Source organism: Vigna umbellata, chromosome 3 (assembly GCF_029865625.1).
Source record: "Vigna umbellata cultivar VRB3 chromosome 3, Vumbellata_1.0, whole genome shotgun sequence".
Taxonomy (NCBI): domain Eukaryota; kingdom Viridiplantae; phylum Streptophyta; class Magnoliopsida; order Fabales; family Fabaceae; genus Vigna; species Vigna umbellata.
Genome location: NC_142167.1, coordinates 52,140,599 through 52,262,494, shown reverse-complemented (window position 1 = coordinate 52,262,494; position 121,896 = coordinate 52,140,599). Strand labels below are relative to the sequence as shown.

The 121,896-nt window shown below is 31.0% G+C and overlaps 7 protein-coding genes across 12 annotated transcripts; 4 read left to right on the top strand and 3 right to left on the bottom strand.

Moving 5' to 3' along the window:
• Nucleotides 1-249: 249 nt before the first annotated feature.
• Nucleotides 250-13,089, top strand: LOC124826230 (beta-glucosidase 40-like). The gene is made up of 13 exons (XM_047299012.2): nt 250-390; nt 538-604; nt 818-876; nt 4,280-4,355; nt 4,634-4,705; nt 4,928-5,015; nt 5,114-5,369; nt 5,735-5,850; nt 7,093-7,301; nt 7,431-7,462; nt 10,332-10,434; nt 12,715-12,823; nt 12,921-13,089. The coding sequence occupies exons 1-13, from the start codon at nt 250-252 to the stop codon at nt 13,087-13,089; spliced, it is 1,497 nt and encodes a 498-aa protein (XP_047154968.2).
• Nucleotides 13,090-23,139: 10,050 nt separating this feature from the next.
• On the top strand, nt 23,140-25,778 carry LOC124826237 (UDP-glucose 6-dehydrogenase 4-like). Of its 2 annotated transcripts, none has more exons than XM_088111062.1 (2): nt 23,140-23,159; nt 24,024-25,778. In XM_088111062.1, the coding sequence occupies exon 2, from the start codon at nt 24,045-24,047 to the stop codon at nt 25,485-25,487; it is 1,443 nt and encodes a 480-aa protein (XP_087967188.1). In that variant the 5' UTR covers nt 23,140-23,159; nt 24,024-24,044; the 3' UTR covers nt 25,488-25,778. The 2 variants fall into 2 exon arrangements, with proteins under 2 accessions (XP_087967188.1, XP_087967187.1); XM_088111061.1 differs by lacking the exon at nt 23,140-23,159 and adding an exon at nt 23,166-23,309.
• A 10,081-nt stretch (nt 25,779-35,859) lies between these two features.
• LOC124826238 (uncharacterized) lies at nt 35,860-38,059 on the top strand. The gene has a single exon (XM_047299023.2). The coding sequence runs from the start codon at nt 36,311-36,313 to the stop codon at nt 37,802-37,804; it is 1,494 nt and encodes a 497-aa protein (XP_047154979.1). The 5' UTR covers nt 35,860-36,310; the 3' UTR covers nt 37,805-38,059.
• A 13,062-nt stretch (nt 38,060-51,121) lies between these two features.
• LOC124826239 (Peroxidase superfamily protein) lies at nt 51,122-55,727 on the bottom strand. Its single transcript, XM_047299024.2, has 4 exons — nt 53,235-55,727; nt 52,686-52,877; nt 52,396-52,561; nt 51,122-51,671 (listed from the first exon to the last, which is right to left on the bottom strand). Exons 1-4 carry the CDS (start codon nt 53,463-53,465, stop codon nt 51,247-51,249), a joined length of 1,014 nt encoding a protein of 337 aa, XP_047154980.2. The 5' UTR covers nt 53,466-55,727; the 3' UTR covers nt 51,122-51,246.
• A 143-nt stretch (nt 55,728-55,870) lies between these two features.
• On the bottom strand, nt 55,871-56,829 carry LOC124826240 (trigger factor). Its single transcript, XM_047299025.2, has one exon. The coding sequence runs from the start codon at nt 56,700-56,702 to the stop codon at nt 55,941-55,943; it is 762 nt and encodes a 253-aa protein (XP_047154981.1). The 5' UTR covers nt 56,703-56,829; the 3' UTR covers nt 55,871-55,940.
• Nucleotides 56,830-67,671: 10,842 nt separating this feature from the next.
• Nucleotides 67,672-74,564, bottom strand: LOC124826241 (putative WRKY transcription factor 57). Of its 4 annotated transcripts, XM_088111059.1 has the most exons (6): nt 73,960-74,564; nt 72,283-72,324; nt 72,054-72,197; nt 70,964-71,366; nt 69,453-69,504; nt 67,672-68,186 (listed from the first exon to the last, which is right to left on the bottom strand). In XM_088111059.1, the coding sequence occupies exons 1-4, from the start codon at nt 74,301-74,303 to the stop codon at nt 70,979-70,981; spliced, it is 918 nt and encodes a 305-aa protein (XP_087967185.1). In that variant the 5' UTR covers nt 74,304-74,564; the 3' UTR covers nt 67,672-68,186; nt 69,453-69,504; nt 70,964-70,978. The 4 variants fall into 4 exon arrangements, with proteins under 4 accessions (XP_087967185.1, XP_087967184.1, XP_087967183.1 ...); XM_088111058.1 differs by lacking the exon at nt 72,283-72,324 and having other exon boundaries at nt 67,672-68,140; nt 72,054-72,212; XM_088111057.1 differs by lacking the exon at nt 72,283-72,324 and having other exon boundaries at nt 72,054-72,212; nt 73,960-74,563.
• Nucleotides 74,565-112,864: 38,300 nt separating this feature from the next.
• On the top strand, nt 112,865-114,987 carry LOC124826231 (putative SNAP25 homologous protein SNAP30). 2 transcript variants are annotated; one of them, XM_047299013.2, is made up of 5 exons: nt 112,865-113,298; nt 113,702-113,795; nt 113,893-114,023; nt 114,114-114,211; nt 114,685-114,987. In XM_047299013.2, the coding sequence occupies exons 1-5, from the start codon at nt 112,873-112,875 to the stop codon at nt 114,779-114,781; spliced, it is 846 nt and encodes a 281-aa protein (XP_047154969.1). In that variant the 5' UTR covers nt 112,865-112,872; the 3' UTR covers nt 114,782-114,987. The 2 variants fall into 2 exon arrangements, with proteins under 2 accessions (XP_047154969.1, XP_087966504.1); XM_088110378.1 differs by having other exon boundaries at nt 113,893-114,211.
• The last annotated feature ends 6,909 nt before the right edge of the window (nt 114,988-121,896 follow it).

The following is a 121,896-nucleotide window of genomic DNA, read 5'->3' as shown; positions in this document are numbered from 1 at the left end:
AAATTAGAGCTGATAATCTCTAAGCCACATTCACATTGTAGTTATAAACTAATAAAATATTTTAGTACCAAGATGTTCATTTATTCTTTAAGCAATATGATTTATTTATTATTAGTGTTTCATATTCATCTCCGCCAACAACCCTTCGTAGAAACCACCGATTGATGCGTAGGTTTATATGTGAAAAATGTCTTCCTACTGCCTATTAAATTCACTTACTTTTCTTAATTGTTCCATTGAGCAAAATCCATGGCGTTCAGAAGAAGCAATGTGGTTGCAATGGCAGTGATTGTCAGTGTAATTTTTCAGATTCAAAAATGCATCTCAGAGATCAATAGGCAAAGCTTTCCACAAGGTTTTGTTTTTGGCACTGCTGCTTCAGCTTTTCAGGTTTTCTTTCCACTCTTCATCAACACTTATCATTATGAGTTTCTTGTTTTACAATTAAAAAAAATGCAAAATTCTATAATTACTTTAATATAGTTTTTATTTTTACATATTTACATATATGTTGAATTAATGTTGATATTTTTATAGTACGAAGGGGCAGTAAAAGAAGATGGAAGAGGGCCATCTGTGTGGGATACTTTTTCTCATTCACCTGGTAAGTTATTAAAATTACTATAAATATTTAAAAAAATGAAAATTTTTCTTATGTGTGCTTAAATTAATCATTTGAATACAAATTTGTCAAGAAAGCAATTTTTTTACCTTTTGAATAATATCATTATTTATTTTATTGAAGAATATAACAATATTGTAAATTAAACTTATTATGATTATGTTGTTACTGCGATTTCTCTTGCATTTGTAACAGGAAAAATACTGGATAATACCAATGCTGATGTTGCAGTGGATCAATACCATCGTTACGAAGTAAGATGAGTTTACTTGGTGGCACCATGCAATTTTATCACATTTTTTAAAATTTATAGTTTTAGTTTTATTATAATTAGACTCAAGTTTAAGAAAATAGGGTTATATAATGTACATACGCCAATATATTAGGAAATATATTCAATAATATCTTATAATATAATAATTTATAATTAAATTATGTTCATGAAATATTTCCAATAAATTTATAGTTAATATTTTATGATATAATAATTTATCATATTTTAGTATAAATTTATATTTGATTATCTTCAACTATTATATTTGTTTATTTATGTTATTGAAAGTTTATAAATAATTTTGTCACACGAAACGTAATATAATTATTTTACTCTCATATATTCAATTATCATCTATTATTAATTGGAGGGTTGAAGATTATTTATAAATAGATCTTTCTCTCGTAGTGATTTAAAGATCGATTACACATCAACAATTAGGTTAGCTCTCCCTAGTTCAGAAGTCAACAATAAGGTGTAAGTGGACCATAGATGGATTAACGAGTTTTATCATTCTCCATTAATTATAGCTTGTAGATGTTGGGTGCATTCGAGCTTAGAAGAATATGCCTCGTTAAAAAACTGTTCGACAAAAAAACAATTTAGAAAAAATAAAACTTGAACTAAGGAAAAAGAGTACAAATCTCTTTATGATAATTAATTACCAAATGCATAAATTCTAGATGTGTGGCCGTTTGAAGTAGTCCTTTATTTGGACTTATATGGTTAAACACTTTTAAGTAGTTCTTAGATGAATTTCCATCCAAGCTTATACGTTGCTTTTAAATAAGTTATACTCGAACTTATCAAGGTAATCACATTTTTGAACATTTACATTTTTGGAAGCTCAATTTATACTCATATTTTCTTGAGACGATCACATTTTTGGACGCTTAAAAGTATTCTCGAATTTTTTCAAGATAGTCACGTTTTTTGACACTCATGCTTAGATTTACCGAGTAATCACAAATTTGGATGCTCATGCTCGGATTTACCGAGTAGTCACATATCTAGACGCTCGTGCTCAGATTTACAAAGTAGTCACATATTTGGACATTCATGCTTAAATTACTGAGCAGTCACATATTCAAACGCTAGTGTTCAGGTTTACCAAGTAGTCACATATTTAGACGTTTATGTTCAAATTTACCAAGTAGTCACACATTCGGACACTCATGCTTGGGTTTACTGAGTAGTCTCATACTCGAATGCTCATGTTGTTTAGCTCTACCAACTACTCTTGCTTTATAGGTATTTATTGTGTCAAGGCCTCATCCCGTACTTCTTGTATAAGATTCACCTTTACTTTCAAGGTATTTCTTTCGCATCCATACTTTTCATATAAGATTCGTCTTTGCTTTTGAGGTATTTCTTATACCACGAGCCTCATTTCATACTTCTCATATAAGATTCATCTTTTCTTTTGAGGTATTTCTTATGCCACTAACAACATCTTGTACTTCATGTGTAAGATTCACCTTTGTTGTCAAGGTATTTCTTATGCCACGGGTCTCATCTTGTACTTCTCGTATAAGGTTCACCTTTACTGAATATCTTGCTTTTGAGTATTTTCTTTCACAAAGCTAAACCAACATATAATTGACTTGTGTCAAACTCAAACATTTTTCATTATTCTTTGATGAAACATCTTGCATTAAGTAATTATTAGTAAGAATCATCAATTTTGGGTTTACAATTTATAATTTTCGATCGTTTATCTGATCATTGTCACGTTTTAAGATTCTTTTTATCTCTCATTTGGAAAATAATTTGCTTATATGTCCAACATTATCATGTTTCCTTAGTTAAACTATGAGTACTAGCTTTTGGTACTCGGGTTGCGTCATTTTAATTTCTAATTGATTATATGGATTGATCTCTTTTAAGTTCTCCTTGTATGATGTTGCTATCTCTACTCAAAGGTATTACTCGTTGTCTTTGATTGATGTCAAGAGTTGCAAAGCCCCTGATAAAATGGTATTATAGAATATGGAGCTATCTTCAAGCTTATATCTTCTCACTTCTCCAAGATTAAGCTCGTTCCTTTACTCGCATGTTGTACCATCATACAAATTTTTGCTTTGCTACCTCTATCGTATTTCATGTATGAATTTTAGATCAAGTTGGTGATCATCCTTGTTGTGTTCCTTATCAAAGTGTTGTCTTATCAAGCTTTAGTAGCGAATAATTCCCTTTTCCTATAAGCAAAATTTTGGTAAAGCTTTGGGTTTTTAATGAAAGATGGTGTAAGTTGATACTTAGACTATCCAAATTGCCGTGTGTAGAAATTTTCTAGAGGTAAATATTGTTGAAATTTTACTAAGTAGACTCTTAGGAAAGAGAGGTGAGTCATAGAAGGATAAACTTAATAATTTTGTCTTTTCTAGCCAGATTTTTCCTCAGAGCCTTTTCACAAATTTTCCAACAGAAATTCTCAAAAAGATTTCACATTCTTAGACATGACATTATCAATCTATCTGAGAATATCACTCGTACTTCACTCCCTTTCACTTGAGTTTCTTCTCATACCTTATGTATAAGGTCGACCAATTCATAAGTTATCATTATTTTAGGCTTCATCAATGTTTTTTCAATAGTTCTACCAATTTCATATCATATGAGAACAGTGTATCTTTAGTTGATGATTGAAAGGTACAATGACGAGTTTGTATTCTTGTATTATGACAAATGAGAAAGTTGAATATGAAACAATCTATTTCCTTTGATGTAGAGAATGATTTTGACCGATTCAATTACTTCCAGTTTGTAAGAATAAGCAGGACTTTTCTTCTTGTTTTTGTTGTTTTGGTCCAATCCAATTATGCAGAGGAAACTTTTCTCATAAGTGTCATCTTTGACCACTTTGGAAAATGTTTGTTGTCTTTTTCATAGTTGCAAAAAGTTAATTGAGTAATGGTAACATGACATACTTTTATATTCATTTGACACAGACTATAAAGGTAAAATGGTCACAAAAGTGTAAACTTTTGTATTGTTTCCAAACATAAGAGAATAAAAAGTAAATAAGGATAGTGTCAAATGAATGTAAAATATTTAGGTGTGTCAAAAAATCTTTACTCAAGCTAATTTTGGTGGGTGCTGCCACTCTCATGCATGTATGTATAAAAAAGTGATGTTATTGCAAACATTCAAATATAGAAAGAAATTATAAAGTGGAATTCAAACATTCAAATTCATAAGGAAATTCTAAGGTTTAATTTCGAGTTATTCTTATCCTACAATTTAGTTTCTCTATTTTATAATGAAAAGTCTCATGCCTTCCTAGTAGTTTTAAAATAAATTTTACGTGTATGAACTAATTAATGTATTTTAACCATTTGTTTCATTTTCACTAGTACATCTTGATTTTTTTTTTCAACTAGGAAGATGTGCAACTTATGAAAGACATGGGAATGGATGCATACAGGTTTTCGATTTCTTGGTCTCGAATTTTCCCATGTAAGCATTTTACTATTCAAATATTTCGATAAAGGTATTTTTTTTAGTTGAAATGTTAAATATTCCAAGGTAGAAGCTATAAGAAAAAAATATTCTTTACATAAAAAACAAAAAGAGGAACTATAACATGAAAAAAAAAATTTAATTCCTTATCCTTTTTCAAATCTTTAAATAAATTATAAAGTTGTTTGAATATTTAGTATTCACCTTGAAAATTATGTCTATTCTAGAAATTGAATTTTAACCTAAGTGTAAAATGTAAAAACTTAATGTGACAGATGGATCTGGAGAAATTAATCAGGCAGGAATAGATCACTACAATAAACTCATCAATGCCTTACTAGCCAAAGGTAAAATTTATATTACTATTATTATTATTACCATAATAAATCATGTTTTAAAAAAATTAAACAAATTTATTTACACATACAGGCTTCATCTAGTTATCTCCATTCATAAAAGAAATTACACTCACATCTCTTGAAAATTAACATAAGTAGCATGCATTTATTTGTATACATATACCATTATAAGAGTCTAATTATGATGAACCCTAATATATATATTTGTAGGAATTGAACCATATGTGACCCTCTACCATTGGGACCTACCCCAAGCCTTGGAAGACAAGTATAGGGGTTGGCTTAGCCCTTTCATCATGTATATATGAAATTTAATTCATATTAATTATAACTTGAAAATATTATTATAGTGATAATAGAATTAATTTATATGAATGTTTTTCATTCATTGAACAGAAAAGACTTTGCAAGATATGGTGAATTATGCTTTGAAAAATTTGGAGACAGAGTGAAAAACTGGATCACTTTCAATGAGCCTCATACATTTGCAATGATGGGATATGATCTTGGAATTGAAGCTCCTGGAAGATGTTCTATTCTTCTTCATCAATTGTGCAGACATGGAAACTCTTCTACTGAACCTTATATTGTCGCTCATAATGTTCTTAATTCTCATGCAATAGTAGTGGACATCTATAGGAAAAAGTACCAGGTAAAGTAAAAAGTAAAAAAAAAATGAATAAATACTTTAATTATTAAATATATTAAGAGATAAACTTTAAATCTAATTTAATCTTATAAATTTATATTTATTTATATACTTTAAATTGATTTTATTTTTAATCAAACTTCCAATAAAATGTATGAATTTAAATTTTGTATTAAATAAAATGATAAATAATTTATAAATTTATTATATTGAAGTTATTAGTTAAAAATATTATTAATTTTTATATATTCAATTTATATTTTATTTGTTGTTGAATCTATCTGATTATAATTTTTATATTTATTTTTTCTTAATCTTTAACAATATTCATAATAATTGATTGACTAAGTAAAATTATTCTTGTACAGAAAATACAAGGGGGCTCTATTGGAATATCTCTGGATGTGATTTGGGTTGAGCCAGCAACAAACTCAAAGGAAGATATTGAAGCAGCTCAACGAGCCTTAGATTTTCAACTTGGCTGGTAATAATTATTATGTACAATCTTTCAATCAAAACTTTCATATTGTGAAGGACATAGACCACCTAATTAAATATCTTCACACCCAAAGAAAATTTCTAAGCAAATTTGTCGAATTCATATTGTGAAGGACATAGTAATAAATGAAAAATTTTGTACAAAATTTAAGAAGACACCTAACAAATTTAAGATTTTTTTTTTTCATATAGTATTGATCCTTATTAAACCTAGTGATGTGAAAATAAGTTGTAACCTACTACCCAACCGAGTTTATCACGGGTTTGAATCGGATTGAGTTTGAAAAATGTAATTCTTTTTATGCGAGTTAGTTTTCAACCCGACTCACTTAGAACTCGGTTCACTCGGTTGAATCCGTGATAAGCTGGGTTAGCTCACAAATCCACCTAATTTAATTTAATTATTTATTATTTTGTATTTCAATATTATTAGCTAGCATTTTTTTTTATTATATTGTAGATTTGATAAAAAAAAGATGTTTCAAGAGAGAAAAATATTATAGATTTAATATTATAGATTTATCTATTAAAACTCTAATATTATAGATGAACAAATGATATAAAAATTATCAATATTAAAAACTTATTTGTTCGTTTTTGTGCTTGTTTTTGAATTACGCTTGAATTGTATGATATTTTTTTATTTATTTTGAATTGTCTTTGAAGTTTAACATCATTTTAGAATCAAATTTATTTATATTTGAATTAAAAAATTATAATTTTTTATTTTAAAAAAAAACTTATATTTAAATGAGCTAGTGAGTCGATCCGTTTAACCCACCAACCCGTGATGGGTCGAGCCGAGTGACGGGTCGAGCCGAGTTCAAATTTTTTCAACACGTTAATAAATGAGTCAGGTTGAGTCGGCTCACTAATAAATGACCAATCCGTAGTGAACCAAACTGAATCGAATCGAATTACCGTTTTGATAACTTTAATTAAACCTTAAAAAATAACTAATTTCAATATTTTAAAACATTAAATTTTATAATAGATTAAAATTAGTATATTTTAAAAATATATAATATAAAAGAAAAACTATCAGAAGATCAGGATTTCAAATTTACACTCTTATATACCATCCACTAATTTGGCTTTCTTTTTTATAATTAAAAAAAATTATTTTTTCAACTATGACATTATCTTCGAAAATAAATTTAAAAATGTGGTTTGAGAGTAAAAAATATGTTTGAATTTAACAAGTATAGTGATTGAATTTTTTTGACAGGTTTCTAGAGCCATTAGTTTTTGGAGATTATCCAAACATAATGAGAAGTAGAGTCGGTAATAGGCTACCAACATTTTCTAAATCTCAAGCATCTCTTCTTAAAGGATCATTAGATTTTGTCGGCATTAATCATTACACCACACTTTATGTCTACAACCTCGCCGTTCCGCTTCATGATTACATCGAAGATTCTGCTGTCCTTACTTTTCGTAAGTTCAAACTAAATATAAATTCATTATCTTTTTTTTCTATTTTTTTTTTAATTATTTGGATGCATTTTTTTTTATTAATGTAGACCTAATTGAATTTTGCTATGCTTTTTCTTTTATTCATTTCAGCATTTAATGGCACCAATGTCATTGGAGAAAGGGTAAGCTCCATAAATGAGAATATGTTTCTTTTAGGTGTTGATGTGACATTTTGTATTAAAAATGGAAATAAAATTATAAGAAGAAAGATTAAATAGAAATTATTATTCATTAATCATATTTGTTTCACAAAAAGGAAATTGGTTGAATGATTATTTGTTTGAAGTCCTTAACATTTATAATAAATATCACAATTCAATCCTAATTGCTAAAAGGATAAGTTTTGGCATAAAAATGTTTTGAGAGATGAATAAGAAATTGATATACTTAGCTACTTCTAATCTTTGATATATATTTAAGAATTTTCACTTCGTAAATAGTTTGAGTAACAAATAAATGTTTCTACTATCTCATTCTTTCATTATTCTCATTAACCTTCACACAATCCATTACTATGAATGGAAAAATAAAAATTTATAATAATAATATAAATTATATTTATCTATTTTTTCTTATGGACCAGAGGTTGAATTTGAGAGACTTGAAAGAAAAGAAAGGAATAAAAATAGTAGAAGGAAGAGTTATTTGAATTAAGAGAAGAGAGTAGAGAGTAAGAGAAAAGTCTTTTAGTGATTTAATTGATGTGATAAAATAATTTTTTTGAAATAAGTTTAAAAAAATGTAAAATTAGTTTCTAAAACATTTTGATATATGTTTAAAAATATAATTTGAAAATTTAATTTTAAACATATTTTAATTTTAATTAATTACTATAATATAAAATATGTATTAACAGAAATATTATATTTATTTTATTATAATAATAACATATATTTATAAATATTTAATTATTATATATTATATATTAATTTTAAAGTATATAATAAAATATTAGTACATTGATTATCCCCCATTCGATAATCGATTATATTTGTTTTTACGAATTTGGATTCTCAGTTTTCTTTGCTCATGCAGGGAAATTTTTTAAAAAAAATTTGTCCTAATTTTGGTAAATTTTAACTTGCTTTTCATTTTTTTCTGTAATTAATTTTTTTCGTCCTTAAAAAACAAATAAAACTTCAATTAGATTGACATCCTAAAATTTATTTATTATTTTTCATCACATAAAACGTGTTATTAACAAAACAAGAAAAAAATGTAAGAACCAAATAAAACCTATATTAAAAAATTACAAAACAAACCCTCTCTTAAGATATTAGGTAATCTAAAATATAAGGAAATGATAACTATTATAAAAAAGAAAAAACTAATAATAACATTATCTTTTAGGTTAGTCCCTTCAAAGCGCACCTTGCTCCTTATACCTCCTCCTTTCTATTTTGTCTTGCACTTAAAAGTTTTCTAGAGTTGATATAAATCAAGATTCAACTCCCTCACTTTTTTAAAACCCTAATTTTGTAGTTTTCATCTCTTCACTTTTCTTTTTTAACGATTTATTTTATTTTTTAACAAATTTTTTACACATAAAAAATATTACAAAAATTATTAAATTATATATGTAAAATCTATACAAATAAATATTTACAATGTTCAAAAATTAAAATCTACAAAAAAATTAATAAATTAAAAACAAAAAAGAAATTAAAAGAGTTGAAACGTGAAGGCTGTATGAATCGTGAAGGCTTGAACGGATGTGTGAAATCCGTTCAGCCTTCAATGGATCTCGACATCCGTGGACGGATCTCAAGATCCGTTGAAGGCTGAACAAATTTCCCACATTCGTTCAAGCCTTCACGTTTCTCTTCTTTCTCTTACACAACACACCACATACATAAGCACATATATAAAAACAAAAAAAAAATAAGCTTTAACCACAAAAATGTGCAAGAGAAGAATAAACGAAGAGAAAGAGGAAAGGGTGGGGGCTCTTTGTGTGCGAAGAAGAGAGGAAAAGAGAAAGTGAGGGGGGTGAGAGCTCTATGTGTGAAGAAGAGAGGAAAAGAGAAAGTGAGAGAGTAAGACTGCAGAATTAGGGTTTTAAAAAAGATAAATAAAATTAAATAGTAGAAGTTAAAAAATTTTAACCTAAGATATTTTTGGAATAAAAAAATTTGAGGAAGTGTAGGAAGGAGTTGGGATGGTAGAGGGAGTAACTCTCTTCTCTTTTCCACTATATTATAGTTTCAAAAATCACCATAGATTATTGAATAGGGTTTTGGTTTGTAGTTTAGAAACGAAGAAGACTTATCTGTTGATATTTACACCCCCTTTTTAGCCAAGCTTACAACCCACTTTATTTTGTTTTTTTTAAATACTCATATATCTATATCAACTCATTTTCAAGTCCAAAGTACTACTAGATACCACTCCTACTATTGACACCACTCATATACTATGTTCCCCTAGGTTGGAACAAACATACTCACATCTCATATGCATATTTAAAATATAAATTTAATTAAGTTCGAAAAATTTAAATTTACCTTTTGTCAGACTTCTAAAATTATTTACACCCACTTGATATTATTGTCTAAAACAAAATACCCTAAATTTAGCCTTTTAAACTTTGATGTTAATTTATTCAACATCTTAAAAGGGTGAATGTCAAGTCTACAAGATATACAACTATATTACATCTCTAATGTGATTTTTGTTTTAAATAAATAAATATTTTAATATAAATCCTACCATGATTTAGTTTTTAAGAGAATTGTTTATACAAGAAACTCGATTCAATTTTATGGAATCTGTATTTACAGAACTCACAATAAAATATTATTTTTATGGGTAATAAACTTATGTAAAAATCTTTATTATATTATATTTTGTGCACATTCAGTTAAGCTTCTTAAGCTTTTGTTTGAATTGATCTAAATAAATTGTTTTTTATAATCAAAGGTATAGTATTTAAGTATCTAAAGTTTAATATTTATGAATAATGATAATGATATTCAAAATTATGACTTGCAGGCGAATTCTTTATGGTTGTATATAGTACCACACGGGATGAGAAGTACAGTGAATTACATAAAACAGAAATACGGAAATCCTCTCATCATTGTCACAGAAAATGGTAATCTTAAAACTATAGATTATTTTCCTTGTTGTTAAAAGACAATATGAAAATGTTTTGAAAATGAACATTCAATTGATTACGTAAAATGATTCCATATTATATTAATTTAAGTTATTAATGACATAGAAAGGTTCTTGTAACATATTAGTTTAAATTACAATATCAATTAAAAAATAAATTTTCCTCAATTCTAACATCTAAATGTAGAGACTAAATCAAAACTAAACTAACCATGAATACTAATAATAACAATTAATCTAAACTAATAGTAACTATTAATATAAACCAAACCTAGATACTAATCAAAACTAAAGATTAAATATCACACATAATCTTAAAATCAAATTATAGTAAATATTAATTTTTAATATGTAAGCAATATTTTGTCCACTCATGACAAATTTCTTCAATTGCCTATGTCCAATTATTCTTTGTTGACATAATGTTAAAAAAATATATGATAAATTTTAATTTTCTTTTATAAAAGAATATTTGAAATGATAAATGTAGTACATTTTAGAAGGGTGGAAGTGTTATATTATTTATTTGTAAGAATATCCCTTATTTACGTGGACCATGGTTCAGTTACACTAAAAAAAATTTAGTTACTCTTACTGCCAAGATATGAAATTTAACTAAGTTAATTCATAGAAAACTGATAAACATGATTATTATAGTTTCAATGAAGAAACAAATATCTAAGGATAAATCCAATATAAATTATGTGATGATCAAACAAATTTATCACTTAAGACATATACAATAATAATACCAAAAATAAATTTATTATTAATTTCCTCTAAAAACACATTATTTTGTAGTTAAAACATACATATGTACTACAAATTTCATGTTTTCATTTGAATTTTTTATCTAATGAACAAAACTACAAAATAATATTGATGATCGAACAAATAATCATTAGTTGTCAATGATACTTAAATTAAAAATGTTGATCAATGATATTATATTAACAATGTAACATTTATAATGAGTGAGTTGTACTAACATGTATAGAAGGGGTGATGTAAATCTTCTTTCCAAATTCTTGAATCCACACTAAATTTAAGTTTAACATTAATCTTTTTATTCTGATACTTTTATAGCTAGCTTAAGGAAGCCATAAAAATCAATATTCTTTATGTTTAGAATTACTTGATTTATATACCACATTATTAACATAAATATCAATCACAATTATCATTTTATCAAACATAGTTAAATAAATAATAGCTTACGTACATCATTCATAGTTGTAGAATTGCAATGTTCAACATCATGTTATGGTAGATGATTTCACAAATATCTTTCATGATTTTTACAATGGTGCATTGCTATTATCGATGTCAAAGATTATTCCATCTCAAAGTATATCATAAGATGTATGAAACAAGTCATGTGAAACCTTAACCAACTCTTGTATTAGATTAACATTTTAATGAGACTAAGCCCCAAAAGATAATATCAAAAGTAATTGTTTCCTTTCGTCTCCTCATAGGATCCTACATCATAATGACAACACTCATCATGAAATAATCTAAATAAGGCAAATACACATACATAAAGAGAAATTTACAATATATACCATTATTTAAAAAAACTTAATTAATTGTGTAGGTTATTCAATGCTCGTTTAAAGTATTGTTTCCTCTAGTAGAGGGATTAAAGTAGCAACCTCTCTAATTTATTTAACCACTACTCTAGTAAAACCATCTTGTATGTTCACAATGTCTATGATTGACTTCCTTACTATGTTATTGCAATAATCACTAAAGAAGGAGGAACTTCTCTAAAAAACCTACACCAACAATAAATATTACTAATAAATGAACTCTTACGAATGATTGGAGCAAAATATTTGTCAATAACTTGTTCAAAATTGAAGAATTGCTAACAATGAATGAATTAAAGAGATATAAAATACGATGCTCTTACGCAAAATACAGGAAGACTTATTGTTCGACACAACCCATTTAGTGTGAATTATTGAGTTATTAACTTTGCACCAAAATTTGGCGGGTTCCATCAATTTAAACACGTGGTTGATTAAAATAATTCACTTAATAATCACTATTAGGTTTGTTCATTAATTTGTGGATTGAATTGACATTGTTATATAATTATTTTTTGTAAAATTAAACATACATGGTAGTACAAGTTTTATATCGTTTTCATATTCCATAGTTTAGAGAGAGAAAAATCATCACTTATCATATCTTTTTAATTTATTCATCACTTTTATCATAGAGCTAATTCACACTCTCTCACTTGTTATAGGGATGGATGATCCAAATAACCCATCTATCTCAATCAAAGATGCTTTGAAGGATGAGAAAAGGATTAAGTACCACAATGACTATTTAGTTAACCTATTAGCTTCAATTAAGTACGTAATGTATTTTATAATTATCTAAGTGCATTTATATGATTTAGTTCCCACATAGTTTATTAAGCTAATAAAACTATCTTGTTATTGTTCACAGAGAAGATGGATGCAATGTAAAAGGCTACTTTGTATGGTCCCTACTGGATAATTGGGAGTGGCAATCTGGATTCACTTCTAGATTTGGTCTATATTTCATTGATTACAAAGACAATTTGAAGAGATACCCAAAACAATCTGTTGAGTGGTTCAAGAAGTTCTTGAATTAATTAAAATATATATATATATATATATATATATATATATATATATATATATATATATATATATATATATGTGTGTGTGTGTGTGTGTGTGTGTGTGTGTGATTTACATGTTTGGGAAATTGAAAATGAGACACTTGACTCCTAAAACTTGTATAGCTTCTTTATAATAATTGTGTGTAACTTGGTTGAGGAAGATTGATACAAAACTCTTTCAACTGATTGAAAGTTATTTTATTGATTTTAGTGATTTTAATTTGGTCGTTATGCTTTAAATTGAAATATGAAGCATTAAAAAGCTTAATCTGTACTAAGATTTTATCAATAAGCTTTCAACCTGCCAATCTTTAAGATTTGAAGTATAATTTGCTAAGTAATCCAAAGAATCTTATCACATCCACCATCCACTTAGAAAAGAGTATTTTGTGATTAATAGATATAAAACTTTCATTGCAATAATACAAAAAATTCAAAGAGTTTATTTTCACACATACATGCACCTCCACTCACCTACCCACCCACCCAATACAAACACAAACACACAAATATATAGACACACACACACAGAAACAGAAACAGACACAAACACACATACACACATAAAAACACAAATACACAAACACACATACATATAGGCAGACAAACACAAAGACACAAACACACAGAGATACAAACACATAGACACAGAGTCACATAGACAAACACACAGACACATAGACACACACACACACACATGGACAAACACACAAACACAAAGACAAACACACAAACACATAGGCACACAGGAACACAAGCACACAAACACATAGAAACACGGACACACATACATACAGACACACAAACACATAGACACACAGACGCACCCACAGACACAAACAAAAACACAAACACAAACAGACACAAACACAAACACAAATAAACACACATAGACAACAACACACACATACATATGCCTTAAATGGTGTGAGATGTTTTTGACCATGCATATTGCTCCATGCTAGTGAAAAAAAAATACTATTACGAAATAGTAGCTTCAATATAATAAAAAATATAATTAATGGTGAATTGTGTGGAGTGACTCGTCCCAACAAAATAAAAGGAGCATAATAAAAGAAAAGAAAATTAAATTACAAGTCCTGATATGTTGACACCAGAAAGTGCAGTATGTTCATTTGGAAGTTGTTGACGTGGCTGATAATAATATTTTAAAAATCAATGGACCCACACATATTTGAAGTTTTGTTGAAATAAAAATGGTAATTCTACTTTCTCTCTCATCCATTTCAGAATTTTCCATTTCCCTCTTCGCTGTCATTTCTACTCTCTGATTTCTTCTTTGCTTGTGTTATTATTAATCGTCAATGATGCGTTGATGGTGTTATGAGATGAGTGACAGTTTGCTGTGTCAATGTCATTTTATTATGAAGACGGCAGTGGTGTCAATTACATCAATACGTATCAATTTAAAAATTATATACATATATGATCGATAAGAGTAAAATACTCATTAAAAAAATAATTTTTTGTATTTGTAAAAGAAAATAACGAATAATGACATCAAGTGAATATAAAAAAATTATATATATAATATATAATCAACCATATTCAAGAAATTTAATCTTTAAAATAACCATATCCAAATTAGTTAAAAAGTTAATAATTAGATTTAATGTATCATTTTTTTTATCAGATTTTGAATTGAAAGAATCAACAAATCCACATGATTTACCTATAAGAGAGGACAAATAGTCCATTTGGAAAACTCTTTCTTAATGTATCTCATTTAAGATGGAAAAATTTATAAGTATTTCAATTTCAATTTAAACATAGGTTGGTTTCACATATTCCATGATGAAACATAAGAAAAAGAAAAGATGCTAATTAGTAATGAAAAATATTTTACCTATGGAAAATATATTTTCCTTTTTGATGTGCACTGACGTGATAAATTAGCCCTATTAACGCGCTTTTGCACTCAATTACAACTTCTATATTGAGAATAAAATAATCTAACCTTCCCTTAAGATAAAAACATGTTATGTTCCTTAAACGTAGCAAATCTCCTTCCTTTGTCTACGTTTCTTCCTTTAAATCATGTAACGTAAAATGGCTCACCAACCATTTGGTTCCATGTTGTACCTTCATTTAACTAAAATTAATATGTGAAAGTTCATTCGGAAAAAAAGGTGGTTTAGGTCGAATTTGAAAAGAAGAAAAGAACTTCAAAATCAAAACAATCATTTGGTTTGGTCTAAGTTTACTTTGTTCAAGGTTTTTGCCAAACCAAGAATACGTGTCATACAATGAACAAATTAAAGAAATTGGGTGCCACAAAACAAAACTTAATGTTCAAGTTTGCAACAAGTTAGAACGAGTTTGTTTGTTCATGTTTTGGAAGTTTTGATATTTTAAAATTTGATAGATGACGCAAAAATCATGTCAACGTAATGTTTTAAATATAATATAGTATTTGTACAGTATGACTTTTCAGTTACTCACATATTAACTATCAACAGACATTTTGATCCAATGCAAAATAGTCCATAGACCAATCAGTTGAACCACACATAAGACAAGATTAGTATTAAAAATAATTATGTTAATTCTAAATCATGTTATTATGTTAACTCTAAATCAAGTCATTACTTTTTCGATTGTGATTAGGCCAATATTAATCAGAAATTTATCCCAATTTCTATAAATACAAGTTTGATATCAAGGTAATTAGTTACTTTATTACGCATTTATTACTACAAACATTCAGACAAACACTAATTTTGACATCAAAGTGTTTGATTGAACTACTTAAGGAGACGACTAAGAAAAAAACCTTACCTAAGCTTAAAACTTAAAAATAATTTTATAGAATAGTTTTAACCCACTAGTGCAGAGTTGGCCTTTAACGTCACCCAATAAACGTCCGTCCACCAAAACCCCAATGTAAATAATTGACCGGTGGCATAAATGTAAATAATTGAGTGTGGAGACGTCTGTTCTGGAGGGGGCCGGACGTCTATAATATTATAGACGTCCGGCCCCCTCTAACGGACGTTCAAAAGGCTGACGGGGGTTGAAGAGTTGATTGCTTCAGCCTATTGAACGTCCGTTCTGGAGGGGGACAGACGTCTATAATATTATAGACGTCCGGCCCCCTCCTGAACGGACGTTCAATAGGTTGACGGGGGGAGTTGAAGAGTTGATTGCTTCAGCCTTCTGAAAGTCCGTTCTGGAGGAGGCCGGACGTCTACAATATTATAGACGTCCGTCCATCCAGAACGGACGTTCAAAAGGCTGAAGCAATCAATTCTTCAACTCCCCCGTCAGTCTCTTCAACGTCCGTTATGGACGGGGCGGACGTCTATAATATTGTAGACGTCCGGCCCCCTCAAGAACGGATGTTCAAGAGACTGACGGGGGAGTTGAAGAGTTGATTGCTTCAGCTTGTAGACGTCCGGCCCCCTCAAGAACGGACGTTCAAGAGGCTGACAGGGTAGTTGAACCCGTCAGCCTGTTGAACGTCTGTTCTGGAGGGGGCCGGACGTCTATAATATTGTAGACGTCCGGCCCCCTCCAGAACGGACGTTCAAAAGGCTGACGGGTTCAACTACCCTGTCAGCCTCTTGAATGTCCGTTCTTGAGGGGGCCGGACGTCTATAATATTATAGACGTCCGACCCCCTCCAGAACGGACGTTCAAAAGGCTGACGGGGGGAGTTGAAGAGTTGATTGCTTCAGCCTTTTGAACGTCCGTTCTGGAGGGGGCCAGACGTCTATAATATTATAGACGTCCGGCCCCCTCAAGAACGGACGTTTAAAAGACGTTTAAAAGAAGGAGATATATACCAAAACGCGAACCCGCAAGGAGTTACGCGCTTCCTGAGAGTTCCCTCTGCGCCTTGCATTTCTAGGTTGGTGTTTATCTGTTTTGGACCATTTAATCTTACTTTTATTCTGATTAAATTGTTCAGTGATGAAATATCTTCCATTTGGACCGATTAAAAATCGTTTTTGGTGCGTTTTGGTGCAGTTTGTTCCGTGTTCTTGGGCGGCGTTTTTTGGCCTACGTTTTAGGTCGTGCACTCCTCCATTTCCCTCCATTTTCATTTTGAATCTGCTCTTTAGGTTAGTTTCTTCGTTAATAATTTTTTGATAGCGTTTTGTGTATGTATATTTTTGACGTGTTATTATAATTTTCATTGAGTGACCCTTAGACGTTTGGCAGTGCACAAACAGACGTCCAAACCCCGTAACCCTAAATAACTCGTTCAGCCATATAGACGTCTGTTCCGACACAAACGGACGTCTATATAGACGTCTGTTGTGTCGGAACGGACGTCTATATAGACGTCCGACCTTGCACAACAAACGTTTGGTTTACGTCACCCACAAAGACGTCGAGTGCATGTCGGACGTCAAAAGACCAAAATAACAGACGTCTAAAGTCCTTTATGCACTAGTGACCTTAACCCTATAAACCGAAACAATATTTTTAGAATTGTATATTGGATTATAAAACATAAAAGTGAGAATTAAAATGTACTTTAATTTGTATGTTATAAACATTAGAAAGTTAATTTTATTATAAATATAATATGTATTCATAAAAACTTGAGCAATTAATATGCAACTGTTAGAAACTTACATATGGTGCACTCATTTATTTTTTTAATTTTAAAAAAAGAAATTGTTGTAGAAAAAAAAAAGTTCTTGTAAAGTAAAATCATGGACGGTAAAACCTCACAAACAAAACCTTCTCCTCCCTTTCTCGCGTTTCCTCTCAACATCCACATTCATTTCCTTCTTCTAACCCTCAACTTTCTTTTCTCTTCTTCTTGATCAGGGACAACCTTCAGACTTAAAACAATTTTAGATAGAATTTGTTTAGTTTTATTTAATAATATATTGTTGTATTAAATAGGATGATACAAATAGAACTAAACAAATTCGAAGTCAACAATATAAAAATACGAGTTTCTTAAAAATATCTTTACAAACAGTTTGCTATTAAAGTAAAATTTAATATACGGTTTTGAAAAATAATCTATTTAAGAAACTTAGTTTAGAATCTTGATTAAAATTGTAATAATATCATTTATAAAAAGTTTGGTACATGGGGTTGGCAGCCCTAAAGGTATACATACATAAGCATGCACAGTGGAAAAATAACAAGGTCAACGAGTTGGGTATAGTTTAATTACTTTAAATATAAACCTCAATATTTAAACCAAACTAATTGGTTTAAGTAAATTGTTTGAAAATAAAAACTTTCCCAAAGGGCAGAAGATGGTGACTTTGAGTAGAAAAAGCAAAAGGGTGGATTCAGAAAATGGTGATTACCATTATTAGGTCCATGAAAAGACCTCTTTGTTTGCACTCGTCAAGCGATGCATCACCGACCTCACATCACTTCTTACCATTACGTTAATCTAGCCAACACTTTCGGAACTCAAACTCTCCAATTTCTTCTTTTTCACCCACAAATTCTACTTTTGTGTGCTTTATTAATTAAACTCATAAATATTTATAAATTTATATATTATAAATTAATCATGTCTTTGGATATAAAATTTGTAACATACAAATTATAATTATTTAAACTAAATATGCTTTCTGTCTTAAATTATAATAAAAAGTGTGTTTAGTGTTCAAACTAAATTATATTAAAGTATTTAGATTTTATATTTTAAGAAATAGACTTTAAATCTAATCAACTTGAATACTATTTATATATTATAAATTAATTTTATATTTTTCGTTATCGTGAGCCTTTCAATACTATATTTTATAAAAATCAATATAAAATATTATTCTCACCAAATTTTGATTGTTTCATAAAAGACATTTTATATGTAAAAATATTTTACGTTAACTTTCGTAAAGTACAAAATTTAAATACTTTATCATTTAGTTCAAAAACGAAATACAATATTTTAACCCTAAATACTTGTACTGAGATCACCAAAACGTTTGTTGCAACTTGACTTTTGGTTTAGTGGTGTCATCCCTACTCAGCCAACCATGCCAATGTTCAACACTTGTGCATGATATATAAACCAGTCATTAGGTAGTTCTGCAATATAACATTTAGGTGTTTTGACCATGTTATTAAAAAACTATACAAAGTTGGGGGAAAAATACATTTGAAAATTCAATATAACATTTTGTTTATACTTTTTTCTTCTCAAGAATTAATTTAAATATTTTTATTTGCAATTTATGTTAAGTGGGATTATTTTCAATTTGTATAATTTTTTTTTCAACCAATATGAATTAAAATTATTTTTTGAATAATGTATCACTAGTGTAAAATAGGCTTTTTATAGCTACTGTTTATACCTGTTCAAATTTATCAGGTATAAAAAATAATATAATGGCAATATTGTAAATAAGATAAATTCTTTTACACCGATTACACTAAAAATCGGTATAAAAAATACTTCTACACCGGTTATAATAAGAATAGGTATAAAAGTTCATTTTTTATACCGACTACAACTTTAAACCGGTATGGAATATTTAATATTCTGCCCGCCTTTTCCCTCTTCACTTCCTCTCCCCGCGTCTTCACTTTCACGCTGCACTTCTTCTCCTTTGCATCTAAATCGCCAAATCAATCATGAAAACCCTCATCCTACTGGATTGCGACTTCTCTCTTTTGCTATATTTGGGAGGTTAGGGTTCCGCAACTCATCTAGAAGCGATTGATGCTGAAATTGCGGCCATTCTCGATGAGGCTCGAACATCATACGCCACCCACAACTGAAAGCTCATGTCACTCCTCCGAGCCAAATCCTCTTCTTCGGTCTTCTTTTCCGCCTTCTCCAGAACCCTAACTCCTCTCATTGATTTCCAGAGGCGCCTGGCCTCTGTTGAACGCGTCGTCTCCTTCATCTATGCCCTTGCTGCCTCCGCCTCCAATGAGTTCCTCGATTGCTTCCTCAAGTTCCTCCTAGCTGCCGCTACGACATCCAACAAAACAGCCAGATTCCGAGCGTGCCAGATCGTCTTCGAGGTAACTGATTCTCACAATTTCCAAGCACTATTTAATTGAGTTTTCTGAACATTACTGAATTTTATATATATCAGTCACTGAAGGATAGTTTTATGAAGTCTGATACTGAGGTGAAAAATGCCTACAATTTCAAGATTTATGATTGCACGGAAGATTGTTAAAATTAGAGCTAATATCTCGGATTTGTTGAATTTTAGATAATATTACATTTTGAATTTACGAACTATTTTATGTGTAACTATATTAAGTAACTATGTTAGGTAAATATATTTAGGAACTTTGTTAGGTAAATATTACATTTTGATGTGTTAGTAATTGAAATAATATTGATTATTTTACTCGTTATTGATTATTTAAACTGTATTCTGGGATTGAATTTTATGCACGTCATTTTTATATGGATAGTAGTATATACAAATCAAATATTTTTAAAAAAACGTCATTTTTTACAATGGTTAAATCTATATCAGATATAAAAGTCTTGTTTTTTCACACCGGTTATTGTACGAGCAGGTATAAAACTGAGATTTTTATACCTATTATAGCATCAGCAGGTATAAAAAAAGTTTTTTTCTCTGGTGTAAATATCAGACTTTTATACCTATTAGAAACATAATAGGCATAAAAGTAAAACTTTCTACACCGATTCTAGAGTTGGTATAAAAAATCGAAAACTTTCTATACCCCCTGCTTCTATACCTACCCAAAAATAGGTATAAAAAGCCTTTTTTAAGAGGTATAAAAAACCTTTTTTGCACTAGTGTATGTGAAATTATTTATCGATTAATATTAGTTAACAAATATTTGTATATAAAAAGAAATAACAAATATTTATATATAAAAAGAGAAGAAAATTCCAGTGTAGAGATCATTGAGCTGTTTCAGTATCTAAAACTACAATTATTAAATTTTTATCTTAAGTAAAGAACACTTATAAATTAAATCCGATAACTCATTTAATACTATTTTAAATCATATACTTATGAACAGAACACCATATTTTATAGAAACTCATCTAAGCATACCTATAATTAATAATAACTAACAATATATATATATATTTTTATTGTTGACTCATGTCATATTCAATTTAACCTAATAACGGATTGCTTGTACATGATTTTGCATCTGCCATTTTTGTTGTGTTGAACTATCTTCCAAGGTACTCAATTTCCTTGTCCATGTGATATACTACTTTTCTGAAATTCAAAGCTTCCTAACAGATTCAGAAAAGGAAACAAATATAAAAAAATGTGAAGTATTACGTTTTGAATACTAATTTTATATTGGTGAAAACATATACTAATTTTTATACAATACTTTTTTTTTTCTTAGCTTTGAGAGCTAAGAAAATTTCTCTCTTGAAGGTTAAGAAAAGGGTTAGATAAATGTATAATATAAACCATAAAAAATACCATCAAACCTGTGATCTGAAATTAAGTAGGGTGGCAAATAAACATGAAGAATTTGATTGTATAACAAAGGGAATATGGTGCATGTGAGATGAGTAAAGTGTTCATGCATATAATATGCAACAATTTATGTTGCCACAACTTTAAAAAGGTATTCTTTACTTTTAATGTTATATTTCCTACGTTTTTAAATTCATAAAAGAATATGTGTTTTAAATACGTTTTTTTTAATTGTTCTTTTCATTCATTGTTTTTTATTAAAACATTTTTAATCATTTTAATTTATAAATAATATATATTAGAATGAATTTGCCTGTACATATTTTCTAAACAAATCTTTCTTAATAAAATACGTATGTTAATGTTTTTTACGTCTTTGTTTAATTTTTTCAATTTAAAAATAAATTTTTGTCTGCTTTTCTAAGAAGTGAATCTTATTTACTTAAATATTTTTTTTAATTATTTATTTTGAAAACACTTATTTTAAATTTAAACTTTTATTGAATATACGACTTTTAATGCTTATTTAAATTTATAACATTTTTTTATCTCGACACACTTATTGGGTAACTCATCATATATCGAAGATGGTGTGATAATTTCTTAAATAAATTTACGCTTTCATATTGACAGTAAATCTATAAAAAAAAGTGTAAATTATAGACTGAAAATACTTTAAATTTAATATTTTAAAATTTATTATTATTTTTTAAACTAAGATAGTTATTAATATGTTTCTCCGGCATTAAGCTTTTACCAAGAATAAGACAATCTGATAAAAGTTGTGCTATTGTTTTGCTAATAAATTACAGTATACTTATCTAAGTGAAAAAATGGTTACTATGGACTCTATATAACTTTTATTTTAATAATTTGTTTAATTTAAATATATAATTTTAACTCTCAAAATGGGGTAAGATGTATCACTAAATTTAAATCCATATAGTTATTATTCGACAAATGTTGCTAATTAGAATGAAAACTCGTTATTCTTCGTTTATTACAAACTATAAGATATATCTTTTTTAAATACCATATATATTCCACAGCACATGCAAATAATCAATTAATAAAATTTATCAATAGAGTCAAAATCTAAGATCAATAAACAGACAATTGATTACATGAATTGCACGATTAATTTTAAATTCAAAAAACTATAAATAAAAATAATTATTAAAGAGATTAATAGATATTTTGATTATTATCTATAAATAAATCTGTATAGAAAAGATAAAATTAAAGGTGGCAAAATAGGTCAATTCGGTTTATTTTAAATTTGTTGATTGAAATAAAATATTTGAAAATAATTTAATGTTTACACTAATAAAATCTGTTAAACAGAATTTATGAAAATGAATTTTATATTTGTAAAAAAAAAAGGAGCATTTGTTTATAAGAAGGAAAGAGTTTGTTAGATGTCGTAGTAGAGAATATCCTATTAACTAAAGTGAATTGGATATAAGTTAAAGAAGAATTTGCGGAGAAGAGAGTATTAATTAATATTAATTAATTAAGAAAATAGAATAATTAGCGGGTAAGAAGAGAAGAGCCAGAAAAGGAGTGAAAAGCGAAAACGTGGGACAATGGGAGTGACGGTGGTAATGTAATGCTTTTGTCACGGAAAAACTATGGTCTACGGAACGGGACGGGGTTAGATCTTGAACTTTTACTGCCATTTTCTCTCTCTCTCTTCCTTTTCTCTATATAAATTCTCACACCTCTTCATTCCACTCATTCCCTCCTTCATCTCTTAATTCTTCTTTCTTTCTCTTTAGATCTCTCTTTCATTCTTCATTCAAGGTAATTTCCACCCATCTCTTCACAAGCACGCCTTTCCATTCTTCCATTGTTACTCCCTTTCGTTATTTTCCTTGTCTTGCCTGCAACTGACTTTTTTTCCCTCCTACCCAGTTTGTGTTTCCTTGCGGTCTTTCGATTTCGACTTCTGGGTGTTATTCTTTTGCTCTCAAATGCCACCTTTTTTATGCGGGGTTGTTTGTTTTTTAATCGTGGGTGGGTTGGATGATCATTGGATCTGTCGGTTTGGCTGGTTCCGTGTGAATTCTGTGGTTAGATCTGGTGGCTGAATTTTTATCATGTGGGGATTCGGATTATACATTTGTCTCTTGTTTAGTATATTTTTGTGATGATTTAGTGTGTGCATGTGTTTATCAGCTGAGCGGTTCGATTATTTGTGTTTATCAGTTTGCATTTTGTATCAAATGTTGTTTCTGCCTCTGGATCTGTTTGTCTTTCTGTGTTTGCTTTGCTTGGGAATTGTGGATCTTGTTCTTCCTGTGGTTATTTTCGTGACTGCGTAGCATTCTCTTGGAAATGATGTTATTGGGCGATTTTTGTCGTATGGTCTTTTCAATTATCCACTGCTATGGGTCTTGATTTGTTTGATTTTATCTTGTTGAGTTGTGATGATGGATCATTTTGGGAGTGAGTTTGGAATTTGCATTGTTTGTGCGCTATTTTGAGTCTGGACCATTGAGTGTTTTTGTTACGCAGGCTGCTAGATAAGAATAAGAAATGGTGAAAATTTGCTGCATCGGAGCTGGTTATGTTGGTGGGCCAACCATGGCTGTGATTGCCCTGAAGTGTCCTGAGATCGAGGTGGTGGTGGTGGATATCGCCGCTCCACGAATCAATGCGTGGAACAGCGATCACCTTCCCATATATGAGCCTGGGCTTGATGATGTGGTGAAGAAGTGCAGGGGGAAGAACCTCTTCTTCAGCACTGATGTGGAGAAGCATGTTGCTGAGGCTAACATTGTCTTTGTTTCGGTGAACACGCCGACGAAAACTCAGGGGCTTGGAGCTGGCAAGGCAGCTGATCTCACATATTGGGAGAGTGCTGCTAGGATGATTGCTGATGTTTCCAAAACAGACAAGATTGTGGTCGAAAAATCAACTGTGCCTGTGAAAACGGCTGAGGCAATTGAGAGGATACTGACTCACAACAGGAAAGGAATCAATTTCACAATTCTGTCAAACCCTGAGTTTCTTGCTGAGGGTACAGCGATAGCAGACTTGTTTAATCCAGATAGAGTCCTTATTGGAGGCAGGGAAACCCCAGAAGGTCAAAAGGCTATTCATGCTCTGAGAGATGTATATGCACATTGGGTTCCTGTGGATAAAATCCTTTGCACCAATTTGTGGTCCGCTGAACTGTCAAAGCTTGCAGCCAATGCTTTTCTGGCCCAGAGGATCTCCTCTGTGAATGCCATGTCTGCACTTTGTGAGGCAACTGGTGCTGATGTCTCACAGGTGTCTCACTCAATTGGCACAGACTCAAGAATTGGACCAAAGTTCCTGAATGCCAGTGTTGGTTTTGGTGGATCATGCTTTCAGAAGGACATATTGAACTTGGTGTATATCTGTGAGTGCAATGGCCTCCCTGAGGTGGCTAACTACTGGAAACAGGTCATTAAGGTGAATGACTACCAGAAAAACCGGTTTGTGAACCGTGTGGTTTCTTCTATGTTCAACACAGTTTCAGGGAAGAAAATTGCTGTTCTGGGTTTTGCTTTCAAGAAGGACACTGGTGACACTAGGGAGACCCCTGCCATTGATGTGTGCAAGGGCCTATTGGGAGACAAGGCCAAATTGAGCATATATGATCCTCAGGTTTCTGAGGACCAAATCACGAGGGATTTGGCCATGAAAAAGTTTGATTGGGATCACCCTGCTCATCTTCAACCACTTAGCCCCACTTCCAACAAGCAAGTATCTGTGGTTTGGGATGCCTATGAGGCAATCAAGGATGCACATGGTATCTGCATCTTGACCGAGTGGGATGAGTTCAAGAACCTTGATTACAAAAAGGTTTTTGACTGCATGCAGAAGCCTGCTTTCGTTTTTGATGGCCGAAATGTTGTGGATGCCAACAAGCTCAGGGAAATTGGTTTCATTGTTTACTCCATTGGCAAACCTCTAGACTCATGGCTCAAGGACATGCCTGCAGTGGCTTAATGGAAAAAGTACAGTTTGAAACTGCCTTTTTGGGATGAATGTGTTGGTCTTTCAGAGTGGTTGCCTCATCTTCCTGATATGCTGTCATCATGCAAATCATATAGTTTAGATTTCTGTTACTGTTTTTCTTTCATGTTACTTTTATTTGATCAGGTTTTACACCAAATTAGAGAGCTTAATCGCATAAGTATCATTGTCTTTAGCTCGCTAAAATTCCTTATTTGTTGACCTGGTTTATTGTAATAAACAAGTACTGAGGAATTTTTATACAACGGATATTATTGGTTTTCATCTGTGAGCTTTTACATTTCTCTGTCTCGTTACTGAATTCTCCTCTTTATTTAACGAGGTATCAGCTTCTTACTCTGCTAACATTACAGGGCTTGATTGAGTATGCTAATAAAAGGCCTCTTTGGAATGAAAAATTACTCAGCAAACATTTAAGAAATCAGAAACGTTGTCTGGTTCTGGCTTTTGTTGTTGGCAGCAACAGACAGGGGAATCTGTATAAAGTACTATGAAAAGCTAAGTTATTTATTAATTATTAATAGACCACGTGTTGCATGAGGGCTTCATAAATTTTTCTCGTGATGATTGAGGAATGTTGTGACTTTTAATATCCTGTACCCTCTTTTTTCACATCCATCAACTTCCATAGAAAATCTTCTGATACTTTTAATTTTTTATTACACACCCCAACAATAATTTTTTTTGTCGTTTTCTTTGTTCTTGACTATGTTTCGTTATTTGCACAGTCCTCGTGGCTCTTAAAATATATGGCATTCTTTTTGTTTTGGTCGAAATGCAAATACACAGGAAAATGATTTTTTGATTTGATTGTGAGAGAAAGTTTGATTTTTATATATACAAAATTAAATGTTTCCTTTTATTTTTCTTTAATTTAAAATTTTCCTTTCACTTAGGCCTATTTGTCTTAAGCCTTTATTTGCATTAACTACCCTTTTGGAAAGTATGTGTTACATGCGTATTTAGATAAATTGATTTAGAAAGAGGTGAAGAGAAAAATATGATTGAGAGAATATTTAGTGGAATTTTAAACAATGAAAAATATAGTTTTAGCATATTGTATATTTTTGTGGTTTTCTATAAAGAGTGGACAATGATGTATCAGTTGTGATGAAGAAGATGTAAATAGGTTTGTTTCAGGAATTTTTTAGAATGATCGTAGGCAAGAGATAGAGGAGTATTATAACTATCATATAAGGAGGAATTATACAAATAATTAATTGTGTATATAAGCTTCTATTGTGATGTTTAGATTTCAAAGCGTTTTAATTGTCTTACTAAACTTTTATTACTTATAAAGATGTTGTATTTAGTTTCATAATTTATGTTATATCACGTTTTTATCTTTACATCACTTTTTGTTGGAATAGGTTGAAAAGAAACGAGAAAAAGAGTATGTACCATGTTTTAGTGAGGGCACCCATTAGTTCATTAAATAGACAAAAATGATAAGAATTTACACTTATTAGCTACTATGGTTTAGGAGTATGGATTTATATCAACATAACACTATATTCTTATAGGGGCAACACTAAGAATAATTTCAATTGATAAATTTAGTGGCATCATGTATGAATTAAAGTATGGATAATGGTATTTTGACTTTCAATTTTTTTTACATCTAATTAACACTACTTTTTATTATTTTTTCACTTTTTTTTACAAACAAAAATTTACTCTTTTTTTATGATTATTTTATACTTGCATGAGTTGTTAAATGGTGTCAAACAACTTTTATTTTCCTTAAAGCATCATGAAATTGAATCAATTGTTCAATTTAAAAAAAAAAAGAAATTTTTATTTACATTTAAAAACTCAGCATATATTAGGAATAATAAATATAGAAAAATATAATGCATTAGGTAATTTGGTTTGAGTAAGTTTTTGACTTCAAATCATCGACCAAACTAAATCACACGACTTGAAAAAAAAAGCAGCTAATCACATACTAAAAAAAGTCATTTTTCCATTATTTGCATTTCTTATTTTTTAAAATTGATTTTGTTCAGTTTTAAACACCTATCCATAATACAATAACATAAAAAAAAGCACCCAAAACGATGATATAGTATTTTCATAGTCCAATAACCCATAATCAAATTTATTAATAATACAAATCAATCTACATCAACCACATAAGGTCATGCTAGACATCACTACTGTAACATAAAGATCTTATTAAAAAATAACAAGTAAAAGAAAAAAAAAAACAAAAACATGGGATACTACATTAAACCCATGATAAAAATACATCAAAGCAAAACATGTCTATTATGAAAAAGCTACATAGATGAAAAAGGTAAGCCAGTGCAACATTATAAGAAATTGGAGCTTAGTAATAAAATTGCTTAGCAGATATTTATCATAAAATAACACATTCACATTTCAAAAAAAGGCATTTAAAACACATTAGTGCTTTTCAGAAATCACTGTTTTAAAAGAGTAAGTATTCACTTTTTTTTTTCCAACCTCAACTAAGTTTTCTTGTAGTTTAAATTAACGCATCCTCCTCCTTAGAATTAAAAAATTTCTTTTCATCAAGCATATTAGCTTATTTAGAGGCTATTTTAAGTTTCTTTGCAAAATGAGCTTCCTTAAATGTGAACAAAAAAGAGGAATTACCTCAAAACTTTAATGAGGTGAATCTAATTGTTGCAAATCCTGCAAACTGTAGACAATAGAAGTAACATCCTCCAAATAAATAATATCAGTCAAGGAACAAAATCTAGGACCACACTACCATCAGTGGAAACATCTAGATTCTTAATAATAAAAGATCCATGCACAACACAAACATTATCATAATTTGACTCAAGCAATGACTAAGCATTAGACGGTACCATAAAAAATTGCACCATAATAAGTTGAACCATAGGCTCCAACATAGGGCCCCTATAGAATCCACTACGAGGTCCACCTTAGGAGCCAAAGGATCCACCACAGGCACCACAAGCCCCACCATAGGCTCCACAACAAGATCCAGAATAGGCTCCACAACATGCTCCACAATAGGCTCCACAACATGCTTCATAACAAGTTGTATAACATATTTCACAATAGCCTCCACATGCTTTAAAATCGAACCTAGGGAGCCATTATTCTCATCCTGAGCACTGACTACCTTAGGAAGATAATGTTGTATTTTTGCACCAATTATTTTCTCTCCACCAAATTACATTGGCAACTTGTTGTAATCATCTACATTAGATAGATCATGACCAAATATTTTACAATTTGAACAAAAAAGGTAATTTCTCATACCCCACCTCAACAATAAATGCAAATCATGACCTTTTCACCAAAAATTGATTAGCCAAATCAGATAACAAATTAATATCAACTAAGACACGTGTAAAGAAACCTCAATACTTATTCTTAATGTAATTATCTAAAGATAAGGGTGTGCCAATGTCACAAGCAATTGAGAAAATACCCTTTGATTTCCAATATTCCAAAGGAAGGCAATGTATGTGCACCAAACATTGGGTTTTCGTAAGCTTCATAGAAGTCAGGATAAAACATTTTATCCAAGCAAAGACATAAAGGGTTCCAGGAGACAAATTCCAAACTCTAACCGTCAACATCCTTCTCATATCCTCAAATGAAGAGACTTGAACTACATTGGTTCTGATTCAATCTGCATTTGAAGAGTGGTTCATCAACAATCTGTGCATTGTGTACCTATACGGGGATAGCCAGGTTTGAAGAGCTGGGATTGCTCTTGTGTTTGTAAGAGATTGAGGGTGTTCATAAGTTGTTTTACTATTTTGATTTTGAGTGGTGAGAGGAGTGCAATTGAGGGATTGTCATTGTATTTTTGTATACTCAATCATTAAAGTGGATTCCCTTCAACTAAGGTTGTTGAAGGAGGACTGGATGTAGGCTTGTGATAGCCGAACCAATATAGATTGTTGTGTCTTGATCTTTCTCTCTATTGATTCATGTGCCTTCGATTATTGATTTCAAGTTTCAAGAATTCATAAAGATTTCAAAAAGGGTTAAAACCAATTCACTCCCCTCTCTCGGTTTGAGATATAATGCTTATCTTTTCTAACATATATATTTGGGTGTGTTGGCCAAAACACATGTCTCCATTATCATTTCAACCAAACAACAATAACAAACAATTTCAACCAAACAACAACAACAAACAATTTCAACAAAAAAAACAACAAACAAGTTCAACAAATCAGTTCTTCAAAACGAAAACGAAAACTTACCTTCAAAACGTGGGTTTATCGGAATAAAGTGTTGCCACTAGTGAGAGAGAAAGCAAAATGCGCCTATGAAGGACAAGAACACGAAAATAATCAGTGAAAACAAAACAAAAATCATACCTAAAGTAGTTAATTAACATGCATTTGTATCAAATGAAAGAAAGATTACATGTGATGGTCGTCAAACTTTGTTCGAGAAAAGTTTGAGCAGAGAACAGGGTATCGCGCTAAGATAAAGTGAATGAATTTTCAATCTCCCGCTCAAATTTTTATTGAATTCACTAACCTTTTGACGTCTAACGCTGAGGCATTCGACGTTTTATATCCTTTTACGTCGAATTATAATTCTAAACGACGTTTAATAATTGCATTTATTTACAAAATTGTCAATGCTCATTTTTAACGTTGGCTATTGAGTGGTTAGACGTTGAACGCATGACGTTATATGTTAGTTTTGCACTAGTGTGTTTTACATAATTCATTAACATATTTTTTTTTCAACAACAAAATTTTGACATTACGAACATTGAGTAAATTAAGAAGACAATCTTATTCCACATAACTATCTGATGGAGGGACTTCAAGACAAGGTTTACATGTCTTTATGTGTTTGGAGACAGGAAACATGACACTCATTGTGAAAAATAAAAAATAACTAAGGAGAAGTGAATGTCGTTTTGTGCATTTAGAAATTTACGAACTGACATGTTTGTTTCTTAAATTTTTGTTATAGTCACACAAGACATTCATTTCTGATTTACACTTATAAATTTATATGGTTTGACCGAAGAAAAGGATACTAGCTCAACAAAGACAAATGCTTACTGATGCACCTCATGTTCTCTCGCGAGGTGGTTTACACTATTAGAGAGACGAATGATAAAGGATCGTGCAAAGGCTTTATGACTTGAGTCCCTTGACCTAGTACCTACACCTGCTAGGTATGAGATGTGAAAGATTGCTTAGACTAAGTGTAATGAGCACATGACATCACAATCAACTCAATTGATATTAGAAAAAAAATTGTAAGTACAAACTCCAAACCCAAAATCGTAGTTCATATGAATTGTTTTATGCAATAAACTTGATTGTGTGGTGTAGAAATAGTTAGTTGAGCAACAAACTCAAGGTTCCTTTGTTGGTCAAGGTAGAGACGATATTCTCACAACGACCATTGGAAAGCCAGAATACCCAGATAGTGTGCGTGGCATTGGTACAATTGGTCTTAGAGACTATTTTATCCCTCCACAAAGAATTAGTGAATCCTTGAGTCAAGAGGAGTTGATGAAGATGAAGCTCTAAATGGAGGAAAGTCACACAATGTGTCCCTCGAGATCCTCACGCTCAAGTACATTTGCCAACTTCAAAAATCCAATTCGTGTGGGAGGCTTTAGGCACATTGATAACTTGCCCTAAAGCATTGGTCATGCCATATTTTGGCCAATCACGGAAATTATATTGTTATTCTTAGTATTTTTTATATAAAATTTATAAATAAATTATTCATAACTTTGAAAATCATTATTTCAATTCTCTTGTCCTAAGAAAGAGTTGAATAGAGGACTGATAAAGCTAGAGTGAGAGTTAAGAGTATTTGGTTTCTAATGTCATGTGCAAGTGTGATGACATACCCACAAGCCATGGCCAAGTACATTAAAAAAGAGTTGGAGTCATCTGTGGAAGATAAGCCTAAACTCTCTCTCTCTCTTGGGCCATCATGAAACTTCTAGTACAGTAAGAATAATTTTGGACCTTGTATTGTGAGGTTTATTTTGGACCAAGTAGAATAGGCTTTTGACCACTCAAGTCAACAAAGGGCCAAGTGTAACACCCCAAAATTTTGAGTGTCACAAGTTCTCACAAAATCGATAATTTTAAAACTTTCTTATAGCGCGGAAACATATTTTTCAAAAATCTCAATAATTAAACACGCGTAACTAAATCAAATTGTATTAGTTCCAAAAGCAATGTCCAATTATATCCTTTCAAATTAATTAAAATGACCAAGGAAATAAAATTACTCCATATTACATTGTATCAAAAGTCCAATTAAAAGAACTATAAAGAAAACCCAAATATTTTCCCCGTCATCTCATGAATCTATCATGCCTCTAAAACATCTGTAATATCATTTGCTCACGTATAATGCATTATACGATCATCGTCGGTAATTTCATCCACAAACACAAAACATAAACACATATGGGGTAAGCTACCGATAAAATAATCATAAAACAAGATACATACATACTGACTATATGAACAATAATCAAACACCTCAAACATAGAAGTAATAACGATAGAAATTCTAATCTTCTAACATAAACAATTAAATCATCTTAAATTACTTGATCCTCGATGTTATCACGAATATCATAAACATAGACTAACCGTCTATCATCTCAACAACACCTATGCTAATTGATACCATTACTATCAACATAGCATACTCTGGAGCATTATCGTCATTACGATCATCAACATGTATTAACCCCATCATGAACACCATTGTGAGCCTCCACAAAACCATAAACATCATAGTGGAAAAAATGAGTCCCACTCATATACCGTACCTCATCCAGTTGTAGCCTACTCTACAGGTCACTTGTAGCCTCACCTACAGGTCATTTATAACCTCTCCTACATATCATCTATAACCTCTCCTACATATCTGTTCGAGTATTCCTATAATCCAACTAAGGAACATGTATTTTTGTCCCACAAGGACAAGGAAAACACCATCACATACATACAAGGAAGATTAAATACTCAAACACCACTCTCTTTTCCACAACTATTTGCCCAAGAGAATATCCCTTTCTTTTCAAAACCCAATGGCAAAAGGAGCACCTATTCGGAGATAATATCAAGATTGACTAGGTACAACAAGTAGACTTATCCCTCACTTTTATGCTCATCAACCACACACTCAGGTACATTAACATGCATTCATGCTCCACTCTCAAACACAAGTCAAGACTGACCTTGAACATAACCATAATTCTCATTCTCTAATTATCACCATGTTCTATAGCCCCTCAAGCTTGGTGCACCTCCATTCTTTATCAAATTCATCAATTTTAACAAAAATGCAATGAAATAAAAGATTATATCATGAGTGATAATTGATTATTCTCGAGAGGTTCACATTTACACAAAATACACTATGATAATCGATTATCACTTAAGATAATCGATTATTTTAGTGGACCTAGCACATCAAATTCCCATATTCGTCACACATTCAGGGATACACACATACACAACACCTTATTAGATATATCAACTCTTAAAAGAAAACATACTCAACTTTTAACAAAACTTTATTTCTTACCAAGGCCCAATATTGACCAAAGTGAGGCACGAATTTGGCTTAGTTGACCCAAGGATCAAAGTTTCCATCTAACTTGGTGGACAAGGAGGAGTGAGTCGTCCATGCCATTTGTCCTCCTTCCTTTGGAGAGTTTTTTCTCCTAGTTAGTGGTCACATGTCACTCTAAGAATAAAGAAAATTCCTCATAGGTAATGGCCACATGTGCCCTTCTCTGATTGGAGAGGATTTATGGCACTTGTCCTTCTCCTAATGAAGAGGATGTTCTCCTTGCTCTCTAAATTTGTCAAAGTGGGTCTTTTAGGTTTAACTTCTACAAATTTAAATACACCTTTAACATATAAATAGGGGTGTCTCTCCACCTTGTATTCACGTTTGATTTAGAGTATTATATATATATATATATATATATATATATATATATATATATATATATATATATATATAATAATAATAATAATAATAAAAAAAAAAAATATAAATATGAGTTGAAAGTGTTACGTGAAGTATCATATAAAAAAACGTACATAAAAATTTGTGTTGAAAATGATATTTGATATAAAATTTATACATTATAAATGATAAATTTCTTCTATGTTTTCCCTTTGAAAATTCCAACATATCCACTTTATTTTTTATTATGTTTCTGAAAACATGTACAATGAGTTTAGTCAAGTAAATATTTTTTACACCCTCGTTCAAATATAGATTGTCTGATATAAATATATTTTATACTTATTTAAATATGGATTGACATGTAGAAAAAAATTATTAATTCTTGAATAACTATTTTAGAATTAAATATAAGATAAATTTTAATCAATTTATCATCATAAGAAAAATCATGAATAGTACATAAGAATTAAAGTGTGTTCTGTTCTACAATTTTACAATATTAGAACGAAAAGAAAAATTATGAAAGGTGAAGAAGAGAAAAGAAACTAAAAGAGATTCATGATAAGAAGAAGATAAATCTCAGAAAGTATAGATTTTTATTTTAGTTATAGAAGTTATTTTTGTTTCTTCAGTAAAAGTTTTTAGTTCTTAAAACTTGTATTTAAACTTATTTACTCTATTTTTTTTAACTTTTAAGGAAAAGAAAATTGAGTGAAACAATGCGAGAATGTTGCTAAACTCTAATATATTAATTACATTGACTAACCAAATCAACCTTTTAGAGGATGTAAGTGTAGAAAATGAAGCACCATTAGTGATGCTTTGCACCAAAAATAGGTAGAAGAATAAAAGTAGCCTCTTGTAACAAGCAAATTACATCTCTGCAACAGTGTTTGACTTAATCTAAGAGAAGTTATAGAAATTTGTGGTGCCAAGTGCAGTCAAAAATTTAGCATATTCTAATTCAACATTGTTAAGAGTGTTAGGATTTTTCTAGTTTAACACTATTATTGTTTTTTTTACTTCATATATTAGAATATATAATATTGAGGGTTTTTCTTATATGTTTTTAACCACACATAATTTATACCAATATAATAATTAAAAAAAATAAGTAACTCAATTTTTTTTGTTATCTTATAACACACATGCAAACATGAAAAATGTAAGTGATGTGTATCTATATATAATTTTTTTTCTTTCTAAGAACTATGTCTTGTACTCATAGTCACAATGCACATATGAATTGAAACTGTGGGCAAAAACAGGGGAAAAGATTCCAATCCCATGAATTCTAGTATTATTTTGTACCCCTTAATTACCATTTAGCATTTATATAAAGATCAGCATATATTTACAAATTAAGATTTTTTAAAGTTTTATCACTATTACATACATAGAAATATTGGATAATATTGGTAGCAACACAACTAAAAGGAATATAATTATTATAAAAGAAAGAGTATATTCTCAATTGAGTAAGTCATAAATAGACCTCACCAGAATGGGTATAATCAATCCACTAAAAGATGTTATCCATGATTTATAAATATGTCAGAATTCAAATTCAGCGTCTCTTCCAAATATTTTATTAACTACTGATATAATTCTCTATTTAACACTTACATAACAAAATTGCTCATTTTCTTAGAAGATACCATTGTTGTTTCAAAAGTTAAATTGAAATTTTGATAAGATGTAAGACAATTTTAAAGAAATATAATACACATGTAATAAATAAATTGCCGGTAAGGTAAAAATATAAATCTTGTAACTAAATAATAATATAAAAAGCAAAAACACCATTCAAATTTTCTGAGAATTTGTTTTGAACTGACACCATGCATCCCAAGTAGAACTTTTATATAGATCAATACTTTTTTAATTATTTAATTTCTCATTAAGTGAAATAATAGTGGATATAAGGTTATAAAAAAAATTAAGAGAAATAAAGGTAAAAACATATTGTTAGAATAAATAATATGCTATAAATTAAATTGATTATATGATTTTTAGAAAAAGAAGAAGTGAAAGAGGTGCTTTGCTTAAAAATCCAAAAGTAGGAGTTTCTGACATTGAACTCGTGTGAGCTGAGAAACAAGATGATCAAAGGTGTAGTTTGGATGTTTCAATTTTTTGATTTGCCATACATCTTCCAATTTTGACTGTGCAAAGAACCACCGAACTGTGCTCAACAGAGTACACGTGTTTCAATATTTTGTTTTCTCTTTAAAACTACCTTTTTACTTTATTTTATTTTTATTCCATGCATGGAATTCTCCTCCGACTTCAACACCACCAAAATGAGAGAACTACCAAAAAAAGAGATATAATATATATATATATATATATATATATATATAAATATAAATATATAGAGAGAGAAAAAAGAGAAGAGAGTGATGGTTAGTTCTAGCTCTTCTTCTTTGGTGCCTATTGAGTAGTAGCAGCAACAACAACAAACAACAACAACCCATTTTTCAAAATTGGATTTTTTCCATGGCACCTCCATTGATTTTGTTTGCTTAGGAGAAACAAAATTTAGGGTGTCTGGTTCTGCCTTTTCTCGGGTCTAATCTCTGTACTTATGGATACGTCGCATCGGAACGCTTTGATTCTCTTTTGATCATCATCTGGTCAGAAAAGAAGAAGCTTTGTGATCTGTTTCTCTGAACTTGATCTGAATTTGTGGTTTACAGCCCCTTCCTCCTGTGTGTTCACATGATCACGGAATGTGCATATGCATATAGTCCTTGCGAATTTTGAGGTAAGTGTTAAAAAGCTTGTTGATCTTGTTTTGTTTTGCTTGGTGGATACAATAATATTTGGATTAGATTCGTTCGTTATTCATCATGTCGTATCAATCAATGGAGGAGAGAAAGTTTGTTTGCAAGTATTGCAGCAAGAGGTTCCCGTGTGGGAAGTCTCTCGGTGGCCACATCAGAACTCACATGATGAGTGAGAATTCAGCTTTAGGTAATGCAGAGAGGAGCAATGCTACTAATGGTATGTTCAAGTTGAATGGCCGGGGAAAGAGGAAGAGAGATTTGGGGTCTGAAGAAAACGGTGGTGGTGGCGGTGGTGGGGCTACTTATGGTCTTAGAGAGAACCCCAAGAAGACCACGAGGTTTGTACATTCCAATTCCAGTTTGCAGCTTGAAAAGTTCTGCAAAGAATGTGGGAAGGGATTTCTGTCATTGAAGGCTCTTTGTGGCCACATGGCTTGCCACTCTGAAAAGGACAAGGGAGGCAATAGGTTTGAGAGCAGTTCTAGTGGGTTTGCTGAGAAGCAGAAATTGGCTATGGACAGTCAATCTGACACCGAAACTTCTACGCCAAGGAGGTCCAAGAGAAAGAGGTTCAAGACCCTTAGCAATAGCAACAACCAAGCTCAATCTTCTGTTTCGGAGGTTGAGCAGGGTCAGGAAGAGGTGGCTAGGTGTTTGATGATGTTGTCCAAGGATTCTAGCTATAAGGGTCGTTTTTCTTTGTTCACAGAGTCTTCTGATAACAACTCGGTTGTTCTAGAGGTTAAGTCACCTTCACCGGACACTAAGGTTACTATGATGAATAGTGATGGTAAGAACTTTGTGTCTGGTGCTTATGAGGAGAAGAAGTTGGAGCAGTCCAAGGAGTTTAAGTATGCTGAAGTTGGCTATGATTCTGATAATTCAGATTCTGGGTATTTTAGATATGGTCCTAAGGAGGTTGACTCCACTGATTCAAATAATGGGAATTTCAAGAATGAGGTTCAGTCTTCGAAAGTGGGGTGCTTTTCTGGGTTTGAGGATTATGATGTTGAGTCAAGGAAAGTGCCAAGCAGGAGCGTTGAATTCAAGAAATTTGTTGTGGAGAATTGGGAGAATGATAGACAAGATGGTGGAGCTGCAAGGAAATTTGATTCAAAGAAAAGTAAGAAACCCAACTATGAGTCTCTTGGGCAGAATTTAGTAAGGGTTTCTAGCAGGAAGATGGGGAATGGTTCTGGCAATGATAAGGTGAACAAGTACGAGTGCTTAACCAGTGAAAGAGACAATGGTTATGATGATTCTGCTTATGAGAGTGATGAAAACAGCACAGACAGTGATTCTTATCCAGCTCCGAAGGCTTACAGCAAGAGGAACCTCAGTGGCCAAAAGGGGAAGAAGAAATTGAAGTCAAAGAAAAGCAAGGCACATGAATGCCCAATCTGCAACAAAATTTTCAGGTCAGGCCAAGCCTTGGGGGGTCATAAGAGATCCCATTTTATTGGAGGTTCTGAAGAGAACACCCTAGTGATAAGACCAGGAGCTGCTGCTGTTCCTTGCCTCATTGATCTCAACTTACCAGCACCAGTTGATGAATAGGGAGAAACGTGGCATGTCATTCTGGGTTTTGCAGTATTTTGAAGCATCTGTTGTTGAGGTAGCTGAATGTTTGGAATTCTAAAAGCATTGTGTCTTTATCCCATATGATGAAAGCAATGACAATGTACAAACAAGTGGGTAGCTGATTTTTGTTCCTAAGGCCTTAGATCCATTGTTTTGGTTTAGGGTAGTCTTTCTTTTCATGTTTATAGAGCATGAGAACTTACTACTTTCTCAATTGATATTTCTTTGTTATTTCCTTTGTCAAGTACAACTATTATATACTCTTGGAACCATGTTCTTTTCATGCAAATGTTAACTTCACCCTTGGTTGCCTCAATGAACTTTTATCTTTTAGTGTTGGGGTCTTCCAATTTTTCATCTTATAGAAATGTAGGTGGCATGTTGATACGTACCCAAGAGATAATAAAAATAGGTGGGGCAGAGTTTATAAGAGGAGAGAAAAGGGTGACGTGGCTTTGTGAGGGAATTGTGTTAGTTAGAAGAGAGAGAAAATGGTTTGTTATATATTATGAGGTGTAGGCTGTGAGGGGGGACACGTTTGGTTTTCGGTGGAGTGAGAGGAGAAGAATTATTACCATTCTTCTCAGGAGCGAGGCTCTGGGCAGAGGGTCTGGAACCTTCTGAGTTTTCTGTTTTATAATAACAGTGAATTTTGACCATTCTACTTTTCACATTTCATATTTTCGATTGTTCCATTGATTCCTAAACTCTGATCTCTATTAATTGGTCCGACCTGCCGGATCAATATTTCCCGATCGGAGATCATGCCACCAAGAAGGAACAATGTCCAAGGAGAGCCAGCGGGTGAGGAGAATGAGGCAGATCTTGTTGTGGGGGAGGTCGCTAAACTCAAAGCAGTAGTCGAGGAGCTTGTGGCGCAATCGTTGCAAAGTCAAACCAACTTGGAGAAGCTGCGTAAGGATTCAGCAGAACAGATCGTCACCTTACGCCGAGAAGCCGCTGAGAATCAATCAAAGCTCCTTCACTTAATTTCGAAGTTCACTAATATGAATGAGGGGGAAAACGAAGAGTTGGGGTCAGGATCGGTGAATACGCAGAGAACGAAAAGTATGAGACAACTCGAGGGGGACGATTTAGCTGAATTTCGGCAATCGATGAAGAAGATAGAATTACCACCATTCTATGGAGAAGACCCAGCGGGGTGGATAGCAAGAGCTGAAGTTTATTTTAACGTACAAGAGACACGAGAGGCAGTCCGGGTGAATCTCGCACAACTGTGTATGGAAGGAAGCACGATTCACTTTTTCCATGCGTTATTAAATGAATATGATGAGTTAACTTGGGAAGATTTGAAACGAGAGATGCTGGAGCGATATGGAGGCCGGGGAGAAGGGAGTAGTTATGATCAATTGGCTGCCCTAAAACAAATAGGAAGTATCGAAGACTATATTATAAGTTTTGAGTGTCTCATTGCTCAGGTGCCACGAATGCCCGATGAACAATACTTTTCTTATTTTACACAAGGGCTGAAGTACGAAATACGTGCGAGAATACGAAGCTTGCACGTGGCACATCCTATGTCCAGGGGTCGCATGATGAATGTAGCTCGCGCCATCGATGTGGAGATATCAGGGAGAAATAAAATATGGCAGGGAAGGGGAGAGTCTCGAGGGGATAGGTATCAAGTAGGGCATCGACCCATTTCAACTGTGGTGGGAAAAACTGGGCCAAAACAAAATGGGGGAAGTTGGGGAGGAAATGGGCCTGGCCCAAGTGTTCAGAAGGATTGGGGTGCAAAGAATAAAGGGGGGTCACGTGATAGAGGAGCAAATCATCTTTCTTATCAAGAACTTCTCGACCGAAAACAAAAGGGCTTGTGTTTCAAATGCGGTGGGGTGTACGGTCCCCTTCATCAATGTCCTATTAAGCAGCTAAGGGTGGTCATGGTGAATGAGGAAATCCAAGTTGAATGCGAAGGAGATGAAGAGGAAAATGAGGAGAGGGATGACGAAGATGAGGTGGTGGCAGAATGTACAACGTTAAATCTCTATTCTCTCACGCGAGACCGAAATGATCAACCGAGGACTATGAAGTTACGGGGTCTGATTGGGGAGATTCCGATGTTGTTCTTGGTCGACAGCGGAGCCACGCACAACTTTATTTCACGAAAACTTGTGGAAGCTTTGGGTTGGCAGTGGGAAAGAACCAAGCAAATGAAGATTCTGATGGGAGATGGGCACAAATCCGAGACTCAGGGGATTTGTCGAGGTCTCAAAGTAAGGATTGATGATGGTGAGTTTGAAATTGATGCTTTTCTCTTCGATTTGGAGGACATGGACATGATATTGGGGATGTCGTGGTTAACGACGTTGGGAGAGACCACTGTGGATTGGAAAAAACAGCAAATGAAGATCCAGACTCAGCAAGGAGAGAAACTGCTAAGAGGGGCCCCTCATGGGGATTCTTTGTTAATTTCAGTGTGTGGGATATGGGAGGAAAAAGAGAAGATGGAAGTTGCAGAGTTGGGTCCAGAGCAACGAAGCGTCTTAAATCACTTGCTGCAGTATTTCAAAGATGTGTTTGAAGAACCTAAGGGGCTACCCCCTAGACGTGTAAAGGAACACAAAATTCATCTCAAACCAGGACAAGAACCTATTAACGTGAGGCCTTACAGATATGCGTATCATCAGAAGAATGAAATTGAGAGACAAGTGCAAGAGTTGATGGAAGTGGGTCATATCAGGCATAGCCAGAGTGCTTACTCGAGCCCAGTCATTTTGGTGAAGAAGAAAAATAACAAATGGCGCATGTGTGTTGATTATAGAGCTTTGAACAAGGTCACTATTCCAGATAAATTTCCAATACCAGTTATTGAGGAGTTATTGGATGAGTTGCATGGAGCTAAATATTTCTCTAAATTGGACCTTCGTTCAGGATATCATCAAGTCAGAATGAGGGAGGAAGACATTCCAAAGACAGCATTCCGAACCCATGAGGGTCACTATGAGTACCTCGTGATGCCCTTTGGACTTATGAACGCTCCATCGACATTCCAAGCTCTCATGAATGAAGTTTTTCGAACGCTGTTAAGACGAGGGGTATTAGTGTTTTTTGATGATATACTCGTGTATAGCAACAGTTGGGAAGAGCATATGCAGTTGCTTGAAAAGGTGTTAGAAGTGTTGAGGGATCACCAATTATTTGCGAACAAGGAAAAATGTTTGTTTGGCCATGAGAAGGTGGAGTATTTGGGACATATTATTTCCATACATGGAGTTGCGGTGGACCCAGCAAAGGTTAATAGTGTGTTAGAGTGGCCAATTCCCAAGAACGTAAAGGGAGTTCGTGGATTTTTGGGTCTTACAGGCTATTATCGTAAGTTTATAAAAGATTATGGTAAGATAGCTAAACCACTAACAGAGCTTACTAGAAAGGATGGATTTGGGTGGAATGAACGAGCTCAAGAAGCATTTGATGAGCTCAAACAAAGGGTCACATCAGCACCAGTGTTAAGGCTCCCAAATTTTGAAGAAGAGTTCGTCCTGGAATGTGATGCATCTGGGACAGGGATTGGAGCAATCCTAATGCAAGGAAAAAGGCCGGTGGCGTACTATAGCAAGGCCTTGAGTTCACGCAATTTGACGAAGTCAGCCTACGAAAGAGAGTTGATGGCAGTGGCATTGGCTATCCAACACTGGAGGCCTTATCTTTTGGGTCGCAAATTTACTGTTTTTTCAGACCAGAAGAGTCTTAAGCAACTAATGCAGCAAAGGATAACGACAGGTGGACAACAAAATTGGTTGGCTAGACTATTAGGCTATAATTTTGAGATTGTTTATAAGCCAGGCAAAGAAAATCAGGGGGCAGATGCTCTATCCCGAAGTAGAGATGAAGGAGAAATGAAGAGCATGGTATCTTTTCCAGTTTGGTTAGATTGGCAAGAGCTTAATGCAGCGGTACATGTTGATGATAAATTGAGGAAGATAATAGAAGAAATAAAGGCTGGACAGGTTTATGTGGGATATGAATATAAACAAGGCGTTTTATATTATCAAGATCGCTTAGTGATACCGGATAAATCTGTGTGGGTCAATAGGTTATTGGAAGAAGCTCACTCTACTCTGCAAGGGGGTCACTCAGGGTTTTATCGAACCTACAGAAGGATTGCAGCCAATGTGTACTGGAAAGGAATGAAGAAAGATGTCCAACAATTTGTCCAAGCCTGTGATACATGTCAGAGGCAGAAATATATAACAGCAGCCCCTAATGGTTTATTACAGCCTTTACAGATTCCAGAAAGAGTTTGGGAGGATATCAGTATGGATTTCATTACTGGATTGCCCCGGTCTAAAGGCTTTGAAGCAGTTTTGGTAGTGGTGGATCGTTTAACAAAATATTGCCATTTTGTTCCCCTTAAACATCCTTATACGGCAAAGTCATTGGCTGAGATTTTTGTAAAAGAAATAGTAAGGCTGCATGGAATACCGAATTCGGTGGTGAGTGATAGGGATCCGATATTCATGAGCTTGTTTTGGAGAGAGCTCTTTAAGATGCAAGGAACAAAGCTGAAAATGAGCACGGCGTATCATCCGCAATCGGATGGACAAACTGAGGTAACTAATAGATGTCTGGAGACTTACCTCAGATGTTTTATTACTGATCAACCAAAGACGTGGGTGATTTGGATACCGTGGGCAGAGTTGTGGTTTAATACCACTTATCATAGTTCCACAAAAATTACTCCTTTTGAAGCGGTGTACGGAAGAATTCCTCCTAAGATTGTCCAGGTGGTTCAAGGAGAGGTGAGGGTAGCAGCTGTTCAAAAGGATCTTCTAGAGAGGGATGAAGCACTGAGACAGTTGAAGTCTCATTTATTACGTGCCCAAGACAGAATGATGATTCAAGCTAATAAGCATAGAAGGGAAAGACATTTTTCGGTGGGAGATCTTGTGTTTTTGAAGTTGAAACAGAATAGACAGCAGTCGGTCATGAGCAGAATTAACCATAAATTAAGTGCTAAATACTATGGACCATTTGAAGTAGAGGAGAAAGTAGGAGAGGTGGCATATCGTCTGAAATTACCACCTACTTCAAAGATTCATCCTGTTTTTCATGTATCTTTGCTGAAAAAAGCGGTGGGCAAGTATAAGGTTGAGGATGCTCTCCCTACCGGGTTAGATGATGACAGAGCTGAAATATTAGTTCCCACGGCCATCTTAGCCACTAGGAACTACACCAAAAGAGGAGAAACTAAGAAGCAGGTACTGGTTCAATGGAGAGAGCAGAATGCAGATGAAGCCACTTGGGAAGATGAAATAAATATTCGAAGTCAGTTTCCAGAGTTTAGCCTTGAGGACAAGGCTTTAATTCATGAAGAAGGCATTGATACGTACCCAAGAGATAATAAAAATAGGTGGGGCAGAGTTTATAAGAGGAGAGAAAAGGGTGACGTGGCTTTGTGAGGGAATTGTGTTAGTTAGAAGAGAGAGAAAATGGTTTGTTATATATTATGAGGTGTAGGCTGTGAGGGGGGACACGTTTGGTTTTCGGTGGAGTGAGAGGAGAAGAATTATTACCATTCTTCTCAGGAGCGAGGCTCTGGGCAGAGGGTCTGGAACCTTCTGAGTTTTCTGTTTTATAATAACAGTGAATTTTGACCATTCTACTTTTCACATTTCATATTTTCGATTGTTCCATTGATTCCTAAACTCTGATCTCTATTACATGTGTTTTACTAATAATCATGTACCAGAACTAAAGTAATGTAGCAGTTCATTTTGAACTGTATATTTGCAACCAACACCTTTAATGCTATGAAAGTGGTTGAAAACTAAAAGTTGTCATTGGAGGTGGTGGTGGGGGTTGCATTCCCAAGGTTGGTAAATGGTAATTGCAATGGTTTTCTTAAAGTGAAATAGAAAAATATCTTTAAACTTGGCTAAGCTACATTAATGTCTCATGCCCAAGTTGTTCCTTTAACATAGATCTTAGCACTGTCAAATGGTTATACTTGAGATATGTGCAACATTTTGGAAGGTGAAGCTGTAAGAAGAGGCAAACCAGTTTCCTCACCAAATTTTTTTGTTCATTTTGTCCTTTTCCTTAGCCATTGAAAAAAATAAAGTGGTTGTTGGACCATTCTTTAGGTTGAAGATTAAAGCAGGAATAATTGCTTAGTAGAAGTATGAGGAAACAAAAACAAGCTTCTTTATCATTGAAGATAAAAGTTTGAGGGTTGAGATGGCTCTAAGGTCACCCACCGGTTAAGGTAGTAAGACTCATAATTACTCCGTATACAACTTTCTAACACATGTATCTTAATAGCATGAGATTTTGTACACCTTTTTAGTCATGTCGGTTCCTTTATATTTTGTTGACTATGTTTCCATTCTTAGTCCTTAGGTTGTATGAGAGGACCACTCGTATTATAGTAGCTCTTGGTAATGCCCACATGTGGGCTCAATCAGTAGAATCCATAGGCACTCAAGAAGAATCAAAATCGTATTTCAACCCAATTATATGCTCCTTTGGGACGTTGAATCATTATGGAATGAACCACGCAAAAGGGTACCTTAATTTTTGCAAATATATCGATCAAAACCAGCTAAATAATCGATTATACAAATAAATTTTAATATTTTTCATTAGGGTTTTGTGGGGGTATTGTAAACATCTGTCTACAATTTTTGTGTGTAGGATGTTAATAGTTTTTCTTACTTCATCATGTGCTGTTTATGTTCTTTGTAATGGTATGAAACAGGAATTTGATTTTTTTATTGGATTTTTTGTATTGTCTCTCTTATGTATTTACATTAATTTTAATGTTTTGAAATATATTAAATTTTTTTAATACATCAAAAACTGTTTATTATGAAAACACCACAGAAGAATAATACTGAAAAATCAGTAGAAAATTTGGACTCAGAATAAGAATTTGAAAACACTAAAAAATCAGCTGAGATTCTGAATTCATGGAATAGCTAATAGTTGGAAAAGAAAAATGGGAAAAATAATAAAAAGAAATGGGATGATATAAGAGAGTTTGTGGAATTGGAAGTGAAAAATGATAAGTTCTTAATAGAAGATGTAGGTCATGAGTGACTCAGAGTCATGATGCTTAGTTAAAAAGGACAAGTGCTGTCTCTATTACTCACAAAAGTAACTGCTAAATGAGCAACTTTTCTAATTCTTGTTAAGACAAAAATGTGCAGAATGAAGGTTGAGATGCTCTGGTCGACCTTACAGAGGGAATCACAATTTAGAGGGTAATTTTTTATTTTGTCAATTGGTTTAATGAAGCCTCTTATCAGAACATTTTTCAGTGTTGATATATAAGGTGAGTGGAGCATGTGTGAGCACCCCCATTTATGGAAAAAAAATCATGATCTCAGTTGTAATATCTCATGGAAGAAAAGAAGTTGCAGGGCATATTCTTACTTTTCAAGATGCAAATAAGTGTGTTTCCATTTTTATTATTTCTCTTTCATTTTCACTTTCAGCTTTTCCATCAAGCCACTGTCTCTGTATTAATTATGGAAGGAAGGATATTAGCCTTTGTGATATAAAACATGTTCATTGGCCTCCGAATAATGCACTTTTATGTTTTAGGCTTGACCGTTTTTTTTTTCTTAAAATCTTTCGAGTTTTTTTTCCTCAATTTAATTTTCATTTTATTTAAAAAGAATCAATATAATCTTTTCTATTAAATTTGGCGTTGACAGTACTTAGGAGGTGACTATATGTTCATCTTTTTCTGTTCCTTCACTTTATTTTTACTCATTACACTAGTTTCTACTCTTTTAAGAGTTGATTTGTCAACTTAATCCATGATCCATGGATTAGTCCTAGCTCATCTTTGAATAAGCCTTTTTATGGGACTACCAACTGAGGGAACAATAAAATAACTCCAATCTTCGGAGTCTTCTTTCAAGTGACTTAGGATCAAGGATAAGATGAACTTCACCCCATTACAAGACTTTAATTAATTGTTAAAAACAATACCTTTAGCTTGGATCATATATTGAGTCGAGTCATCTCAAGCCGAACACCAAAATGAGCTAGCCTATGTCGAAGGCCTAGACAAGTCATTTCAGACTAATATTTGAGATAGGCTCTCTTGGATTGAGCGTCGAGATGGGCTGACCCAGGCTGAAGATCGGGACAGGCTGGTCAAGGCTGAAGGTTGAGATTGGTCTACTCGGACTGAAGGTTGAGATAGGACAACTCGGGCCAAAGATCAAGACGGGTTGACCTTGGTCGAAGGTTGAGACTGGTGACTCGAATCGAAGGTCATGACGGGTCATCCCAAGTCAGAGATCAATACAAGTCGACCTGGGCTGAAGGACGTGACTCACTCAAAGGTTGGACATATCAGCTTATCAAAGTTTGAGAACACAATCACGAGCCAAAGGTCAAGAAGGGTGGACTTAGGATGAAGGTTGGGACAAGATTTCCAGGGTTGATGGTCGAGACCGGTAAGCCCGAGCCGATGGTCGAGACAAGCTTACTAGGTTGATATTCAATGCACGCTGGTTTAGGCTGAAGGCCGAGATTTGCCAGCTCAAGAAATAGGATGAGACGGGTCTACTCGGGTAGAAGGTTAACACAAGTCGACATGGACCAATGGTCGAGATAGGACCCGACTGAATTCGACAGAGTCAATCTTGACCAAAATTTGGTCAAATTTGACAAAGTTTGTCCCCATCAAAATTTGACACTGATAATCGATTATCCACTAATAGTAATCGATTATGCATTTAATGAATGCACAACAGTAAAAAAACATGCTAAAAAACTCCAACGACTAGTAGTGATAATCGATTATGGTAAGTCATAATTGATTATGGATGATCGATTATCTGATAATCGATTATCCACTAATAGTAATCGATTATGCATTTAATGAATGCACAACAGTAAAAAAACATGCTAAAAAACTCCAACGACTAGTAGTGATAATCGATTATGGTAAGTCATAATTGATTATGGATGATCGATTATCTGGTAATTGATTATTCTAGAGCCAAATATGAGTTTTCATCAAACTTAAAAACCTCTCTACGATAATCGATTATCTTAAGTAGCTAATCAATTATTACAAAGTATTTTGACTCCAAATAGAACTTTAAAGCATAAAATACATGGAATCAAACAAAACATCAAGCCCTATACATAAACTACTAATCACAAAAGCTTTAACATATAAAACAAGTCTTCATGAAGGTCTTCTTCCAAAGTGAGTACTTGAAACTTGAATTTGGCATCATCAAAACTTCTATACTTCATGATTTTGCTAATAGTTACATAAACACGATCTCTGGTGGATTTGTAAGAGGAACATCCTCGGTGTTAGCACGCAAAAGACATATCAAAGCGCTTAAGTTGATACATTAGGTAGAGCAAAGGATTAAAAGCATGTTGCCCATCACCTTCACCAATGAAGACTTCAAGGCGCTAGAGTCAAGGAAGGTCCTGGTTGATCAAGGAAGCTCGATCAATATCCTTTACTGGAAAACTTTTTAGAAGATAAATGTTCTAAATACTTGATTATTTACCAATGAGGAGCATTGGTGTCTTGAAGATATTATGGTTTTGATGATGCTACAAGATGAAGAACGTGAAGACTTTTGTTGTATTTATTTAAAAGCATTTTGTAGAATTAATTGTATAGGAATTACTTTGTTAATGTAAGAACTCTTAGAAGTTTTCCTGTTTAGAGAGTCTTTGCGCAGATAATCGATTATTTGGTATAATAATCGATTATTTCAGTCTGAGTTAGTATTGTCAAAGTCGTGCAAATAATCGATTATCACTCAAGATAATTGATTATCACTTTTTGAAAACCCCATAACGGACACAAATAATCGATTATCACTTATGATAATATATTATATTTGACACTTGGGAGTTGTCTTTTCATTTTATGAACCTTGGGTTATAAATAGTGTTTTCCTCCGCTCTTAGGAAGGAACTTTTCATTTTGAGAGTATTAGAGATTTGTGCCTAAGGGAAGCTCTCTGAGAGTGAAAAGGGATCTATGCCATTTGAGAATACAATTTGTCTAAGGAAGTTCTCAAGTGATAGAGTTGCTTAAGTCAAGTCTTGTAAATAGGAGAAGCTCGTGCTTAGTGTATCTAAGGTCAGAGCGATTCTCTTCAAGTTGGATGAACAGATTCTTCCTTTCGTTTGTCGAAAGGAAGGTTCTTCCGTTCGTTTGTCGAAATGAAGGTTCTTCTGTTCGTTTGTCGAATGAAGGTGTTTTCTATTCTTTGCTTATTTTGATTATCAAATTGTAATCTGCAAACCATCTTAGTGAAAAAAAAGGTTAATAACTAATTATAGTGATTAACGCCTGGACGTAGAATCTTTTGATTCGAACCAGGATAAATTTTCTGTGTTGATTTTCTTGAACACTACACTCTTTAAACTTTTAGCATATCAATTGTTCGATAAAAGTTTACTAAGAAAATCAATTTTTGAAATCGACTATTTTAACTTGACTTTTGACCGTAACACACTTTCCGCTATTTTATTTCGCTGCGCAACTCGACGATACCGGTTGTTTTAACCAACAAGGGAGACTCGCATTGCATCAGCGTGGCTGACTGATGTTCCCTCTCCTTCGGCCTTGGTCAAAGCGCCCTCCTCGGTAGTAGCTCTAGCATCGCTCGACCTTGTTGGATATTTACCTAGTAACTTCTTGAGATAATTGAGATTGCACGGGTTGGTGTGGGTCATGATATCTATAACAGGAAGAAAAACTCACCTGAGTTAAAATTTAATCAAGAAAAGGAATTAATGAAGAAAGACAAGTTACCATAGAAATCCCAAATGTCGGGAACAATAATATTTCAAAAGTTCTCTGAATTGGAGCTTATGAAGTAATTTCTTCGATTTGATGATATTGAGTTTCAAAATGAATAGATAGCTCAAGAGAGACAAAATGTTGTTAAGGTTGAACAAGCTCAAGGTGAATATGGTAGTAAAATTGCTAACTTAGTTTCAGTAGGAAGAGATTCAAGTTTAGATATAATTAATCTAGAAAATATAGCTTTTGTATCAATATTGAAGAACATTTTCATCTAAGAAAGAATTTGATAGTGATAAACAATATGCTGAAGATGAAAATGAAGATGATTTCATCAAAGATTGGCCAGATAAAACCTGATATTTGTTCTTTCTAGCTATTTAATTGTTATCACTTTAACATGTTTTGGGGTTATATGGACCTATTCATTTGGTGTAGCTAGTTTGAAAAATGTAGTAGCAGGTAATAAGTTTGGAAACACTGAATGCTTTATACAGAGATGAACAATATATGTTGAGTTAAGCACAACGGAAGGATAAGAACAGAAGATATTGTTTATGTCCTATGTTGGGAGGGTAGGTAAACTGTTGGTGGACCTGTTGTTGAAAAACATAACTAATATGGCATCTTTATAGGAATTTTAACTTTATTTAAATCATGAAGATTTGTAAGTGTTTTTTTTATCTTTTTTGAACATATTTTTCTTGTTAGAAGAAATGTTAGAATTACAAAATTGTAATTGTTAAGAGGGTGTTAGAGAGTAGCATTTCCTTACTTTTATATTTTAATTAAAAAAAATTACAGAATCTACTTGAAATTAAAGGTGGAGTTGGTCCGACAACTAGTGTCAAAAGCAAATATATCTTATACAGAAACTACATTGCATGATTATAACTTATTTCTACTATTTACTATGTTATTACGTTGTAAGTATGAATTCTCTTTACAATTACGACTTGTAATAATAAAGTTTTGCTCCTTTCAAAAAGAGATTTATTATAATTTCTCTTGAAGCTCTTACGGGAAACATATACAAATTATAATCATGGATTATCTCACACAATATATGAGTGGCATATATAACTAAGGTGTATACTATATACTCAGTCAAATTAGCCTATAGGAAAATTATATCTTCGAAAAAAAAATTACTCTCTTTGAAGTCTACTGATAAATCTAATTAGTTCTATATTCACGAATATCATAGACTAACAAATAATCTTGGAATAATATACTTAAACTGATTAAAAAAAGTTAAAATCTTCTTATATTGGAGTCTTTTTGTTATTGCTCTTATGGTTAGGTTTGAAAAAAGTGTTTGTCAATGTCATTGGAGAAATGAAATTGTTATGAGTCAATGAGAATGGCCTTTCTTTATAGTATTTTTGAGTGTGGAAAGGGAGACAGAAAAGAATGGAGTTTTCTAAACCTAATACATAGAATGAAAGATGAATAAAGGAGATGAATTTGAAATGAGGGAAGTAGTTGTTTGACATGACAACTCCACTACTTCTAATTTTGACTATCTTTCAATTCACAATGAAGAGAACAACTTGTATTGGAATATCTCCCTGTGCTTACAATAAAAATTCATAAATAGGTAGATAATATTATATACGTTTATATAATATTAAATAATTATATATATATATCTTTAGGGTTGGGAAATCTGTACATTATGATCAAGACTTCGATTATCGGTCCCTCCCTTGAACATGGACTTCATTGAAAGGTAAAGAGCATTATATACATTCTTCATCAATTTGTATTGTTCAATTTTCATATAGGTTCTTCTATGTAAGTGATGTAAATTAATTCTTTGTTGTTTGAAATTGAAACAAATTATGGATGGATTGTATGAATCTGGTGTTGGCATTAGGGAAAGGGGTGTCGTCATTGGCGAGGTCTCAGAGTATCACATTGCGGCTTTCATTGATTTCAATAAATCAGATACTAGTCACAACATCTTTGATTGATTAACATTTATAATCACATAATTTACATTAATTAGTCCAAATTATAGTTACAAAAAATCTAAAAAGTTCATTTCACTTACATATGACAAATGAATTTTGAAATTTTTTCAACAACTATCTTATAATGTCAATATAAATTACCAAAGTACTCGTGAGAATTTTGGCAAGTTAAAGTTTTCAGTAGGAAATCATTGTCGTTGAAATATTTTATAGAAATTAATTATCAACTCCACGGAAATCGTCATCGTACAATCTCTAAGATAATTATCATAAAAATTAACAAGCTTACCATACATATTTATCTGTGAGTAGATTAAAGTAGAAAAACCTTTTGACACTATCATTACATATATTATTTACTCGTAATTGATATAGGAAAAAAAGTTAGACTTAGAGTGTAGGAATATGAGGAACTTGACATGAGCTTAATCAAGCCATACAGTTTGGAAGCAACTCTTGTGTAAATAGCATTGGTTCTTACAACTCTCATTATCAGACTTAACACTTAATTTGTTCATGAAAAAGGGAAATCAACAACTTCTCACTTAATTTGTTCATTGTATAATTGCTAGCTTGGTTTAGAATTATCAATTTGTTGTAGCTGGAACACATAAATTGGTGGTTCTTTGTGTGTGGAAGCAAACAAAAAGGCATATAAAACAGAAAAATGAAGTCTATGTGTTGACAAATCTGCAGTTCTTCCTAACTTCCCCAGTGATGAAGCTTTCCGAGTTTGTTATATTTCCCATTTTCACCATTGACTCTGAGAACTGTTGGAAGAAAGCCAGAGGATCTGCTGCATACTTCTTCACAAGCTCTCTAGTTTCAATACCAAACAAACTTGAGTACATTTCTTGGTCTGAGTTGAGAACTCCCTCCCCATTTAGCAGTAACTGGTAGAAAGAATTATCAAACAGATTAGGTGTCATATAGTCCATTGCAGTTATGTTGTTGTCTCCTCCCCCAACAGGTGGACAAACAGATCTCAGGTTGCTGCGGTGACTCTCAGAAATTGGATTTTTCAATGATACTGAGTCAAAGCCTCCATAAATTCTTGACCTGAAATTCTTACACTGTGCCATGCCAATGGTGTGGGCTCCTGCAGGATTAGTTATCAGAAACTGTGGTATGAAGAAAGTGCTTAATACATCTAGGAATCTTTTGAGAAGTAGGGAAGATGAGGTGGTAGATCACAATTATGTCTATCACTCATGAAACTCATATCTCCAAATGCATGTTAATTCTTCACTAGATGATGATAGAAACTAAAAATTATGAGAATTATCGGAGATCTCACGTTGACTAGAGATAAAGTCAATTTATAATATTGTTAATGCAAACTTCATCTTACAAGTCGATTTTGTAGGGTTGAGTTAGACTTAAAGTCTATTTCTTAACATTATAGCACAATCATGAGTTTAAGCTTATCTTAGCGAGATTTATTGTTTGTTCGACTTATTGTGTCACCCACTATTGGAAGATTTCTTATTTGTTGGGCCCATTGTATCATCCGTTTTTGGGCCGCTATCAGATTATCCACTAATATCTAGCTGAGCTCGAGATCTATATGTCTCAATATGAGGGAGTGTATTGGAAATCCTACATTAATTATAAATAAGGCTAATTTAAAATGTATTAGTACAAATCTCATCTTACAAACTGATTTTGTAAGGTTAAATTAAGCTTAAAGTCTATTTCTTAACAAAAATTAAAATCACCAAATAGCTTTTTAAAAGCTTAAACCAGAAAATTGTGATATTTAAAAGAGATAAAAGTAGATAAATATTCAAAGTTTTATTCCATTCATAGGAAATTTAATATACCTGCAAGGGCTACCATATCAGTCACAGATAGACCTTGGTAAAGAAACTTGGCAATGATAGAGAGAAGGCTCTCCTCTGGAGTGGGAAGATTGGTGTTGGCAAGTTCAAAATTTGCAGTGACAGAATCCTTCCTTCCCACAGGAACATCCCAGTATGGCCCCCCTACCTACAACAGATCAGAGAAAAGAGGCATCTGCATAAATAATTCTACTAACTTCTATGCAGAAAATTAAAGATTAAAATCTATGAAAACTATTTGATAAAATATAGAAGGAAGGGTTTTCTTTTACCAGAATCACAGCATCTCTGGCTGCAATTGTGAGAATATCAGCGCAAGAAACAACTCCAGGGCACTCTGATTCAACCATGTTTTTTATTCTATCAACGATTGCCGAGCCTTTCAAAGAGTTGATGTTGTTAGCTGCCTTTTTCTCACCTTTAAGTGTGACTGTATCATCAAGCAAAATGGATCCATCGCATCCCTGACCCCATGAAGATTATGACATCTAGTTATTGTGTATATATTTCTCATTGAATTCATATTGGTTTTATATCATATGATAGGACAGAACTTATACAATTCTATAGCTCTTGTTTCTGCTATCCATTAATTAGAATTGGAGTTTTACCTTATTACAGTGCCAAATAAAAGTTTACATTATGCATATTACTAAAGAAAATTTGTAATTCTAATTGGAGAGCAACACATACAATAGTTATTGAATTGTATATGAGTTACCTTTTGGTTTCCTCAAAATGAAACTATAGAACTATTACAAGCACCATAATTGCTTACGACCGGTACAGATATGGTTAAGTGATACGAAGATGTCGCAAACCTGAACAAAGCAGTCATGGAAATGTAGCCGGACTATCTTTGCTGCATTGCGGGGATCAGAAAGAACTGCACATTCCATTTCCTTCCTGACAATATCAAACACGGTGGGGCAAGTTGATGCATAGTAATCCAGTGTCAGAGGAGTGTCACTTGCATGCAATCTGGTGGTACCAAGAAAGCCTAAGATAAGAAGAACATGCAGAAGGGATTTTGAAGTAAAGGAAGGATCCATTGTTAGTGCTTTAAGTTTGAAGAAAAGAAGGGTGGGAGAGATAGGTGAGAATGATGAGTATATATAAGGTGTTTGAAGTAGAGTGTTGCACCTTGTTCCTTCATTGGCTACTTGAGTGTTTAGAAAATATGTTTGTAAGAGTCAATAGAAGATGCAACTAATATGATTAAGTTGGTGGGTGTTCTTAAACTAAAAGTAATATTCCCCGTTGAGAAGTCACCAAACAAAACTAATAACAGCTAATCTTATTATCTTTGCAGTTTTTATATATAGTGTCAATTTGCACGTTTGGCTTTCTCCTTGTTTCTTCCAAGAATGAGATTGCATTTGGACTTTGTCAAATTCCTTGTTTTACAAAAGAAAGGAAAACATGTTACAAGTTTTGTCCTCAAGTACACGATTAAAGGTATCTTTAACTATAAGAATAGATGGCAAATATCTCCAAAATTATCGTCCATATTGACTTTATCCATTTTAACAATTAGTAGAAGATTGTATACAAACCCAACAAAGAGAATGCAAGTAAATCAATCGGATTCAAGCAACATTGAGATTGTAGCTTCAGAACACGTGTCGAATTTTCAATAATTAATGAAAATTATTTTACTTTTCCTGTTAGAAATTTAATATGAAATTTATACGTACTTTCTATTCTGATCCCTAACAGGATCTACTTCTCTTGAAAAGACAATTTAGTCAGTAATAAAGGAACAGAGGACTGTCTCACGGCAAACTCTCCCCACAGGTATATAATTAAAGAAATTTGAATTAAATAAATTATGGATCGATCCATATAAGAGATTTCATATTATTTTTAAAAAAAAAACTTAATGCAAGAATTTCTTAAAAAATTTCTTTTTATATATATTCTTTACTTAATGTAAAACTTATGCATTTGAATTCTTCAAATACTATTATCAGACATCCAATGCCCCAAACTTCATCTGTATATTGATTGAATACAAGTCAATAACTCCGTCCTCCATAGCTACCATCATTCAAAAACAAATTCAGATTAGTTACTAACATCTACAGCTTGTAAAGCATCTTTCGAGCGAAAACTAAATGAAATTACACTAGCCATGCCTCCGACTATCCTACTACTTGTACTCAAGGTTTTAAATTGTAGTGGTCCAATTTCAGTCACAGTTATGCAAAAGCTGTCCTGAAAATTGAGTTACGAAGATTCTTCTTGCAAAACCAGACAACACAGAAACGCAAACCAAAAGTCATGAAACCAGAAAACAACATACAGACTGGTAAAAGGGAGATTACCGACAGATATACATGTTTAAGCCAATGTTTCAATTGAATTATTGTGATCAAGATCATGGTTTTCTTACAACAGAACCTTTCTCCTTGGCTTATGTTGCCTTTTCTCTTTCACTCTTCAGAAAATAATTCCAAGAATATCAAGCATTTTCTTTGTTGCTCACACTCACAGTCTCCCCGTTCACTTCTCTAATTTTCCACTATAAGAGTTTCAGTGTAGTTGCACAAGGTGGTTTTGTATATATCTTACATAATGATGACACACATAAATATATACTATATAGACCTATACAGGCCTCGCTACATGTGTACTACTCATCTGAAATCTTTCAGCTCTATGGCTGGCAACTAATTAACTAACTTAAAACTGATGGATACACACTTTACACAGACCACAGTCGCAATTACATCGAGGCCATTACAGACCAATTTTGGTCTGCAACCAGTGGAACCCCTATGTCACGGTGTGATACTGTTGACAAATTAAAACCTTGCTTAAGATCAAGGATCAAAACTATTGTTGCATCATGCAACCATACAATTCAAACAAGCACTAAATAGGAGCCTATTGGGTTTTTCCAGGAAGGAGTCACAAAAGAGACACAATAACAACGAAATGAGTTAAACCTACATAAGAGACTTTCCACCACTTCATCTCAAAATCTTATCTTAAGACAATAGATTTATGTGTCTTCTTCCTTATAAGTTACTCAACTTTTTCATCTCTACCCAACCAGCGACTTAAACTCACTTGAATTCCAAAAAAGAAATTATTCAAACAATTGACCACACAAGTTAAATTAGCACTAATCCAATGAGAAAGAGATTAATCCTTGATGGTGGATTTTAATTACATGGAATCCACAGCACTAAGAGATCATATATTTCAGGGAATCAATTGCAATAACATCGGCAACTAACGCATTTTAGACAGCATCAACCATTTTAAAAATGCATAGACAAAGATATAATCAGCCAATACAAATAAACCAAAATACTGCAAATTTGCAATCCATGGTCATCCCAAGAGTAAATCAACACAGCCATGACATCAGACACAATCTAGAATATGTTTCAGTGTAAAATCTTAGGCGAAAATCAATATACCAAGCTACCAACCATAACAACACAAGTTAACCAAAATAATCAAACACAAATGAATTAGTCCCAGTGGATCAAAACATTCACATAACAAAGCACAAATCAAATATACAACTCAGAATGCAAAACCCTATCCTTGCTCCTCCCAAATTTAAAAACGTCTTCGTCACTCAAATCAAAATCAAATCCCTGCAACACGTGGCGCTGAAGCAAACCCTTAATCAACGACACCACAGAGGCGTCGAACTGAGGCCACGAAACACACAAGCTCGCTCTCACGTTCATCACCTGGCACCGTGCGAGAATGGCAGCGCCCAGCCCGTCAACAACGCTTCCGGAAGGAAAATACTCCAAATCCGGCAGGAGCTTCTCTCCGCCGCTTCTCTTTCTCTCAGCGGCGCTGTCCAGCTTGAACGCCACGGCCTCATCGGAGGATAGCTTGCCGCGGAAGTTGCGCGACTCGAGGGAGTCAAGGATGAGGACGGAGTCGGGGCAGATGCGGCCGTCGAGGAGGGCTTTGGCGACGGCGTGGGCGCGGGAACCGGGGACCGGGAACGGGATGGCGGCGAGGAGGGCGGAGGGGGAAAGGAGGAGAATTTGGGCGGCATGGTCGGGGAGAGAGAGGGAGAGTTCGGGGAGGAGGAGCGAGGCGGCGGGGGAGGCGGTGCGGAGGCGGTGGAAGAGGGCGATGGAGGAAGGGGAGAGGGCGACGATGAGGAGGGAGGGTTTGAGGGGTTGGGGTTGTTGGGTGTAGGGGAAGATGAGGAAGGGTGAAGGAAGGGGTGGCGATGGAGTTGTGAAGATGTTTAGGTCTTCTTCCAAGAACCTTGAAGGTCCTGCTGCTTCTGTTATCACGTCTTCCATTTTCTCCAACCTTTCTTCTTCTCACTTCGATGTTCCTCTCTTACAGATTCGCTTTGCTTCTTCTAAGTGTTTGTGTTTATGCTCGAGAGGCTTCCATATCATCAAGTTATTATTCAAGCTATAAGATACTCGGACTACTTATTATTTCTAGTGTTGATTAAGTAAATAGTTGTAAGAAAAAATAATCTTTTAATATAAATTTTTTTAATTTTATCAATTTCGTTTGAACTTAACTATAGTAAATAGTTAAAGTAGTTAAATGTGTTTTTGATATTTAGAGTTTTAATAATTATCATGTATGTATGTTTATTAAATGAAAAAGCAATTTTAATATGTAATTAACTTTGAATGAATAACCGAAGATTTTAAGTTTAGAAAACAAGAGTCCAAAGATTGTTCAATACAATCAGTTAATATGTTTATGTTATAGAATTTGATCTTTTTTTATTTATTATTTTGTTCTCCCTACTTCTCACTTTTATTGTAATTGTGTAGTTTTTTTATATAATTTATAGGAATATGAGTTGGAAGTCTCACATCGAATAAAGATAATGTCAATTCATATTTTATAAGTGGGTGCAAGCCTTATCCTACAAGTTGGTTTTATGGAGTTGAGTTAGGCTTAAAGTCTTTTTCTAACATGGTATTAGAGTCAGGCTAGAGCTTATCCTAATGATTGTTGGGTGTTTGTTAGACATATTATTTCACCCCTATCGGGCTTCTATCTTTTAGAAGAAAAAAAAAGTTAAATAGAACTTCAAAAAAGCTTTTAAAGATTTCTAAAAGACATTTGTCAAAATATCATTTTGCTATTCTTGAAATAACTTTCACAAATAACTTTAAAAAAATTATAAGAAAATTAATGATAGTATAAGTGTAATAGACAAAGTAATAAGAAGACCCTTGAGTTTTGTAATGATTTGTTGGTCACGTCTTATACTCTTTTATAAATTATACAAGTTTTCACGGAATTCAATTAATTTTAGTGATAAAAAATAGGCTTAATAGTTTACTTCGTTCCCAAGATAAAAGCTGAATTTTTGTTTAGTACTCGGTTTTAAAAATGAAGACATTCGGTCCCCATTTAACAAAAATTGTGTAACTTAAGTCATGTCCGTTACAGTGGTAGGAACGACGTTAAAGGTTAAAAGATGTGGCAAATTATTTATCCAACGTGGCAAATGCAAATTTTTTAGCTTTCGCCAGGTATGAAAATGTCCTTTTAATTTGGAAAACCAAATGCATAGGGATTTGCCCTAACATTTTAATCTCCAACGAGCTTAGGGGAAGGAGGTGATCTGAAGGCGGTGAGCTGAGGTGGGGTGCCCTAAGTTGTTCATCCTAACTCAGTTTGTGAAGTTCGTTGTTTATGAGGTAGGTGCCCTAAGTTGGGTGGTTGGGATTGGGGTGGTTTTGTAGGTGTCGAGGAAGCAGTATTGTGTGGTTGGTGGAGGCAATGTCAATGAATCAATGCTCGTCTTGCTCATGGGGGACCTCGCGTGGTGGTTCATCACGAGGAATGGTTGGCAGCCAAATATGCTATTGTGGAGAGTTTACCGTATTAAGAGTGGCAAAAACGGTTAAGAACGAGGGGAAGCATTTTTGGGGTGCCCTAATTACAAGGTATGTTTTCTACGTTGTGTTTTTATTTTGGGGTACATTAGTTCGCTTTATCCTGAGATGTTTTCGGTTGGATGTTTTAAACAGCAGAGTCGAAACGAGGAAGTGCGAGGATGTAATTTCTTCAAATGACGCACTGAAGATTATATAGATGAAAGGGATATTACAATTGAATGGCAAAGGAGAAAGATTATTTGTTTGGAAAAATCACTTGTGGTTTGTAAGAAAAGGGAGAAGGTGTTGTTGGGGTTTTTATGTTTGATGAGGTTGATTAACATCATCTTTGTATGTCTTATGTTTTAATTTTGATGAAGTGGTGTTTGATGGGGTTATATTGTAATGTTTGTTTATTAGTTAATGAAGATTCTGGTTGTAATGACATTGTGCCCTCTCTTTCTGTCATCAGTTAATTTTGACAACCACTAAAACTGAAAGTTGGTGCTGCCAATACAATTTTTCAGTTTGCCCAATTTTTAAATTTAGTAGTGTAAAATTTCATCAGCATAAAGTTGTACAAACCATCAATTTTAACAACCTGACAAACATTGCAGTTTATAGTTTGTGAAGAAAAGACATCACAGATGTTCCAAAATGATATGATATTGATGATTAAACATCACTTAAGAAAATACATCACAGATCATCCAAAATGTTAAAGTTATTAAGTGCAAAATACATCATATCCAAAATAATATTGAAGGTCAAACATGACCTGAATATGTCTTAACAAAACTACTTAAAGTTCAAAGTACATATCCAAAATACAACTGAAAGTTGAACAATTTTTAAAGTGTTGTTGTAGTGTGATCGGTCTGGGGTTCTTGAGTATTCTGACTTGCTTGAGTGGGTAGTGGTGTAGCTTCGTGGTGTTGTTGTTCACTTGGTTGAGTGGAGTGTGTTGTAGCTTGTTGGTGCTGTGCTTGAGGGCAATTAATTCTTCTATGCCTTAGTTGTCTACAAATGCCACATCTCTTTGCGATTCCTGTTTGTCCAAGTTGTGTATCATCCCTTCTTGCTCCCAACTCTCCAGTCTTCTTTTTTTTTTGGTCTACCTGGCAACACCCTATTCGGAGGAGGCAAAACATCAGCATATGAAGTCTTTTGCCATAGTTCAAGTCCATTCACAGGGAAAATTAATGGAATGTAAGTTTCTTCATAAGTAGAGGTTCTAAACCAATTTGGGATGTAGTCTTCTGGATTGATGTTTAAAAACCTCATGGCAGTGAGTGCATGACAACAAGGTATTCCTGTTACAGTCCACATCCTGCAGCTATAATCTCTTTTGTCTACATCAACCACGAACTTTTCAGTAATATTGCAAGTATGGCTGATCTAAAAAACTTGCAGACCTAACCAACTGCCAAAGTATTAAAAATCAATATTAGCAACAAATTTATAATGGAATCAGTAAAATGGAAAATGAGTAACTCGTTGTGTAGTTTACTTACTTAGGTATCCAATATTGTGTCTTCTCTAACTCCTTATGTAGTCTCTTTAGAATTTTGGGACAAATGCCTCCATGAAACTTACTTATCTTCTCTCTATTGGATGCCCACCTCTTCATCATGTAGCTACGAATCTCTTCCATCATTGTTATGATTGGTTTCCCCCTAGCATCTAAGATGACGTTGTTAAAAGCTTCAGATATATTATTGACAAGTGTGTCACAAGTAGGTCTTCCTGAAAATCTTGACCTACATCAAAATCTGCAACAAGAGAAACTTAAGTATTTGTAAAAGAAATATACATTCAGCCAAATACAAATCTAATGTAAACTTCAAATGTACTTGCCTTGGTGGAATAGCTATCAAGTGTTTAAAGGCCTCTTCGTTGACTTCCTTGATTTGTCTCATCACTGATTCCCAAGCTTGGGGGTGTGTTGTTGTTGTTGCCTTCCATAGTAATTGTCTCATGTTTATGCCAGGAAATTTCTTCCTAAAATTTTCATAAATATGTCTTACACAGAAACGTTGGTCCACACCAGGTAAAAAATGTTGTATAGCTAGCAGAAGTCCCTATGACAGTAATGAATGAAAATCAGTCTTAAATTGGCATGGTGAATAATGTAATCAATTAAAAGGTACTTATTTACTTACTTTCTGTTGATCTGACACAAAGGTAAACCTAGAACATAATCCCCCACCTCCAAGATCATCAATTAACCATTCTAAAAACCAAGTTCATGTTTCCTTATTCTCTACTTCAACAACAGCATATGCCAAAGGTACCATCTGATCATTACCATCTCTTCCAACAACAGTTAAAAGCTCACCTCCATATTTGCCTTTTAAAAAATATCCATCCAAATGTATAATAGGTTTACATGAGACAAAGTTGTCCTTACATGCTTTGAAACACACATAAATTCTTTTGAATATAGCCTTATCCTCATTTTGTTCCACACTCAATTTCACTGTTGACCCAGGGTTTGACCTTAGTAATTCTTGTGCATAATCATACAGTCTTTGATATTGTTGTTTAAAACAACCATCAATGTTGGCGGTTGCCATTGCTTTTGCCTTAGTTGTTGTAGACCTTGACACACCAATGTTTCATTTTTTACAAAACTTACTGTGCAGATTTTTCAGATTTATATCTAGATTTGCTTTCATGCTCTTCTCTAATTTTCCACTTAACCATTTCGAGGTAACTAAAGTAATGTTGAATTCTCTACTACATGTATGCATGTCTATGATCTTCCTTAGTTGCCATGTACTTTGGGTACTCCTATATGCACATTATGCATACCATGGACATTTCCCTTGTGAGCCACAACATTTAACAAAAATTATTCTCTTGTCATTCTTAGAAATCTTCAACTTCCTACCATTATGCACTCCATAAGTTCTAATTACATCAGTGAAATCTGTTTTTTCAGGGAAGTATGTCCCCAGTTGTCATTTATATTCTTTCATGGTTACGGGCTCTGAGAAGATCCCAAAATCTCCATTTCGGGAACTTTCATCATCTGATTCATCACTTGCATAAATATTGCCACAACTATCAGATTCTCACTCACTATCAGATAACCCCTGGCCTGTACATGCAAGTTTGAGGTAGTACATCCACTTCCTGTACCCATTTCAACAAACACACTGTAAGACCCATATAAATAAAATGATTCCTTACCTTAAGCATATTATTTTGTGGTATTAAATAATAAATTGTGATGAGAATCAATGTTGAGAAATATTTAAGGAAGGGAAGAAAATTAAATTAATATTGGTTTCATATTAATTTTTGAAAAAAGTTTGAAAGAGTGTTTAAGTATAATTGTTTGCGCTATTATATTAGCGGATGGAGCCTGGTGTAGTGGTTGATGTGAGTGTGCATGGAGGGTGTGTGTGCTTGGTCTCAAGTTCAAACCCTCCTTTGGTACGATAAAATTCAAGGAAACAACAAAAGCTTGAGTAAATGATTGAGTTGTGAGTTTAATATTATGATGTGTTGTAATATTGTGACTTTGATAGTCTGAGTGGTGATGATATGAGGTATTAATATTGTGACTTTGATAGTCTGAGTGGTGATGATCTGAGTTATGAGTTGAATATTGCATTGTAATGTAAGGTTGTGACTAGGATAATATAAGTTGTGATATTTTTATATTGAAATTATATGCTATGTTAGGTTCTTAGTTACTCACCCTTTCCTTTTGTGGTTGTGGTTCCACCTACGATGATCGTACTTGTACGAGAGTAGATGGCGTTGCAGATGAGACAGAGATGAAGTAGCATGACGAGAGTTATGGGAATAACCATGGGGGATTTATCATGTTTTAAAGTAATTTTATGTCTTCGAATAATGAATTTGATATTTGTAAGGTTTTAACCTTATGTTGTAAGACGCTTATACTTTTGATGGTTTAGTTCCACGATGTTAATTTTAAAAAAAAAAACTGGCGTAAAATTTTGGATTTTGTTATTTTCTAGTGGCACTCCGTAAGGGGTGTTACAGACACTACCTTCACAATCTTGACGTTCAAGTTTTTCATCAACATGCACACCAACATCCACAAATTCATCTTCACTAACAAAAAGCCTCTTCATCAGACCTTATCCAACTACTAACATCAAAGTCCTCCTGCATATCTTCAGCACCTTTTGTCTCATGGCCAACTTCACCAACATCTCCAACTTGACCAACTTCAGCATCTTTACCATCTTGTCCAACTTCACCAACTTCTCCAACTAAATCATGTTCTATCTTATGACCATCATCACCAACATCTCCAACTTCATCATCATCAGCACCTTCACCATGTTCTCCAACTTCACCAACATCTCCAAGTTCACCAACTTCACCATCATCAGCCTCTTCTCCAAGTTCAGCAACATCTCCACCTTCACCCTCTTCTCCAAGTTCAGCAACATCTCCAACTTCACCATCTTCTCCAACTTCACCAACATCTCCAACTTCACCATCATCAACACCTTGACCATCTTCTCCAACTTCACCAACTTCTCCAAATAAACCATCTTATGTCTCATCACCATCTTGTCCAACATCACCAACTTCACCATCATCACCACCTTCACCATCTTCTCCAACTTCACCATCTTCACTACCTTCACCTTCACCATCCTCACCACGTTCTTCTTCAACCTCTTCACTAAGTTTACCTTCACCTTCACCATCTTCACCATCCTCACCTTCTTCACCAACATCATATTGCAACATATTAATATAATCATGTTCGGACACCATGTGAACCACAAACAAATGAGCTTTACCATTCAATAACACAATGCTCACGATATGCATTGCTCCTGTGTCATCACTTAACAATTCCAACCTATCTTCTAATACACGACCACTCAGGGAATACCACAACTCCTTAACATTTCTATATCCCATCTCCTTCAGTATGGCCAAGATTTCAAAATAACTTCATGTGTCTGTGTCAACGACCAAGGTACTGGTTTCACCTCCATGGTATCTAAATGACCCATCATTTAGAAACTTACCCCCATGGTGAAACACTACCTCAATATCAGAGTCAGACATTTTCTTTATTTGACCAACTATTATATGTCTATATAAAATAAAGTGTCAGACTACATGCAGTTGGTTAATGACCTTCACATGCATCTACTATCAGTATTTAATGACCTCCACATGCATGTACATTGTAAAGATGCCACGTTACTAACAACTATCACACTTGTAGGCATACAGAAGTAATCACACGCATTCATTGTATCACCTACAACATTCCATTTTGGCTTAAACCTTAAATCAATATGCATCAACCACAAGTTAAACAACAACCACACATTCAACAAAACCATATCCAAAATAGTACTACGCACTAATTGGGGACCAAAACCACTCAAGAACGGGACCACTACAAATCCAACGTTATTAGGGAGACCACAACAGAACATAGTAAGGGGACAAGAAGGCAAGATACTTCCATGGGGGAAAGCAACTACATCAAAAACTGATAAAAAACTTACCTTGCACCTTTTCGCTTCAAACAACTATCGTCGCAACGTCAATCCTTTTCGCTCAAGAATCTCCTTCACTAACCCTTTTTGGTCAACAATCTCCTTCGACACCGTCAATCCTTGCACAACGTCAATCCTTCCAAAACGTCAAAAATCCCCAATATATTACCTAACTTGTGTAATTTTTTAATTCGAAGATTAAGAAACCCTATTATTTAATTTCCCCAATTTCATAACACGTAATTTTTTCTTTTGCCTGCCACGTCAACTAACGTACTCCAACTCATTGCCACGACCACATTTCTTGCACACCTCACATCCACACTCAGGTCAACGTTTTCAATTTTAACGCCGTTAAACGGTGATGAGAATGAAGTAAGCTATTAAGCCTAAAAAATAATAAGATATTACATTAACAAATTTAAATATATTTTATAAATTAAAATTATTGGTAATTAAAATAATTTTAAAAAAATATAATTGGTATCTAAATTTATAGTAAGAATAGTTTCGATAATAAATTAGTTTATAAATTGATCACTAATTTTAGTTATTAAAATTTTGACAAGCAAATAATTGATCTTTGAATTAACTCTAATTAAAAAAATGTCTTTAAATTAGTTTCTAAATATATTTTTAGTTATTATTTAAAAAATTTCTTTTAATATCAATCAATTAACCGTTTACAAATACTTTGAAATTAGTAAACAAATTCATTGCTAATTACATTTGAACCAAATCTAAAAGTTACATGTAGGATGACAATCGCACGGATAATGTTTACCCGTAATCCAACCTAAAAAAAAATTCATCCGCTATCCACATGGATACTTGTTTAAAAAAATATTCGCGGGTATTTTAAAACCCGTGAATACTTACAAATACCCACAAATATTTAAAAAATATATTTTTATAAATTATTAAAATAAAATTACAATAATATATAAAATATAATATACATTAAATTTAACTTTATAAAATATAAATTAATTTTAATTTTAATTACATTAAAATTAATAAAATACAAATTAATTTTTTTTTGTGGGTAGGGGATATCCCACATCAGCTAGAGAAAAGACCATTTTATAATATATAAGTGGGTACAAACCATAAGAGATTCTTGAGGAAGAATACTATCAAAGTCTAGTGACCCATGGAGATTCAAACAATAATAGTGTCAAATAATATTTACATAAATAGAATTTTATTTACAAAAAACATACTTACTCTTACAAATAAGATGCTAAGTAGACTTGTTTTTTTTTCCTTTTTCAAAGGCATCTAATAGGTAACATTTGCACTTTTTCACCTTTATTCCCAACTCCTGGAATAACAATAAGGTCAATAAATCCATATATGTGATCATTATTCCTCTCAATGCTGATACGATGTAAATACCTTAAACATTGAAAGTGAAAAATGTTCTAATAACAAATTGAATATATTCAAACTTCATGAAAGTAAAAATTTTCTTACAGAAACCAAAGTTGTAATACTAATATACATAACATATCAGTGCCATAAAGAACTTCAAAAACATCCTTCTGACATATAAAAAAGGAGAAACAAGTTGTCCTGTTTATGACTCTAGGAGGCATTTGTAACTTTGTAGGTGTCAGGGAGGTTTTTGTTGCCAATACACCAAGTTGTTCTAGAATTGTCTATTGTAGCAATTATGACAACTATGACAGTTGTGGCACTGATTCATTTAAATCTTCCTCCCCTTGTGCTCCAACCTGGTATACATATATAAAAACTTAGATAAGATTAGTATACAACAATAAGTGGTCAAAGGATAAACTTTCCAAGGGTCTACCACACTACCTCAACCTCTTGAGTGGACACAAAACTCGAGCAATAGCATCTCAAACATCTACAACCATCACCCTACTGTCTCAACCCCAATATCTCAAACCAATTGTATGTTTTAAATCCTCCACACAAAAGTAAAGGTATCATGCATGCCTTAAACACCAACTCCTCCATAAGGGTTCCTAATAAGTATACCATAACAAATCATTCACATAATACATGTGAGATATGAAATTGATCTTATAAATTGCACATCACCTAAGTTGTATTAACAAGTTACCAAACTAATTATTTACTTCAGTGCTTTCAGTTTCTCATTGTAAGCATAGGGGGAAAATAGCTACAAGCTCAACGGCTTGTTGAAAGTATAAGGCTCAACTCGAACAACGATGATAGTGGTACTAACCACAACACAATGTTGCCACACCAAAATATTTGACAAAATTTCAGATAACCAACACACAGACATACATTTTAGATTTAATGTAATGGCGACGACACCGAACCACGCAACAACGACACCATAACACCACACCACAACACCAACAATGAATTGTGAACGCCCAAACACGACGAGAACGAGAAGGAATTTAGCAATGCGAGAACGAGGATAGTGAATGAGCCAAAATGAGAAGGCGACTCACTAGAGAAGGGAAAAGGGGCTCAAAGTGATGATGAATACATAACCTAATGAGGTGAGGTGCAAAAGTTGTGAAAAAGAATTAAACATTTTATACCGATTAAATTGACAAATTGGTATAAAAGTCACTTTCTATATCAAATCTACGTCTAACAAGAATAAAAAGACTTTGTAATTTATTACAATTTTGTCACCATGTCACTTTCTATATCAATTATAGGTACAACCAATATAGAAAACTTTGTAATTTATTACAGTTTTGTCACCGTAACATTTTCGATGTTAATCTAGGTCCAACCAATATAGAACACTTTTATAATTTATTACAGTTTTACAATCACGTGATTTTTTATGTTAAATCTAGAATCGGTATAAAAAATCTTAGAAACTCTACTACTTTTTTATACTAAATGAATTTTAACCAATATAAAAAATTACTATGAAAAATTACTTTAAAAATGCTTGTTGCACTGTTATCCTTTGCCTTCCATATGTGACACCTCCTTCTTCATGAGATTGTACGTTTGGACCTAAATAAAATCTTATTTTAAAATCCACTTATATCTCTAAAAGACCTAAAATTAGAAACAAATATGTACGTATATTATATTTTTTTTCTCTTTGTTTTGACTGTAAAATTAATTTATTTATTATTCTCTTCATTTAGGTCGGCTTAATCAACATTATATTAAAATAAAATGTTAAATTTTATAGCTTTGAGTACATTAATCTGACACTTTATTCGAATAACAAATTAATATGAAATTTATACGTCATTTAAAGCATGGATTTAGCCAACGCTACTAATATCTCATGCTTTAGGAGACTATCAGTATTTCATGCAACTAGCGTCTAATGCTTTAACGGATCCTAACTGCAATTCTTCTTGTAGTATATAAAAAAATGTAAAGATTAAAAAAAATCAGTAGAGATTTGGTGAGTAACAATATAATAGGTAAAGGTGACAAATTATTTAAAAAAAAAAACTTGAACAGTTGTAAAATGTGTAAAGGAGAAAAAAAATATATGATGTTGAACATATAATAGAGAGCATGGACCTCGAAAGAAAGTATAATTGAGTTGTTTAAAGATGCTTTGGGGATGAAATAAAAATAATGTATGTGTATAAGATATGATCGAAATATGGTATTATAATGGCGAAGGGAAGAAGAGCGTAAAAGAGAAGAAATAGTAAAGAAGGAAAAGCATGTAAACGAAAAAAAGGAAGGGTGAAATCTGAAAAAGAAAGGAGTGGAAAGCGAAAAGTTGAGTGAGGTGAGTGGCATAAAGTAACGTGGCCTGCCGACTCCCAAGCAATCTCGAATTCCACGCAACTGATTGCGCACCACCATCCCTATTAACCGTTGCCCTATCTTTTTCAACGCCACGTACATTATCAACCATTAATGTCTAATAACCACGCAATATTATTCAAAACACACCACCACCATAAATCCCACTTACTTACAATAATTTCATACATAAAACAAAACTTGTGTGCTTAGGTGGACAAAATATCTACTTTTACATGGGTTACGAATTGCTTAGGTTTCATACATGTTGTACAATCTCAAGGAGAATTTTTAGTTCAAAAAGAGCTTCCTTAATATACACTGGCTCTTGCTTAAATAAAAATCTAATAACTGTGTACATACATAATAACTATCACTAAATGAATGATACTTCGTCATGGTCAAAATATATGACCCAAGGTAGATGTAGATAATTACCTGCTACCGAGGTTGTAAGGTACCCATGCATAAATACTATATTCGCTTCTCGAGACAATATATGGCTAAAAGGGACTTCCTGCTAAAGGAAAAAATTGATGCCGCTTGTGGCCTACTTGTTCAGAGTGTACAGGAAACAAAAATGCATGCATGTCCATGCATTTTCTCTGCTCCTCTACCCATCATCAGCTGAATCAAATCATAGCAACGATTATTGGCCCATCAAATACAAAACCTGGATAACGAGACATTTTAGATTGATCAATGTCATGCATTATTGCATGGATTCCTGAGTCAACTCAACATCAAGAATAAAAAACACTGGTTCAATATATAAATAATAAGTCAATATATACAAAATACAAGGTAAAGGAAAAGAATTTATGGATCGGGTTCCACTTCCAAACCTAATAAAGTGTCAAGAATATCGACACGAAGCTAGCTAACAACTTTTTTTTTATCTGTATTTCCTTCCAAGACAAATATTTCTGAGACCAAGTGAAATATTAAATTTTGCATCTTTTCAAACAGAAAATCAAATCTTAATTCACGATCATGCCATGGAAAGCTAAGCCTTCGTGCTAGACTTAGTTGTTAGCTCACAATCATATAGAGAGGAGCCACTCACATTTAACTCGTATACGACTCGTTATGGGTAATATCTGACAGCAACTTGATCTGATGCGACAATCATGCAACCTGTCAACCTGACCTCTAAAAGTGTGTTTTCCTTTCCCTTCCTTTTCTCTTTCTACTTCTAACGAAGCCCCGGGACCTATCTATAGCTATCACCAACCGTAACAGTATACGCGTACGGTGCACCTCTAATAGTGACTAACTAAGCCAAATAAACAGATATCTGTAATTGTGGAGGTGCTAAATAACAATAACAATTTCAACCATAATATACAAGCAAGAAACCCTCGTAGGTATGATATATATAAGCCTACGAAATTCCTGCAAGAGACATGTCATGTTCTCTTTGAAAGTGACAGATAGCAAATTTTATATTATCAGTGCATATATATTTAATCGGATTGGCTTTTGAAAGACAGATGAAGACCTAACAAAGTTTCTTGATCTGCCCAATAAAGAGAAACAGATATGTCATGCGGAGCTGACTTTCCGAGAAAAAAGTCGAGAGCTTAAAGAAGATTAAACAATTCAAGGCCCGTAAAAAAAGAATTTATCAAAAATTCTTTTCGTTAATATTGTGTTAGAGATAGTTATAACCGACAATATCTTTTATTTTTTTTTCAAAGATTTCAAATTAATCTTATAACACTCAAATATTAATAAAAAAGTTGAATCTACAACTGTAATTCACAAAAAAATAAACATAATCTTTTAACAATAAATAATTCTAAAGCCACTCTATATTTCTTCTGAAAAAAAAAAGACTAATCACTATTTTTTAATCTGGAAAAAGAAAAGGTTTCAATGCTCTGTAAAGTTTTAAGGGCACTAAAAGCAGTCAATTGAAGACTAATGAAAGGCTCACCTTTGAATTCCTTTGTCTCCAATCATACTTTAACCTAAGATGTCTAGTGCTCCTGAAAACCACATCATTAGTCAATATAATTGAGGTTCTGCCAGAGAAGTGTGTAGCCATTAAAGATATGCATTATGATGGTAATAATGCGTGTGCCATGACCACATGAAAGCAGATCTTAAGAAGAAAATATATCAGCCGACCCATATATCATGCTAAAGGTTTAACTCTCATTAAATGAGGAATATGAATATGTTATTTCATTGTTGACTCCGATCATTCTTCCAGTGTTCAAGATACTAAATGAAAAACTCATAACGAAATTTAGACCAACAAATGATACAATACTTTTCACCCTTTAATCTCATGCAACGATAAGTTAGAAAAATTTACAATGTTCGATCAGTAACAAATCACTTTTAAAGGTACTAATCACAACTAATCACTTTTAAAGGCACTCTTTTATGATTTAATGACCTAAAAAAAATACCTTTATAATGTCATTTTATATATTTCTTTGTTTATGTAAATATGAAATAATTTTTCAACAAAAACTTTTCACTTTTTATTTACTTAAAATGTAACCTTCAAAAATAATGTTCACAATAATTTTAAAAGTTTAATTGCTAAATTGTATTTTTGTGTTATAAAATATACACTTTCTAATATGGTATCAAAGTCATAGTTAGAGTCTATCCTAATGAGTTCTAAGTGGACATTTTATTCTTCTATTCCACTCCCTATCGGACCGTTATCGGACCATCCAATTTCTACTATCACGCACGAGATGTCTATACCTCGGCGTGAAAGGAGTATGTTGGAAGTCTCACATCGAATAGAGGTAAGGCCAAATTATAATATATAAGTAAGGTGCAAATCTCACCTTACAAGCCGATTTTGTGAGTTGAATTAGGCTTAAAACTTCACTTTCTAATATAATTATATTTGTAAAATCTCTAGAAATAGAGTTCTTTTTTTTTACATGCTAACTTTTAAATAACATTTTCCTCTTATTTATGAAAATATAAACAATTTCCCCCCTTATTTCCACAACTGAAATAAAAAAGTGAAGTTATTTGTAAAAAGAATTTAGTTTTGGTAAATCTCCTTTAAATAAACTTACAAATGCATTTGGCAAAAGGTGTATTTGGATCAAATCTTTAATATTTATTATTGGAAATAAAAGTGCGCAAAAATAAGTATGTCCTTTTTTTTATGATAACAAAAATAAAATGATAACTATAATGAAAAGCTTTAACTATCATAATGAATGATGATTATTAAAAATATCATAATAAGGTACGTATATGAAAATAATTTATTCTTTATTAATTGTTATAATTATAAACAAAAGCAGTTTTAATATGGGTAGTTTGTTATAAATTATAAAAACTAAAATTATTAGTGTTGAGAAAGGCGTAATAAAAATCATATGTGAAATCTGTTTAAAATTCAACCTTATTAATGGTTCTATAAATTATAAATAAATGAACTGAGAGAAAAGATCCAGTGAGTTATACCATGAAATTATTCTCTCATCTGATACGCATTCCCGGAGGTACAATATCTCCAAGCAACCCTTCATCAGTGGGAGGCTGCAGTGACGACGCATCAGCTGGCATTACAGTGTTGGATCCCCCAGATGCATCATCCTGTGCTTGGCATGGCGGAGAAATGGAGCTGAGAGTATTTATATTATTAGTCTCTCTGGGTGAATGAATTGGATAATAAAACTGTGACATAGGAGCCAACTGGCCCGCAAAGGCAGCAGCCTCGTGACAAATGATTCCCCCTCGAGGAAATCCAACGGTGTGATGACAGTGTTGACCTTCATATGTGGTAATCACAATCGTTGGGTCCTCGGAAGAGCGTTCAACCCTCTTCTTCACCGTGCATTTGCTGTTTGTGCAGCGGTAGTAGCTCCTGCAAAAGAAATATAAATGCATCATAATAATTAATCAGTGCAATGTTGTCAGTTAGCTTTTCTGATGCAGTTATCACTGCCAATTTATTTCAAAATGTTTTGCACAAAGACGTATACATCGACGGCTTCCAATAATATTTCACCTGACCTATCCATCGAAAATATAGATATATTGAATTAGAAACACTATATTGTTTGGAATCATCTTGGTTTTTCATGGTTATTGTTATTTATATATTCCCATGTTAGAGGAGTGTTAACACACTATTTAACAATCTTTTGCTCATATTTATTATTTAAAATCTTTTAGAATCTATAAATGAAAATACTATAAAAGGTAAAATCTACGAAGAAAAAATTGTAATTTATAGTAGTTCTTAATCAATATAATATATAATGTGAAAATGTATGTCTGATAGCATAAGTGAATGAATTTGGTAATATACATGCATTGCATGCTGTTAGTTCACATAATTCTTTTTTTTCTCTCATTTCCATTTTATCTCATTTTATTTCTAAACCACGTCTGAAGGTTCAAAAGTGTTTTATAGCAATACTACATCATGTGTTTTCTTTAACAAAAACGAAATTTTAACTAAAGGCAAAGGGGCCACAAAATAGTCAACTGTATATGATAGTTTTTTAATAAAATTAAAATTTAAGTTGATGTCAAGGTAGCTGTAAACCTAGGGAATGGGCTATTTTTAACTGCCTTCTGACCATACTTCCGCCATCTGTAGCCATCCTCAAGATGATCAACTTCACTCTTGGTCATAAATGCAAACCGTGGCAGCCGTATTCGCTTTTGCCCCTTCTTTTTACCTTTAATCCTACAAAATACATCACTTACAATTTATATCAGAATAAAGCAGCATACAGAAATCATCAAAAGAAAAAGAAAAAGGATGTCCTAACCTAAACCAGGAACAGATTTTATATTTCTGTCCATCATCAATCCTACACACGGTTAAATTGTATAGAGAAATCAAGAATGATTGCACCATTTTTATGTAATTTGAGAGTATCTGTTTTAAAAAGTAATGCTGGGAAATGATAAGATTATATAGTCCTTGGTCATCTGTTGGGTTTCATAAACATCCATGAAGCAATAATCCAAATCATGAGGCAATAGGAACTAAGATAAGGCAATTCGGGTAAATACAATAATATAAGTTTTAACAGGTAATAATCTCTCAAAAAATAAATAAATACACGTGAGGGAAGAAGCCTATTAACATAAATAAATAAATAAAATGGATAAGAAAGAAGAAAAATATATATTATAAAATTTTCAAATTCCATATGTTAAATGCGCAGAGAACAAGCAATCAAATTGGAAGAAAATTTGAGTAGAGGCTGTGGATTGATCACAATTCCACTAAAAGCCTCATTTGTGTTAATTCAGATTTTTCAAATCATCATTAAAGTCATACATTTTGTGCAATGCCAAAACAATAAGATCCACATTTCACAGGGGGGGAAAAGACACAAAAATAGTTCTGCATGGTAATCATCCCATAAATACGACGAACACCACCTTTGTACGTATAACTGGGCTCTAAATGAACATTAATTTTCTTTTAATTAGAAAATAATTCACATAAAATATGGACCACAAGCCTTGTAATGAAAACACGCAATCAATATTTAGGGGAAGAACAATTACGTCATAGGCAACTTACATAAAATTGCATTGCATACAAGATAATTACAAGCACAAAATGCTAATTAATGCAATGCTTCCACATAACACTGAAATGAATAAGCATCATACTAAGAAAGCAAAATCCCTGTTATTTATATTCGAATGGTAAATGACCACGTAATTTGAACCAAAAAAGCTGCAAGTGGTTAGAATCTTATTAATGCCCAAAAAAATTCAAGAGCAGTGTGTGCAAGCATAAATCATTTAACAAAATAAAGAAAAAAGGAAAAGTGGAGCCCAATTACCCACCCTTGCTTTCCATTTTATTTTATGGTATTCTTTTTCTTTCATTGACTATTCAAACTCTCATCAAAACAAAGTGTAATAATGACAATAATAATACGAAAACAATGAACACCACTAAATTATTATCACTCTGCGAGCCTTGGATAGCTTAGAAGCACGCCATTTCCGCCGCAATAACGGCGATGCTCGTGGGCTGAAAAACTTCGCACAACCGAAAAGGCAATCCGTTTTTCTCCTTTTTACACCCCTTCACTTTATTTTCCTCCCATGAATTCTAGAAATTTGCTAAACGCAACTAATAAAAATTTGAGTCAGTTACAAATGTTCTGGTTGGGAAGAAGATTCCTGGTTGTACTGTCAGGGAATTGCACTGACTCGAGTAAATTAAAATAAAAAATTAAAAAAGGAATAAACTAGAATATGATAAAATAAAATATGGTGCATACAAACAAACAAACCACAAGTTGATTCGATTGTGATTTTCGTTGATGTGGAAATTTTCAGTTATTCCTATTAAACTTTCCACCACAAATTTACGTTAATTACGTTTTCACCACGCACGCAGGAAAGTGTTAAGCAAAGTTGAAAGCAGTGAAGTTATTTATCTTTTTCATTTTTTTTTGGCGTTTTCGCGAACTCACGGTATCTCAGGCGGTTTCTCATCAGAGACGGTGGATTTCTCCGGCTGGTCCTCACTGGAGCTCGACGACACCGACTGGTTATTCGACCGCGACGATGCAGCAGCGGCCGGTTCAATCGAACAGGTCAGAGAGGATTGAACCGGCATCCACAATCCATCGTCGGTGCCGATCCGGTTCAACTGGTCCAGTTCGAGGTTCCACCCGAATTCCCTGAGTACGCTTCGCTCTCCATCGCCGGAGAACAAGTAGGCAGCGTCTGAGCCATCTGCGGCGAATGTCCAACTCGTGTCGCCGGCAAACTCAACCGCGGCGGGATCGGAGGTTGCTCCGTCCTTGTCTTCCATTCATGAATTGCCCGCTCGAATTTCACAGTGCGAAGGAAAACACGCGATCTACGTTGAAGGAAACTGGAATCGAATCCTGCAAATTTCGAAGAGCAAACGCACAGAGAGAGTGCAGAGAGAGAGAGAGATGAGAGAGAAACTTAGGGTTTTTGTTTGGGTTTGGTTAAGAAGAGGAAGGGACGCGTAGTTTTTGAAGTTTATGAAGCGTTTGAGAGCGTTGTCTCGTCAGTGCACAGTCAAGGAGAGAGAAGAAGAAAACTAAGTTTTTTTTCTTCATTTATTTAAATAAATAAAAGAATATTTGAATTATTTATTTAATAAATAAATAAATACATGGTAAAGGAAAATAAATGAGATAAGTTAGAAAGATGAGCGCTAATTAATTGTAAGAAGGTAACAAGAAAGAAAGTGGTCACACCCGGATGAATGATTGGACCCTCCTGCTCATAGTTTCTTTCCCTCAACTAGGATTTGTTTGTTGCACTACCTTTTTCATTCAGCCATTTTTTTTTTGTATTTTAACCTCTCTCTTTTTCACATGCTTAAAATATATGTTAAATAAATATATTTTTATAATATATGTTAAATAAATATAAATATGTCTCACCTTATCATTATTTTATAAATTATGAAATTCCTTTTTATTATGACATTTTTGTTCATTTTGTTTGGATACACCATGGTTAAATTATGAAGTTGTTTTATACCTTGCCAAAAGTTGTGGAAGAAGGTTCCTTTCATGGGGGAAACCAAACCCTAGACTACTATTTCGTAGGATAATTCGTGTTAGAGATAGAAGCACCCATTTACAAAAAGCTTTAAATTAATCAATAAATGGACCTAATGATAAAGTCACCCAGGCAAGGCCAAATTACATTGCCCTCGCAGATCTTTAAGACAAGGAATTTCATGATAATTACAATTAAATCAGAAATTTTGCCATCTTATATTATTCTCCCTGTTATATACTATACATTATATGCAGCTTATCTCTTGTCTTTATCATAAGAAATCAAATTACATTAAAGTCCTCATAATTTTTACATTATTTCTTAAATAAATTAGATATTTTTTCATAAATTATTTCAAAAATTGTGTTTAAATTATATATGTATATATTTTGTCTATAAAAGCTACGTAAAACATCTCTCGTTTACAATGTAAATTTGTTGAATATAATGTTTTACGTGACTTTAGTGCAAAGAAGAAATTACTATAATATAATTTAAGGACGAAACACAAATTTTGAAAGTAATATAGAAAAAAATATTTATTTAACTTTAATGAATGATATGTTGTTTTTATCTTAATTTAGTTTAAGTTGTTATAAATAATATATTATTGTTGATGTGATTTTAGTTCTATATTAACGAGTTAATTATTTCACTATTTGTCCCTTTGTTATATTAAAAAGACAGATATATTATATTTATTGATTAGTGTATTTTTTTTAATAAATGAAATTAAAATATTCAAAATATAGAGTTGATATGATGCATGAAAAAAAAAATACCATGAGGACAAAAACTTAAAGAATTTACGAAGTACACTTCAAGATATAGTAATAAAAGTGAAATTAAACATTTAATTATTGAAATTAAATTTCTGTATTTTAATATAGTAAAAGTTTATTAATACTACTTGCCTTCTTTTTCTATTTTTGGTTTGGTTGGAAAAATTTACCATCGGTATTATCTTAGCCGTAATCACTAATTGGTCAATCAATTATGTGGGGGCAAATGTGATTATTTTAAAGACAAACCAAAGTGTTACGGGATGTAAGAACTAGATTTACAATTTGCATTTAAAATTATCGAATGTATGCTTTCAAATTTTTTTTAAATAACTGTTTTTGTAATTAGAAGATTTTAATTCTTCTATGTTAATTATTTTAAGAAAATTGTGTTTTACTTTTTAAACTGAATTTTATATCTGTTTTGTTTCTCTATTTTATAAAAAAAAAATGATGTGAAACATTTTCTTCAACATGACAGGCGAAATATTTGTTTTTGTTGGAACTCCTACATCGATTAGAAATAAGACCAATTTATAGTATATAAGTGAGTGTAAACCTCAACTTACAAGCCGATATTGTAGGATTGAGTTAGACTTAAATTTTGCTTCTTAACTTAGTATCAAAGTTAAAGTTAGAGCCTATCTTAGCTATGTTTGTTGGCTATGTTGTTTCACCCGCTATCGGACCATTATCGGACCACTTATTAATATCTAGTCTCACGCTCGATATGTATATACCTCGGCGTGAGCGAAGTGTGTTGGAAGTCCTACCTCAACTATAGATAAGGCCAATTTATAGTATATAAGTGGGTGCAAACCTCACCTTACAAGCCAGTTTTATAGGGTTGAGTTAGACTTAAAGTCTACTTTTTAATTATATATACTATAGTTTAATAAACTACCGTAGCCTAACACCTTCATTGTAGTAGTGGTCAAAGAAATTAACCTGAGAAATATTTTGCAGCAAACTCACTTCATCTCTCCTAACAAAACTCCTAATAGGAGTAATAATTATTATTGTTGTTGATAATTTAATGTTATATGAAGTAGAGTTATTAATAAATGGTTTAAGATAACTATTAAATTTGATTTCAAAAAGATAAAGTAATTAATTGAGTGTTGCATTTGTTTAGTGCAATTTCAATGGACACCTTAGTAGGATTGGTTGTGTGGTGTCACTTTAATCTTTAGTTACATTGACATATGATAATTATAAGCTGATTTTTCATTGTTTTAGAATAAACACGCAGCTAATTATGTTAGGAAAATGTATACGCAAGTTTACCTATAAGTATTTTTTATATATATAAAATAAATGTATATGTTGATTAAAATTGAATTTTGTATAAACTAATTTTATGCATTGTCTGATAACAGCAACTAACTGATATGGTTATTATATATATAACTTTTTGTTGTCCAGAATTTATGTGAAAATGTTTTTCCCTCTTAACATAATACAGTGAAAACCAAGAATCAATTTGTTGGAAGTCCCATATCGACTAAAGATAAGGCCGGTGCAAACATCACCTTACAAGCCGGTTTTGTGGGGTTGAGTTAGGCTTAAAACTCACTTTCTAATATGGTATCGCAGCTATGGTTAGAGCATATCCTAGCTAGTTCTATGTGGACATTCTATTCTTCTATTCCACCCGGTATCGGGCCACTATCGGACCACCCAATTTCTACTATCACGCACGAGCTGTCTATACCTCGACGTGAAGGAGGTGTGTTGGAAGTCCCACATCGACTAAAGATAAGACCGGTGCAAACCTCACCTTACAGACCAGTTTTATAGGGTTGAGTTAGGTTTAAAATCCACTTTCTAATACAATTCAATGACAATCTAATTTTGAGAAAATATTAGTGTATTCAGATGATATTCTTTCTAAGAAATATTTGATTAAATATATTCGTTAAATTTCAAAATTTCAAATTGTTAAACGCTCTAATTTTTATAAACAATCTTATCTTAATTGCAGAAATATTATAATTAATACCGATTGAATATAAAAACTAAAATGAAGCAAAATGATTAAGTAAAACTTATAATTCGAAAATCTAAAACCTAAAACTAATGAGAAACATTGGCGCACAACTAAAATAACTATGAATTTTTGAATTTGTATTTTTTGTGTTTAATTTGTGAATTGAAAGTGCACTCATGTTAAACTAAGTGAAAGGAACATATTACAAGCAAAAACAACAATCAGAAAACAAGAATTGAAGTGAAAATCAAATATGAACATAATTCATGAAATTAGCAACAATGGTTTAAATCGATTGGATTAGTTTTGCTCTGACTTGGTCAAGGCTCGCTGTGTAGTCTCTTGATCTAAGATGGTTGTTGTTCACTCTCTAGAGTTGAGTATGGTTACACACTCAATCTAGAATTTGAGAAGTAAGAACAAAACTCACAATCAATTCAAGTTCAACTAATTTTTGTTGTAAGAAAAATAATTGACATGTAATTTGTTCAAAGATATAAAAATTAAATTATGTGGATAATGGATTCATTATAATGAAATCTGGTATTATCGACGATAAAAAAATTATTAATAATAAAAAAATTATTGATATAGCAAAATATATTTGATGGTTTATCAGCTGTAAAAACTATATGTTCGTTGACAAAATTTACAAATAATAAAAAAAGTTTACCAATAATTATTTGTTTTTAATTATGGATGATCAAAATCTGTCAGAAATTAACAATGACTTATATCGATTGATAATTATCTGTTAGTATTTATTTCTGAAATTTTAATTTATTGATAAAAGTTGGAAATATGGCAATTTCGTTTTCTTTTCCTCTTCCTCTCATTTTCTTATTTTTTTTTTCTCTTTTTTTTCCTCCTTCTTCTTCATAATTGCTATCATAATTGTCGTTTTAACTTATGTCACATTTTCTTCTTCTCCTACTTTTCCTTCTCTTTTTCTCTTCCACTTTCTCCTTCTTATATTTCTTTATTCTTACTTTCTTCTTCTAATTCATCACTGTTTAATTTATATCAAATATTTTTGTTAAATTTGACAAAAAAAAATCAAAGTTTATTTTACCTAAAATTTACCAATAAATTTTAAAAAATACAATAATCAACCAATTTTCAAAATAAAAATCAAATTTTGACAAATTTATCAACAAAAATTTTAAAAGAATTTTAGTTACCGACATATTTATCAATGAATTTTTAAAAAATCATTAACAAAGTTATCAACATATTTGACTATGATATAATAAAAAAACCTAAAATATAAACTTTAACATTCATTTTACCAACAAAATTTATTAACAATAATATTTGTCAATAAGAAAAATTTTAATTTACCAATAAATGTTATAAACAGATACTTTCGATGGTAAGTAAAATTTTAAAATTATTGAAAAATTCTGTTTGGACAATTTTTTTTCTGAATAAAATCTATCAATAAAATAACGTTTACCCATTATTTTTTTTGTTTGTCAATATAATTGTGTTGATAATATGATATTTTATTGTAATGATAAATAAATGTTTTACGATAATTTTTAACATTTCGTTTACCTGTCATGTTTGTAAATGAACATGTAATGTTAAATCCTAAAAGAAACATATATATTCTTAGTTTAAAGAAAAGAAAAACTGACCAACTAATTAGCGTTTATTTTAAATATTATTATTACTATTATTATTATTATTATTATTATTATTATTATTATTATTATTATTATGATGGATGTCTTGTGAGAAATTTGAGTTCATTATTTCTCAAAAAATCTACTTAGTTTTTATCTAAAATTAAATTTCTGGTCTTGCATGATTATTAGGTTGGAAATTCATATCATAATAATCTATATCATTAATATAGGGGATTCATTTCTTTTTAGTGTACATAATATCTTCTAATTTTATTATTTAAGTAATTATTCTTTAAAATAAAATAGCTACTTTATTATTTTTATTCTTTTAGTGATGTTTTAATAAATAATTATTTTATCTCGTTTTATTCCTATTAAACTGTTTACTTAAATCTAATAATTTTTAAAAGAAATTAATTGTTTGGAATTAAAAATGATATAAATGCACACGCGTGAGTTTTACCATGTTTATGAATTAATTTGAAAAAAACCGTTTGATATATCTACATATTTGAAAATAGAATTTGAACTTAATTTAAATCACTATCAAGGTACTTTATATTTATTAAACAAGTTATTATTGATATGATTTGTGATAATAACATATCCCGTGGAGATAGGGATTGCACACACTATATTTCATCTCAAATAGGCTTAACATATTACTAGCTACACTAAGTAGGTATATACCCTTTTCAAACCCAAAACAATGCCTTTTCAATTTTTCATTCTCGTGCGTATAAATTCAAATTTCTTTACATAAATCATCTCAAGAATATATAACAGACAAATCCGTTGATTAGTTGACTAGGGCATGAATTATTTCAAAGATTCTATAAACAACAAATCAAGGAAAGAAACCTTTTTTTTTTTTTATTATTGTTTCTATTGGACCAAACTAATAACTTTTAAGTATTTTGATTCTCAACTTTCACTATTTTTGCGTACTCTTTGTTGTATAAACAATAGTTTGGATTATACATACAAAATACTCTGATGTTTAAATCAAAAAAATTCAATTATTTCGATACTAAATGTATCAATCAGTAATGCTAACTACCTCACTTGGACTCCTTACAAACACTAATAAACTTTTAGTGGCCTAATTATGGTCCGATCATCTCTTTACGCGATTACGAAGTTGATGTGCTAATCTTCACAGATATTTGTAATCATGTTATGTGTATGACTGATCAATTACTCAAATGATCCATCATATTCTTTTATAAGATGGTTTGACTTTTATTTGCAACTCTAATTATTCTGTTGAATCGATTTGACTACTCTTAATTTTCCACTTTATATCGATAGTCCTCTTTATTTGTTCTTTTGGTGCCTATTTGATTGGTTACCTATACAATGTATTTCAACATTAAAGTAAGTGCTGATTTTAGTTAAATACAATAAGTGTTGAAGATGCAATAATATTAAATGTTTGACATGATTTATTTATATAGTTTCTTAAATGGACTTCCATCTTTATAAGAGTCAAGTAATGATCCAAATTTACCTTTATTTATCATGATTTAATCATCCAATACTAGTTAATCGAAATTATCTAATAAGTTCATCCACATGTTCACTAATAATACTTTTTAGGATTAATTTGTTTTCCATTATTAGGATGATTTTTCTTTTAATTTTGTTTATTTTTTAAGTATGTTTAATTTTATCTCATTTAAGAAAAATGAAAATGTAATCTATTACATCAAATTGGGAGTGAGAATGTTATCAGAGTAATACGTATATATTCATTGTTATTCACATTATGTGTTGTTAATAAATTATCAGAGGTGCCCCGTTCTTTATGTTATCTACACGTAACCTTTTGTAATGTAAAAAAAGTAGGATCAAATTAAAAATATGTAAAATAATGGAATCAAATTAAGAGCATTTAAAATAACAAAACAAAATTGACAAAATATTAAAAGAAACTATTAAATCTATTTTATCATGTAAAAAACAATCAAGTAAACACTATATGCATATTTATGAAAAAAATAGTTTGTAAAATAAAACTTATGTGAAATTTTTAACGTACTTTTACCCACTGAATATATATATATATATATATCATGAAATTAAATATTTATAAATGATTCCATAATTATTCAATAATATATACGATAAACCAATAAACATAAATTTTTGATATCTCTAATATTATTTTAAGAAATAAACTTAAGATATAATTAAATTTTATAAAATTGAATTATAAAATAAATTTACATTTATTTATATATTATAATTATACTTTAATAGATATAGAACCTTAGAAAAATGTAAATATGATAAAGAAGAAGTGAAAGGGCTTAAACAAAAAGTAAGTGGTTGGAATAATGCATCGTTTGTTTGAGTTAATATCCATAGGATGATGTTTTATGAGTGGAAGTTTTCACGAACAGAAATGATTTTGAGTGTTTGGCCCACCATTACAGCAACTAATTTCGATGACACAAACAGTGTTTTGGATTTGGCTATCTGAACTTCTCAAAATGCAAAAGTACACAAAAATAAGTCTCTGGTGCAATGCACCAATATAATTGCTTTCATCGACTGTCGTTGGGTGTACAGACACTGCTTTAATCTAAAACCTTTAATTAAATAATTACTAGTATATCAACCACTACTGCACAATACATCTTAATTCCTACCTTTTTATTATTTTATATAATATGTTTCTCATCATCATAAATTATTAGTTTTTTCAACTTTTTTTTCTCTGATGAACTTTTAATTTTGTTTTTAGCCACAAAATTGTTGTTGGTACAACCAAATTCCACATAAAATAAAAAAAAATGGGATATAAGTTTATATATATATATATATAATACCTTCATCGATAAAAGAATGTTCTAGAGTGATATCAAAAATAAATTTGTAAAAATTTGGACAATATTTTATTAGTGTGAAAATTTATGTTTGTACCAATAAAAGTTATCCTAATAACTTTATTTTACTGCTTGTCCAAAATATTTTACTTAGAATAGTCAAAATTTTAATAGGAAAACAATAGTTTTTATATGGAAAAAATTTAATAAGAAAAGAGCATATATAATCTTCCAAAAAGAAATATATGTGGTTACCATGTGGCTTAATTTTTATATTTTTCTTCCATTTTATAAGTATAGTTTTTACATCATTATTCTTTCCTTTATGATAAATACATGAAATATTTAATATTGTTTAGGTATAGTTTTGCATTTTTTTGGATCGAATTGTGTTCTTAATTTTGAAAAAAAATATATAGTTAATTTTATTAAATTGACATTAATAATATTTTAAAAATAATATATGTAAAAGCTTAAGTTTATTATATGTTAAAGTTTAGACTATTTTCTATCTTTGTGATACTTTTAAAATAAAAAATAATTCAAATTTTAAAATATGATAAATTTTGATTTTGACATATATCATTTCCAAATAACACCAACATTAACGAAAAGAACTTTATTGAGTCTTTTTTATAAAAATATAAATATTCAATTGAGTTTTCTTTTTCTTAAATAAAAACTTAGTTAAGTAAAAATAATATAAAAATAAAAGCAAATCAAAATTTAAATATATAAACTAAATTACTAATTATTCTTTTATTAAATATTGTAAAATAGCTTATCATTTCTTAAATATTGTAAAATAATTTCTCACAATTCTTTTATATTAATAAACCAAGAAGGATTGAAGCAGATAGTTTAAATTTAGGGGTGATGAATCCCAAATTTTGAAGTATTCTTTATTCCACAGTAAGTATTAATTTAGAAAAAAAAAATATTGATTATTTTAATTTAATTATGTTCGGATTTTCTATTTTGAGTGTTCAGTTTGACAACCGAATCAAATGATATATGACTCTTCCACTGCGGCAATTTTTGATGTTTTACGTAAGAATTAAAATGGAAATAAACTTCATAAGCTGAAATAAAAAGCATGTAGATATTTTCCTAAAAGGGAAAAACCTTTTTAATAGGCTTAAATATGTTTTTAGTTCCTAAACTATTGACAGTTTCTGGTTTTCGTCCCTCTTTTAAAGTAAGGTACAGTTTGATCCTCATTCTTTTCGAAACGTTCATTTTAGTCCTCGAAAACTAAACACTGTTTAAAAATTTTAGCCATAAATGAGGACTAAAACCAAAATTCCGATGACTAAAACGAACGTTTGGAAAAGAATGAAGACCAAATTTTACCTTACTTTGCAAGAGGACGAAAACCAGAAACGACCAATAGTTTAGGGACTAAAAACATATTTAACCCTTTTTAATATAATCTTATATATTACATGGTCATATGAACATTAAATGCGTCTCTTACTAAGGGTTTTACTATGATTAACTATAACAATATATATTTTGGTATGTGATATTAAGGTTTCTCCAAGTTATGCTTATGTTTATAGGTTATGTTTTGTAAATTTAAATTATTGAATGAAATTAATACAAAATATTATATATAATATTTAGTGTAGACTGAGAAAAGTATTAATTGCTCGTGCACAGATTACAAGTCCTGAGTAGTTAGAAACTTTAACCACTATATTAAAGGTCATTGAATTTGGTCCAAAGCTATTCCATCTCAAATTGAGCATGTCTCATGATTTATGAGTCTCTGTTCTTCTGATTTGGTCCAAACTTTATCTGTTTGTCCTTGGAGGGACTCAACATTTTAAATTTTAATCTTGATATATTTTAATTGGTAGCTGATTGTTGCTAGTTTTCAAACCATGCATTGTGATGGAATTTAATAACACGAGACAATTAGGAAAGGTCTTGTAAGAGGTGTCTCAAGATATAATTGTAATTTTTTAAGCAAGATTATAATATAACTTCTCCAAAACATAAGAAATTCTCAAAAACATATATTAAATTTAAATAAATAATATTACTATTCATTAATAGGCATTATACTACTCACTTACCATTAATACATACATAAATAAATGGTAGGAAAGACATAAATAGTAAATATATAATAATATGAGACATATATTGATCTTAATTGGCATAAATTATACTACAAATTATGTCAGCAATAATTTGTAACGAACAATAAAGAGCGTGGAAATATATACATATGTCTAGTGTATTAATTATCCCTCGAGAAGTGGTTCAAAATTTTTTTAAAAAAAATGTAAATACCACATTTCTAAAAGAGCCACAACAAACACTAGAATACTGTAAGAAATATGGTATTTATTGATAGATAATTATTGATAGATCATATTTTGTTGATGATACTTGATGGATTTATCAATGAATCATTTTAGTTACGTTATTGACGAAAAAATTTGTTGATAATTTTGACGATAAATATATATGTTTACTATTCTAAAAATATTTGTCGGTAATATTGTAAGTAAAGTAGGTGTTATTGTTGGTAGATCGATCCATCAATAATTGGTGGAATAAAATTGATTAAAAAAGTTCATTTTTTTTCTCATAGGTTTTCACTTACCCTTGCTCCTCAGCCTCTCAGTCTCATCGTCTCTCCTTCCCCTCGCTTGAGTCTAGGTTTCTCCCTTCCATCACCTTCGTTTGTGGTTTCGCTCCACTCATCTTCGCTCATTTCTGCCTCCATATGTGATGTGCATCACTTTAAAAACACTTCTCTTTACAAAACAGTTGTTCGTCTTACGCATTGTTGGTCCTCAAAGAAGGTTATGACATTCTTCCATCGATGGAAGTTAGGTTTTTTTTAGTAAGCTAATTTGGTTTAATTTTGTGCAGCTAATTGTTTCAATGTAATGTGTTTTGCATATAATATCAAATTGGACTTAAATTGGGTGCAATCTAACTGATTCAGTTTTGGTAATTCTAGTATAGTTAATCCTACTTGGAGACATAATATTGAGTTGATTTGTTAGCAAATTGTGTTTCCTTCTATTCAATATAAGAAATAATGAGTGTTAGTTGAAATTGTGCTTTTAATGTTGATGAAAAGACCATTTAGAATTTTCTAGTTAGAAAATCATGTATTGTCCTTGAGTAAAAAAATCCATTGGGCCTCCCTTAGATTGTTGTAGTATAGTGAGGCCAAATCCATCTGAATGCGGACTAAGACTATAACAAAACTAGGTTTATTGTATGGTAGTTCATTGTTATTTATCTCGCAAAAACGGTCAATTAATGACAGGGGAAAAACATTTGAATCATCTTCTAAGGGGACTAAGAGATTGTATCCATTGTAACCAGAAACTTAGACATTTAATCTTTTTGTTCTTTACAATTTGATGCAAATTGTTGTGTATGCTCAGATCATACAACAGTATTTTAGTACAACATCCTTTTCTGAATGACTCAACTTGCAATAGATTATGTGTATTGGTGTGTTAGATTAGGGCAACAATGTGTTGGTTCTACTCATTAGTGATTGCATTAGAAAAGACTTGACTTTTAGGTGTAGGTTTGGGTGTTGGGTAGGTCCATATATATTGAGATGTTGAAATCTCATAATATATTGAACCTTGAGTAATAAAGTAATAGGTGTCCAACTTTGGGTTGTTGATTGAAGTAGAAGAAGAGTTTCCGTTGTTAGTTAACTAGCTATGACTGTTAAGGTTGTTTGTGAAAAATAGAACTGAAGTGAGAAATCACGTTTAGAACTGCATATGAATTCATAAGCTTAAATTATGCATAAAAACCTAACAGGCCAAACTTGACAGTATAAGCTCGACAACATAACAGTTTAAGCTCGATAGCTTGAGAGGATGAACCTAACAACTACAAAGGATGAGCTCGACAGTTGGAAAGGATGAGCTTAGTAGCTCGATGGGATGAACTCGACAGCTCGACAGGATGAGCTCGATAACAGTGGGTATAGTGATAGAGACAACAACAAAATTTTTCTCAAAAAAACATTAGGCTCTAATGCTATGTTAAATATAGTAAAAATTATGTATGAGATTAATCTCCTTTGTATTAAATATACACATAAGACCATTTATTTATAATAGAAGAAATATAGATTAAATCCAAAATCCAAATAAAAAATAATAATAAACTAACTAAAGATAAAAGATAAATATAAAATAAATATAATATATCTAACAAAAAAAATTTATTACTTGAAAAAAAATAATAAATTGAGATAATATTAGGGAATGTGATGGTAATTTGCTTAATTTAATTATGTATACATTGTTGTGGATTTTCTTTAACCAATAAAAGAATGAAGACCCTTGATCCTTATGCAGCCGCGTCATTTTCAACTTAGCAAAAGAGGAACAACAGTTATTATATTAAACCACGTCGTTTTCAAACACTGTTAGTCTGCTACGCATTATTACACATTCTAAACTTTTAATAATAGAGAAACACTATTTTATATCCTACGTCGCGGTCCACACTAACAAAGTTCTCTTAGGCGCACGTGTCACTAGATTTCAAGAGTTTCAACGTTGGATCCTCGTATCTTGTTAAAATATACATGGTAGATTGTGTTTTGTTCCTTAATTTATGTTAATTTGTTTTTATTTTATGAAAATATCTTTCATCAGTCACATTGTTTTATAAATTTTTATTTTTGGTTTATATTAACTAAACTCTGAGTAAATGATGTGAGTTAATGATTCAAGATAATGTAAGTTACGACTTAGATTGATCTCACATGAAAAAACTATAACAATTGTTGATTTTTTAAATCTTATTGTAAGATCTAAATTATAAATATTTTTGACATTTTTTAACAAAATTAATTTTATAATTTTACTGTATTAATATAGGTTTCTTTAAAAGATATAATTAGGAGTTTTTGTTTTGAATGTAATAAATGGAAAATAAAATATCATTTATTTTTATCTTTGATAGATATTAAATAATGACAACTTTAAATGATTAAATTTTATAATGATATCTGAATAGGTTAATTTTAGAAAATATAAGTTGAAGGTAAAGTTAATATTATTAATTAAACTTGTTATTTTTTTTAACATGTAATTAATTGAGTATCAACCTGATATGCGGTTTACCTACCATTTAACTCAATCGAATTAATAGTTAAATTTTTGTATTCTCTTCAAAATATGCAATCAATCATATTACTTATAAATCCATAAACAATTATTTTCATAGATGTCTTTACAATACAATTCAATTTAATAAATCTTGTAGGTTTTTTACTTATACGAATGTAAGCTTCTAACTCTAGAGAGGTTCTCCGTGCACCTCACTCACTTCATCTTGCACCTTCTTATTTCTTTCTATTTCCAACTCAACCCCTGTCATACCTTTGTGAGAGAATATTTTGTTTTTTAAAAAAAGCTGACCCATTTGAAGAATAAAAATAACGAAGCACCATCAACCCTTCTTGCCTCCTCCTATGCCGCATATAAAAAAACCCTACACCCTTTTTTTCTCCATTCCTCTCTTTGCCGCAGTTCATATGTAAAAAAGCCTATACCCCTTTGTTTTTGTTGTCTTCAGGCGCTCCTCCAGTCCTCCCTTCCTCCCTATATATTGTCTCGTTGAGTGGTCCTTCCCCTCCCTAGTTTGGTAGCTGGTTTTGTGTGGTGAGTTGTAGTAGCAGGGGTAATTGTTCTCACACATTTGACATTGGCGTCCAGGTTGCTTGTTGTCATTTAAAAAATGTTGTTAAAAAATGCTTGCTCTTAGCTCATTTAAAATGCTTGGTCTGTTTCTGTTAAAAAAATGGTTGCTCTTTCTCTGTTGAAATGGTTGATATGTTTCTGTTAAAAAAATCTTGGTATGCTTGGTCTATTCCACTGGGTTTGTGCACGGTGGAAGTGAGGATAGGGGTGCCGCAGTTGGCTGATGAGAGCCGCACTTGGAAGTGCGGATAGGGGTCGCCGTAGTTGGACCTGCGTTCTGCGTTTTGCGTAAGCCGCGTTCGCCGTAGTTCGATATGCGTTAGCCGTAGTTGGATCTGCGTTCGGTGTTAGCCGCTCGCTGTTAGCCGCAGTTAGATCTACGCTTTAGGTTTTGTTTATTGCTTTATTTTTTTTATTTTTTGCTTTATTAAGTTACGTTAGTATATTAATTTTTTTGTTAATATATTGTATATTTTTTTTAATATTTTATATTTTTTATTTTGGAAATTTAATTTTTTTTATGTTTTATTGTTAAATAATATTTAATAACCCCTGAAACCTCTTCAATGAATACAACCATTTAAACTAACCTGTATATGCTCTCTGTTAGCAGCTTCTTCATTCTCCTCTCCTCCAATGTGCATAGCACCATCACCACCATTGATCACAACCAACCAAACAGTAAAAATGAAGTGAACAAAAAGCTATTGTGATGAAAGTCAAAAACTGAGAAAGAGGACGCGGGTGCATGGTAGGGTTTATAAAATCAAAAAACATTCAGGGTTGTTGGTCTTACGAGAATTGTTGGTGGTTAGGAAATCATTAAATCATCATTAATTTTTTTTGACTTAATAAATGAGAGACAAATATGTAAAATTGGAAGTGCAGGATGAAACATGTGAGGTGCATGAAAAATCACTCCTAATTCTATATAGTTCAAAGTATATTCTCAGCATCTAAGCATTTCACTATATGATTAAATATATATATAGCATGATTATTAAATTTTGCCTATTAAGGCATCTAAAATTTGGTGGAACTAAATTGATATTGCAAAGAAACATAGCTTTATAACATGATGTGTGTCGGTGCTTAGTCTCTTGTCAACATGCAAAAAGATGTTAAAAGAAACACAAATCGGAAATGTTAATCTCTTCTATGTCCTTCCAAAAGCATAGTGTCCTTCATTTTTTAAGGATTATAGGCCGTAATAATATTAATGCATGAATTAATTATTAATTAATTAATATTTTTACTTTCGGTTTAAATAAGTTTTGACTCTTCAACACCTTACCTTTTTTTGGAGTATCTAATAGTTTTTTTAAAAATAAGAATCTAATAAATTATAAAATTTTACTTCAATGTCTGAAAAAATAATTATTTATATTTCTTGAGATATTTTTATAAATTTTTCTGTCGATTCCGTAGCATTTCTTCGTTATAACAATTGATATATTTTTTAATTATATAGTGACATATATTGTTATTACTAGAAATAGAAATGACTCACTGCATATATTTATTTAATACAATAAATTGTTTAATATATATTATTCTAACTAAATTGATAGAAGAATACTTTTATTATCAGAAATAGATGAATACTAAAATTGCTGTAAATAAAATAATAAATTTAGATAAAATGTCGAATTTATTAGGTAATTACAAAAACAAATGATTAGATACTTAAAATAAAAGTGAATTAGAAATTTAAAACCGTTAACCATTACAAAAAAAGTGGTGAAATAAATGGGATAAGATGAGAAGTTGGGTAGCTAAGTATACATACATGCATTATAAAAGTAACGGAAATAGTGGGGCCTACTTGATTTGTGTGGTTCGAGCTTATTATTCATCGTCTCTAAGTTAGAATGTGTTTCTGTGGTGTATTGATGGTTTGTGTTATATTATTGAGGTTTTATAAGATAATTTTAGAATAAGGGTGAGTATGAATTGAATTTTTATCTAATTTAGATTAATAAAATGTATTTATAATCTAAATTTATTTGACCTAGTTAAAATAGATATGAATTAAAATTAATATTTATTTTAATTAAATCAATTAAAATTATATATTTTTTAGTTTAATTTAAATTGGATTAAAATTAGACTTAATTTACAGATATTAAATTTTGAGATCTAAGACTAATAAATGAGTCAAAGATATAATTCGTAATAATCTAAATTTATATTGTTTTAAGTCTATTAAAATTAGACTTAATTTAGAGATTAAATTTTGAGATCTAAGACTAATAAATGATTCAAATTGAAATAAAATTTATAATAATCCAAATTTATATTGTTTTAAGTCCATTTAAATATATTTATTCTGAATTAAATTTATATTCTTACATTTTAAATCCAATTCATAAAATTAAATTTGGATTAGATAATTTTTTGGATTTAAAATATTTAAATCTTAATCTATTTAAGTGGATTTGGATTTTGACCATCCAAATCCTAATCTATTTAATTAGATTTAGATTGGATAATTTTTTGAATTTTAAAAATCTAAAATCAGGGTACATTTAAGGTTCCTAGTTGAGGGTAAGTCAAGTCGTTCCCAATCGAAAATCGATTAGTTTTTCTTACTCAAAATTCGATCAAGTTGAGCATAGCTAAAAGTCGACCATGTTGGCCTAAACTAAAATTCAACCGACCGAGTCCCAACCAAAATTCGATCGAGTTGACCATGGTCAAAATTTAGCCAAGTCATTCATGATTGAAATTCAACTGAGTTTGGCCTAATTGAAATCGGCCAAGTCGGACATGACTGAAATTTGGTCAAGTCAGCCTCGATTGAAATTTGGCTAAGTCGTCCCAGGAAAAAATTCGACCGAGTTGACCCCGACCAAAATCCAGTGGAGTCAACCTCGGCCAAAATTCATCCAAGTCAACCTTGACTTGAATTCGGCCAAATCGGGTCCAACTGAAATTCAGCCAAGTCTGCCTCGATCAAAATTCAGCCCCAGCCAAGTTGGCCTAGAAAAAAATTGGTAGAATCGGCCTCGACCGAAATTTGACCAAGTTAGCCCCACTTGAAAGTTAATCGACTCGGGCCAGATCGAAAATCGACCAAGTCAGACTCAATCGAAATCAACTGAGTAGGTCGTTACCAAAATTCGTACGAGTCGGGTCTAGTCGAAGATCAGCCAAGTTTTCCTCAATCAAAGGTCGAGTGGAGGATGCAAGGTGGAGCCAAGTCAGCCTAAGTCAAAGGATTTTACTGAGTCAACATAAGTTGATGGTCAAGTTGAGTTAGCTCAACCCATATTTAATGAACCTAATAGAAAAATATATTAGATCAATCTCATTAATGGTGGACATGGGAAGTTATTTATTTATTGAGCTTCATACCATGGATTATGGCACTCCCAGTCCTAGCTCCATGGGCCTCAAAAAACATTATCTCAACATGCACTCAATGGAGACATGTTCACGCTCTCGTGGTACTCATCATAACATGCATTCAAAGAGATGTGCTTATGGTCACAGAAAATTCAATCAAATCATCTTTACAAAACTGTGAACTTACATAATGATACTCATCACATAATCAACATAAAATATTAAATTTGAAGTACCTGAAAAACACTAGAAGGAGGTTGAATAGTGTTATAGGAAAACCTTTTTGCAACTAGTATGATATAGCATTTTCATTAAGATTGAAAGATTTTACATAGATTGTTTAAAAGCTCAACTTTGAGATTGATTTAAACGATGAGTTCTTTTCAAGTGTTATACAATTATTAAGAGATATTCACTGTAGTGTTTGAATAAAACTTCATCTTTAATAAAAGTCGTTTAGTATGGAAAACTCATATATTAGAAATGAAAGTGCAACGGTAGGTTTTGTAAGAGAAGCATTGTGAAAGAATAAAAAAATAAGTTATACTAGTTCACTCCTATTGAGCTACATCTAGTCTCCTCTATCCTTAGAGGGTTCCACTACAATCTTCAACAAGATTACAACTAATTATTCTCACCATCCTTAAATCCCTAGACAATCCTAATGTCATTTGATACACTGCCTAGTTGGAGCTTCACCCACTCCTGGTTGTGCAATATTCTTCACCACTCCTGGTATCCCCAAACACTCCTGGTATCAACCTGATACACCATCTAGTTGAGTTTTACTCACTCCTAGTTTCCACTAGGAAATCCTGGTGTTCCCTGATACGCTGCCTAGTAATTCTTAATCCACCCGAGTTAATCAACAAGTGTTTGAATTCTCTTCAGTATGCAATCAATCTGATTGCTTACAAGTTCCTAAACGATTACTCTCACTGAAGGATATATGTTCGATACAATTCAGTCTACAAACTCTCTAAGTGTTTTTCTCTCTACTTACAAATAGTAAGTTTATATTACAATGAAGTTTGAGAGTATTTCTAATGTCCACTTCTAATATGCATCGGATGGAGTAGGTGGATGCGTGTAGTAGGCTATCTGCACAAAGTATAGTAGATATGCATGCAACAAATATGTCTTTTCTCTTATCACTTTTGTTATTTTTGAACGTTGAGTCGTTAATGACATTTAATGTTTATTCAGAATAACAAAGTGTTTTTTTTATATTTTCTACCGTTCGAGTAGCATTTTATCATTTAGGCCTTTTTACTAAGATACCAAACGTTAGTGAGACTTCATTGTTGGACGAAGTGAATAACTTAGCTCATGGTATCATCTAGTCTATTGTAAACGCTTTAAGATTATGCTTTATTCAGCTATAGAGTGTTTAACGAGTTGTCTTTCACAAGTGTTTTGGAATATTGATTAAGAGTTTTTAAATGACTTACCAAAAATGTTGTCTTGACACTGTTATCTATTTGAGAATTTGGACAAATTACCATTTGGTACAATATAGTTTCTGCATTTTGCAAGACTCTCATTAACACTTTTAACTTAGAGAATCGTTTAGAGTTGTGAAGGTTAATTATAAGTGTTTTCTATGACTTTCCTAACTTACTAGGTTTTCAAGGTATTTTAACTTATCACCTATGTTTCAACTATTCCGACGTTCTAATGATAACCTATTGATATATTCATTTCATTTAATGTTATTTTGTTAAACTTGAAAACATGAAAGCATTTATACATTTTAGTCTTATAGAAGATTTTGTTTTAACAAAATTCTCTCACTTGGTTCTAGTGTGTAACATCCCATAAATTTCTCACTACGTTCTTACTTATTTCTTTCCATCTTTCTTTCTCGTTAGTTACACTAGAACTCCCCACAGTGACACACTCAATTGAATAAAGTTCTAATCCAACAAACTTCTATTTGTTTTCTCCTTATACATAATTTTTAAATAATCTCTCTCTATATATATATATATATATTTCATACGTTTTTAATTATTAGGGAAAAAAAACTTATTGTTAAATCTCTCAACTCCTAAAAGATAATCATTATAATATCTTTTGAAATAAAAAAGAATATCTTAAAGATAATTCCCATATACTATGTGTTTCAGTATGGATATGGGGACCGAGATACCAACCTAACAAAACTGGACTGCTTCTTCTTGTGAGGCCTATTAAGATGCTCCCTCCTTCACTCAATGCTCTGCTCTCCGGGAGAAGATGGGCTGGGTACCTGCAAAGGCACTCCGACGCTCAAGTCAAGAAAGGAATGTCTGATTAACTTCAAAATAATAATCTTTCTCTTCTCTTCTCTTAGGGGAAAAACGTACCTTTTTTCTCCTCTGCTTTGTATATTTAAAACAGTAAAATAAACCGTTTACCTGAAAGTTCGGTCCGTTACCGAAGTTGACTGCCTGGGAGTTGTAACTGTTAGATCGTGTTTCATACTGGGTCAATTATTCCCGTGATTTGTGGTATCTGATTAATATTCAAAATTATCTTTTGGCATATGCTAAACCGCTTTGTCGTCGTGCAAGCGCTGTGTGTCGAGACATCGTTGGTTATCGAGCACCTGGTGATCGACGTGGTCTATCACCAGGCACTCGTCATCAACGTGCGAATGTCACCGATTGTCGATTACCAGGTGCTCGACATAAACATGTAAGTGCTCGACATCAGCCCACGAACGACATTGACTGTCGACTACTAGGTGTTCGACATCAACCTGTAAACACTGGTGATGTTAAAGGTTGACCGCTGGTGAACCCGGACATCCACTCTGTAATCTTTTAAAAATAATTCCCACATCATCAAATTTTTTATCTCTTAAGAAAGATAACAATATCTAAATTATATATCAATGTTGACCTTATCTCCTACTTAATCTTTCTTAACTGCAAAATCTTTCCCAACAATTTTCATAATAAATATATTCTCAATATCCTCCTTGATAATTCTCTCAAAAATAATCATTTTATAATATATTTCATATATCAAAATATAAAAAATTCGGCACCTAATTAAATCTATTATTCCTTGTCTAATGATTTAATTGTTTTCACCCAACAAAATCATATTGTCTAATATCTTATAACGGTCTAATACTCTTAGAGCTTCTATTATCACCTTTGTTGCACATATGATTTAACATAAATTTCAGGGGTCTTACAGTCATATTAAAAAAAATAAATTAGACAATGATTTTAGTTATATTAATTTTGGTTCAACTTAATTATAGTTCAAATTAGATTACATATATTTAAGGATGAAAGAAATTAGTGTTAATTTGTAATTAATTTTAAAGAATATAATTTTTTTAAAATTTATAAAATGAAAAATAAATGATAAAATATTTCATTTAAGATTAATTATATGTTCAGATTAAATTTTTTAACAAACACATATAACAATTATTAAAAAACTAAAAATGTATTTAATTACTATAATTATTAATAAAAATAAAATAAAATGAATGAAATTAAAAAATTTACATTAAAACTATACTTTTTTTAATTGTATTAAAAATAAAATATATTATTCTGTTTTCTATTTAACTAATTATTTATCTTAAAATATATGAAAAAGAAAGACGAAAGTCGTCAACAAAGACAAATGAAAAGGTACGTAACACAAATAAAAAAAAAAGACAACCGGTGGACTTAGTAACATGTTGTGTTAATCTATGAAGCGTAATCTTAACACATTATTAATATGAAAGAATTTAATCATTTATTTAAAATCTAAAAAGTACAAAAATCTAATTTATTTTTGATATTTTATCTTGTCATTATTACTGAAGAGGAATTTTTTAAGTAAAAACCATTTAAAAATAAATTCAAATAGAAAAAGAAATACAAAATAGATTGCTTGTTAGTTTAAAAAAGAAAAAGAAAACTTGAATAATATATTTCCCACTTTCTATTTCTCTAAAAAAAAATAGTTATTGCTTGTTTCCACTTTATCAAATCTTTAGTTAATAACATGTTTTATAAATTCGACACGTTTCTGACAGACATTAATGTGGAAAAGCTGTATCCGAACTCTATTGTTGCGTATATAGATGGTAGGGTACGCGAGAGTAGTGGGAGTTGGTAGATATGTTGCGGATAATTAATGGTACAAATATATTTTAATTTTTTTATATAAATTAGTTTAAAGTATGTAAGTGGATTTAGATTTTATTTTATGTATTAATTTTGTGGATTAAATTAAATATTTAAAATTTATTTTTTTAATATGATATAGAATTAGAATTATTTAATAATTTTTTTTATTTGACTTATTTAATTATAATTTTTATTAATATATATCTCGACGTGATGTATTCGGAGTTTTACCTTCAATAAACATAACATCTATATAAGTAGAAACCTAATGTATGGAAATATTATTTTATAAATTGATTTTATAAAATTGAGTTAACTTTAAATTTTTTTATTAACATTTTATTATTTATATAATGATATAATGGCTTCACATTCAGATTAAATATAACTTTTGATCTTTAAAGGGAAGATAAAAAAAAAAGCGTGAAGATCTCTTAGGACATCGAGTTAAAAGTCTCTGACATATATCTTGAAGAAAATTAATGTATTGCAAGCTACTTCTTTTGGTATTAATAATAAGTTATATTTTAAGTGGTATGATACAACGCCGTCTATTATTAGCCTTCTCTTGTTTTTATAATAGATTTTAATTTCTTAAGTTTTGTTTGATTTATGTTTTGTAAGGAATTTGTTTTTATTATTTTTTACATAAATTTATTTTGGTCTTTTCATGTTATTGTTCCTTTTTTTTTCTTCTTTTATATTATTTCATCTAATGATACATGAGCGTTGAATTTTGGAATGTTTAATAATTAAGATTTAAAGATTTATTATTATAAATGTAATATTTTTTTTCTTTAAATTTATTGTGACCTCATTCTCTCATGGAATATGAGAAAACAACAACAATGAAAATAAGGAAAATATACAGAATTCTTTTTTCTCTGTTTAAAAGTGAAAATCAATTTTAATTGTTAGATTTATTAGTTAAATCACTTTACGAATAAATTCATTAACAATTGAGATGATTATATCATAGAGTTGAATTCTTTCTCTTATGATATATAAATATATTAGAGAGAGAGAGAGAGATACAACATAAAATGTGGACCCGTTTTATGTGTTTCCCTCTATTATTTGTCCTTGATTAGTTAAAATTTATATTAAATAGCTTTGTAGAGTTTGGACATGCATTTATAATAAAATGCATATTTAAAAGAAAAGGTTGTGGAAATGATAATTATAGTTGGCGTAATTGTGAAAGGAACGTGAGAAGCAACCTATGAGTTTCGTATTGTGTGTATTGATTGATTGGTAATGGTGGGTTCCATTCTATCTATGGCCTTCAACCAAAGCAAAATAGTTCATCTAGCGAAACGAAAATAAAAATATTGAAGATCCAAACAAAGTGAGTTTACGATATATATATATATATATATATATATATATATATATATATATATATAAGTATTATTTTATAAGTTAATTTTGTAAATTTATTTTTGGGTGAACAAAGAAAGAAAGAAATCACACATTTAAAACAAGTCGTAGGATGACTACATATTGACCTACATTGTCGCCAGTCAGGTTGGCAAGTCAATTGGATTGAGGTTTTTTGGATTGATGGGTTCAATTACATGACCCGATCCACCCTCATTGACAAACAAAAGTTGTGACGACGTAGGAGCAGTGACTGTGGCATTCACATTCGGAGAAGAAGAGAGAAGACACAATGCTACGATGTTGGTTCACACATGTGAAAGGAAGAAGAAAACTATATAAGTGATTCTTCTATTTTTTTCACAAAATTTTAAAACTAGAAAGATAGATTGTCTGAATTACTCGAATAATCGACACAATAACACCTTTATGGCATTGGTTATTAGTAAAACTGATGCCTAAAGGTTGTTAATAATATAAAAAATTAACATTTTCAATGATAATTTTGAAATTTTCATCAAACTTTTGGTTTCGATTTTGTGTAAAACTGAAGCAGAAAGTCTCTGTGACATCAAGTCTATAAATAACTAAAGCCATAAGGGCAGTTAGAAAATAGAAAAATAAAAAAAATGGCAATTTTAAAAATTTCATTAACTTTTTGACATCGACTGGTCAGAAAACTGTAATAGAAAGATGATATGGCATCGATTGGTCAAACAATCGAAGCCATATGTCCTATTTAGAAAAAATAAAGAAAAATCAACAACTTTTTGAATTTTTTTTGAATATTTTGGTGCACTTTTTGACTTTGGTTAGTCATTGAACCATAATAGAAAGGGGATATGACTTCAGTTGATCGAACAACCAAGGTCGTATGTCTTCTTTAGAGAAAATAAATAAAATTTAGAAAACTTTTTGAAATTTTTTTAATATTTTGGTGGAACTTTTAGCTTCAATTCACACTAAACTGATGTCAAAAGATGTTTTTGGTTTTGGTTTCTTTTCATTCGAGGTTTATAAGTTCACAAAATTTTCAAAAATGTCATTGTGTCATTATATGCTTCAATTTCTTCAAAACTGAAACATATTATAGAAGTTAGTATACCAAATATGCATTAATGACTTCAAAAACTCAAGTCAAGATGAATGTGTTTTTGATAATAATTAAAGATGTTGATGTTTGTAAATGTGTTAGAGTTTAACTTTCTTTGAATTTTGTTTATGTCTTTCCCACAAAGTATACCCAAGATCTTTCTAATCCAACACACAAGCTACTATAAAAGAAATTGAAATAAAATGGTTTTATAAAATTAAAATGATGTACGAAAGGTTTTCAATGATTTAAATCTATAAGTTTTATCTCTAATTGTTCTTTTGAGGATGCAAAATAGGATAACTGATTATTTAGGATAGATTTTGTGTCTTATAAAGTCTTAACATAATTTTGATGATGTTGAAGAATTTTTGCCTTAGATTTTAGCTTTCTTTATTTTTATTCATGTCATTCACACAAGATATTCACTCGAACTTTTTAATTCACCACATAACCTATATATTTTGAAAAGAGAATATGTTTTTCTAAAGTTAAAATCAAGTTTAAAATACTTTTCAGTGTTTTTAATCAATTAGATTTAACTATATTCGATTAAATTATTCTTAAGAGATTTAATCAATTATATTGTTATAATAACTGATTAATCCAGAGAATGTTTTAAGTGTTTTTCAAAATTTCACAATCATAATCCATTAAGTTCTTTTATAACTAATTAAATTGGTTTTGAACAATTAATGAAGAATGTATTTAATCAATAACAAGTGTCATAGTCACTTATAATAAATAAAGAGATGTTGTAACTATTTCTCAAAACTTTATTAGAATAGTGAATTAAAAGTTTGAGTTAACAATGTATTCTAAATTAATATATCGAAAAATCTATAAATAGAGATTCATTTTTTTTTAACTTTTGCATTACATAGAGAACATCAATATGGGATATCAAATTCTTTAATTCTTGAAATGGAACAATTGGATTAAAAATAATATTATTAATTTTATAATTTGGCTCTATTGGTTAGTTATGAAGTAAAACATACATAAATGATTTTTTTTACTAACTTTACTTCTACTAATACAGAAAATTTGATGTTAAGTTTCTAAAAATTGAGAATTTTGATTGTTCGTTTGGTAACATTAAAGAAAATAAACAATAATTATATAAAATATTTTAGTGCTAAATTGCATTTCTTTTCTTACACTCGTCCCAAAACGACTACGAGAATAAATTTTAAAGAAATTTCAAATTCATTAATGGAAGTTTCAAAATGATGAATAATATTATTGAAATATTATTTTTTAATTAATTATTTTCAAATAAATTATGCCAATGGATTCGTAGTAAAAAAATGTATTTATATGGAAATAATTAAATTATTAAAATAAGTGATATATTTAGAGTTGTTTTTAACGTAAAAAAGTTGTATGCAATAGTTTTAAGAGGAAAGAGTATATTTATGATAAACATAGAGATATTTTAAGTATTGTGAAATGATCAGTAAGTTTTGATTGTAATCCTGCAATGGTTTTAGTCTCTATAATTAAAAGTATCACTTATAATCGTTAGCATTATATGACATTAATTAACTTATTATATTATTAATAAAAAGTTCAAAAATCTTTACACGAGACGATTATTAATATTATAATAAAACATTTACCTATGATACTGACATTTTTTTTATTAAAATTCACAAAATAATGTTATTCATTTATCTTTAAACGATTATTAGGGCCTAAAATAGTTATTTAAAATTTTAGAAGAAAGAAAAATATTTTACAGGAACTAAAACCAAAACTTTAGAATTTTATAAAGATTAAAAAAAATTCAATTCTTTTTAAGATGAAAGACCAAGAAATTCTTTGGCAATGACGAAAAATTAAATCTCGTTTATATATATATATTATAAAGTGTTTGAAAATAATTAAAGCAGCATAAAGTACAGATAAGCCAAGCTTGCAACAGTAGTATAAGAGTATATATTATTAGGTTGTTGTGAAGTTTGATTGGTATATTTGATGGGGAATCATAGACATCTTGCTACAGTTTCTTGAGATGACGACAAGGCTTAAGAGATATAACATCAACCTTGTTGGTATCACTCATCACTGCCATTCTTTTTCTGAGTTTCATTTTCTTTTGGATGATATGTTATAGTGCAAATAGACCAAACTATGGGCCACTATAGGAAGATGTGTAAAGAGAGAGAAAGGAACACCATTCGAACATGTTGCAAGCATATGATCTAGATGCCAGAAAATAAAAATATGCTCTACACAATCTAATACTTATTTTTCTTCTTGGAAAGTGAGGTGTCTATGTTCAGTACTCTAACTAGGCAATAGGTGAGTTGTGCCTCTCAAAATGACAATTTGTGATGGATAGTGAAGCTTTGAAAAAAACAACTTTTTGAAAAGAGAAGAATGGTGTTCCAAAGCAATAATATCTCTCATACAATATCTTTTCCAAGAAATGGTAGGCAAAAAGTATATCCAACCACAAAATTTTCTACTATTCTTGAAGACCTTTCACCCTATATATATAGAGATAGAATCAATTATGACACAATCAAAACTCTTCATTTTAGTATATGTGTTGTGTTGGATTTCATATATCCATTAGGAATATACTTAAAAATCGATTTTTGTAAAATTAATATTATCTATATCATAATCATTGAGTCTATTTATGTTACTTCTTATTTAACATATTTAGTCATGCAAATTGGCTATTGCATCATTGGTATATTACTAACTCACCTTGTTCAATCTTTGATACTAAAGAGTATTAGAAATCCCACCTAGATTATTGATATGATTAAAATAATGTATGTATATGGGAAGAGAATACCCATTTAATAATTAAAGTATGAAATTTTGAACTGTAGTTCTAGTCTTAAAACTCAAAAAGATTATGTTTTTCAAAGTGGCATCACTTAAACTTACTTTATGAGAATTAACTAGATGAAGGGTAATTAGTTGAACTTAATACAAGAGTTAAAAGAATGTGTAAAGTTTGAGGAGTTGAAAAGCATAGCTTTATGGATAGCTTTGTTTTTAATAGTATGATAACTGTTTTAAGTGGGGAGGTCCCTCCATAGATAGGGAGAGAGTCATTCACGTAAGCCAAAACTCAAAACTTCACAGTTAGAGAATCTTCAGAACTTCCAAAGATAATGATGTTTAAGTATAATAAAGATGGCTATAGCTAGGTCAAACTTTCTTTCGGAACAAAATTTTAAATGTAGTGTTTCAAGCGTTTTTAGTATTATTTTTTTCCCATTAAAATTATACTCTTGTTAGGTTCATTATCTTCAAATTGATAAATTTCCATTAATAAATATATAAGAGAAAGATTATGGTTTGGTTGAATAGATAAGAAAAGGTTTTGAAAATATGGGTAGCATCCATATAGACAAAAACATTATCTCTAATGAAGTGTTCAATCTTGTCCTCTCTTTAAGGATGTTGTGTTCTATATTTTTTGTCTTGGTTGAAAGTTGTTCATTCTTGCCTTCACACTGTGCATCCCACCACCTTTCATTATTGGTAATCTTGAAGTTGCATAAAGTAAATATTCCTCTTTTGAACATGATTATTTTTTTGCATATTCAAGTTAATTATTCTAAATCATTTAGTTAAATCATAGATGATTTAATATTACACGTTGATTACGAGTTTTCACTATGATATAGATATTTGATATTGAATATTGAATTGAGGTAGACTATATATGGCTACAAAGAAGCATTAATGAGCACTTTAAAGAGGTACTTACAGTTGAAATGATAGCACTGACAAATTGGGCCACAACTTTAATGATTGTATATGACAAGAAACCATGAACATTAAGGTGAAGTTGTGGTTCACGATAGCACAGATTGATATTGGAAGAATCTAAGGCAAAGCAAGGAAGTGATATGTACTTCATTGGAATTGAGAAAGTTCCACTCCGTCAATTGCTTTAAGGAATTATCATTACCCAAATCTGACCTAAGCATGGAGATGCACATAAGGCGACGCGACATGAAGGGTAAATTGGAAGTGTTGTGTTTCATTCATGAAAATTGCTCACTTTCTAATGCAAGTTCAAACCAAATTTGCCGTCACAAAAACTTCAAGATCAAAGGAATATAATATATGTTGGAAGTATCACGTCTAGAAAATCTCAATTTATAATATATAAGTGGGTGCAAATCTTATTTTACAAGTTGATCTTATTCGAGTTACTTTGACACTTAGAACATTGAATCTCGCTAGTGTGTGTGAAAGTGTTTTTATTTTTATTTTTCTCTCTTATTTCTCATTTGTACTTGGTTCTCCTCACTCCTACTATCACTTTTCTCATCTTAGCTATTATATACATCAATACCCCTTAAGATTATTGTGCTTTTGGTGGAGCATTGTGATGAAATTTGTCCTTTAGTAAGACACTTGAAACACTTAATGTCATTAGCGCGTGTGTGATGATATTCCCTTCCTTTGTCTTTCTTTTTCCTTCTTTTCTCTTTCCCTAAGCTCCTCCTCAGGCTAGGATGATCCAAAGCATGAAAGTGAGACCATAAAGGTGTGGTGCACGGAAGCAATGGGGGAATAGGTGAGGATAACTCTCAGTTTGGTGTTTGGAGTTAAGGTATGATGGTTTTTTATGGATCTTAAGAGAGGTTAGGCCAACTCTCAAAGATGGTGACTAAAGGAGACCACATGGGATACTTTAGGCATGACTTTTGAGACAAGTATGATGACACAATAATTTTACAACATAACAACACTAATATTAAAGTGAATTTACATGTGGAAATATCTTTATTTATGGCCTTAAGGTGTCTCCAAATTTGTAAAAGCAAAAACCTTAAAAACCTCAACTTGGCTAACTTGGAAACCAAGACAAAAATCATCTCCATTAGGAGGTGGATATCTGGCCACTAACATGGGAGAATCCTCTCCATTTCTAGAGTGACACATAGTCACTATCTTAGGTAAATCATCTCCATTAGGAGCATAACACGTGGCCACTGTCTCTTAGAGGTGGGGCACCCTTCTTTTTTGCTCACCAAGCTAAGACAAAACATTGACCCATGTGGTCAACTCTAGAATATGCATATCTCTTGGGTCAACATTAAGTGTTGACCTTTGTTGTCCTAAGTAGACCAAAAACCTTACACAACTTGGCCTATTATACAATATCCAAAAAAGAAATCATATACTACTTGACTCATGATACAAAGCCCAAATTATTCCTACTCTACTAATTATAACCTAGATAAGGTCCAAAAGATATGGATTTGGACCCACCTTTCATAGATGACATCCATCTTCTTATAAGTTCTTGATCATGGTTAGGGAGGTTGCTATCATATTATGATGTTGTTATTGAGAAGAATTTTACATTAACGAGATGCGTTAGTGGAAAAGAATGGATGAAAGCTAAATAAGTTAATATTATGAAACTTAAGGAAATTGATGAAGAAGTCTTTTCCAAAAATGATGTGAAGAGAAAAGAAATAAAAAGAGATATTTAGACAAAAGATCAAACATCAAGCCTTTTACATAAAGAAGTTATTTTTTTTGGCACTAAGAAGTATTGAAGTATAATTTCTTTTTCCTTTTTATCAAAAGTTGAAAAATAAAAGTAAAGTTATTAATAAAAATATGTTAGATGAGAAGTTATACAACTACTTATAGATAGAGTCAGCTCATACAAAAAATTGTAATTGGTAATAATTTCTCGAGCGTATTGTCTATAGACTTTATTAGTTCAAGGGTGCTGAAATAATAATTTTAGTGATAAACATTGTAACGTCAAAAATTAGAAAATGACAAACTTAATAACGAATAGTATTCCACATCAACGAAATTTATGATTTTATTTATAACAATTTATCTTTCATGTTAACTTTTCTAATGACTTACTTTTTCATTTTTAATTTCTTGTTATCACTTACTTTTCTCCATGATGTTTTTCACTTTCCAAACTTTCCTGTCCACCATCATTGATTTATTTATTTGTTCATTTTCAACGTATTAAACTTTTTACCAAATATAGTCTTATAGTTTTTTGTTCACTTCTACAATTTCATCTTAAAATCTTTTATTTAAAAAGTTATTTTAATCATATGAAAACATCTTAATCTCATGAAATCGATTTTATATACAACTACAACGCAAGTATTCCAAGATTCTTTTACTTTCTATAAAGTAATGAATGAAATTCATGCTTTCATAGTCATAAAAAAACAAACATGTCAACTTCACTTGGTTTTAAAATTTGATTATATTGATGTAATGTGTCTCTTATGTGATTTTAGTCTTATAGAAGAAAAATGTTTTACACTATAGTTGTTAACATTTCTACCTAAGTAAACAAAAATTAGATGAAAGATTGAAAAAATAGATGCCATGGAAACCAAGCTACGAAAATATTTGAAAGATTTACTGTAGAATCTCTCTCATCCTCATTATCTTCAGCAATAAAGCACAATTATTACTATCTTGTCTTCATGTAAAACACACGTTTTGTTGACTTTTCCTTCAAGATCTTCTGAAAATGATTTTGAGCTTCCAAACAAATAATAATATTAATTATTAAAAAAACATATCTCAAAAGTTACATGTAAGACACATTTCTCCTTAATTAATTAAACACCTTTATGACCATAATGTAGTTTTTGCTTTTTCACTGAGTTCAAAATTTAATTATTAAACGTTGAAAATAATTTATATACTGTTAGTCAATTATAACTCATATTATATTATAATTAAATTTTTAATGAACGATTGTAAAAGTAAACAAAATATCTAAATGACAATGTCTAGTTAATTTACAGAATAAATAACAAACTTTTCGATGCTGTTTATGGACATAATATTTTGTCCTTTTTTTTTTCACTTTTAACACATTGTATTTTTTTCCATTTTCAAACCAACATGTGAAGGAGGAGAAATAATGAATAATTACTTTTTCATTATTGCTAGCTGTAAAAGCAGTTGATATTAAATCTTTAAAAGATTCTATCTGTAGTAATGAGAAAATCATAGCTTTATCATTTCATTCACAACATCCTCCGAGATAAATAATTCGTGTCCTGAATTTTATATAGCTGTAATTTAAAATTAATTGTTAATCTAAATTTTGAAAATTTATTCATATATGAGATATTAATTGTAATAGTTAATAATGATGATGATACTTTAATGATTTTTTATTTGGTTTTAGTTAATAATGAGTTTGATTATCTCCATTAAGAGTGCTTAAAGTCAACCAAATTTATAATTGGCTAAAGAGATATAATACAAAACATTAAAAATTATAATTATAATCGATCAAAACCTACCTTAAATTCAAAACATTAAAAATTAAAATTATAATCGATCAAAACCTACCTTAAATTTAGGAATGTTGTGAAGTTTTATCACAATTATATGTGATAATGTTAATATTTACTTTTTTATGTTTGTTAAGTTCACATATAAAGTCACTTCTTTTATAGTTGTTATCTTTAGTTTTTAAATTTATTTTGTTTTCCTAATTTGTAATGTTTTACTTATTATAATTTACTTTTATTTTAATCCTTAAATATTATATAATAAGTAAATAGGAAGTAATTTGTAGAATAAAATAAGCAAGAGTTCAATGAAATATAGAGAACTAAATAATGAATTTGAGAAAATATAATTTTGATCCACGCCCACATTAATACAGATGTGGCTTTTAATAAAGAGTAAAAAGGACTTTCAAAGATGGTCCTAGAATCGTCATTAGTTCAGATAAGTTCAAATAATTGACGGCGAGTGATAACATTATCATTGACATAAATTAAATTAATACTACTAAATTATAGTAACTTTAGTATTGTTAACATAGTAGCCAACAAAATACAAAGGACAAAATAAACTGCAAGCGTCTCCCAAGGAACATAGAATTAATTTCTAACAAATTAGTTCTTATAAAATCTATACGAAAAAGGTTAGTCAAATACAATAAAAATAAGAAAAGAAGATAAAGATAAAATAAAAAAAATTAAATAATAAATAATAAAAGAAAGAGAGAAATTAAGTCGTAAAAAGACAAGAGATAAAAACATTAATAAAGAAAATAGGTTGATTTCATTCCTTTTTCATATGATCCTTCATTAATTATCTAAGGATTATCATTCAATTAATTATTGTCTTAGATTTTCTAGTTAATAAATACAAATTCTTAATTAATTTGTTGGCATTGTCAGTATTAATCAAAGTACATTCCCAATTAAATATTACTTTCATAAAAATATGTAATCAAAGATCACGAGGACTTTTCACAAGTTGTCATGAGTCCATGGCAAAGGTAGGAAAATTTTTAGGATTTTAGGATTTTTGAAACAAATATAGAAAGAATAAAGGAACATACATTAAAAAACAATTTATTTTCCTTTGTTGTTCTTATTGAGAAAGCAATTATATTTCCTTTTTGAACATTTTATTTCCTTCCTTTTTGCCCTTTTTATTATTCTGTGGGTGAGGTACTCATCCACAAAATTTATTCATCACTCATTCCTAACACAATCCATTAACTCATTCTTTCTTCCTAAGGTAACCAAGAATATGGTCTTTTTCTTTTCAATTTTTTGTGTTGGGCTTAAAACAAGAAAAGAGGTTTAAAACTCAAAAGAGCTATGAATGGATCAATATCAAGGTGAATTTATTTGGCCAAGTAGATAGAAACGAGAAATGTCTCAATCATATCAAATGATGCATATTTACTTAAGTTGAAAAACAAAAGAATCAAGCTAAATATTTGAGGATAAACAAAATATGAACAAGTCACTCAAGAAAAATAAGAACGAGACATGACAGTCCATCCTTTACATTAAGGCTCAAAACTCTTTCACAAAAGGTTTAATCAAGAAATTTTCAAATTAACTCAATTATCAAATCATAGAAACAATCCACTCATATCAACACGACTCCTATTTTTCTAGAATTATGACCGTCTAAGATATTAAATCAAATCCTAAAATCCAATGCAAATATCTTTTATTGAAAACAAGAAAATATTTTTGGTGGATTTCTTATGAGATATATTGTTTAAAAGCTTCACCAAGTAGGCTCCCAAGAAAAAAAGGTGCAGTCACAGTGGACAGACTTAAAAACTTTGTCTTTCCTAGCCAAAGCTTTCCTTAGTTAATACTTCCCAACTTTCTCAAAAGATATAAATATTTCTTTATGAAAATAAAACAAAAATTGAAAATCTAAAAACAAAAAGATATATTGAGAGTTCGTTTGATCATCGCTTAGCGATGTATAACACTAGTTGCATTCAACAAAACTCTCATTGACTCATTAAATTGGGAAACCGTTTAGTGGTGCGTATGCTCATACCTTTGTGTTTTTACTAAAGCTTTCCTTAAAATGTTTAGATTTTTCAAAGCATTTCCACAAATCACTTATATTTTAGTTGTATTGCTTTTCTAATGATAACATTGTCATATGCTCATTTCGTTTATTGTTGTTTGTTAAATTTCAAAACAAAACATATGAGAAGGTTTAGAGAGTTTAGTCGTGTAGACGATCTTGTCTTCACTTGATAATGAAATATTAGTTTAACAGTTAGAACTTTTTTTATTCGATGAGCCTTTTTTAAATTAATTTTTTATAAACATAGAATAAAAAGTAGTGTACTATATGTTTTGTCATAATCGATTTTGAATTGGGGCTTGATTATCTAAATGAACGAAAGACAATCTTTATGTGTGTATGTGTGTGTGTGTGTGTGTGTGTGTGTGTGTGTGTGTGTGTGTGTGTGTGTGTGTGTGTGTGTGTGTGTGTGTGTGTGTGTGTGTGTGTGTGTGTGTGTGTGTGTGTGTGTGTGTGTGTGTGTGTGTGTGTGTGAGATTTCTTTTGTAATTATATTTATACTAAATTTTGTATTAATTTTTGTTGTATCAGTGACTATAATTAAATATATAAATTTTTAGTGTATTAATTTGTCTCTCTTAAAATTATTGACCAAGATTTGAAACTATTAACAATTATAAGACATCTTAAAGTGACCAAATTGTGAAAGAAGAAAAATCAATATTTAATGTATGAGTAAGTATTTTGACATCTCAAGCTTTAGTTCCTTAAAGTTTGAAGCAATATTTGACATTGTTATAATGTAGTCCTTCACATCTCATTTGTCTTGATACTTTATGGAAATCAAGATCTAAAGAATAACATTTTTTTCCGCCTTATCACCTTTCCTAAAACACTTTTCAATTTCAACAAGAAAATCTTTGGCACTTGTTCTAGCCTCAAAGATAGTATCCCATAAAACTTCAGGAATGTCGTGCTTAATGATCATAAGACTCATGCAATTTGAACGATCTATTTCTCATAATCTCTTCTCTCTTAAGAGTTATTAGAGTCCATAAGAGAAATGAGTTTCTTAATCCTTAATGCAAGGTCAACATCCATGTAGCCAAGAACAATTTTTATGTTCTCTTTCTAGTTCTTAAAATTTGTTGTATTAAGAACCAAGTCCCTATTCAGATTAGTAAATATTGAAACAATAGTAATTGAATTGAGAACAAAATAAATAATGCAAATGTACTCACATCATAAACAAAATTCAATCATCACTATGTTCAAATAATGGAATAATCCATTTCAAGATACCTAGTGCATCATTCAATAAAGTCTTTGGACAATAATATTAATTGCTAAGAATATCATGTTGTAATGCTTAAACATTGATAATAAAATATGTCCAACAACAAACCCATCTTTGGATTGATTTATCATTGACACACAAAATCCTCACAATTATCACAAGTCTACGATAGTTATTATCTATACTTGTTTTTCATAAAAACTCTTTACTTTTTTTATAGAATCAGAAGTGATTTAAAATACTTGTTTGCTTAACTCATTAAAGTTAAACGATATAGTCAATTGGACTATTTGTAAACCAGGAGTGGTGAAACTCATACGATCAGTTACACTAGTGTAAAACCAGGAGTGGTTAAATTCGTTGTAATATTTTTAAAGATTAGGGAAACCCCTTGAGAGTATTTAAGGGAGAATTAAACGTAGCTCAGTTTGGAGTGAACCAGTATAAAACAAGTCTTCTTTTTTCTTATCGTTTTTAAAAACCTTCTAAACGCTTCTTAAAATCTGTAAGTGTTCAACACTATATGCACAACTTTCTAGAGTTTACTTGTGTTTCATAATTCATGATGGAAAAGAATGTGGAAGCATACCCGAGTTTGCCATTGGTAATGATGTGGAAGATGAGATTATTCACAGAAATGTGATCTTCTAAATGTAGAAGGTTTATAATGAATAGGACGATTACCGAATACTTTACAGTTGATGGACTATTTACCAGATACCGAGGACTACACCCACACCCCAAAGGAGTAAGTTCAATGTTGCATAGCGGATACCGATAACCAAATACCGAATATTATGTTTTCTAAACCAAAGGTTATATTCATCCTCTAATAAGCAAGCTCCTCACTAGAGTTAGAGTTTCATTTGTCAATACATATTCATGCCTACCAAAAACATTTTCACATTAGATAAATTAGCCAAAAATGGTTGTACTTCGTCACAAGTAAGCTGACTATTAAGCATATGGATCAATATGCCCATAACTGAGGCCTATTTATGTTAGGCCCATGTTCAGCAAAAACACCTTTATAAATATTATTTTTATCCTATTTCTACTCTTTTTTTTTGTATTAATACACCTTTGACTAGAATATCTAATCAGAATACTAACTTGAGCGTTGAAGAATCTTTTACAAACACCCACCATTTAAGACAAAAGAGACTTGAAACATAAGTACATGAATTAATAAAGTAGAAAAAAAGACTTTGTACAATAAAAATATAATTTAAAATTTCGTTACTTCAAACTTTTGTAATGTATAATAAAAGTTACAATTGTACAATTTACGAAGCCAAAAAATCATTTCTAAATTATGTAATCATCAGAAAATTACAAAATGAAAAAAATATTATAGAGATGCAAAAGAATCTACCTATCTTAATTAGAATGAAGCCCATTTATTTTTAGGCCCACCATCATTGGAGGCCATATCTTAAATAAAGATGTGATATTATCGTTTTATAAAAGTATATATAATTTAATCGTCTTATAACTCTATTTTTGACAGATATTATTTATTCATATATTTTTACTTTTATCCCCTCAAATACATTTACATTGTTGCCCAGAGTTAAAAAATTTTGTATGCAGTTGTTCAAATTTTTACAAAAAGAGACACCTGAAAATAAAGCACTCCATACATATATAATTATTCGTACAGATAATTCTTTTATTTTTAATTCACATTTTAGTTTCCAATATGCCATTTAATTTATGTAAAACCATCTTGTTTTTCTTTTGTTGTATTCATTTTCAAATATTTCTCAAAACGTTTTCTCTCACTCCTAAATTTCTATTTTTCTATTTTTATAATTTTCATATTCTATATCCTCTCTCACATTCATTCTGTTTTCTATGAGTTCAAGTTCCTTCTAGATTGACTTTGAATATCTTAAATAATTTTGAAACTTAAACCAAACAACATAAATATGTTATGTAAGCATTGTTAAAAATATATTACATTTAAAACTAATACATAAAACAACAAAAAATATTACAACAATTAAATTAACTCAATAAAATAAAAATATATATAATAAAAATCGTATGTGCTTCTAGTACAAGCGATTTATTTTATACGGTAAACTAATTAAAAAAATTAAAGAAAAAATATATGCTTTTAATCTAAATATTTTCAGTCAAAATTAATTTTAGCTTTATAACAACTAAAATTGTCAAATGTTGTTTACGGTTGAAACCAGGCGTGGGTCTCTGTTTTTTCGCGGCACCTTCCATCGGTTTCTTATTTTTCAACGAAACGAACACAATTCTAAGTCTCTTGCATTCTGTTTCACCCATTACTGTTCCTCTTTTCTGCGCAAACCCATTGCCACTTTTGGGTTTGTGTACAATTTACCAAACCAAAATAACCTTCTTTGCCTGAAAATTCAGGTACCCTTCTCAACTTTTCAGCTTTCACAGGTAATTTTACTTGCTAAAAGGATTCCTGATTTCTGCATGATGGGTTTCTTTGACTGCATTTTGTTTTACTTTGTGTTACTATTTCTGAAGCATGTGCATTTTGATTCATGAAAAAGCATGGAATTTTATCATAGTGTGGTGGGTTATTGGTTGTTACCTTCTTCAGCATGTAAACCAGTGATTTTAGAAGTTGAGGACATGTTATGTTTGAGTATCTTTTTGGTTTTTGAGACTGTTTTCTGAAACCATTTTACATTATCCAACAATCAATTCCTCATCCAAAATCTGTTACTTTTGAAAGTTATTTCCAAAATAAGTGTTTTAATAAACAAAATGTTGAAATAGCTATTAGATACTTCATCAACTTTTTCTTCTATGTACATCTTGTTCAACATCCTCAATTCCACCTTCTCCTTTATGTCCATTGCTTAAGCAACATTGCTGAGATGTATTTCGAAAACCACAAGTAGTCTTTGCAAATGGAATCAAGGCATACCCTTATATGTGATGATTTATTTTTAATTTTTTTTATAGAGGGGTATCATTACGAAGATATTATATTATATATATATATATATATATATATATATATATATATATATATATATATATATATATATATATATATATATATATATATATATATATATATATGGGTTTGCTAACGCGTACGTTTTTCAGTTGGTACATTTTAGCAATGTGTACCGGGTTTTAGTAAACAAAAATATTCTCCTATATCATGGATTCTAAGTTTTAAGGTTAAGGGTATTTTAATAATTTTCATTCTCAAAACAAAAAAAAAAGAAAAACCTTAAACCCTTGCTCACCTCCTTCATTCCTCTCAACCCTTTTTCTTTCGTCTCTCTCACTCTAACATTTTCTTGTCATCATATGGTTGCACCAACTGAAAAAAATCAGAAACACTGACTGTTAAACAATCTTACAAAAAATGATTTTATAATGAATTTTCATTTTGTAATTTTTGTCTTATCTAATTTTATCCAATTTTCACAAGCATAAAGGAATTGGTAATTGAGCTGGAAAAGAAATACTCGTTGTTAAACAATTTCTTACAAAAAAATGATTTTATAATGAGTTTTCATTTTATAATTTTTGTCTTATATAATTTTATCTAATTTTCACAAACATAATGACATCAAAGGAATTGGTAATTGGCCTGGAAAAAATCACAAACACTCGTTGTTAAATAATTTCTTACAAAAAATGATTTTATAATGAGTTTTCATTTTATAATTTTTGTAGTATATAATTTTATCTAATTTTCACAAGCATAATGACATTCGAAGGAATTAGTAATTGGCCAGTAGAGAGGTTAGTGAAGATGATGAAATTGAAGAGATCTTTAATGAACCTTTGCCTGAAGGTGAATATGCCAATGACTTAACTCTTTACAAAAACAAATTATTTAACGGCAATTGTTTTTGATTTTTTCAATTGGAACTATAGTAGCAATCACAGAGAAAATGTTGGAGTGAGAGAGATGAAAGAGAAAGGGTTAAGAAGAATGAAAAAGATGAGTAAGAGTTTGGAAGGTTTCTTTTTTTAGTTTGGCGCGTTAACAAACTCATATATATATATATATATATATATATATATATATATATATATATATATATATATATATATATATATATATATATATATATATATATATATATATATATATATATATATATATTGGCTAGTTTGTTTTTTCCGAAATCTGAATGTTTATGCTTCTCTCTATCTTGAGTAAGTATCTATTTGTGTTTCAGATTCCTTATATCACTCAGATTTAGTGAAGTAATATGTGGTTTCCATGTAATATTGCAAATATCTTTTGGCTAGTTTATCAAAATTAAACTCAATGATAATTACTTAATGTACTTTGTTTTCTGTTTTTATGGTGTTGGGTTTGTGCCAGAAGTGAAAAATGTTTGGGTTTAGAAAAGCAGCGCCACCAGCAGCTGAGGCAGATAAGGCAACAACCCTTACTGCAGAAAAAAGAACTGTTTCAGAACCAGTCCTCCCAGTTCAAAAATCAAAGGGAAACCCTTTCGATGAAGATGATGATGATGATTGGGTGAGGAAGCCTTCCTCCACTGCATCAAAAGACAAAAACAGGTACAAGAATGATTTCCGTGACTCTGGGGGGCTAGAAAACCAAAGTGTGCAGGAGCTGGAAAACTATGCAGTTCACAAGTCTGAGGAGACAACAAACAGTGTCAACAATTGTTTGAGGATTGCTGAGGACATCAGAGATGAAGCCACAAGGACCCTTGACATGTTGAACGACCAGGGTGAGCAGATAACCAGGACCCACAATATGGTTGTTGATACTGAGAAGGATTTGAGTAGGGTATGACTATATCTGCTTTCATTTCTATCTTCAAAGTTCAGGTTATCTTTTTCTGATATCATCAAGAGTTTATTGATATCTCTGATAAGGCAGCATTTTGGTAAATAACATTTTAATGGCCTTCACCATTTTCAAGAGATTCACTTTGAATGAGCATAGGTTACCTAGTTCACTAATATTTTACAGCAAAGGTATCACGATTCTGAATTACGGATACAGTTCTTGTTTTGATTACTGTCTATCATGGCTGCATCAACTTTAAACATAGCATGCTATACTGAACTAGAGAAAATTTTAAACAACTATTCGAAGAAATTTAGAAGAAAATGAAAGCTCTGATTTCGTTTTTTCTTCTAACTCTAATGTTGTTTATAGTTCCAAAAACTTAAATTGTGATTATCAGGGTGAAAAACTCTTGAACAATCTTGGGGGCATATTCTCCAAACCTTGGAAGCCAAAGAAGACCAAGAGTATAGACGGCCCTATAACCACACCAGGTTTTCGCTTCTCATCCTTCACTTTTACAACTCAAAAATTTTGGTTTTTTTCTTCCACAGATAAGCCTTCCAATAATGGAATGTGGTGTATGAACAGATAAGCCTTCCAAAAAGGATGTAACCAATAAGGAAGATAGGCAGAAGTTGGGTTTAGCTCCTTTGCCTAAGGGACGCTCAGCACCTACCACACCTCCTAATGAATCTTCCACTACCTATGACAAATTAGATGTATGTGTTTTTCTCTATTATGCTATGATATGCCTATTAAGTATTGCTTTTTCTCTTTCATTGTATTGTCTCATGGTGTTACTGAAACAGTATGAGAAAGCTAAACAAGACGATGGACTCTCGGATCTAAGTGACATCTTGGGTGATTTGAAGGGTATGGCAATTAACATGGGAACTGAACTTGACAGGTAAATTGTTTGCCATTCTTTCATAATTATTCTTAGGTTTAATGTCTCAATAGGTTCCTATTTTTGTTCAGAATTTGAAATAGGTCCCTTTATTTTTTGGCGTCTTAATTGGGTTCTTATTTTGTTAATTTGATGCAAATAAATCCTTTCCGTCAATTTCATCAAACGGCGTTAATGAATGTGTGACGTGGCCTTACACGTGTCAATACTGTCCTCAGGCCACGTCACACATTCAATAACGCCGTTTGATGAAATTGACGGAAAAAATTTATTTGCATCAAATTAACAAAAATAAGGACCCAATTGAGACGCCAAAAAATAAAGGGACCTATTTCAAATTCTGAACAAAAATAGGGTGAGACATTAAACTTTATTCTTGTTGTTTATTGTTCGGATTCGCCATGATGTTCTGCTTATGAAATGGAGCAAATGATAATCTTAACCATTGAGCAAATGTACTGTGATAACTGCAGGCAAAACAAAGCTTTGGATAATCTTGGTGACGATGTTAATGAGCTGAACAATAGAGTCAAAGGTGCCAACCAGCGTGCACGCAAATTATTAGCGTGAAGTGACAGATGATAGCCTGAAACTGTTCGTGAGTTGAAGTTATTCATTTATTGTTTATTATTAATTTTTTTTTTTCAAATTTTCCACATCACTGTGTTACTGAAATCATTTGCCAAAGGATAGAGATTTTGTTCCTGTTTGGGATTGTTGTTTTTTACTTTCCAACAGCAGCAAAAAGTTGGCGTATATAAAAATGAAGTATGATATAGTTTGGGTGAATTATCTTAATAAATTAGTTCAACTCAAAAGACGTGTTAGGAATATTTATTTTTACATAGACAATAATGTCTGAGTAGTTTATATGTATCATACAATGGCAACAACACTAACAAAAGAATAATACGGAAAAGGGCCTTAGCATTTGTGGCGAGGAGCTAAGTGTCTTATTTTGTTTTCTCTAAAATTGAATCTATATCATTATCATATCCACGTTGAGAATTCAAGGGATTGTTAGCTTAAGAAAATGTTTTGAGCTATTAGGCTTTCTTCGTTTTAATAGATCTGGAAAAAATTGATTGAATGAATTTGAAGGTAAATTTTTTATTGTTTATTTGAGTGGATTTGGAAGTAAGTGAGAATGTATTTTGGAAGTAAATTTTTTTAATTTGTTACATCAATCAAATCTTACACTAATTCTCACAAATTTTACTTCTAAATCTAGTTTCACTTAAATTTAAAGCCAAATCCTCTCAAATTCATTCAATTACTCCATTTAAGTGAACAAATGATTAGTTTCGATTATTAAAACTTTACTTTATTGTTTGCTTTAAAAAACTGTGTAGGATGAAAATGAATAATGACATCAAGAAAGTAAAAGCTATTTTTATTGTTATTTATAGAAAGTTTTGAAAATAATATATAAAATAATATTTCAGTTATTAAAAAGAAAAATAGTTTATCAAGCCAAGGATATTAAATGATGTTGACTCTTCTGTTTAGAGATGAAAACGAGTGAAAATCATTTTTATTATCTCATATCCATCAACAGATTAAAAAGTCATTCTCATATTCAAACAATATAAAAATTTTGTTTCATTTCCATCTCTATATGATAACTAATATTCTCATACTCGTATACGTAATGATACCCATTTTTTTATTGTTTAAATATTAATTAATTATTTTTAGAAAAAATAAAAATCACATAAGGTAACATAACATTATCAAACATTCAATATAAAAAAACACATGCTCATATCTTCATTGTCAAATATTTAAAAAAAAATTATAATGGTGTAAATTTTAAATCAAAATTTCAAATAACAATTACATAAGAATGAAAGAATTATATAAAATATTTCATAATTACACAAAATAAAATTTTATGACAACTGAAACATCTATAAATTTTGCAAACATTAATGAAACAAAATTGAAAAAGTTAAAAATTATTTTTAAAAATTATAAAAAGAAAACTAAATATTTAAGTTTAAAAATATTTCAAATGTCTTATTATTAATCTCTTTTCTTATATATTGATAAAGCTGATATTGACGAAATCACACAAAAAAATATATTAAACTAATAATAATTCAAATTTAGACAAAAAGTATTTTTTTTGAATTTCAATCTAGGTTGAATGGAGTAAATAAGATTTAGGATAATAATATTAAATTATTATATTATAATAAATAAAATATTTTTATGCAATTGTGATGATAAAATTATACTTATGAGAATAAATTAAAAAATAAAAATAATTACATAAGAAATCATCAAATAAAAATTAAACGACAAATAAAACTATTATAAAGAAATAAAATATCAAAACTTAAGGAGTAAAAATAATGAAATGTCAAACCTAAAATCTATTTTATTAACTAAAATTGATAATACACCATTTGAATATGATGACACAAAAAGAAAAAAGAAATATAATCAAGATTATGATAAGAAAAAAATACTTTAAAAATTTATGTAAATTTTTTAAATATAGAACAAGTAAAAAATTATAAAAGAGAAGAAATAAAATAATATATATATATATATATATATATATATATATATATATATATATATATATATACTTTATTAATAATGTAATATAAATTTATTTTTTATATTATTTATGAGATTAGTTTAGTATTGATATGGTAAAAACACATAATATAATTAATTACATACACAACATGTTGATTTTGTTAATATAAAATTATTAATAATGATGGTGGAAACTAACATTATCAACACTCTCAAATTTAGAACTTTTGTTTATTTTCAAAGAAAAGGTGGCTTGACACAGAAAGACATATAACAATTAAGCAACAAGTCACAATCATTGTTCATGTACACTATTCTTTTAAATCAATCTAAAATAGAACGTATTTCTCTGTAAAGTTTCAGTTATGGTGTCACAATGCTATTGTCACAAAATTACATAAAAATATTTTGTGAGAGACAAACATATAAATTTTTTCTGTCTTCCACCACTAATTCCACACAATTTAACTGATTTTTGTTTTAGAGCCAAGAATTTTCACAAATATGCTAACTTCACAAGGAATTTTACGGGATTTATTATGGCTAGACTAAAAAATAAATTTGATCTTTTCTTAAATAACAAAGGCATTTGAGGGCAATTAGACCAACTCATAACTTAGCATCCTATTTTCTTATGTTTGAAAACCTAAATGAAACCAAACATCATTTTATACCCACACTAGTAAAAAAAAACTATTTTAACGCATTATATACGCCTCGGTTTTACTGAAACCGGAATGTATAAAAACATGGTGGCAGTTTTGTAAATACATCGGTTATTTTTGAACCGGTGCCTATGTTTGTTACTGTCTCGGGTAGAAGGACAACCAAAGCATAAAAGTCATGTCACTTCACCACTATCAAGGGGTTTTTTTTCTGATAAAGCGCTATTACCTCGGTTCAACTCATAACCGAGGCATAATATGCGTTACAAGGGTGAGCTAACAGAAAATAATACAAGATAATATACAATAACTGCACACATCTACCCTATTCAGATATTTATCCCCAATCCATAAAGTGAATCACATTCCCATCATAAACAATCACATTACCACAAACACCCGTAGTGTATCCCTCCTTACCCTAGCATACCACTTATTCATTAGAATCTATCATTTCAAGTCCTATGACACTCAAACCCATCCTCTTCCCTCTAAGACTTTTTCCCAGAATAAACAATGCCCTTTAACAACACCCTAAGCTCTCATAGACCTTCACTCGATCAAATTATTACTCTCACCATCAAAGTTCCTGCCTCTTTTGCTAATGACCAAAAGTTTCTATCTTAACAATATAAATAGGAGGTGTTTAATATAGTAACAAATATGTATAAGATTAATTGTCATTGTATTGAATATACATATTGAGCACTTTATTTATAATAGAAGAAATATAGACAAAGTTCATAGTACTAATAAGGAGTAATAACAAACTAACTAAAGATAAAAGATAAAAATAAGATATTTATCTAAGGGGTGTTGCTCCCTCCACCCCCACACATCTCTTCCTCCACCTCCCCTTTACTATTTTGCCCCTTCCTCCACCTTTCCTTTACTATTTTGCCCCTCAGTAAAATTTTATTTTAAAATTGTTGTTTATTAATTTTATTCATTTATAACATATTTCACTGATAACCTACGTAGTTCCTTGTATGAGTAAAATATTTTTCTACAAAGCTTGGTGATCGTGAAAAGAATTATCAAACAATCTTCTTCTTGTTCTCGGTGCAGTACGTGGTGCAGTGCGTTTATGGTGTAGTGTCCTTGTCGTGGTTCCTCTCCAGGTACGTAGTCATAATCCTTCCAATAATCCTAAACCCTAAATCCTTCCCATACTTCCAATAATCCTTTTAATATCCAAGCCTATAATCCTTGCATGAGCCGCAAAACGTAGTAAAATAAAAACGAAACGTAAAAGGAACACTGCCTATGGACGGATGACATCCTTCAACGGATGTCAACATCCGTTTAAGGCAAAACGGATGTCGACATCCGTTTAAGGCAAAACGGATGTCGACATCCGTTTTGCCTTCAACGGATGTTGACATCCGTTGAAGGATGTCATCCGTCCAGAGGCAGTGTTCCTTTTACGTTTCGTTTTTATTTTATTTGTTTATTTTATTTACAGTAATTTATATTTAAATTTATAATTTTAAATGTTATATATGGTTAGTTTTTAAACGTAATAATTTTGTTAAAATATGAATTTGTTATAGGTGGAGAAGAAGCTTAACGGAAGAGAGAAAGGTAAACGAAAATGGAAGAGAGGAAGAGGTGCAGAGGGAAGTAAATCAGAAGTTTTAAATAAATTAAAATATTAAAATAATAAAAATAAAAAATTTTAACTTTTGAGGATATAATTGTCATTTTAGAAGGATATAATTGGCATTTTAGAAAATTGGGGAGGTAGAGGAAGAGACGTGTGAGGGTGGAGGGAGTAACACCCTTATCTAAGATATCTAATAATAATCTAATAGAAGACATACATAACCCAATTGGGTTTATTTTCTAAATATTTATAAAAGCCCATTATTTTCATAATATAATAAAATAAAATTATCTTTAACTTAATTAATTATATTTTAATATTTTTATTTTAATTGATTAGGATAAGTCCCTAAATAATATATTCTATTTTTTTATTATTATCTAATAATAATATCTAATAATTATTTTTCTAATTGAATAATTTTTCACCAAATCTCATTTTTTAGAAAATCTTTCAAAATAAAATAAATCATTAAAATAAAAATAACAAACTATTTTATCGTTTATTTAAATAGTTAACCACATTTGTATATTTTTTCATAATATTAAAATTTCTAGAATCTCACATTCCCCTACCAAAAGCAACTTTTTCATCACCAAAAATGTACTTACAATATCTTCTGCTTTTCTATGATAAGACTTCAGAGAAATACTTAAAATTATAGTTAAACAAACACAAACATAAATTATTATAAATATTAATACACACCGCGGTTACACGTAAAACAAATAATAAAAGACATAAACATATATTATGCACACAACAAGTTATCACCAATCTACAAGAATTTGCTCTAACCATTTGTGTTACCCTTAACTTCTATAGTAATTATCTTTTCTTATTTTAAATAACGACTCTCATGACTACAACATTTTCTAGATTTGGAATGGGTACTTATGAAATATTAAAGTTTATATAATTTTAAAATATTGGAATTACATAATTATAGAATATCATACAATTATGTAATATAAGATATCATATATATATATATATATATATATATATATATATATATATATATATATATATATATATATAAGTCCTATATTTATTAAAAAAACAATTTATGTTACTGTGTTTAAAGATTTTTGTTTTGTTGAGAGGCTGAGGCAAAGAAGGTCTGTCTCTACCAGTGAAAATTAGTGTAGATGAGAAAAATAATTTCAACAATGATATTTAATTTATTAGGTATGTAAATGAAAGTAATATTATAGATATTTAAAACAAAACCCAAGCATACCTAAGAATTATTATATAAAAGTATGTTTTAATTTTCAATACTAATATAAACAATTCAATGATAAAATATATATAAGTTGGTTATTTAAAGTTAAGGGCAACCGATAATAAAAAGCTAAAATGTGTTTTTGTCTTCTCTACTTTAAAATTGATGAATTATTTTTATATTTTTTGAAAATATTTTATTTTATTATTTTTTATACGTATATTTAGTGAATGATTATGTTTGATTTTATTTGGTGCAATGTGAAATGCATATATATAGTTATATGTATGTATAGTTAGAAAGATATCTTATTAAAGATATAAAATAATTAAAAATATCTTATTAAAAATATTGATAAGCAGAAGATAAAATAATCAAAAAGATAATCAAGAATATTTAACTAAAAATATTCATAAACAAATTATAAACAATCAACCAGATATTAGGTAAGTTTGTTTATATTTTATTCTGTTTATATTTTATTGGGCTTATGTCAGTTTAAGGTCCATAATACAAATTATAAATAGAGAGTCAGTGCCACAAATATGTTTTACTCACACTCCACTACATTCTATTAACGTTACATCAGAACTCAAACATACAATTGTGAGATATATATATATTACTTGTCACTGCACTTCTGACAGTGGATAACATGTTTTCCGTTAGACCAATTTTGTGTAAACCCTTTGTGATGTCTGTTTTCTGTGTCGTCTTCTTTTCGCTTTTAGTTCTTATGTTTTTCGATTTTAGCTTAATCATGTTATGCTTTCGTTATTAATATTTGTCAAGGCAAAGTTAATAAGATGTTTTTGTTTATGAGAATTGTGCAAAGTTGATGATCAATGACAAAATTTATGGTAGATCTCGTTATCAAAATTGTCTTTACAAAAGCCACTTTATAAATTAATATGCTCATATATTAATGAACTATATAGAAGTTAGAAATCAACAAAATTAATTAACATAATCCCACCGTAATAATATTTCTTTCATATTTCTTTAATAATTTTTCTTTAATAATTTTATAATATCAGATGTTTGTAATAATTTTATAATTTCAGTGGTATAGTGTTGTTCTATCTTATTCCTTGGAGATACTGCCGCCCCTGAATTAGAGGGTTGGGAAATTATATTTTATTATTTTAGAATCAGAGGGTTGGGAAATAATATTTTATTATTTTTTATTTTAGAGTTTGGAATAACTTTTCTTTAATTTCTGATTGTAGAATGTAAGGGTATTTAAAATTAATAAAGGGGTTTTTGAGCCTTATGTGGGGCAGTCAGGTTGGAGGGTTTGGAGTAAGGACTCTATGATAGCGTGTATATGGGTAGGTACTATTTAAGATTACTGTGATATATATATATATATATATATATATATATATATATATATATATATATATATATATATATATATATATATATATATCCCTGATCATAATGCCTTTTTGGTGACCAATTGGGGGAAAGTATCTACTATGATGAAAATTAGACAAGTAGTTTACCAAATAAGAACCATGATATATATATATTATATTAACATATGAAACGTATGATATAAATTGTTATCATAATATATATATGTATGTATAGTATTAAGTGTTATGGAAATATAAGTTAGGAAAGCATGATA

Bases quoted from the DNA above. Each gene is read 5' to 3' on its own strand.
- LOC124826238 (XM_047299023.2), top strand. From the start codon at position 36,311: ATGTCGTATCAATCAATGGAGGAGAGAAAGTTTGTTTGCAAGTATTGC.
- LOC124826231 (XM_088110378.1), top strand. From the start codon at position 112,873: ATGTTTGGGTTTAGAAAAGCAGCGCCACCAGCAGCTGAGGCAGATAAG. The intron at 113,796-113,892 runs GTTTTCGCTTCT...GTGTATGAACAG, and splicing joins CGGCCCTATAACCACACCAG to ATAAGCCTTCCAAAAAGGAT. The intron at 114,212-114,684 runs GTAAATTGTTTG...TGATAACTGCAG, and splicing joins ATGGGAACTGAACTTGACAG to GCAAAACAAAGCTTTGGATA.
- LOC124826241 (XM_088111059.1), bottom strand. From the start codon at position 74,303: ATGGAAGACAAGGACGGAGCAACCTCCGATCCCGCCGCGGTTGAGTTT. The intron at 72,198-72,282 runs GTTAGGACATCC...TGTATTTTGTAG, and splicing joins AAAATCTGTTCCTGGTTTAG to GATTAAAGGTAAAAAGAAGG. The intron at 71,367-72,053 runs GTTTACAGCTAC...TTTCTTTTGCAG, and splicing joins AAAAATAGCCCATTCCCTAG to GAGCTACTACCGCTGCACAA.
- LOC124826237 (XM_088111062.1), top strand. From the start codon at position 24,045: ATGGTGAAAATTTGCTGCATCGGAGCTGGTTATGTTGGTGGGCCAACC.
- LOC124826240 (XM_047299025.2), bottom strand. From the start codon at position 56,702: ATGGAAGACGTGATAACAGAAGCAGCAGGACCTTCAAGGTTCTTGGAA.
- LOC124826239 (XM_047299024.2), bottom strand. From the start codon at position 53,465: ATGGATCCTTCCTTTACTTCAAAATCCCTTCTGCATGTTCTTCTTATC. The intron at 52,878-53,234 runs GTTTGCGACATC...TCATGGGGTCAG, and splicing joins TCCATGACTGCTTTGTTCAG to GGATGCGATGGATCCATTTT. The intron at 51,672-52,395 runs GTATATTAAATT...CTAATCCTGCAG, and splicing joins TGATATGGTAGCCCTTGCAG to GAGCCCACACCATTGGCATG.
- LOC124826230 (XM_047299012.2), top strand. From the start codon at position 250: ATGGCGTTCAGAAGAAGCAATGTGGTTGCAATGGCAGTGATTGTCAGT. The intron at 5,851-7,092 runs GTAATAATTATT...TTTTTTTGACAG, and splicing joins TTAGATTTTCAACTTGGCTG to GTTTCTAGAGCCATTAGTTT. The intron at 7,463-10,331 runs GTAAGCTCCATA...TATGACTTGCAG, and splicing joins CCAATGTCATTGGAGAAAGG to GCGAATTCTTTATGGTTGTA.